Source organism: Juglans regia, chromosome 13 (assembly GCF_001411555.2).
Source record: "Juglans regia cultivar Chandler chromosome 13, Walnut 2.0, whole genome shotgun sequence".
Taxonomy (NCBI): domain Eukaryota; kingdom Viridiplantae; phylum Streptophyta; class Magnoliopsida; order Fagales; family Juglandaceae; genus Juglans; species Juglans regia.
In genome coordinates this window covers 8,778,627-8,922,805 of record NC_049913.1, presented here as the reverse complement: position 1 = coordinate 8,922,805, position 144,179 = coordinate 8,778,627, and the positions used below count along the sequence as shown (strand labels likewise).

The following is a 144,179-nucleotide window of genomic DNA, read 5'->3' as shown; positions in this document are numbered from 1 at the left end:
GGCGATGGATTAATACAGAATTAGTACAAAGACAGGGAATTGATGATACACTAGAAAGTACAAAAACTGGTGATAAGACAACGTTAATTAATTCTTTGAGAATCAAACTCAATTCCCAGACGTTTTATCAAGCTAGATTAATTTGTCCTGCCAAGACCCTTAATTCCCGGACGTTCCCAGGCCCATGCGGCAGATGCATTCCAATATATATACGCGTAAGCATTGCAGTCTCGAAATATCCGATAAATACTAAGTTAATTAGCTAGGTTACATGAATTAACTGCTATAATATATTTGCCTGTTGAATATTACTGATGTTTTCAGTGATTAAACCTGGAAGTATTTTCTTGTTTTAAAATTTGTTTGGTTTGGCAGAAATATATATGCAGTCTGCATCAGAAGGCATTGATTGGATCATAAGTATGCATCTTTTAGTAGTTCGTCGAACAAAAAGGCCATTATGCTTTTAGGTACGCCTACAACCTGACCTGAGACTACTGGGTTTGTACCCGATCCAACCCGAACGAGACCATCCAAGGTGCCAATCCGAACCGAACCGAACAAACCAAAATTGGGTTGAGCCCATGCGACCCGACCTTCACCAAAAAAAAATCTACGTTCTGCACATCCACATCTATTTACAAAATATTTCTATTATTTATATCTCAGATCTGATCACAATATCAAATTATCAAGCTCAAATCCTCAATTACAAGAAAACATCCCAAAAAATGAAAAGTGCAACTTTGCAGAAGAGTTGCGATTCTCCTCGTCGGCAATCTTCTTTATGAACACGATGCAGTCGGAGATGACTTCACTAAAGAAAGAAAAAAATAAGGACAAAAAGTCAATAAAATGTATTTGGGATGAAATATTTTAGTTCAAATAGCTAAAATTAATAAACCCTCTCACCTAATGAAAGTGGAACCCATCCCAGAGTTCCATTGAAATTTTTCCGAATGATAGTCCTTTATGGTTTACATTTCATCCCGATCTTTGTATGTTTAATATGAAAATCACACGAAATTGACACCTCATAAATCTAAGTCTAAGAAAGTAGTGAAAGTCTTTCCAGTCGGACGTGGGGGTGTAGCACAAGCAACTGAAACATCAAGCGTCTTCTTCTTACTTTACCGACAAGAGAAAAATAAAATAAATTTATTGGGAAACAAATAGATAGATAGATAGATAGATAGAGAGAGAGAGAGAGAGGAAAAATACAAGAACCCATTTCAACGCTTTCTTGCTACAAGGAGAAAAGTCCACCGCGACCCCAACTCTCCGATCACACTTCATCTTCGACCTCGACCAGTGCTTGTCTGAAAGACACACCCACAACTTAAGAGGTCGATAAAGAAGCAGTGGCAACTAGGGCTTGAGTCTAAATTGAGAACTAAAGTCTGAAGATAAGTTGATATTTATATTTGGACGGGTTGAGAGCAACATAAAAAACCCGTTAATAGTCGAGTCTCCAACCTGATCACATAACAATTCGGTATCAGTCGGTTCGGGTCGGGTCACATTAAGCGGGTAATCTACACAGCCCTACTTTTAGGTTAATTACGCTCTATTGTTTATTAGGAAAGTCAAAATTTAACATGATTCATCATATTCTTATTTGAATTTCCCAAAAGAGAATCCTTTTGATCACTATTCGATCCATCCAGAGAAAGGATCCTATATATAAGTGACATGCTTGCATGCAGATCATGTCCATGGATAATTATTTTTTAAGTAAAAAAGTCTAGAATATTCAAATTCTTACTTTATATATATATATATATATATATATATAAGAATTTTGAAGAGGTGCTTGTGAAGGCTTTGATTTTATTTAAACCATAATCGCTTCATTAATTTGAAAATTTTCAAGTTAATGGAGTACATAAAATATTACATGTTATATACAAAATGAATTAGGCTATGTTTTGGAAGTGAGATGAGTTAAGATCATCTCATCCCATTTTAGAATTTCTCATAATTTTCTTCCCAAATATCACTTAAACACAAAACACTTTTCAATTTCAAATATTTAACTTTTTCATCTAATCATCATAACTTTTCCAAACTTTCAAACAAAACACAAAAAATAATAAAACTTTTTCAAATTTTAAAACAAAAATTATATTCAAACAATTGATCTTTTTAATTTTATAATATTTTATTCAAATTTTTCTCTCATTTTTTAAAATCCAATAAAACATCTTAATTCGAACAATTTCAATATTATTCACAAACAATTTCATTACTATTCACGAAAATCTCATCTTATCTCATTATCCAAACTTGCCCTAATTTTGGTCCCCATACATGAAGATAAGTGACCAACCCCACTTTCTTTGGGTAATTTCTTCATTATATTGGTAGGCATAATTTTGTTCGATCCAAAAGTTGTATATATATGGTGGGAATTCACTCTGCTAAATAGCTACCTAGCTTATGATACTTTTCATCATCTTCAACAATAATATATATGTCAAGTAATATTAATTGTCAACGTCCTATGCATGCAAGCGGCCTAACTGTGATATATGCAGTACTTTATTCTTAATTCCTTTTTCAATTAGCAATGGAAATGAGTTCTCATATTTTAGTTCATCTTATGCAAAGTACGGTACATATATATATATATATATATATATATATATATATATATAGTGTATGGCTATAACTTGGCGACCGAGGGCATGAATATGTCGTACTAGTGTTATTTATTACTCAATTTAGATTTCACGGGAATATATAGATGATGTAACTTCACAAGAGAAATGCTCAATACTTTCAACATTATATATATGTACGTACGTAGTAATAAATATATAGATTTCACGGGGATCATCATGTGACCATGCATTATATTCTCCACCCATCCTCGCTATTATTGATCAGTGAAAGGATCTTCCTTTTTATAATATCATGTAGATATCAATCCAAATAATGGTAAGCTGGAAAAATGCTTTAAAATCCAACTTTAAATTTGGCATTGGTAATAATAGCACATCAAGTCATGCGCGCATAGAGACAGAATTGAAACCACATGCATGGGTTTCTTTATGTGACCTCTCCGAAAGCTAAGTTTTGAACACATATATGCATGTGTGGTCCAATGTTATCAGTGGTTGAAGTTGGCAACTGAACTGATCAACCATGGGGTTGGAAAAATTGAATGCCAAAGGTCGTGTAAACATCATCATGATGATCATGTCCAAGCCCTTCATTGTTTTCATCAATAATTTTCATTTGAAATCATTAATAGTACGACTAAGTACTACCTTGGTAGGGGATTGAAAGAAGGAAAATGATAAGATTACTCTCTATTTATTATTAATTTACTTCTTTTTTTATATTTTATTTTTTTTTACTTAATAATTAAAGAAGTGATTATTAATAAAATTATATTTTTTTAATTATTAAGAATAATAAAAAAATACTTAAAAAATAATAAAAAATATAAAATATAACATAAATAATAAAAAAAGAATAAACCGATTGGAAGGATATCATTATCCTTGAAATAAACCCTACATCTAAATAAGTCGCTGAATAATGGCGCCTTCAAGTCCTCTTTCCTTCCTTCGATATTATCTCTACGACATTTTACTATTAATTATTTGTTCCGATATGTCCTTGCACAGACAAGGGTCTCAGTACGTCATTGATTGCCGATCTGTCTCTAGCCTTGAATTGATAGAGCAGACCCAACCCATGCCTCATTTTTTAGCTAGTACTTCCATTGTTTATTGGGTGGATCTACAGCCAGCACCGCTGCTGGAACTCCTCTTCTTTTTTTTTCACATATATTTTTATAACACTCTTAAATATTTAAAAAAATTATTTACAATATTATTAAAAAATTATTTCTTAATTATGAGGAAAAAAAAAAACAAAACCCAGAGCCCAACGAAAAGACTAACATGCATTTTCCTTATTTATTTAAGCCATGGCAAAAAACAAAGCAATATATACATTACTATTCTTCTCTCTCAGTAGTACTAGAGCAGCACGCAGCATCTGTTGCTGTTAAGTTTTGACTAGCTATGACCCTAAAACTTATTGTTGTCCCCCTGAAACTTAGAGATTGTTTGTACAACAGATATGAGACTGATATATATGAAGAATAGTTCACATCACAGAGCAAGGATGATGAATTATGATGTACAAGTTCATGGAAGCTATGGTCTTTTAAATCACCGGTACTTGTCTTAAAAGTTTAAATTGATAAAAAAATATATATTTTATTATTTATTTTATATTTTAATACTTTCCCTCATGTGTGGGTCAGACTCTCTCTCAATGGGTGATCCAACACGTGAAATATTTAATTAAATGAGAGTAGAGTGTAGATCAGTCAAGGTTTGAATTCAGGACATCTACTCTCATACCATATGAAATCACCACTTGTTCCAAAATCTTAATCTGATGAGAAAATATAGATTTTATTATTCATTTCATATCTTAACACTCATCCTTATTTGTGGGTCAGACTCCCCCTCAATCAGTGGCTCAACATTTGAAATATTGAATTAAATGGGATAGAGTGAGAATCAGGGTTCGAACTCAGGACCTCTGTTATAATATTATGTGAAAATACTACTTGTCCCAAAAATTTAAACTGATGAAAATAGATAGATTTTATTATTTATTTTATATTTTAACATACTACAAAAAAATTACTTTTCAGGGATGAAATTTTTTTTCTCAAAAAGGTTTTGATTTCGTCTCTAAAAGGTTTTTTAGACAAAAATTTTTTGTCTCTAATTTATCTCAAAAAGTTTGTCTCAAAATATTTTTTGAGACGAAATTTGTCATTTCCATTTGAAAGTGTTCAAATTGTTTTTTTTTTTTTTTGGACCAAAAACATTTCATCCCTAATAGTTGTTCGAATAGATTTTATTTGGGATGAAAAGAAAATTTCATCCTTAATATATAGTCATAACAGAACATATTTTTGTTTTGGAGAGTTAGTCACAAATAGTCATTTGCCACAACTAAAAACGTCATAAATAATGACATTTGTGACCAAAAGTGTCAATTGTAGCGAATTGATCTCCCAACAAATACTTTTATGTAAAATTAAAAATATATATATAAGCATTTGTTGCTTTCACCTTGTAGCAAAGAGTCATATAAAATTAGGAAAATTAATATAAAAGCTGTAAAAAAATCTTCTTTACAAAATCTTCTCAAATTCTTAACCATAATAAATTAATTGACAGTATTTACACAACTCATTACATAGCCTTTTGATCATGCAAAAAAATACAAAATAATGAAATGTACCAAGTTTGAAACTTTAGTTCTTTTGTTCTTTCCAGATCTATTCAACTCAAGGATATTCAAGTCTTGAACTTTTTATCTTCCCTTATAGTCAAGAACAATCCATAAAATTTCCAAGAACAATTATAATATTAGTCTACAAAATATTTCCAAGAACAAAACCTACAAAATATAAACATCAAGCCTAAGCCAAGCATCCAGAATTTGTAATAAATAATATTATAACAATAAAGAACAGCGTAAGGTACCCAAAAAAACAAAAACAACATTTATAGCAAACAACAAGCTTTTATATATTTCAAGAAAATTGAAAACAAGAATAAAATCTATTAAGTATACCTCAAATACAAACCAAAAATGTGATTTTTGAGCACCAAACATTCCCTATAAGAACCAAAAAAGAGAAACAACGTTAGTAGACTATAGAAAAAAATGCATATTCAAACTACAAAAAAGATCTCATTTGTTTGAAAGAAAAAATAACTCTTCTATTCCCTAATTCAAAAGAATACCCCAAAGATTTTTCCATCTTTGGTATGCTACTCTCTCTCTGTCTCTCTCTGAGCTATAAAATATCTCAGACTTCTTAAAGTCTTGGACGCTTTATATTTTTTAGAACATTGTTGACTGTTCAAACAAGTTAAAAAACGTTCAAACGGCAAAATTTCAAAAAATTAGTACATTCCAAACCCCGACCAAATTTCACTGAAATTTAACAGTTTGAACTAAAATTATTCTAGTTCAAAAGGACACAATTCTCGTTCGAACATACACTATTTTAGTTTAAACAAATTATTACTGTTCTAATGGGTTTGGTATCATTCAAACGGAACTAACATAGTTTGAACATATATAATAAACCACTCGAACGGTAAAATCTCAAAAAATTAGCACATTTCAAATCTTGGCAAAATTTCACTGAAATTTAACTGTTTCAACTAAAAATATTTATGTTCGAACGGACTTTATTTCCGTTCAAATGGAACTATTTTCATTCAAACAAACACTAATTTGAATAAATTACTAGTGTTCAAACAAGTTTGGTACCACTCAAACAAAATTAACACGGTTGGAATTAAGGGTGTACATCCTGACCCCTTTTTTTCCGATCCGGTCCGAAATCCAAAAATTCGGGTGTATCCGGGAGGTTATCCACCCGGATTACACCCGGGCGGGTGAGAAGAATCAGGATCCAGTTCTTTGACCCGGTTATCTATAACCGGGTCATTTTAAAAAAAAAACCGCATAACGCTGCAAAATCCCTAACTTTCAAATCCCTTCTCGATCCCTTTTTGAATCCCTACACAGTGTCTTTTCTCCTACTCTCTTCGACGCAGCGTCTCTTCTCCTTTTGAAGTCCTTTGCAGTTTGCGAATTTGGGAGAGAGACGCAGAGGCTACCATCCAACATTTTAGTTTGAAGTCTAAGCTCGTAAGGTATATTTCTCAAGCCCTTCTCTACTATGTCATCTCTCTTTCTCTACTCTGTTAGTTTCTATACGGTATGATCATCTCTCTTTCTCTACTTTGTTAGTTTCTGTAAATGATGGATTTCAAGATTTTTTATCATGAGTGTTGGGTTTTTTTGTAAACGATTTGTGTTTTAGGATTTTTGTGTTTTAGGGTTTTATTGTATTTTTGGGTGTTTTAGAGTTTGGTTGTAAACGACCGAGTTATGAAAGAGAGAATAAGAGGGATTTTTTTTTCTTATGTATGATATGAGTGGTTGTTTCAGATGGTAAGGGTTTGTTTCTGGTTTTGGAGAATTAACCAAGATTTTTGCATATTATTTTAGGGGGCAAGGTGGGTTTGTTTATGGTTTTAGGGAATTAACCAAGGTTTTTGTTTTATGTTCTCCCATTTTCGGACTTTCAGCAGACTTGTTTCAATTAAAATGAATTTTTCAGTGGGTATAACTCTATTTCTGCTATAGAACACTCTGCTGGTTGTTTTATTAATTTATACATTATTATAAGGGCTAGGTATTGCTAGTGTGCATGGGATTTATGTAATTCTTGAATTACATCAATTATTTAGTCTTAATTTCGAAGTAGAAGAAGTGTCTTTCCCATATTGATACTCATTGTTGTAGATATTTGGTTGGTAATTAAAACATTTATATGGTCCATTAACAGTTCAGTGGCAAGCTTGACAGTTTAGATTATGATTGGTATTTTGCTCTTAGGCATATTCTTGTAGATCTCTCGATTTAGTATCCTTCTTGTATTAAATTTACGACCGAGTTATAAAAGAGAGAATAAGAGGGGTTTTTTTTTCTTATGTATGATATGAGTGGTTGTTTCAGATGGGGAGGATTTGTTTCTGGTTTTGGGGACTTAACCAAGGTTTTTGCATATTATTTTGGGGGGTAAGGTGAGTTTGTTTCTGGTTTTGGGGAATTAACCAAGGTTTTTGTTTCATGTTCTCCCATTTTCAAACTTAATCAATTATTTAGTCTTAATTTCGAAGTAGATGATGTGTCTTTCCCATATTGATACTCATTGTTGTTGTTTTTCCTTCTTCCTTTTTTTCTTCTGCGTTTTCTTCTTTGCTTTCCTCTTTCTTTTCCTGCTCCTTGTTTTCCTTCATATCAAAGTAAATGGATTAACTAATGTCTTTACATCGAGAACTTTGGTCCTAGCTTACATGACTACATTGGTTCTGGTTTTTGTACAATTTTAGATTACAAAAACTATTAATAATTAGCTTATACTCCTGCATAACTCCTACATAATTATTCAAGTTATGCAATGCTATTTGAATCTTTTGCACAGTGAACTTGGGGTCATTATAGCTTATATGACTACATTGGTTTTGTGTTTTCAGGTGTAGAGTGTACTAGAAGAAAGAGGACTTTTTATTGGTGATATAGACCCAAGAACTAAAGTTGTAAGACAGTAATTATTGTAGTGTCTTTGTGAGGTTTTGTTTTAAGTTTTATTCTCTTGTTCTTTTTTACTTTTTCACATATATGAAACTGTTTTTCACAAATTATAGTTTTAATTTTTCTGTTATAATTGATGTTGTTGGCAGCTTATAGAGAGAGTCCAGTAGAAAATTTTCCCCCAATTCTAGATTCAAGATGTGAAGACTAATGCATTTTGTTCTTTGTAAATTTATGTTTTAATTTAATTAGTTGTGATGTATTAATATTTCTTTTGTTCTTTGTAAATTTATGTTTTGCATTGTGTGGTAACAACAATATTATTTATTTATTTATTTTTTATAAAATTCTTTTAAAGTGTTTAAATTATTTTAAAAAAAAAAGTCTGGGCAATTTGCATAATTTTTTTAAAAAAAGACAAGTGCTATAAAAATATTTTTTTAAGTTTAGTCTTCTTTAAAAAAAAAAAAGTATTAACAATCCGGATTATGCATATGGAAATCCGGATTATGGTGAAAAATTTGAATTTATAGTGAAAAATCTAGATATCTAGTTACAAACCGAGTGTCCCGATTAAATCCAGTTATCCGTCCAAATTCTTTTCAGATTAATCTGGGCGGTTATCCTTCTGGATTTTATCATCTAGATTCGGTTATGACCGGATATTCGATCCAGATCCAGATACACATCCTTAATTAGAATGGATATGCTAGTTTGTTTGAATGAAATATTAATTTTAAGGTCAAATGATTTCGTCTTTAAATATTACTGTTGGAACGTTAAATGACCGTTCAAACGGCAATTACATTTACATTTCACCTAACAAAAATTCGTTTTTAGAAGTAAAATTTGCTGTAGTAACGTCGTTTATGTTTGGCTACATACCCTAGACAATATTATTCATGATCAACAATAATATAATTTGGGGATTGAAATGAATCCTTCGATTTGATGGCGACTACTGACCACGACTGCCCAGGTTGGCTTTAATTTCCAACCTCTGGATCCCATCATTAATCAGAGTGGGCCACGCACTGGATAGATTTCTTTTGTCAATTTCTCAAAAGCACAAGCTATACATTGCAGACGGCAGAAATCAGAGCCAATGGTTCAAACTTCATCGTCCTCGAGGGGGTCAATTCCGAATGATTTCCGTCTTTTTAAACCAAATCAATCTGCTTCTCTCTCCAGCTTGGTTATCTTCATCTGCTTGCTTTGAGTCGGTTTTAATTAATTAATGGTTCTTAAATATTGTTGGCTTTAAGGTATTAAGGCAAGCCTTTAATTATGTACGCCTTGCTTCTTAGGTGAAATTAAATAGGGAATATTGTAACACATGACGAGTCATTTATATAGTGCAGGATGATTCAATTTTACAGCTTCTACTGTGCTACCGACATCCTCAAATCCTATCATTTTTCTTGTAAGTCATGGCTAATGAAATTGGCGTTTAATTAAGTTTCATTAAAGCCCTCAAAAAGTTCGTCATCTAGCTTACAAAATAAATGATTTTCTAAATTCAAGAGCTAGGGAGTCATGTCACGCTGCAAATGTAAGTTCTTGTTTCGATGTTGGCAAATTTATTAAAGCAACGTAGGTTGTGGGGGTGGGGGACCATGTGAAGTGTTGATGGTATATCCAACGGGTAAAAGTTTAATTTTTAATGTTGTTGGAGAGACCCTCAAGTTACAAATAGATGTCAGATTTATTGCCATTTGAAGCCGGACAGAGTCAATGTCAATCATTATGACACGTAGACCTCCTTTCCAAATATGGAAAGTCTAATTGAGAAAGTCTCGTCTAGTGTAGGGTTCTCCTCCCAAGCCAAGCCAAGCCAAGCCCACGTCCTATCACTTTTGAGTAACACTGATGACAGAAATTTTACTGTTTTGATTTTGTCTTTGCTGCAGAGGACACGTTTCTTCTTGTTTTGTTTTCCTCTCATCAGTTCAGTTGCACCACTTGCATGCTCAAAACTCCTTTTAAGTTGTGGTGGTGCGAGTGGCTTGGTGGCAAAATACAATTTGGTAAAAGCAATGAAATGGAATGGTCACTACTTTGCATTTTTTTTATATATTTGGGAAGTGAGTTTCAAATTCCATACCTCTATTTTAGAGGCGGTGAGTATGTCAATCAGGCCACATGTCTTTAACTGTTTTGCATCTTTTCGAATTGTGATCTTAGTCTGATGTTGCATTTACACCTATTTTACAACCATGATATCAAGTTGCAGCAACACCTACTACATTATTGCTACGTTATATACATATATATATATATATATATATATATGAGCAGCGAAGCTAGAAATTTAATTTAAGAGTCAATTTTTTCATGAGTTAGTGTGGGTTATCGTTAGTGTGATTACAATATTACTAAAATTTGAAAAACAGCTAAAATTTATTTTTAAAAGGTTTTGTATAAGATAAATACAATATATATATATATGTATGTATAAATACTTTATGATGCAAAATGTTCTGTTTGAGATAACTCGACGCAATGGGCAGCCTCCACACTCAAATTTGGAAGCATCCTCTCATTTTAGTCCCACAATATCTGCTAAACTTTTATAATGAAAAAGATCATTCCTCTTTATTTGTATAATTATTATCAGACTCTATACTAAATTCTATTTTACCAATGAAACTTGCCTATAAAAAAAAAAAAAGGTCGAGGGCAAAGAAAAAGCTGGCAACGTACGTCTTGAAATGATCACTATTGTTCTATTTTAATAAAATACCTGAAAATTTGAATTTTGGAGGGGACCTGGCCCCCGTGGGCCGTGTAGCTTCGTCACTGTATATGGATCCTGCTAGTCCACCGCCCAGCTCTTAATGCTGGACGGGCCACTAGTACTTCATTCACTCCTTTTTTTTGTGAAATATTTTTAAAAAATTTTAAAAAAACACACACAAATTTAATAGTAGTGATTTTTTTAAATATTTAAAAAAAGAAAAGAAAAAAATGTTCTAGCGATCAAGTCCATGGGACAAACTAGCATTTTCCTCTCTCTCTCTCTCTCTCTCTCTCTCTCTCTCTATATATATATATATATATATATACCCTTTTATAGAGTTTTCTTTTGTAATAAAATGATGTTATTATTCTTTCTAAATCTCATCATCATTAATCACATTTAATAACGTGGTATATTTAAAATAATTTTATATATCAATCGTTTAATTAGAAATAATAAAGTGATAACAATGTTGTTTAAAACTATTCCCATAGCGGGAGAATGATCATCTTCAAAATCCTTTTTTTAGTATTTGAATTGAAAGGTATTCAGATTCCATCCTAAGCTTAAACAATCCTTATCACATAGAAAGAAGAAAGGTTATAATTTTGGGTCTGGATACTTTGAATATCTCAAAATATTTGTAAATAGTAGTGAAATAGTTTGAGTTAAGATATTTTATTGGGTTTTGAAAAAATAGAGAAAATAGTGAATAAAAGTATTATAAAGTTAAAAAAAAAATTGAATATAATTTTTTTAATATAATTTTTGTTTTAAAATTTGAAAAAGTTATAACTTTTTATTGTATTTTATTTGAGGATTTGAAAAAGTTGTAATGATTAGATTAAAAAGTTAAAAACTTGAAATTAAAAATGTTTTAATTGTGTATTTGAGTGTTGTTTGAAAATAAAATATGTGCGAGCACTTGAGAATATATGAGAATACGTCCAAATGAGCCCTTACTCTTATTAAAAGCGGTTCTAACCACAAGTAAGATATTATTCTTTATTATTTATTAAATTATCATTCTTATTTTAATGAAATAGAATAAAAGTACTAGAGAACATAAATGATAATTTATCCTCTGGTTAAGATCTCACCATTACAGAGTTAAAATTGGTGTGTGATTGTGACAAAAATTGAAAAAAGTGGTTGTTTCAGGAAGAAATGATTGTAAGAGAGGAATGTTCATTTTGGAGGGCAAAATATGACTTTAACTATGTTTTAAAAAAAGATGAAAGCAGAAGGATTGGCTTTCAATTATAGCAGCCAGTCTGATATATATGAAACGCAACATTACTTAAACGAAAAATTCTGTTATTAATAAGCATTTTGATTTTTCATTAAATTATTGTAAAATATTTATTATTTTTACTTTATTTTTAAGAGAAATTATGGTTACAATTGTGAGAGCGTACGTAAATGCCACATAATCACTTTAAAAAAAGTTAATAAATATGAGACTCACATGAAAGAAATTAATTTTTTAATAGTGGATCTCACTTTTTTTCAAAACGATTACATAAAACTTACGCATTTCACGACTATATATAGCATTACTTTATTTTTAATTATTTAATACCACCTAGGAGATGATGAAACAATGATAATTATAACACTAAAAGTGGTGCAGTAAGAAGATGCAGTGGTGGAAGGTGATAAGGGAAGGGAGATCAGATTGCAGAAATAAGCCTGATTTTGTAAAGGATAGTGTGGTAGTTTTGTTAGTTAGGAGTTTGTTGATACAATGTCGTTTTTACGTAGTATGGTGTTGTGACTCTTGTGTCGTTTTAATTTAAGAATGATTGAGTATTGTAAATAGAATGGCGTCATTAGAAGAGTTAGTAGAGTGATGTCATTTGAATACTAAATTAAAACGACACGAGTCACAACACCATACTCGTAAAAACGACATTGTATCAACAAATTTGAAATGTCATTGCAATAAAAAAAGTGAGTAACACTCAAACAAACTGATTGCTAGGGATTCAATCAAATGACAACTTAGTCCAATCTATCATGCAAAAATTACCTCTTCGTTGATGAAACTTGCTTGATAATAAAAAGATCATGAAGTTATAACTGATCCATGAATGGCAACATGGTGGAGGGAAGGAGTGGAAACAGTTTTTCCTTAAAGGAAGCAACATGTGAATATTGGGAGAGGTAGGTATCATCAAATGCAATCTATCGATGTTTAAGGCTCATTTTAATACCAACATCTTGGTATAAGGCGTTGGTTGTCATCAAGCAAAAAAACCCTATGATAACAAAGAGTTCTAAAAATTTCAGAGTTTGTCGTGTCCAAGATATAATAGAATTGCAGAGAGGTCTTACATTAATAAAATGCACTGGCACAATGATTGGTGATATAAATCTACAAAGAATAATCTAGTCTTATTTCTTCAGAAAAAATCTACACAACCTCCTTCTATTCATACAACTTCCACACACCACACTTGTTTTAATTTTTTTTTTCTTTTATTAAATATTTAATATATGAATAATGAATAGAAGAATTAAATTAGTTTAAAGAATAAACTCAAAAACAAATTAAAAAATTAAAAAAAATTAAAAAAAAATATGGTGTGTGAAGGTTAAGGTGGTTGTGTAGCATTGCTCTAACCCCTCATCATACATCTCAACAAAACTGAGACAAATAGAGGAAGAAGAAAAAACAGGGGCGACAAGTCTAAACAGTTCAGTTGTATACCATTTCATATCTATTCTATCTATTCCCCCTGGTTGATCACAACACAAGCAATTGAAAATTTTGATTTTTTACCACATTTCAAAAATCCCGAATGATCAGAGGACTTAGCAGTGACGGCTCCCGATTCTACTGCCAATCAACCAAAAAACCGAAGCCACAAAGTAAGCAACAATCAACACCATAGGCACCTGACGATTTCGTGGTTGCTGGTTCAAAACAAGATCACGACAGCAATGATTCTCGATGTATGAGATAAGAGTAAGAAAGCTCTCAGTACCTCTTGTGGGTTTCGCCCAAAATGAAAGTATAATAGAGAGACTGATGAGAAGAGATAGGAAAAGTCCCGTGGGTTGCATGCATGATCCTATTTATATAACCCGGTTATAACGGCGAAAGCTACTCGTCACACAAAGATGTAGTCATCAATATAAAGGGAATGATAGTTGCGACGATTATATGTCATTATAACACATACAAAAAGTACCGCAAATGACTTCTCATATCAAAATTACTTGCATCGTTATTTTTTTTTGCCGATAATAATGAGTATTATTGACAAATTCATCCTTTATTGTGAATAAAGGTATCTATTTGCGGCAAGTTTTTGTCTGTGAGAAAAAAAATGGTGGCGAATGACCCAATATGTTGTAGTGCTATTCATGGAGCTAGAGAGAATTTTGATAGGAGATCTTTGCTGCTTTATATTTGCTTAAACTTTGTTTGAACTAGCCCATGATGATATACAGTATTTACAGTGAAGAAATACTAATTATAAATGGCATTCAAGATTTTATAGCTAACATACAACTACGTAGGGTACTCCTCTGTATTCAAAGTTACATCTGTTTTCTTGTTGAATAAAATAGGGTTGCTAAATGAGAACGAACGGTAATATTATTGGTAAAGGAAGATCGATGATCTCTTCTTAGCTTACATTTTTTGGATTAATGTTGATTTTACAAAAGATTAACAATAAATATGTTATATGAAAAAATCATGGAGGGGCTACCAACTCTTATGGATTAATAAAAGGCTATAGCCATTTTGACTTCCTAAGACATGTCTGTTTAAAAATATGTATTATATTAATATAATAGTTTATAGATAAACTCACTTCAATCATAATATTATATTTTACATGAGTGATAATGCAAATTGCTTAATCCAAAATAAATACCTAGGCACCAATGAAATCCATCATAAAAGTTGAGTGAAAAAAAGTAAAGATTAAAAAAACAACACCTCATAGTCTATATGACACAAATATAAGAGAATATACAAAAAAGAAACTATCAAAAGAGTGTTATTATAACATAACATAATAAAGAATCTCATACCTGATTGCACCAAAAGATCTTCATCGGGAGAGTTTTTGTTTTGAAAATCTCCACTCTAAGTATTACTTTCTGATGGTGGAGAAACAACTAAATCTATAGCACACTACATAAATATTGCATTACAACCTCTAATTTATTGTACACTCATATTGTATGAGGATTAAAAAACAAACTCTACTAGACAACGCTAATCCGAAGTTATCCGCAGTTGTATCATCTAAGTGGAGTGAACTCATCTTTATGTGAATTCGATATCTTGGGCAAGTGTTGTTGAAGTCACCTTAAATACATATCGAGAGAATAAACCTTAGTAGATTTGTACCTTATGTTGGGCAATTGGTGTTTGGATTCATTGTACTTTAATAGTGGAGTTTTAAATAGATTTATAGTTTTAAATATTATTTGGGATGTTGGTGTTGATTTGAAGCTATGAATATTATTTATTGTGTTGGTGGTGTGGCCATAGTGGTGTACTTTGATTTTGAGTATTATTTGTGGTGGTGGTGATGTCATGGATCCATGGTGGCGAACTTTGTTGTTTTGAATATTATTAATGGTTATGGATTTGTGGCGTTGGTTTTGTGTATTTTTCTCTTCCTATTTTGTATCATATTTTGATTGGTGTATATTGCAAATTTGAGTCATCATAAGATTTGACTAAAAGAAAAGAACACATTGTTTTATACCAACATTAGAATATTATTAAATCATAATAGAATAAATAAATTCATATCTCCTATAACACCAATATAAGATCTTCAATGGGGCCACCCTTTCAAAAAAAGAAAATCACTGACCAACCATTTTCAATACAAAATAAATAAAAACAAATTTCTCTCTTGAAAAAAAATGGCAAAGGAAATGAAGAAACTAGAACATATAATACGAACTCAAATTATAGTATGCCCTACGTTGTCCCAATCTCTTCATTCTTGGTTGGAAGGAGCATAGAGTAAATTCTACTAAATAGAGTTCCCTCCTAAAATAATGCTTTCACATATCACAGAAACTCGTATACAATATTTATTATACAACAAAGGGTTTCTAGCATAATTTCAAATTAAAGATGAACTTTTCAACATATTTATAAGATTTTATCTCATCTTAACATTAATGTATGGCTACATAAACAGTAGACAGAAAGAGAGTCTAGCTCGCCCCACTCAACCACTCATAATTCGAACATCAGCCTCATTGATGTTATGTTGAATACTTAGGAATTATTTTTGCATCCACAAGTAAATTTACACCAAACAAAGAAGAGGAATAACATAGAAATTCAACAAGCATAAAGATACTATAAAATAAAATCAACGGCACATTTACCATCCTCTTCTTCTTCGGAGTTAAAAGGTACCACCAATGTTGTTAGACCACTGCATTTTTCTTCACACACCCCATCAATGAAAATATATAAAATCAGTGAGACTGCAATTCAAGAATTAAGTGAAACCAAAATCGTTCAAAGAGATTATACCACACTCTTTTATCTTGTTGCTTGTCCATGAGTTGGTTTCCTACAAGGCAAGAATATTGTTAGACGAACAGGTGACTTTGAGAGAGAGAGAATGAGCCTGCATGGACATTCTCTTCAAGAATCGAACATCCCAAGTTGGTAAGCAGATTAGTAAGTATAGAGCACCATGGCTCATTCAGATGACGCTTTGGTCACAACATTGAATGATGGGTTCCAACTTCCAAACCTCTCTATCCATAAGTTGTGAGAGATGCATTCGTAAAAAGTAGAATGATGACATACACAGTATGTATGTAAGTAATGGTGTGTTCATATAGTTCTTATGTTCTTGTTGATTCTGATGCTCATAGTAAACTTGAGGATAAGTTAAAGAAATGTTATTTTATTGGCTATGGAGACGAGGTATTTGGCTATCATTTCTGTGATGATCAAGGTCGAAAGATTATAGGAAGCAGGAATGTGATTTTCAATGAGAAGATTGTGTACAAGGACAAGTCTAGTACAGTTGCTGAAGCAGCTTCTCAGGAGTCCGAGTTCGTGAGATTGGATGACCTACCAGATGCCACAATGCAGTGCAGAGATGTGAGTGACAGGGAGAGTGGGTTCGGTGCACCCATTCCTATTATTCCGCAATAAGATCTAGAGTCGTCCACTCATGCATCTGCAGTTCGCAGGTTAGTTAGGACTATTCGTCCTCCAAAACTTTTCTCACGTACTTTGAATTATATTCTGTTGACAGATGGTGAAGAACTGCAGAGTTACGAAAAAACCTTGCAAGATGAAAATTCTAGCAAGTGGGAGCTGGCTATGAAAGATAAGATGGATTCCTTGTTAGGGAATCAGACATGGGAGTTAACAGAACTTCTATCAAAGAAGAAGGCATTGCATAACAAGTGGGTGTACCGAGTGAAAACTAAGCATGATGGTAGTAAGAGGTACAAGGCCAAACTTGTTGTAAAAGGCTTTTAGCAGAAGCATTGTATTGATTACTCTGAGATCTTCTCTCCTATGGTGAAGATCACAACCATCAAGTTAGTATTGTTTATGGTTGCTACTGAAGATTTATTTCTTAAACAGTTAGATGTAAAGAAAGTTTTTCTTCATAGAGACCTTGAAGAAAACATCTACATGCACCACCCAGAGGGATTTGTAGTACAGGAAAATAAAGGTTCAGTTTGCAGTCTGAAAAAGAGCTTATGTGGCTTGAAGCAAACTCCTAGACAGTGGTACAAGAAATTTGATAATTTTATGTGCAGCAAGGTACATCAGATGTTCGGTAGATCACTATTACTATGTTAGGCATTTTGACAATTTTTACATTATTCTGTTGCTGTATGTGGATGACATGCTTATTGCAGGGGCTAGTATTGATGAGATCAACAATCTAAAAAAGCAGATGTTAGAACACTTTGCAATGAAGGATTTAGGAGCTGCAAAACAAATCCATGGCATGAGAATTGTCAGAGACAAAGTCAAAGGCACGTTGAGACTTTCACAAGCTGATTATGTGAAAAAGGTACTCAGCAGGTTCAATATGGACAAGGCCAAACCAGTTGGCACACCCTTGGGCAGTCACTTCAGACACAGTAAGGATCAGTCACCAAAGTCAGAGGAGGAATAAGATTACATGAATAAAGTTCATTATGCCTCAGCTATTGGTTCACTTATGTATGCTATGGTTTGCACAAAACCAAATATTACCCTTGCAGTAGGAGTTGTGAGTAGATACATAAGTAACACATGAAAACAACATTAGGAAGTAGTGAAGTGGATTCTAAGGTATCTGAAAGGCTCCTCAGAAATGTGTTTGTGTTTCTCAAGAGAGAGCTTAGAGGTGCAGGGCTATGTTGATGCTGATTTAGCTAGAGATACTAATAGCAGAAAGAGTACCACATGATTTGTTTACACTCTGGGTGATATTGCAGTATCATGGGGTTCTAATTTGCATAAAACAGTTTCTTTATCTACTACAGAAGCTGAGTACATGCAGTGTCAAAAGCTGTAAAGGAGATGATTTGGCTATCGGGTTTCTTGGAGGAATTGGGTAAAAAGAATCAGAAGGGCACTCTCTACAGCAATAGTCAGAGTACCATATTCCTTGCAAAAAATCCAGCATTTCATTTCAGGACTAAACATATTCAGATCAGGTATCACTTTATACGATAATTGCTAGATGATGGGCAATTGTTACTTAAGAAAATTTGTGGAAGTAAGAACAATGTTGATATGTTGACAAAGGGTGTTACACTTGAGAAACTAAAGCTGTGCACAACTTCAGTTGGTCTGTTAGCATGAAGACAGGGCCAATGAGTTGCAGAGATGGAGGATATCATGTTTGAGGTAGAGGGCGATACAGTGAGTGTACCAATCTCCAAGTGGGAGAATTGTTGAGTATTGTGGAGTCTGGTCCACACCCCTCCAATGGAGTCCTTAGCCGCTCTAGCGAATGCAAGTCAGAGAGTTCGCTCAAGACAGCTCGATAGTGAGCTCGAGCATATGTAAGTCAGAGAGTTTGCTCGACACCGCTTGACATAGCGCTCGAGCGGAAGCAAGTCAGAGAGTTCGCTCGAAGAGCCGCTCAACACATGGCTCGAGCAATTGCGAGAAACAGGTTTGCTCGATGCAGGCTCGACACGCCGCTCAAGCTAACATCACTAATACTGAATCTTTAGGGTTTCCGCCGCTTGGAGTATATATACTCATTATTCTGACTTGTGGTATATGTGTGTGTAAATAGTAAATGCCCCAAAGTATATTGTGATTCTTTAAGTAATAAAAATTCTCTGTAGCTCCCGTGGACATAGCAATTTGCCGAACTACGTAAATCTTTGTATCGTGTATGATTGTTTGTCTCTTTCGTGTTTATTTTTACTTTATTGTCATTGTTTTTTACAACACTCCACTCCAAGGAGCGCACCAATTCACACACAAATTGTCAAATTTTGAAGCTTCCTTCCCTCCATTCATCATTAGATAGACTTCCTTTTTTCCCCCTTTTTTAAGTTTCTCTATCGCTTTTGATTGCTTCCTCCTCCCTCTTTTGACCCTCGATATATCAAATTGGGAAGAATGCTTTAGAAGATTCTCTCATACCAAGGTCGAGAAAAGCTTTGCACTTCCTTCGGTGCCCATCATATATAGTTTGAAAAACAAAAGTTGATTAATTTCATGATTTGTTAACATTGATTTTAACAACACGGATCCATTATGAGAACCTTCTGTGCGCGCGCGCGTATATATATATATATATATATGTACCACGATGCCAAGAAACGAATTATTTTGCAAGAGGACAATCATGCATGCATGTTTGTTTGGGTTTCATAGTACTGCTCAATTCAAAGCGAGATTTTAGGCTCCTTTTCACCTTTATGGAGGTCATCAACCCCTGAGTAGGGGTGTCAAATCGTGTTAACGGGTCGTGTTCGTGTCGTGTCAAGACATGTATATTATACTATATAGGTCAACCCTAACCCGACCCGTTAAGCTTATCGTGTCAAAATCTCAAACCCTAACACGATCCAATAACATAACGGGTCGTGTCGTGTCAACCCGTTTTGACCTATTTATGTAAATGGATTGAAACAAACCCAAAATTAACCTCCTTAATCTAGTTAAGTTTAGCATAATTTTATATAAATGTTAAAATCACAATATCTATACAAAATATAAAACTAACTACAAGTCCAAAATTACAATCTAAACAATAAAAATATCTAAATTAAAATCTCAACAATTTTATTTTTTAGGTATAAGGGTATAATTGTAATTTTAACTTTCTTAACGGGTTATAACGGGTCATAACGGGTTGACCCGTTATCAACCCGTTAAGCTATCGTGTCTTAACGGGTCAACCCGTTTTGATCCGAACCCGTTAAGAGTAAACCCTAACCCGCTTTTATCGTGTCGTGTTCGTGTTGGGTTAATGGGTCGTGTGACATATTGACACCCCTACCCCTGAGGGCCAGTCGACATGTCATACAACTCAACAGTAAATTATGTCATTTTGCTGGAAAGTTTTTTTTTTAAGATGCATAAAATGTCCATAAGACATGCAACCTTCGTGGAGATTTTTTTTTTTAATTTTAATATTATTTTTTTTACCATATTTTCTGTGCTTTTGTCTTTTGGTACGAAAGTCAGAACCATTTATTTCTTACATTTAAGCCAAGTTTTTTCTAGCCTTCAACCAATCACGTAAGAATATTAACCCCACCCACATCATTGTTTGGCATGAATATACCCATTTGCCACCCGATCATGCCATCTCAAAGGATACTTATGACCACCATATAATTATTTACCAAAAACCAAATTAATAATATTGCTATTAGTATTTTATGTCAGTATGCCTGAATGATTAAGCTAGCACATGATCATGCGCATGCAACTGTTGACACGTACGCAATCTGGAAAAAAAAAAAACTTCGGTTTAATAATTTTATTGATCAAATGATTTCATTTTTGTAAAATACCGTGACCACAAGTACAAGCTTTACAACTTTTGCTGCTATTTATCTGCCTATCTATTATCCAAGATGAATCGCATGATTGTTATGCATTTGCTAGAGACGATTGTGATGCATCTATAAGAAAATTATTTATTTACGATCAGTTAATTTTAACGAAATGACTATTTACAACTAAAATTAATTACAAATTATCTTTAAGTTGTAATAAATTGATCATAAAAACTCATTTTTCTTGTAGTTATATTAATTAATTTGGAGTTTTTGGTCTCTTTGTTTTTTCCCTTCAGTTTGCAATGTTGTCTTTGCTTGTGGTGGGTCGTTTTTCTGTTTTTGGTATTTAATTGTTCGAGTCTTTTCTTGGTTTCGAGTGGGTAAGTTGAAATTCCTTTTTGTATTGATAGTTTGTGGAAAACAATGACAGTTCCACTTTTTGAGTAATCAAAAACTACTCGAGAAGATCATGAGACTCGTGTGAGAATAAATTGATTTAAAATAATAAATAATTTTCAACGTGTTTATAATAATATAAATTTATTTATTTATTTGTAAATCGCACTAATTAAATACATTAAGTACTTTTGAATTCTATAATTTTTTAGATTTTAAATAATAGATCGAGAATGAAAATATAAAATATTGATGTTTAAATACTTGAAAATTAAGTAATAAAAACTCAAAAGATGATCAGTTCACGCATGACATAATTAATTTTAGGATGGTCTAATTTTCTCAAGTGTGAATGAATCATAAGGATGTATGACAATAACTAAACAATATTGTGATTAAATTTGGGATCGTAGGTCTATATGACAATTGCTATACCTTACCCAAATAAACTAATAATTAAATTAATTCTAAAAAAATTAATTGACCATTAAGAAAATGAAGAATACAGAATTTCATTATATAACTTTTAATAAACTTCGTCACAGTAGCAACAAAACACGGTGAGAACCAGAGGCGGACCTATGAAGGAATAGGGGGGGCCATGGCCCCCCAAGGTTTGAAAATATATATATATATATATATATATTAATTTTTTATAGTTTAATAAGATTATATTAATTTTATCTTGTGTTGGCCCTCTCTTTAAAAAATTATCTTGACCCTCTCTACAAAATTATTTTAATCTTACAGGTTATTTTGACTTAGAAATAGAATAAAAAATATTTTATTATAATTTTAACGTTGCTCGGCCCCCTACAACAAGTTTCTGATTCCGCCATTGGGAACAACTCAAATATAGAATTTTTAGAATTGTTTTCCAAATTTTAAAGTCTAAATTAGAAAAGAAATAAACACATAATAATGATCTGACATATATAATTTATCAAGTATTTGATAACAATTTGCTCGTAGGGTATATATAGCCATATTTAATAAAAAATTATTAGATATATCATATTGAGCAAATAAAAGAAAGGGATTAATAGGAATTCAAATATAATATATAAATATCGTAACTATTTCAATATATACATTCAATAAATTTGATTAGATGTCAAGAAAATGAAGTAAATAAAACCCGTGATTACGAGCTATAAGATATCCTGCGGTTAAAACTATAGGTTAAATAAATAAATAAAATAAGAATTATTAAATAGTCCTAAAACACAGAGGATGCGATACTTTTATTATAACTATTCAAGAAAGTCGTCAACTATATTTAAATTTATACTCGAAAAGGAATAGTTAATATTATAATTATAAGTACTTTATAGAATTGTTATAAAGACAATAATTTCTTATTTTTTATTAATATAATATTTATTATTTCGTTAAAACGGACTCGTTTGTTTTCAGAGATGAGATAAGATGAGTTGAGATTAAAATTAAAAAGTTGAATAAAATATTATTAGAATATATTTTTTAATATTATTGTTGTTTTGGGATTTGAAAAAGTTGAATTGTTTATTTTATTTTGTGTGGGGATTTGAGAAAATTGTAATGATGAGGTGAGATGAGATGAGATGTTTTTGGAAAACAAACAAGTCCTATGAGTTCCTCTTTGGAACGGCACTTCCGAAGTTGTGAGATTAACGGCAGCCAATGCTATGCTGACACATCAAACTCCTCATAGTTTACTTCTGCACCGCACACAGTACAGCAAAAGTAAAACTCTCACTTTTACCCGTGTATATGTTTTCCTCCTGTGAAGAGAGACCCACTTCAACACTTTCACACTTTGCCCCCACCCCATCGCCGCACGCTGCATGCCGTACGATTGTCACACTGGCGGAGGAGCTCTAGAACAGACCAGCGCAACAAGCTCCATTTGCAGCACCCTTTCTTTTGCAAGTAAAATTGAACTTCATTCAGAAGATGCAAGTAAAATGTAACAATAATTTGCAGCAAAGTGCATCACAAACAAGGGTGTTTTTGCAAACGCTGTATTGTTTTGTGGAATACAATCATTCACAAGCAAGCAAAGTGCATAACAATAATTGCACAAACAATACAACCATGAAGTATTTACGTTAGAAAGCACAACACATTTGCAGATGTTCAATCACAGCCATCAAGGATAACAATTCAAAATTAATGGCAGCGAAGTGCATCATAGGTAAAAGAGCCATTTTAATTTAAGTTCTGAAATTTGCAGACAAAGCCAATCTCGTCGGGGAAGGAGGCGATCAAAGCAACATAATCCGGTTCTACGGCTAACGGCACGATATCTAGGGCTTGTCCAGGGAGGGAGGGAGGGGTTTCGTTCGACGTGAGGAAAAAAAATTTTCCTTTGCAATGCGGTCACACGGTTGTTAACATGTGTTGTCTATGTGGCACATCTCTATTGAAGGACGTTATTTAGGCAAAATTAGTTGTGCCTACCTAAAGATATTCTCCATATAAAATAAATAATAAAATTTACATCTTCTCGTCCACTTATTTCTCCCTTTCAAATAATTAAGAAAAGAGCATAAGAGGCATGATCTAGTAATTTAGATAAGTTAAACATGCAACACACTGTAAAACCACATTAGTCACGAAAAACTTTTGTCATGATTTTTATTTATTTTTTTCTATGTTAACTAGTTGATATAGTAAGCTTTCACATTAATGTTGTATTAGAAGTTTAGTCAAAAAGCAAGTTCGAGAATAGAGTTTTTCTGTATAGATTAGATCTAAATCTCTCTCTTCCAATCCTACTTAACGTGAAATTCTTTTTTAATATGGTTGGAAAAAAAAAATAGATTTTCTAATTATAGGAGATTAAATTCAAAATATCCTAACTGCACACCGCAAGCCAAAGGAACAAGTGTGTCGAGTCAAACTTGAGGATATTTGTTACTAATATTTCGGGTCAATAAAGTTGTTAACATTGTAATGTTATTTTTTATTTTTGAATAGCTTATGTATAGGAGGAGGTTATGGATAGTTTGTATATAAATATTATACGTTATGTACACTTGAAATCATCTTGAATGAAAATGTCTTATTCATGCAATCTCTCTTCTAGTGAATCTTTACACTAATTGACATATTTTTAGAAAACTTAATGCCATATTTCATGATTAATTTTTCTCGTATTTCAAAAGAGTCCCCAACACTTGGCTTGCGAAACATATCGGAGTGTCTTTTTTTTCTTTTTCTTTTTTTGGTTTCAAAGTTGAGTATATATTCGATGCTTCACATCAATTGTTACGTGGCGCACACCCAGATCGACCCAAGATATTACTCTGCCACCAAATCCACCATCACTACCCCGCAATAATGACCGAAATGTAATTCTTTCTTGATGATATAGAATATCATATACAAAAATCTCATCAAACTAATTACTTTAAAGACATGACCCTCTCATAAACTAATGATCACCTCTCATTCTTTTATATTTCTTTTAGTGATCATTGCATTTTCTTTTCAAACGAAGAGAGAGATGAGGGGCTCTTCCATGGACTCCCAACTACTCTCTACCACAAAGAGTTGCAGATTTCTGTGTCAATAACCCAATCTTGCAATCTTAATTACTAAGTGGAAGATTAACTTAACATGTCAATTGCCATTTTTGAAAATTCTATATTTAGATTAAAATTTCAAGAAAAGGATCAATTAGTCTGATACAATAATTCTTTCTGAAACATTTGATAAAGTCACTTTAGGTGCCATAATTTTCTTCTTTTTTAAGGAAAGAAAATGTATTTATGTTCTTCGGGTGGACGGACTACTTGAGGAAGCCCTTGTCCTTCACCCTCTATAAGGAGTTAGCCCATTCAAGTCCATAGTCTGGCCTACACAGCACACACACTCTTCCATTGTTTTAAACATCACAAGAAATCAAGGAGATAGCAAGCTCATCTTCTAAGAAATGAAGGTGTGTTTCTCTCCCACAATTTCAATTGCACATGCTATGAAAATAGTCAGATTATTGTGATTAAATTCTAACAGCATACATATGCACATATAACGTTATATAATCCCCTATTTTTCAGTGACCATCAATTCTTACAACATAAAAAGCTAACATTTCAGAAACATAGTAGATATCTCATGTCTGATTCACCTGGCTAATAAAAGCTCTACTTCAGCGATCACAAAGGAGAGGTAGAAATGGGATATACTACTCCCACAAGAAGGAATGTGTCTGGTGCGGTCCGGTTACAGATGATCCATGAGGCACAATCGAAAACATACCCTGGCAATGGACGTTTGCATTGCTGTTGCAGTCATCAACCAAAGCAGAAGAAACAGTCTTACCCTCCATTCCTAAACCATTATAGTGCAGACTGGGGACCAAGGACTGAGCCGAAGGGATGGGGTTGAACTGCACCATTGGGCTCAAACCAGCCTGCCGAGTCTCAGCTGGTGATGATGACAGAAGAGAGAGAGCACAGTCAGAGTCGACGACTTGGTTTAATTCATTATGGAACACTTTCTGGCGGCTGCTAGTGTTGCTGGATGCAAAATTAGCACCCGGATGCAGTTGGTACACAGATGCTCCAGGGAAGGAGGAACTAGAGCCTTGTGAAAAGAGAAGCTGCTTTCCTCCTTTGTAATTGTGGCACAAAGAATCCGGAAAGGAGCTATCGCAAAAGTTCAACTGCCGATAGCCATTGTAAAGAACAGCAACATCAGTCTCAGCTTTGACAGCCCCAAGCGAAGTAGAGCTCACTACAGGACCTTGTGGAAATATTTCTGGAGCACCGAACGTTAAGATTCTGGTGCCTGCTACAATGACGTTTCGAATATAAGCGTAGTATCTTAACTATTGCACTAAAGCAGCAAAATAAGAACCTGCCACTGAAGGGAATGGAAGAAAACTTTACAAGCACAGCAGTAAACAAACCTTGGAAGCTGGAGGGGAGCCTTCCTGAATTTAGGGACAGAGACTCTGGTTTAGGCTTCCTACGTCGTCGGTTGTGTCCATCAAGGCGTTTCCTGCAGCTTCGCTTTCCCTCGTCGAACTCCCCCAGGGAATGGAACCTATATAATTCATTGAAAAGAGATGGCAATAAAACAAATAAAAATGGAGAGGACAAAGCATGTAGTGAGCCAACCCAACCAAAAATACATACCAAGGCATTGCAAATTACGAAGAAAGTTCATTGCATATAATTTTTCATTTCATGAAAACATCTAATGGTTACTGCAAGTACTAAAACGAAAAGCGTTGTTAAGAGGAATCCTACTAGAGATGGAAATGCGTTGTTAAGAGGAATCCTACTAGAGATGGATCCAGATGCTACATAGATCTCATGCCTAAGATTATTCTTATAATTGGGATCACTATCATATCTCCAGCTCATTGATAACCCTGTATTTATCTTTACAGTACATCAGATCACCAGCTAAACTCTCTCTCTCTCTCTCTAAATATATAAATATCTATATATGTATATTGGCTCTTCCTCATCTTACATTCTGACCCCCACAGATACGTAAAAGAACAAGAACTTGAGAAGAATAAAGAATACGGGATATATCACGGGAAAAATAGTTTCTTGCACATTCCAAAATTCTTTGCCTAAGCAAGAGGTGCATGTTTATATGTAGATATCACTTTTGAACAAGAACAATTTAACAACAACAACAAAGGAGAAAATGTTCCGCAATGGTAACACCTGGAACAATGGTTCCTACTTCTAAACTTTGAAGCATATTGAATACTGACTGCAGCTAATGCTGAGCAGCCGAATGGGACTTACTCATGAAGTAAAGAATTAATCCCCATAACACCATGATTGAGGTACGTGTAGCCTGAATGCAATGTCCTGTACATTTGCATGCGTTAAGCTACTAACATGACACCCCAGACAATTTTTTTAGGAATACCTAATATCAGCTTAGAGAAATTTACTTTGGGTCAAGAACCTCAATATCAAAGACAAATAAAAGGCCTATAAGAGGTGACCATAGACACTGCTTTTAGTAATCATGTAATAGATAAAAAGGTTATAACCACAATGAATGAAGCAATATAACATGTTAGAATTAGATTAGATTATATCATAAACATAAAGGAATAGGAAGGAGTACATATAGTTTACACAATGGAAAGGTGAGCAAAGTATATAAAATCTAATTGGACCTATATCTATAGACATTATCAGTCTTACCTGCTGCACTGCTGGCAGAACCGTAGTTCCTGACCCCTGATTGTAACCTTTGAAGTCTTGGAGTGGATTTCGCATACTTTATGACGTCGGTGATAATCCCTGCATTTACTAAGGTCTGAATTACACCCATCAACCAAACATGAAGGGACTTGGGTTCCATTCCTATCTGCCCAAGCCCTCTTTGTTGATCCTGATGATGATGATGATTCCATCACACAGCGCCCTCGAGTGATTTCTAGTGTTATGCACTTCTGTGCTATCAGAATCAACATCAGAAGCAATGTGAGGAATAACTTCTTGCCTCAATTCAGCCAACTTCATGGATGTCTTTAGGTTATAGCCCATAAAAAGTTCTGTTATTTACATGATATTTCATAACAGAATTTATCCAAGGAATCTATATATATATATAAACTATTTATCCAAGAATCAAATAAGAAATTCAAAGCCTATAAATTAGAATTTTGGATGCCTTGCTTCTTTTGTTTGGACATAGAGTTCGAGTATAGAAAAAACGAATTCAGGAGCACCATTAAGATTTTTTTCCCCTGAATTGCATTGAATATCCATCATATACGTTTAAGTGAAATGAAGATATTTCCACAATAGTAATTACTGTCTTAAGTAAGGTACTAATTATAATGGCCATTCAGAATATTGGCAATCGAAAAAAAACCCTAGGCGCCTCCTTCTCCCTCTCTCTCTCATAAAAAACCAAGAGGCATCAGCTTCCTCCATTCACCCACCTTGTCTATCAACGTTTCTTTTACTTAGCTTTATTTTGCTTTCTTCAATGCCAAAAAAGACAGATCTACGATTTTCCGACAACTCCCGAGAGACCCTCATGGCACAAGCTAATTTAGAGGTCGAAAATCGTTCGGATGAAAGTTGTGGTTTTGCAAAAATCATTATGTGTGGTTCTCACGCGCCACCCATACCGGCAGCTCTTCTCGACACACGCACCTGATCACCGAACTTGCCACCACCAGACCTTTCAAACCTGGCGTTTGTGGCTGAAAAGAGACAAGCGTGTTGCCTTGACGAGCCGTCACAAATTCCAAAATCTACCGAAGTTAGTCCAAACTATAATCCTTCGCTTATCACATCTATCTTACTCATTTCCTTTTTGGTTTACTTATTGTTAATTAAAATAAAAAAGAGTTTGTCTATCAGATGTTTGTCTATAGAAGTTGAGTCATCTCTTTCTATAAAGAGTGAGGTTGAATCTCTGTTTAAGCAGAAAGTATTGTCTCTTAGAAGTTTGTTTGTAAATAATATTAGCAATAGTGAAAATCAGACTAATCACAAAAAGAAATAGTATACTGCTGGAGCTTCAAATGCATTATTTTAATTTATGATGTCATATTTGATATGTAGCCATCCTAGAATGTATCCGGCCATGGATATAAGTTTTTCTTATAACATATGATGCCAATTTCCCTTTTAAAAAGTAAGGTACTAATTATAGGAGCCAGAAAGCAAGCTATTGTTGGAAGCAAATTATTTCAGGAATAAATGGAGGAGAATATGCAAAAGGAAGGGCCTTCTTGACGGTGTTTTAGTCATATATTTCATGGAAAAATCAAAGTTCCATGCTTATTTAAACGCTTAAAACTAATACATAATAGTAGTCGGCATCCTCATCCAAAGCACATGCAAGCGTTTTCTTTTATTTTCTTTCTTTTATGTCACCCTTATAAACTATTTCAACTTCAAGCTCTTAGCTCCATAAACAAGCTTATCTTTGATCTAAATAAAAAACCAATTTCTAACACCGGAAAAGGTAACAAGTTATCACCATTCTTTTCTAGTAATAAAAATCGAGAATCAAATGCATCTGTACAAATATCATTTTAACAGCATGCCTTCTTCCCGTCAATGATTTGAATTGCAACATCCAAGATAAATAACCCAATACTTACCCACCCAGCTCATAAGATTTTGTACTTTGTACGGATAATCGTAACAAAGATTTCAACAAATTTTTGCCCTCAAAACCAGGATATAAGAAGAAAGAAGGGAATGATTTTTAATGGCAACATAAATGGTAAAGAACCCAATAATTAGAAGAAAGGTTCAAAAAATTGCAAATAGCCAAATATGAGTTTAAAGAATAGTATAATTAATACCCCCACAAAAAAGGAAAAAGGAAGACAAAAAAGAGGAATAGATTGTAGAGCGTGAAAGAGCAAAAGTTTAGTACCGGGTACCTCGGAAACCCCAGAAACCAAGCTCTGAAGAGGCAAAAAATCTTGTCTTTGATAACTTCCAGGCTGGCCAATTGCGGATAATCTTTCAGATGAGGCGGGGGAAATCGCTGGTTGAAAAGTATGTTGAAGCAAGAAATTTGGTAAACTAAACAGCTGTGGAAAGAGTTATAGACGCGCAGGGTGAAAGTTAAACCAGAAGATGCGTGGGTTGGAGTTCCTAGTTATTTAACTGTCTGACAAACAGCTCTACCAAAAAGTCTACAGGGAGAAAGAGCTCTCTTTGTGTGGCTAGAAGCTGGAACAGTGCGAGAGGAGAGAGAGGAAAAGCTGCTAATGTGGGATTATTGGGAGTAAATAACAAAGAGACTAGATACTGTATACAACTGAGAAAAACGAGACGAACAGAGAGAAAGAGAAGCACCGAAAATGGCCAAGAGAGCGACCATGAAAGAGCAGGAATTGTGCTTTCCAAGTCCCTCTCCTTCCTTTTTAGGCTTGCAGTCTTGTAACGAGAGAGAGATAAAATGAAAACATGTAAAATAACGCAAAAGAAAAATGAGGAAAATATTAAACAAAGGAAAAAGGAAAAAAACGAGTGGTGTAGAAAGGGACAGGGTGTAGTTGCTTTCAACTTTTTGGAAGTCGGATAAAGAACCAAGTACAAAAAAAAGAGTGGAAAGGACAAGCTAGGGATGCTTATCAAAGAGTTTCACATTTCCATGGGATGCCTACACTCAACACTGTTTGATGATGAAAAAAGATTTTCCTTTTCACTTCTTCCATGGATTTTCGGCTGCATTTCAAACGTGTAGTCACAGGACTCCCTTCTTATCCCTTTGATTTGGATTGCTCAAATATCAAGGTCTGAGCCAACCTACATCAAGATCCAATCAATGTACTTGTGAATGAGAAACTAAACGAACGATTCAACGATCGGCATCCTTCTTTGTTCTCGCAACAGGAATATTGGTTCTTGGACCATTCATTATGGCTTTTGTAAAATATAATTTTGTGTAAAACATAAAGAAAATTGTATAAAAGTCTCCCTCTAATCGCTCACTGCACTTTACACATTTTTTATATTTTTTTTATTAAATACATGATCTATAGATAATAAATAGATGAAATCAATTAATTAATGAAAAATATAACAAAAATAAAACTAAAAAAAATATGATATGTGAGGCATAAAAATGATTAATAGTAAAACTCTTCATTTTTATTTTATAATTTGCTACAATCTCTTATATGTAAATAATACTGTTCATAAGTGTAAAATTTTTTAACTAATTTCTCTCACCTCTGATATGCTTTTCCCCTCTCTCTCATTTCACATGTTTTTTAATACTTCCTGTGTTTGGCGCCCAATAAGCTTCTCACAAGTTTGCCTTTTCTTTTTAAAGACATTTTAGCTGTACTCTCTGAATTCTAGTGTGAAATAATATTTTTTTAGATATGTATCGGATTCTTTTTTATTTTTTGAAAAAATTTATATTTTAATTTAATTTATAAATTTGAATTAATTTAAAATAAAATATAATTATATGATATTATATATAGAGAAGATATTGCAAATGTTAAAAAATATCATTGATAGTTAGAAAAAATATTTGAAATGAATAAAAATATATATAATATTTAAATAATATAAAGAAAAAAATAGATAAGATAATATATAGCATATTATAAAAGTTAGTATGTAATGAATTTTAGTGTTGTATTTTAAAAGATATGATGAATGATTATTTATAAAAAAAAAAAAAAAAAAAAAGATAGGATGAATGATCTATTGGAAATGCTCTTGGAATGTGAAACTTGGTTCAAGAAACTTTGCCCATGACAGGATTACGAGAACTTTATTATATAGTAATTATAGGGGTCAAATCAACCGTCTATAATTTAGTTTCGAAATAATATTAAAAATTAAATTAAGAGATAAAATCAAGAAGAGATAGAACAAATTGACTCAAATTCTTAAAGGGAAATAAACTCAAACTCTTAAAAGGAAAGAGACTCAAATTTATAAAAGAAAAATGTTTTACAAGGCAAGTTAGATTCAGTCACTTCAAGGAAATATACATTTATATAAGGAGCAGGTCTCCCACAAATCTGACAAGCTCTCTACACAAAATCTCTCTACAGGAGCTTCATACGCTTAAACTCAATCACATATAGCGACTTCAAATGATCTCTCCTGAATTCCTTCATTGTATTATGAGATGTGTGAGCTATGAGAGATTGTAAAATCACTCATTATATAGTAGACTTTGCTCCCAAACAACTGGTGGACGTAGGATTTTATACCAAACCACGTAAATTTTTGTATCTCTATATTTATTTGTATTTAACTTATTTATTATGTATTTTATAGATGAACGTGAAGAATACTATATCGAAACTCAAATCATCTGATTTGTTGTGCAAATTAAGGAATTAACAGTAATCATACCTTACTTCAATAAATTTACGCGTGAAATGGTCAGTGTCATTTTTTTAACACTAATATCCGTATGAAATCCTTTCTATTTTCGAAATATAAGCCACCTAGGGGACAATCTGAAGATGTTCTATGGACATTTTCATAGTAATGTAAGGTCCAGAGGTACGGTTTGTCATATCTAGTAGTTGAAAAGAGAATGGTTCTAAATGTAAAGTTTATGGGACAATCTAGCTGATCTTACGACAAACTCTAGCTGATCTTACGACAAACTCTAATTAACCTAAAAAAAGCAATATTAATATTGTTATGGACTAAATTGATTTGGTCCAGCCCTTTAAAAACCTATCACTAATATTAAGGAAAGAGATAAAACCAAGAGATAAAACAAGGAAGAGATAATGTAAAGAATAAATAAATCAAAAGAAGTTGGCTCAGACTCCTAAAAAGAAAAGATTTTACAGGATAAGTTAGACTCTATCACTCCAAAGAAGAAAACATATCTTTATAAAATGAGAAAATCTCTACAAATGAAAAACGGACTCTCCACAGGCTCGGGATGACTTCTCTACACTATACTAAATTTATCCACTGTATTTAATGATATATAAGGCCATGAGAGATTGTAAAATCATCAATCATAGTAAGTTTTGCCCCCAAACAACCTGTGAACATAGGCTTTTATGTCGAACCACGTAAATCTTCATCTCTTTTTATTTATTTTTATTTATTTATTTATTATTTATTTCATGGATGAATGCAAAGAGTAGCATATCTAAACTCGATTCACCATCGTGGGTCGTCTAGGGGATTTGACTTTTCATTATTTCCGATAACGGTAGGAGGGTCATTTTTTGGCTCACGATATCTTCTCCAAAAAATATCAAATTAGTGGAAGGACCCAAGAAAGAGGGTGCAATACTGTGAATGTGCATCAAACACTAGGTACGTCAGCAACGTATGCCACGCACGAGCACGTACGTCTGCGATGCCCTTTGCGAGGATCACCATGCATGTGTGGTGCAGCCCAGGTTTAGTGTCCCGTTTGACCAACTAGACAAAGCACTGATGGGAGCTTCTTGTTGTTCCCTTGCTACTGAAAGCCGATAAATGAACGGAGTGAAGCCACTAGAAGATCGGGAGCTAAAGGGGTAGCCGGCGACCACCACCTAACCATTCGGCGTTTTCTGTCGTCAGTAAGGAGGTCTTCTACCACATAAGTCCCAGTTGCTGCAGAGGATGACAGCTCGCCATACACACCTCCGTAGTGTCACAAGCTGGAGGCCAACATGCTCGGTGTTTGGTCCTTCGAAGTTTTCTGTAGCAGCCATGGAGTCCCCAATCCCTAACGAGCTCAAAATTATCGCACCTAACCTCCAAGACCAACCTCCTTCGCAGTAGCTCCAGATCAAAATCGTTAACCGTGTAGCTCCGCCACAGCCAACACCTTCACTAGTGCTCCTCACCACCCTCGTGGCAAGCTACACCTTGCTAGCCTCATTCGAGCAACTCACATGACCTTTGGCAGTCAACCACGGAAACTCCACTTGCTAAAAACTTCCCCTCCACAAGTTGAGAAACTGAATGCCACAGGAGCTCCTCACCACCAAAGTTCCAGCGCTCACCTTTGAAGTTCCTCGCCACTAGTGCTCGTTACTGAAGTTCCAGTGCTTACCTCTGAAGTTCCTCACCACCAGTGTTCGCTACCAGTGCTCGCCAGTGCTAGCTTGTGGAAGCTCCCTCGCCCACGGAGACAACCCCAAGAAGTTCACACGGTGAGCAAAGTTGCATGGCGGGCAACTACTTATGGCAATGTCCCTTGGCGAGCACCTCTCCATCGAACAACCAGGCCAATGCCTCCACCGAGAAGCACACGACTTGAACTCCCACACCCAACTCCACCATAAGTAACATGTTTGTGTAGAATGTTTATAAATAAAATAATTCGATGTAGAGACAAAGGCTAGAAATGCGAAGACATAATAGTTGATTAACAGTGCACCTAGATCGCATATCGACCTGAAGTCCCGATTAAAAAAAAAATTAAAAAAATAAATAAATCAAAGAGTCTTAGTCAATAAGGGATTAAGAGCATCGGTCAAATGACTCTAGCTTGTCCTCTCAAACTTTCTATTTTATTTTTACTTGGAAGATTTTCTCCACAAAATACCTCGAGATTCCACAGAGACTTAGTGTCTATACGCCCCAGGAATATACTTCGCGGGAAATCAGCTGCATGGCGTGAAACACTGGCTGCCTTTCAAGCACCGCTCAGGCATATTGATTTGCTATCATTAGAATAGATTGTTCAGTATCGCAGGCATCTCATGTCCTCATTATTGTCAAAACATGCTTGCCAATAGGCATCGTTCATGTGTCACCAGACTTCACCACACTCAAGCGAGATAGCCAAGGTTTGCAAACCTCAAACTTGTGGTTTGGATTATTTAATCTATCATATTTTATTTTTATTTTGGTACAAGGCGAGCTCTAGCTCCTGCCACAGAGTGCGATCGCATTTTGTCTTCCACTATAACGAAGCAGTTGAGCTTAACTTTAACATCAATGCGGTCGAGGCATCCTCCCGCCACTCTTTTATCGTTAGAGTTACACGGTCGAGGTACCCTCCCGCTGCACTTTTATTGTCGAGGTTACTCGGTCGAGGCATCATCCCACTACACTTATTGCCAGAGTTACGCGGTTGAGGTATCCTACCCCTGCACTCTTATCGCCAAGGTTACACGGTCAATGCATCTTCCCGCTACACTCATCGCCAGAATTACGTGGTCGAGACATCCTCCTGCTACACTCGCATCGCTAGGATTACACAGTCGAGGCATCCACTATCTACACTCACATCGCCAGGGTTACACGATCGAGACATTCTCTCACTACACTCGCATTGCCAGGGTTACGAGATCGAGACATCCTCCCATTACACTCTTATCACCAGCGTTACGCGGTCGAGACCCCCTCCCGCCAAACGCAAGTTGAATGTCTCCACTCGCCACAATCGCTGCCAATGGCTTACTTTCGGGAATGACCTTTTGAGCTCCACAATCGTCTCGCACGGGTGTCTTTCGGGAATGAGTCAACGGACTCAGTAACTGCCTAAGATGGATCTAGGGGTCGATGGGCTTTCTGACCACTTAAGTGCGGTTTACTATAAACAAACTTGTACATCTACATCAAAATGGAAACATTAAACACCAACAGAAAATCGCGGCACAAGGCAAAATCCACTGAAGCCACCAAAAACCAAAAACAATCATTGAGCACGGAAATATGTGCACTTCACTAACCGTCACATACAATGTGACAATCATCAGTACACTCAATTATCAAGCAAATGTTCTTACAAACAAACTTCACATAAGCCCATCCTTGAAGGCCCTTACAACAAAGTTCACAAATTCTTCTTGAAGACTGCTCATGGAGATCACCATTGAATTGCATAACAATGACAAACTATGGACCAATTCCCATAATTATTTTTTCTGCGGTTTCTTACAGGTTGCCCCCATCACGATTGACTTGAAGATTCCTAAAACCTTCTTGATAAACAAGTTGACCTTAAGAATCATGGACATCTGTTAGGGACTAAATTGACTAGGTCCAACCCTTTGAAATCCTATTACTAATAATAAGGAAATAGATAAAGCCAAGAGATAAGGTAGAGAAGAGATAAGACAATGAATAGGTAAAACAAAAGAAGTTGGTTCAGACTCCTAAAAGGAAAATGTTTCACATGGCAAGTTAAACTCTATCACTCTAAGGAAGAAAATAAATCTTTATAAAATAAGAAGATCTCTACAAATGAAGGACGGACTCTCAATTGGCTTGGGATGAGTTCTCTACGTCTATACTAAATTCATTCATTATATTGAGCGATATGTGAGACCATGAAAGATTGTAAACTATCAATTATAGTAAATTTTTCCTCTAAATAATCTTTAATTATAGACTTTTATGTCGAATCACGTAAATTTTTATATCGTATTTAAACCCAAATCACTATCGTGGAATGGAAATAATTATTTCTCATGCAAAATTAGGCATTAACAAATATAATTTCATAGGCCTTGTAGTTGCCTATTTATTACGTCCAACGAGTATATCATCCTGCCTACAAAAAAATAAAGATGGGGAAAGAAAGAACCACATCGTCCTCAGGGGCGTGGGCCTGATTTTCATTGTATTTCTCGCCTCGCATTTAATAATGCTAATAACCTACTGTGTTTTTTTTTTCAAAGAAAAATTAGTTGATTCATAAAGAGAATTATACAAATTTATTTTATAGAATGCATTCGATTTCTCTGAGAAAATGGACGTTGTTCTTGATTTTATTTGTAAAATTATGAATACAATTTTACAAATAAATCTTGGAGATTCAAAATCCCAAAATCAGATTTTGTGAATATATATATATATATATATATATATATATATATATATATATACACACTAAATATGCTCCGCTAATTTTCAGAAAACAATCCTTTCCAGATCAGAATATTTACAAAAAAAAAAAAATGCCCCTACAGGCCTACAATCAAAACTTATAGATATAATTTATAGATTTAAATATATCTCAAAATATTTTATATATTCAAATATATCTCAACAGAACTTACAAAATATTATTATTTATAAATAAACTTAAATCATTTGAGATCATCTCAACATCCAAACCAACCATAATTACTAAATATGATTCAAAAATCACTTCAACAAACTAAATTAAATTGTGTCCTAAAATTATAAAATTCTTTTTATTATAAAATAAATTTAATTAAATTACTTCAATTTATAAGTTTTATTACTTTTATAGATAATAAATTAGAATACACAGCATATACGCCTTTCTCAAACTTTAATTGACTAAAAAGAATTGATATATTTACAAAGGATTTTGTTGTTTATAAGTTTCCTGTCTCGATAAATTATTTATTATAATAATAAGATCACGTTTGTTATAAAAACTTATAATATATATATATTTTTCTACATTAATTAACATGATAGAATTTTGAATTGTATATTTATAATATCAAATCTGTAGATTTAGGATATCAATAAATTCAACATGTGAATAGAATTTGTCAATCACGAAGGCCAAAGTTTAATCGGTGACAATAAGCATACGAACTTGCAACACCAACCTCATATGGTCAGTCCCATCACTTTCGTTCAACCTATTTATTTAATATTGTCGCTTAATCTTTTTTTTTTTTAAATAATATAGAATTTATATAAAAAAAATTGATTTTTAATAATAAATTTTATTCTTTTTCAAAATGATTGTATGATGGAAAATGATAGAGCCACCGTTGGTGGCTCCCGCTGGAATCACCGCTGGCTCTATCATGTATTTTTTTATTTGTTTTTTTTACAATTAATTTTATATAGATGTTTTTAATAATTTTAAATATTAAAAAATAAATAAATAAATTATAATATTATTAAAAAATACTTCCTTAATCATTATAAGTTTTTTTAAAGTAAATTATCTTATAAAAAGTAAGAAAAAAGAATCTATTCATTTTCGGTGAGATCCACCCTTTACAAAGGGCCTGCACAAATTTTATAGAATTTGTACTTAAGATTATTTAAAAAAAAAAAAAAAAAAAGAGACCTCATATATCCGTTTTCTGCCTTAAAAAAATATAAATTGATATAATTTAGTTTTTATTGTAAGAAAAATAAATATTTATTACAAATATTTATGACAAGAATAACTATGATAAGTATAAACTTATTTTAATAAAAAAATAACCATTTTTGTAAAACAAATAACTGAAAGTAAATAAATATTTTTTTATTATTATTGTCTGTTTCATTTGCTTTCTAATCTCCTCTATGGAGTATGGACCGAAGTCAAAATCAAGCAAGTCAACAAAAACTACTTTGAAGTTATGTGCTCAGATCTGAGTTCTCACAATCATTAGAGGAGCTACGTAACCGACCAAAAAGAGAAGCCAATTTGAAAGCACCCTCCAATTATTATTATTATTATTATTATTATATATTTTCAATATAAAATAGATCCTTTTCATTGATGGGAATGCAGCTCTAATCTTCTCTAATTAATGTAAATACAAAAAATGGAAACTTGATTAATGGTTAAGCTTAGCAATGCCTTTTCCTCCCTCAAGTTGACGTCCAACTCGGTCGAGATTCTTTTAAGCAAGAGAAAAATATACATAAAGTAGTCTTAAAATATTTATTAAATGAATAAAGATATATTATAAAATGATTAAAAAATAGATAATGAATAGTATCAAAATCATTATTTAAGAGAGTTTGTCCCTCCTTCAACTTCTCAGCATCAATGAGGCCAACTAGAATTTTGTTTTCATTACACATACAATATTAATGATATTGATATGTTATTATTGAAATGTTTCTTCCTTTTTGTTTTTTTTTGGTTGGGTATTAAACAGAGAGCAGTGTCGCTATCTCCGGAAAGGGAAATGGCCCCCCTCCTCCACTTCTTCCTTCCTAGGGATTTAAGGATAGTTAAGATAGGACTTCAAAAATACTTCGAACGCATTCATGAAGGCCCCGTCCACTGCTTGCTCAAGTGTGCCGACTTCCCCCCAAAGCTCCTTTATGGTCATAATATCGCCACACCCTCTCCATTTCAGCAGTCACTTTTTAGCAAAGAATATCCCCCTCCAATACTTCCGTATTCTGCATTAAATTATGTCTTGCTTCATCGTTATCATCTCCTTCAATATATATATATATAATTCTATACATCATATTATTATTATTATTTTATCTCATTATGATTCTACTATTTTTTGAGAGTTTAAGAGATTTTATTTATATGTATGTATGTATGTATGCATGCATGCATGCAACATGTCCTCAGTGCTGAGTTGATAGCCAAACCTGCAGGAGGAACTTCAAGGACTTGCTTTCTATGCTAGTATAAGCATGCACCACCTTACTGGATGCTAAGAGTGGAGGAGACAATTGTGCAGGGGGATCCAAATTCTTAAACACCCCCTTACTGCATTACATAGCATTCATATCAAACTTGAGACCAATAGTAGTAATAGATCATTATTGTAGAGCTCGAAATTACATTAATTATTATTTTTAATTTTGGAAGCCTCTTTGTTTGCGGAAACCTATCTTTCCAGCAGCCGCCATTCTATAGACCAAAAAGTAAAAGCCACATAAATTTAGTTACACTTCAAGAATAATCCTATTAAAATTGTCTCTTTTTTTTTTTAATGAGCAATCCCATTAAAATGGTATTCTACATAAGCAGCAGCCCTACAAAATTCAGTACCCAGTCCTTTATCCATTAATTCGGCATGGGAACAATCTATATTTGACGGAGGACCTGAGGAGGCCAGCCACAATAAACCTCTGAAAGCTTATATCCCGGAGTGGAGTCCAATTATATACCTTATGTAGACTTATTTGTGATCAGTACAGGATCCTCACCGTTCCTTTACTCTTTGGACTGTTTGTTGTGGCACTGCTTTTGCTGCACTGAACGTTCTAGTTAGAAATGAAGCGCTGATGCCAGGAAGCCTCAGCCCAAACAGACCGGAGCTCGAAGTGCCATTATTTGTGCCTTTGGGAGCTTGAATCCCATTAGAAACCTCTTGACTTCTTGCGGCCTCATCCACTTCTGTAATTCCATTAATATTCTGAAACCCAATTGCAAACATTTAGACAGTAAAAGCATGAAGAAAAGAAGACCGTAAGCATGATTAGAACAGAGATTGAAAGTCCCCTCTTACAGGCATTGCTTAACACTCAACCCAAAGGAGTAAAAAGCTCACATACCTGGCGAGATACACTGGAATCTGAGGGAGACAGAGGATCAGGAGATAATACAGGAGGCAAAGATCCGGTCTGCTAAATTACATATAGAATGTAAATGAGAACAATCATTATCCAATTAGAAAACCGTATAAAGAACACAATAAACCAGAATCAAGGAAAAGATATATTGTTTTTTCTTTTTTTCTCTTTTTATGACGGGGGAACCACCCCACGGCAGAGCCCTTAGGACTCACCCATGGAACCTAAACCCCCAGGAAGACTAGCACAGCAGCCCCCCGCCATGGCCTCCCACATAAATCACAGTTTGATCCCAGGGAAAATCGAACTTGTGACATGGGGCACATGCACACAAGTTCGCCCTTACCACTTGGGCTATCCACTGGTGGGTCGAGGAAAAGATATATTGTGAAACAAACTTTTTGCAAATCTAAATCAAAGCAAAGACAGATTGTAAAACAGCTAAATCAAATTGGAAATCCAAAAACTGTCACGACTGGGTGGAAAAGCAGTAGTAGAAAGAGATAGGATAGAGGAAGGGATGCAGAGTGGAAGATGTCCAAGAAAGTTGGGGCCACACTTAGCGTGTGTTCTTGTGGGAGTCTGAAATAAGACCTGACACATAGGGGTTCAATGCCTCTGACTGGTTTTAAATGATATCATGTTGGAAGAGTGAAATAAAATTTTTACCCTAGACAAAGGTGTAACTGGTGGCGGTTCAAGAGCTGGCCTGAAAGAACTGGCTGACACCACCTGCATAATTCCAAATAGTTAAATATGGGACAACGATGAGTTATATAGAATAAAGATGAGATCTAATATCTGAGGTCAATATGCCTGAGTGTGTGTAATACATTTACACACCCATACAAATATATACATACTCAGAACACATCATTGAAACAATATAATAACTCAGATGATAACATATATACCCTTGATGGAGTGGCTGGTGGTTCAAGAGCTGGCCTGGAGGAACTTGAAGGCGAAGCCTAAAGATTTTAGAGATCATTGTTAATATGCAGCAGAAATATACATGCTGAGAAGCGAATCTGAGATTGGGAGGCCCAAAAACCAGACATGTAAAGATATTCTTGTAGTGATAACAAAATTCAGAAACTGAACATTCAATCAGGACAGGATTTAGCTTCGTGTAACATTAAGGTTGTGTTTGGATGTTTTTTTTTTTTTGATAAGTGAGGTTGCATTTGGATGTTGAACTAAGCTAAGTTAAGTTGAGTTCTTTATGAATAGTAGTGAGTTGAGATTGTCGAGCGAATTTTGTGGGGGGCCACCTAAGATGAGTTTAGATGTGTTTGGATCTTAAGATGAGTTTAGATGCATTTATGAAAAGTTGAAAAAGGTTGTGGGTCCCACATGTAAAGAGGTCTTGAGTTGAGTGTGATTTGAGAGTTGTGTTTGGATGTTGGGCTAGGCTTAAATTTGAACTCAACTCAGATGAGCTCAACTGCTTCCATGTTCCAAACGTAGCCTGAGTCACAGAAATTAGCCTTGACATATAATAGTTGAAATAGTTGAAGCACCAGATGTGTTAAAACAGATATTTTTTTATAAGTAGAAGCAAGTTACTAAAAATGTGTGAAAACAGATCTACCAATTTCATATGGAAAAAAGTTCAGCCCATGCCTGAATACTTTCCGTGGTTCTGCTATTTTGCATGCTCCAGGCGTAACCGCACAACCTCCTTACTCCTTCATTTGTAAGATCCTAAGTGCAGGGTCATGACAGTCACAATAATCATATTTATTGGCATAAGATAGCATGCCACAAATCAAAGGTGTAAATAAATTATCTAAAAAGGGAATAAAATTAATGTTGGTCACTTAATAACTACCTGCTTCCCTTCTATTCTACTGATCTTGGTTTCCTGAGGCATGACCAAAAAATAAAAATAAAAAAGGAATTCGACTTTGATTTCACATCAAGGAGAAAACATATAGACATGGTTTCTTAAAGATAACAACAGCAGCAGCAATAATAAAATAATAAAGATAACTCACTAGGGTCTGGACCGCATCATGAATATTTATGACATCCACACCAACAAAATCCGTTCTTTTTCGTAGCTCAGAGACCTACAATGAATTCATAAATGCTGTGTAAATACAGCTGAAACAGAAACCATAGGACTACCTAAATTACTGGTTAATGCCCCTATATTGGACTCACATCCTGTTGTGTTTCAGAAGTAATTGCTGCACATTCATCCAAAGTAGAATCCATGACATCCATTCTTGAAGATAGTCCCCTCTTAGTGGCCTGGTCAACAAACAAATCACCCTTATATAAGAAAATTTTCATATAACTATTTCTTGAAATAGAAGCAATCAAGATCATATTAGGAATTCATTACAGGAAAATAAGACTCAGTAAATTTACTCACATAAAATGCAGCTTTCTTTAGACTAGCATTGGTAAGAAACATTAAGAAAGTTCTACATTTCTTAGATGGTAATGATGAGTATCGCCACTAGCACAATCAAGTTAAAAATTAATGCAGTTCAGCAGGACACACTTGGCTCTGCAATTTAGTTCACATAAAGTATCGTTTCAACATGAGCTCAGACTGAGTACAAAGACAATGATCAAGCCCAAGAAGGGAAAAATAACAATAATGCTATTTCTGGTAAGACACTTGTAATAGAAATTAATCCTTTCATAGTCTTCTGCAAAAGAAGTATCATCCAAGGAGGAAAAGGTTTCAAACAACCATTTTTCCTCTATTTTTGCACCAGGTGTCCGGGAACAGCATCCTGACTAATCCTGAGGGTGCACAGGTCCTCGGCAAAGAGTTTTCCGCAAGTGAACCTCGGGTAATGGGAAAATCTCCCAATCCGATAGCCCCTAGAGATTGTTTGCACCCAAGAGGATTGAACCTTAGACCTAGGGGAGCATACCTCCAAGCCCAAGGCCTTTTACCACTCGAGCCAACCCCTAGGGGTTCAAACAACAGTTTTTAATAGAACAAAATTCCACAAGTGCTTTAAATCATGTGATATTATCCAAATCCATGCAGTACATAAAAATACCAGAATGGCTGTTCTCCCTACAATGCTTGTTGATTTCCATCAACATTTTTGTTTTGTTTTTTTTTTTTTTCCAACTTCTGCCTCTCTTATCATTGTCAACATTTGCCCATACTATTCAAGTTTTCCCCCTCTTTGATTTGCAGCAACTAGAATACGCTAATTAAAGCAATGGCTTGCACACATTCTTTATCCTTTTCAACTGACCTTCGAGCTTGCTATTTAAAAGCCTTAGAAAGAAAAGTGGTTGACATGATGGAATAATAGTAGATTAAAAAGGAAATAATTACAGAAAATGGATCTTTACAGCCCAAGCTGCAGAAAAACTGGCAGCACATTCATCATACACAAGCTCAGTATACCCATGCCCTAGCGTATTGACTCTCCATAAATTATTGTTAGACACTATAGAAATTTCAGATCACAATCAAATGATATGACAATCTGCTAACATCTGTATTGTAGGTATGTCTCCTCCAAAAAGGAGTAAAATAAGCCAGTTTAATTTACGAGCACTATTATAGAACTTCCCAACCTGACCCCAATGCATTAGTGAGTTTCATGGTAATCTCAACGATTATTTGCAAACAAAAAAATTATTTTTCTGTAAAACTTAAAACGCAATATTTCATTATGTCCTCTAAAGCCAACTACAAGCTAATTTGATGGCATTGCCAGTCAAAAGAATTTCCTAACAGGTTGTGGACTTCCAAGTGTACAAAGAGAAAACAAGATGGTTAGGTACAATCAATAGGGAACTCATTGCTTTTCATATCAAGTATTCGTCATGGTCTTATGAACAGAAACCTTCATTTACATAAGAAAGATATCAACAAAGCAAAATAGAGTATCAAATTATTGTCTGGAACAATGAAAAACTGACATTTCCCCCCTGAAGATAATAGGGTTTGGTGATTCTGTCAATGGGTAAAATGCCATATTCTTAACACATCTAGACATTAGTATTAAGGACGCATTTTTTTTTATAGGTAATCAAGAAGGTTTTATTCATAACAAAAGGCATAGCCAAATTATTAAGGTGAAATACAAGGAATAAAAATAAAAGACTTGCCGAGATTGATGAATAAACACTCTCAAGCTGTTTAGCTATGGAATTGCAAGCATCAGATAAACTACGCCTTGAAGCAAACATCATATCAGGGAGTTTCCAGCCCTGCAATCAAACAACAAATGCCCTCATACTTCATTAGTAACTACAGGGAAATAGATGTAAGACATACAAATTAAAATATCACTACACAATTTCATGAGAAAAGGGATGAAAGAAGAGGAGGATAACAGACCCATATGCCATATATCTAGGAAGCATGGACAGATAGAGGACATAGATTGGATACTATACAGATATGTCAAAACAACGATCTTAAGAAAAGTAAGATATATAAAGACTCTCTCTCTCTCTCTCTTTCTCTCTCTCTCTCTCTATATGTACATATATATATTTTCTATATGGGCATATCTTAAGACAGCTGTAGCATCATACACACACACATATATATATATATGTGTATATATACACAACACTTACACAAGGAACAAAAGAATTACCTTCCACCAGACATAGCCATATCCTAGAACTACCACAATGATAATAACACCATATCTGGTAGCACCTGCACGTAATAATAACAGTTCAAATAATGCTCAGGAAATACAAGAGAGTTATAGATACAGCAAACTTCAAGACCTCATAAACAATAATGAGAAATTAGGGGGCTGTTGCTGTCAAAGGAGTGTCACTAGATTCTTAGTGGCAGTGGATTAAGCATGGCCCAACCAATCAGCTGAACTGAAACCAACCCTAAAGGTTTGGCTCAGTTTGGATTTAGAGGGTGGTCGGTTCAAGATCAGTAGACAGACTCAGTTGGCAATCAAATTCTGCCTATAAACACAGTCAGTTCGGCTGTTGGAGTTTGGTAGGCATCGATCCAAGGGGATCAATGCTAGCCTACACTAGATGCTGAACTATAATGTAATTTTTATATAGATATAATACATAAAACAAGCAAATTCGCATGCAGATAAAAGGAGAATGTTAATAACAGTTAAACCCTAACAGAAGCAATAGTTACAATCATATAACAGAAGGTCCATATACGGTTAGTTGATAGGTTTCAAATTCTTTGCGAATTTTTTAGACTTTCATTTTACAATAAAAGAACTAACTCAGAAAACCCATTAATAGAGCTTAGTTGAACAATGAGGACTCAATAAGAGAGAAGAATTTTTTGCAATTTCCTTTAATATGTGCAAGGTGTGTAAACGCAACCTCTTTGACTTGAAGTTACAATCGTAATGGGTCTGTTTGATGCCAACATTTGCAACTCCTGCCGCAGGCTGTTAACCTGTAGAAGTCAAATGTATGATCGTGAACTGCATTCTCAATTTCTAAAAAAGTATCCAAGAAGGAAAATGTAGTCCAGTATCCTTTTTTTAAGTACTAAGACTTCATTTTTTTATAAGTAATAAAAGTTCATTAAGAGGTGCAATCCAAGTACATATGAAATATACAAGAAATATGCCTATCTAGACTAAAATGATAGGTGTATTTCTTGAAATGATTAGCAAATTTCAAGAAATACATCAATCCAAGTACACAAACATAATCCAAGTCTAGTTTCCTAATATGATATGCAAACTTGAGAAACAAAAAGAACATAACAAGCTTAACAAACCCAGCAGAACCAATATAAATGATAATAAACAAGTTGCATTAATACAATGTCTATAGAAATATGGAAATTTAATTATATAACATAATTAAAAAGGCTATCCCTCTCTCAATAAGAATTCCTTTTTTTTTTATAGGTAAACAATAGAATTAATAAGAATAGGCAAAGCCCAAGTACACAAGAAGTTATACTAGAGGTAAGACCTATCTAAGTTGCTATAAAAGAAACAAGAAAATCATGTACATTTAGACCATTAAAATCTACAGCCATAGCCCAAAAAAGTAAAGTGCGAAAAAATAAACCTCGAAGCTCCTCTAAGGTCCGCTCCTTATCTTCGAATGTCCGCTCGTTAAGCTCTCGCCATATACACCACATAATGTAGCTAGGAACCATCTACCACACAGCTTTGATTTGTGGAACTCCCCCCGGTATCACCAAACTAGCCAATAATTCCACCATTGTAGCAAGCATCACCCAGTTTAACCCTATCCAACTAAACACTTCACTTCACACGGCTCTAGCTGTCTCACAATGTAGCAAAAGATGATCCACTGTCTCTCCATCTTTCTTGCACATACAACACCAATCAGGAATAATTAACCTACACTTTCGTAAATTGTCAGTAGTCAAAATCTTATCCAGGGCCGCTGTCCAAGTGAAGAAGAGTGCCTTGGGAGATGCCTTATTCCTCCACAATTTTCTCCAAAGGAAATGAGTATTTGGAAGTAAGGTAAGGGACTTATAGATGGAACGCACCGAGAAAGTACCCTTACCTGCTAGTGTCCACCACAACTTATCACAACCCCTTCCATTCATCTTCGTAGTATACACTAAACTGAAAAAAGCTTCGAAACTGTCTAGTTCCCAGTTTTGGGCTGCTCTATTAAAGAGTATATTCCATTGGATTTGGTCCCCTTAATGCACCATGAGATTCGCCACCAAAGCATCTTGGTCACGTGACACTCAGAAAACCAAAGGGAACAAGTCCACAAGTGTCTCTTCCCCACACCAAATGTCCTTCCAAAATTTTATACGAGTACCCTTCCCCACTATAAATTTAGTATATTGAGAAAACACCACCCACACTCATCTTATGTATTTCCAGACCCCCACACCATAAAACCCATTCCCTTAACTAGAACACCATCCCCCCCCCCACACCTTGCCATATTTGCAATCAACTACAAGTTTCCAAAGAGCTTCTGATTCCATATTGTACCTCCAAAACCATTTTCCAAGAGGTGCCCGGTTAAATGTCCTTAAATTCTTTAACCCCAACCCACCTGAGGAAATTGGTCTGCACACCTTATCCCCACTGACTAGGTGGAACTTGAATTCATCTCCCAGTCCACTCCATAGAACGTCACGATATAGTTTTTCAATCCTCGCTGCCACACAAGCTGGGATTGGAAATAAAGACAGAAAATATGTTAGTAGGTTAGAAAGAGTGCTCTTGATAAGGGTCACCCGACCTCCTTTCGACAGATACAGTCTCTTCTACCCTGCCAATCTTCGTTCTATTTTCTCAATAATTATATCCCAAATAGCTGAAGCCCATGATTTAGCCCCCAACGATTGCCCCAAATATATCATAGGCAAAGCAGCAACCTTACACCCAAGTGTATTAGCCAACTGTCGAGAATTAATGACGTTCCCAACTGCCACTAACTTTGATTTATCAAAATTCACTCTCGGCCCTAACGCTGCTTCAAAACAAAAGAGAAGTGCCTTCAAAACACGAAGTTAATCTTGTTTTGCTTCGCAGAAGATTAGTGTCATCTGCAAATAATAGGTGTGAAACCGAAATCAATCCCCTATTTGGATCACCCACTGAGAATCCGAACAAAAACCCATGGTTGACCACCGCCAATAACATCCTACTCAGAGCCTCCATGATGATAACAAATAAAAGAGGGGACAGGGGATCTCCCTGTCTTAGACCTTGTGAGCTGTTGAAAAAGCCCTCTAGGTTGCCATTGATTATAACTGAAAATTTTACTGTTGAAATGCACCATTTGATCCACCTACACCATTTCTCCCCAAAGCCGAATCTTTTCAATAAATACAAGAGAAATTCTCAGTTTACATGATCATATGCCTTCTCCATATCTAGTTTACAAATAATCCCTGCAATACCAGACTTTAACCTACTATCCAGACATTCATTGGCAATTAAGATAGAATCAAGAATTTGATGACCCCTTACAAAAGCATTTTGTGGCTTTGAGATTATCTTACCAATGACCATCCCTAGCCTGTTTGCCAACACCTTGGAGATAATTTTGTATACTTCATTTATGAGGCTAATAGGCCTAAAGTCCTTTACTTCAATGCACCAGTCTTCTTCAGAATCAAAACAAGAAATGTAGCATTCAGACCTTTCTTGAACTTCCCCGCCATAAATAATTCCTGGAACACATTCATAATGTCTTCTTTCACGACCTCCCAACAAGTTTGGAAGAAACCCAGTGAGAATCCGTCTGGACCTAGTGCTTTATCTTTCGCTATTCCTCTGACAACTTCATACACCTCCTCTTCCTCAAAAGATCTTTCCAACCAAGACGCTATCTGTGGCTCAATAGAATCAAAACCAAGTCCACCTAATTTTGGCCTCCACCCCACCTTCTCTAAATAGATTTTCATAAAAAGTCACCACATATTCCCGGATCTCTGAAGCCTTTGTGCTTTCACTACCATTGCATTTCAATGGTATTATTTCTCCTATGAGAGTTAGCCACTCTATGGAAAAATTTTGTGCTTCGATCCCCTTCTTTCAACCAAAGTGTCCTTGACTTCTAATGCCACGATATTTCCTCAAAGATAATACTCTTTCCAACTCTGAGACAAGTTTTGCCTTACGAGAGACTTCCTCTACAATGAGAGCTCTATCTTTAGTGATCCTCTCAATGTTCTGTAATTCCTCCATCCTGGATCTCTTTTGTACCCCTATATCTCCAAAAGATTGGAGAATCCAAAGTTTTAAATCATTCTTTAGAGCTTTTAGTTTGCCTGCAAGTATATGAGAATGGGTACCAACAAACTGATAAGAGGAGCACCACTGCCTTACCCTTTCCACGAAGCCTTCACTTTTGAGCCACATATTTTCGAACTTGAAATAGCGACCACCTCCTTGGATACCACCTCCATCCAATAAAATGGGGAAGTGGTCCGAGAATAGTCGCGGTAATCTCTTTTGACATATCTCCGGATAATGAATTTCCCAACCCGGCGATACTAAGAATCTATCCAGTCGAGACCACGTCTGACTATTCGAATAGGTAAAAGGCCCACCTATCAGTGGGAGATCCACCAGATTCAAATAAAAAATGCAATTTGAAAATTCTGTCTTGGTTGAACAAATCCAACTATTACCAAACCTCTCGCTAGGAAATCTTACCACATTAAAATCTCCACCTATGCACCAGGGGAGGTCCCACCAGCTGTACACTCCCGCAAGTTCTTCCCACAAACAACGTCTGATATTGTCAGCATTTGGACAATATATACCTGCAAACGCCCATAAAAAATTATCCTCCACCATCTTAAAGGAGCAAGCCACTGTGTACTCCCCTACAAAATCCTCCATTTTTCCACCACCATTTTATCCCACATCACTAGAATCCCACCCGATGCCCCATTTGAAGCCAAATATACCCAATCCGCATATGGACAACACCACACACTTCTCACTATTTTTCTAGACACCAGCTTCAACTTGGTTTCGTGTAAACACACAATATCCGCTTTCCAATCCCATCACAAATTCTTTATAAGAAGGCGTTTATTAACCTCGTTCAACCCGCGTACATTACAAGACACAATTTTTGGTTTCATAAATAAACATGCGTACCCTTCCCTTTACTCCTATCACGACTTGAGATACCCTCATTCAGAGACCATTTAAGTTTATTAAGTTCCCTCTGCTTCTTGGAACCAATTTTCTTGGACTGAGAATGGCCTACCTCAATGGCCATGAGAAGGTGTAACGCCCCAATGGAAGGCCCAAATCACATGGCCTATACTCCAAATGGACTAGTCAATGATACAATTGGAGCCCTATTAGAAGCTTATAAAGAGCAATAATTTCTCCATCCCAAGCAATGTAAGATCCCATACATCACCTACCCTTATCCATATCATAGGGGTATCACAGAAGGGCCATAAACTGCTCTTCATAACCCACACTCTCCATTCCCACCACATGTTGAATATCCTTAACCATTTTGAATACCCAATCAGAAATTTTGAACTCATTAGGAAACAAACAGGTTAGCGGGAATGGCTCTCTGTCACCTGTTTCTCTCTCCCCTCTGAACAGATTTCGTCCTTCCCATTCAACACCATTACCCATATTGACCACCACATTTTCAGTAGGGAAGGTGCTCACCTGGGTTTTAGGAACTGCGACCAAGTCAGCACTGGGCTCCGTGAAACTCTGCGATAGCCCCTCTACACTGTCATCCCCAAGTTTGACAATTCTCAGAGTCCCTCCTTCCAGTACCTTCTCAATGGGCCCTGTAAAACTCCGCAAAAACCCCTATGCACTGTGTTTTCCTTGGCTTTGTTCAGGCTGTGCCGATAGTACATCCAAAGCCTCTATCAGTATGTTCTGTGTACCGACAAGACCTTCCTCTGGAAAAAAAATTGATTGGATGCATCGCTTTTTCTAGTTCACGCGAAGGGAGAATCTGCTCCTCCACCACCTTTGCTGACACTGACTAGGCCACCGGCGAAGGATCCACCGTGAACCTCGCTGCAAGGAGAGATTCTGCTCCACCGTGAACCTCTCTTTCTCCGTGACCCACCTTCAATGTTTCTTTTTCCGGTTCGCGCGACGGGAGAATTTGCTCCATCACCATCGCCAAAGCTGTCTGGGCCACCGATGAAGGTCCCAACGTGAACCTCGGTGCTTCCGATATTGGTCTCGGCACGCAAATGGGGTTCCCCTTGGAGATGGGTCTCATGTCACCCTCCAATCGGATCCTCCCATTATTTTTTACTTCCGAAACAAGCTTACTTGGCCCACTTCCATTATGGCCCATTACGACCACTTGCCCGTTATCCTCAGTAAAGGGCGATGTAAATCTGGGCTCATACCCAACTAATTGAAGCCCAGCACCCACAAACACAGCCCCCGTAGGAAAAGCCTCTCTTGTCCCTTGTTATTAGACGCCATCTCCTTCCTAATTAACCATTCTATTTGGTTTTGCAAGATCTTCAAGTTGCTTCTTTGCTTCTAGTAAGACATTCATATTCTCTCCCTTTGCTACCACCACCCTGTCACTGTACTGGACACACCACTCTGTCAAACTCTTGTCCTAATAACATGCCACTCTGACCCAGCCTGCCAACGTACCCAAGCTGAGACACAGGTGGCTGTTCCACCCTCAACGCCTCCTTGTATGAGTGCTACAATGGTTGAGCCATGGCTACCTTCTCTTTCCCTTGCCCATCCCTATGTGGACTTCTATCCAAGAAGTAGTCCCGCAACGCCTCTCCCATCCTGTTCCAGCCCCTACCCTCTTCCTCGAGAACAAAGATGAAGTTCTTCCTCCCTCCACCACCATCTTCCACAACCACCATATATCTTCCTCGAGCATTCGAGCAACGTTGGGCTATGAAACTACGGCTGCCTTCCCGGACTATGGTATAGTAATATCTTTTTTCTTCCTTTGTGCACGCCTCCATCGCTTTCGCCAGCCATTGTATTGCTAAAGGACCCAACACCACCTTAGCCACCACCCTCCAACCCCTCTTTGTAATAATCAAACTACCCCCACTTTCGCGAGTGTAAAACATTTAAAGTCTATGATCAACTCATTAGTATGGCCCATCACCACCACCAGTCTACTATGCTATTAACCTAGCACCATCGACAACGGGAACAACGAGAACTTTTTTTTCTTAAAAGTGTACGGAGAGAAAAAGACTCGGGAGAGAAAAATTAGCTCCAAAAAATAATAATTAGCTCCCTCTATAAGAATTCCTAATAGAGGTTCACATTGAATAAAGTAAAAATAGAACATATACTAGTGAACAGAATGAAATTGAGAAGAGGACCAAATATGGAAAACGGTAAAAGAAATTGCAAAATGAGTAAAACAGAATGAAACCAAAGCCACAAAAATCAAGCTCTCACATTAAGGGAAATCAAAGCCACTAAAATCAAGTCACATTGTGTACAAGGGTGGGGAAAAAAACGTATACAGACTACAGAGTAACAAAGCAGAAGATAGAAACCTTAGAAGTCTATTGAGTGGCAGACAAAAAAAGTATTTACATTTTTTTGTCTGAGAATAATTCAATGACAAATCTTTTACTATAGATTCCATATACAAAGAGAGTCAGACAAAAAACCACCCATGAACCAAGAGATGAGGACACACCACCACCACACATGCACACAAAATAAAGCAACTCAAGTATCAAATCTGCATCAAGTTATAGAGCACAAATTGGCCATAAGAGAACAGACAGGTTAATGGTCATTCTCTAACTTAGAGAACTATCCCCATTATACATGACGACTACATTTAGAAATGATCAAGTGAAAACCTGAGCCATTAGAGAGTCATTGCGTGGCTTACTAACTGACGGAGAAGAATCGTCTTGTTTAATTTGCTTCAAAACAATCTGCAGTAAAAAGAAAAAATAATTACACAAACCTTAAATTGCATGATATACATTGGGAATGATTAAGAATTCAACACAATCAACATATTCTATAAAGAGAAAGGAAGTGTGTTGAAAAATAGACACTTTTTTTATAGGGAGAAAGTAGACACTATTTGAATAGGAAAAACAACATAAAAACAGAAGACTGAAAAACTGTCTCTCCAGTGCCTTCAGAAACCACAAGCCAGGCTCTGGGTATCCCAGGATTCATACAAAAACTAGGAAAACTATGGGATTTTATGAGGTCCAACATTCATATAAAAACCATAAATGTCAACCAGGAACATATTATCGTGGCCAGAACTTTGCCCACTTCCAGATTCTGAAGTTCAATAATTTTTCTCATTAGCTTAAATGAATTTGAAAATAATCCTCTTATGATATTGGGAGATATAATTAGTGGTCCTGGAAGTAAATAATCCCTAATAAAGCACGCAGCTGGTTGATTGAGTTGGACCTCAGGTTCGTTGGTCTAGAGGCTAGCCAATTGATTATGCTCAATTTCTGATCATGAAGACCCTTAAGGCTCGTTTGGATAGCGAGATGAGATGAAAAAAGATGAGATGGTTATAGATGAGTTGAATAAAATATTGTTAAAATATTATTTTTAATATTATTATTGTTTTGGAATTTGAAAAAGTTGAATTGTTTATTATATTTTGTGTGAAAATTTAGGAAAGTTGTAAACTTGTAATGATGACATGAGATGAGATGAGATGAAACTATCTATGTATCCAAACAGGGCCTTAATCACTTCAAGTTCTACGCATGCATACTCTGGATTGTAGTTAAACCTAAGAACAAAAGAATCAGTTTTCCTATCAGAAAAATTTGTTGCTTCTTAGTGAGACTCAAAACGGTTGAAGGAAAAAACAATTAAGACAAAGGATCAGATACTGCAATGAGGCCCACTAAAGGAGATGGAATCCTACAACCTCACCATATTCTACCCACAGATCAGCTAACCTTTTTTATTTTCCTGTATATAATTTAAAATTTTTATTAATTTAAGGGTCGGCGTAGCCCAAGTACACAGCTCCGCTAACCTGTTTTAAGATTTAAATTTAGAATCAAACCTCATTGCTATCAAATATCCACTTTCCTGCATCAAATTTCAATTTATTCCAAGGCTGCATCAATACTGACACCAGAAACAAGATATAATTTCTTGAACGCAACACGCAACAAAGCATGATTGCACAAACAAAGGAGCTTCTGGAAAATCACTTCATCTGAAAGACATGAAATCCTCGCCAAAAGAAAATGAAGTACAAAAATAGGAGTAGCATCTTCAAATAGCAATCTCAAGGAGCAGACAATGGAAGTGAGTAATCTCAGTGCAGTTCCTAAGATAAAGAAAAAAAAAAAGAACTTGCATAGTGATGATCAGTTCTTAGTCATGAAAGTACCTTAAAAGCACCCGAGACAAAATCAGAGACAGTTGAGATACGTCCTTCTTTTGCAAGTACTGAACCAACAATACCTAAAAGACAGAAGGTAAAGTACTTGATTAACAAAGAGTTTTGTTTTCTTCATTACAGACAGAACTATAATCTAAAATTACATTTATATAATTGAAGGGACATTACAAGAAAGATATACATAACAAAAAATCTAATTACAACAAATAAACTGATTCTACCCATATGACAATTTCTCTAGTAACAAGTTTCCAACTTTAATCGGGCAACAAATTCCAATCCAATTATTTGAATTAGGAACACAGAGTCTTTACCAATCACCACCAAAATCTCCTCTTCACATTTGCTTTCGCGAAACGTAGTTGTTTATTGGATTTGAAATAGACAAAGTAGGTACTCAAGCTAAAGTAAAGAGAACTAGATACCGACTCATTGCAGTGTAAGGTAACTGTTTCACTTTATGAAAGTAAACATTGCTGCAAATGATCAGTGTTAGGCCAAGCAACTTGGTCAATGTGACAATTAATTATTAAATAAGAGCACCCAGTCACAATATATTTTCAAGTTCACACCAATAGCTGAAAAATATGATCTTGGGTTTATTAAAAACCCTAAATCTTTCAACTTCTACCATACCCCGAGAAAGTATACTAATTGTGAAACCCAAAAAAAAACAGACACAGCTCGCAATAAAATAAAATAACTGAAACGAATTATTAGTTCAAATAAAAATGGGGAAAATCTGAGACGGACCTGCACCAACAAGGATGGTCAACTTCCCAATAGGAAGAGCCATCGCCGGCAATATAGGAGATGTATATCGATATATGTACGGTCTTGTGGAGACTAACGCATTAAAACCTCCTCTGAAAATGGGCGAGGTAAGCTTCGAGTTGAAGGAAGATTGTCGAGCAAGAAAGTTCGCTCCCTCTCTCTCTCTCAAGTGAGAGAACTGGGAATAGACTGGGTATTTGGCAGCGCAGCGAGCACAACCCTATTCGGCTAATTTGGTACGAAAGGACCCTGGTGGCGTTGCGTGTAACTTCACTGTATATCTCATTCAACCTTGTAGTTGGAGTCATGAACGAATATCCCCTCTCTCCTTCTGCGAGGTTACGTAAATGCCCTTGTTTTTCTCTTTTTACGTAAATGCCTTTTCTCCCTTAAATTTTTTTTTTTCTTAGTTTGAATTCAAAATAAATTTAAATAATTTATAAATTATAAAATTAAAATTAAATTATTTATTATATTTTATATAGAAATTTAAATTTTTTTTTTTGAAATTTTAAAAAATTAAATTATTTATTATATTTTGTATGAAAATTAAAAAAATTTATAATTATGAGATTAAATGAGTTAAAATGGATTGAAGTGGATTTTAAATTCAAACGAGACCTAAATCATCTTTATTTTTGTTAAATCTTTTCCTCTCTCTTTTTTGTTCCTATTAAAAATTTATATTTATATTTTACAACTTCCCAATGTATAAAAAAAAAAAAATTATACAACTTCATATTATTTACACAACCTCCACACATCATACTTTTTTTAACTTTTATTATTTTTTATTTTATCAAATATTTAATATATAAATAATAAATATAAGAATTGAATTAATTTAAAAAGAATAAACTAAAAAAAATTTTAAAAAATATGTTTACAAAAATTGAAGAGATTGTATAGCATTGCTCATATACAAAATGTGAATTCATTCATTTGTTTTTTTTAATTTTATTTTAACGGGTGATCATACGAATTTTCGAATAATAATAAGAAAAGAATAACGTTTCTCAATCTTTTTAAACCCGATATCGAATGCGTGGCCAAATTTGACTCGATCGGATCCAATTTTAGAGGAGTTGACCCTTTAACATCAAATGTTTTTCCTTGCAGAATATAACTCGACAATAATTTTGTTTTTACATTTTTACCCTTTACTCGGCCGCCCAGCATGTATAGTTGGACTTGTCCTTAGTATATTTGTATTTTTTATATATTTTTTAAATATCTTTAAATATTAAAAAAATATATAAATATATTAGTAATCACTTCAATAATTATTAAAAAAAAAAAACTAAAATGCATGAACGGTTAAATTTATGAGGTCAAAACATGGGATAAACTAGCATTTTCCTTTAAAAATATTGGTTTCATATTCATTTTGTAATTGATACACGTACTCCTTAGATTTCACGCTATATATGGTTTGAGACTTTTTTTTTTCTTTTTTCTCTCTAAGAGTGTCATTCCTCTTTTCTAAACTTAAGTTGTTAATTTCAGCGAAAAAGATAGAGTTTAACCTGATGATACAATACAATTCTATTGATATTAATATAATCCATCGTTAGGATTTTAAATGATAGGGAACAATAATTTTAATCCAAAATTAACTCAATGGGGGTCCTCTCCTTCTTTGAAGGGTGGGATTTGATGCTTTGATCTGTCAAAATTTATCCCTTAGACTTTATCTGAAGAGTGTGTCAATATGGCAAAAAAGATCACACGAAGGTGGGAAACTTTGAAACTAACAAATGATGAACAAATGAAGATTTTTTTATTAGAGGAAGCAGTAAACTTTTCAAACAATAGAGGAAAGCATTGCCTTCTAGCTATGCTCATTACGACAAACCAACAAACAGGAAGGTATTCAAGTCCACTATGGCCAAAGTTTGGAATTCGGCTAGGTGGGTAACGTTCAAAGAAGTAGGAGTCAACAGATTCTTGCTGGGTTTTCAATTTGCCTCTGATAAGGAGAAAGTCTTACAAGGGAGAGCCTGGTCTTTTGGTCGTCATTTGATCTGTATCCAGGAATTTGAAGGGGGTCTATCACCTATGGGTGCGCAAGTCATAATAGAGCCTTTTTGGATCCAGTTACATAATCTCCCTTCCGCTGGATGACCAGAGAAATGGGTAAAAATCTTGTATCAACACTTAGGAAAGTAATCAATGTGGAAACAAATACTAAAGGTTTTAGATGGGGGAAATTCTTGAGAATTAGGGTAAAAATCAACATTACAAAGCTGCTTGTTCGTGGTCGTCGAGTACAGAGGAAAGCAGTGTTGGATCAACTTCAAATATGAGAGGCTTCCAAACTTCTGTTTCAAGTGTGGTATTCTAAAGCATGAGAATGGGAGATGTTCAAAGCAGAATCTAGTCCCACAGAATCAAGAACAGTATGGTTAACGGCTTCATGCTCCATCCTCCCCTTCCTCTAGTACTGAACTGAGAATGTATGGTGGCTTCCTGGAGCACTCTAGTCACTCTACTCATTAGCGATAGAGCTCTGATGATGTGACCAGTGAAAATGTCAAACAAGGCAAGTCCAACCCATAAGAAGAAAAAAAGGCGCGATCCAAAGAAACGGGCAGCAGTGATCATGGATTTGCCTATGTAGAATCCATTGACAATGCAAAGACCGTAATGGAAAGTGGAGAGGTTTCTGTCAATTTGGGTATTGATGCTAATAAGGTATGTATTAAATACCCCTGTAGTAATTCAACTAAGGTAGCTAATTACGGGGTTAATGAAGAGATCTCGTTGTTCATGGAACTAGAATCAAGGGATTTTGTTGTCACTAATAATTCTTAAGAGGTGAGTAATGATCTTGATAATCTTCATGTTCTATCCCATGAGCTTAACACCACATCCCCAAAACTAAGTAACAAAATCTCTACATGGAAGAGAAGAGCTAGAGGCAACTCAATTCTTGCAGATGTGATTAACATTCTCAATATTAATACACAAGAAAATAATATCAAAAGGCCTTCTAGTACTATGTCTAAAATTTGTGACCATGGTCCTCTCCCTAAGAAACCTAAATCCAAGCTCACCCCTAAAAAGAGCCTAATTCGGGATGCATTGGTGGAGGCTGATGTGCAGCTCCACCAACACCAATGTTTGCCTGAGTTGGAACTGTCGAAAACTTGAGAACCTTCAAACAATTCAATAACTTCACCTCCCGATGAAGACTAGGGTTGCATTTGAGTAGTGAGGTGATCTCAGATATTCTTAGAGAAATTTTTAGGGAGTATTCTCAGAATACTCAACTACTCAAACTAGCCCTAAGTCCCCCAACTCGGTGTTCCTTTTAGAGACTAAATGTGGTAAAGATAAAATGGAGAAAATAAGATACAAACATGGGTTTGAACATTGTTTCTGTGTAGACAACAAAGGTAGAAGTGATGTATTAGCATTACTTTGGGCGTCTTAATTGAAAGTTGAATTGGTTTCTTATACAAACTGACATATCTTAGTAATGATCAAGTTACAGCATGTTGATACCAACTGGCTCTTAACTAGTTTTTATGGAAATCCTAATACTACTCAAAGGAATGAGAGTTGGAAGTTGCTCCATGACCTTAAACCTTCTGAGAACATTCCTTGGCTTTATTTTGGTGATTTCAACGAAATATTCAGGTAGAATGAGAAGTTTGGTGCATCTATAATGCCTTATAGATAAATGGAAAACTTCAAAACAATATTGGGAGTTTGTGATTTAAATGACCTTAGTTATTTTAGGGACAAATTCACTTGGAAAAACAACAGAGAAGGAGCAGAATTCACCAAGGAAAGGCTTGATCGAGGTTTTAGGAACACAACCTTGCTCAATTGGTTTGAAAATCAAATGGTGCACCGCATTGCTACTAACAGATCAGATCATAGACCTATTCTCATATCTCTGCAATGTCAATTTGCAACATAGAAGAAAGAAAGGCTATTCAGATATGAATCCAATTGGACCAAAAAGGAGGGATGCAATGTAGTGATAAAAAATGCTTGGTATGGAGTTAGATGTTCCTCTAATAAATTGCAAGAATCTTCAGAATGATTGAAGAGGTGCCAAATGAGCCTACAACAGTGGAGTAAAGATATGCATAAAAACCAAGGGAAACTCCTCAGATCCAAGCTCAAATTGCTAGATCACCTAAAAAAGGAGAATGAATGTCAGTTACATGAAGAAATAACGGCTCAATAGAAAGAGGTGGATCCCATATTTGAAGTAAAAAATACTAAATAGAAACAAAGGGCAAAACAATCTTGGCTTAAATATGGTGATAGAAACACAATTTTTTCACAAGTGTGCTAGCCAGAGAAGGAAAACCAATACTATTAGCAGAATCAAGAATAGAGCAGGCTAGAAAACAAAAGACCTTGAAGATATCAGCTTAACTTTCCAGCAGGAGGATTGCCTTTCATCTTTGGAACCAACAGTGACTGAGGACACAAATCCTAATCTTATTAAAAGGTTCACTCCTTTGGAAGTCAAAGAGGCAATCTATAGCATGAATCCTTTAGGTTCCCTTGGCCTTGATGGATTCCTTGCTGGCTTCTACCAGTATCATTGGGACACATTGAGGTCAGTAGTTACTGAAGCAGTGCTAGAAGCCCTCAATGAAGGTAAATGGTCTGAGAGAATGAATGAAACACATATAGTACTTATTCCAAAAAACAATTCACCTTCTCAGGTTACAGATTTTAGGCCTATCATCCTTTGCAATTTCTTCTACAAAATCATAGTAAAGGTAATGGCTAACAGATTGAAGCTCATACTCCCTAACGTTATCTCTCACACTCAAACAACTTTTATACCTGACAGACTCATTACAGATAATGTCATTGTAGCATTTGAGTCCCTGCATTTCATGAAGACCAGAATGAAGGGAAATGAAGTTTTTATGACCCTTAAAATTGACATGAGCAAAGCTTATGAAATGATTGAATGAGGATTTCTTAGATCTGTTATGGAAAATTGGGGATTTGCTTAAAGGTGGATAGACATTTCTATGTAATGTGTATCCTCGGTCTCATACTCCCTTCTCATTAATGGAGTTCCTCAAGAAAGTTTCTGTCCAACTAAAGGGATTAGGCAAAGGGATTCTCTTTCTCCCTACCTTTTCATTCTTTGCACATTAGCCGTTAGTAATCTCCTCAATAAAGCTGAAACTTCTAGTTTTATCACTAGCCATCCCCTAGGAAGGAATCAAATCCGCATTAATCACTTATTTTTTACAGATAACAACTTACTTTTTTGCAAGGCTAATTCTTTGGAGTGGAACAGGCTTTTCAGTTTGATGGACTCATATGTAAAAGCTTCAAGGCAAAGGCTCAACAAAGAGAAGACATCCATTTACTTTAGTAAGAATGCTGGTGATGAAGTTAAGGATATTATAACTAATATTGCATGAATCAGAGCCACAAACTCCTATAAGAAATACCTGGGCCTTCCTGCCTTCGTGGGAAGATCAAAAACTCATTCTTTCAAAGGTATTATGGATAAGGTGCAAGATAGACTAAGAAATTGGAAGCTGAAATTCCTCTCTCAAGTTGGTAAGGAGATTTCGCTTAAATTTGTTGTACAGTCCATTCCTACCCACTGCATGGGTATCTTCAAGCTTCCCAAGCAACTGTTGCATGATCTAAACATACTTGTAAAGAGCTATTGGTGGGGCCAACAAGCTCAAGAGCACAAAATCCATTGGGTGAGCTGGAATCAGATGAGGAAATCAAAAAGTATAGGAGGTCTCGGATTTAGAGATTTTGAAAACTTCAATATTATTTTGCTTGCAAAGCAATGTTAGATACTAATCCAAAATTCATTCTCTCTGGCAGCATAAGTTCTTGAAGGCAAATATTTCCCAACAACATCTTTATCAGGAACAAAAGTTGGGCACAATTCTTTATACTTTGGCAAAGTTTTGTGGCTGCGAGACACTTGCTTGAAGAAGGGCTAACCTGGAGGATAGGAGATGGGGAATCAGTTGCTATATAGAAATACAAATGGATCCCTCAACATAGCACTTTCAAGGTCCAAAGAGGTCCAAAGTTCCATTAGATTTCTACAAGCAGATACTAAAGTCTCAGCTCTTATTGATAAGGATACCAATCAACGAAAATACTATCTAGTAGATGCAATATTCTCTAAAGATGAAGCTAATCTAATCAAAGTTATTCCAATTAGTCCTTATAGCAGACCTAACAAGTTGATATGGAGGTAACAGGTGAATTTAATGTGAAAAGTGCTTACCATCTCAAAACAGATTTGTAAGACAGGACCTCGGGACAATCATCTACTGGTTGAAATCAAAAGGATACCTGGACTAAGATATGACACCTACCATCCCAAATGCATCCAAAACCTTCCTATGGAAAGCTTGTCTAAATGCTCTCCCAACTAGATCTAACTTGTTGAGAAGGAAAGTTGTTGATAATTCTCCATGTCCAATCTGTAAGCAAGAACTTGAAACCACAAAATTTGGGCATGTCCCTTAGCTTGAGATGTGTGGGGACAATGTGCAACCAATATCCAGAAGTCTGGCTTCCAGAATTGGTCCTTCAAAGATACAATTGATGCTTTGTTTGGGGTGTTGGAAGTCTGTTTGTTGTCATAGATTGGAAGATTTGGAAAAGAAGAAATGATTTTATTTTCAATAACAAATTCATTCTAATATCCTTGTCCAGTAATCAAGACTACTTCTAGAAGACCTCAAACAGGTTCAAGATGTGTACAAGAAGTCAGTTGTTGCTATGGACTCCAATGGAAGATGGGAGGCTCCACCAAGAGCTATGGTTAAAATTAATTGGGATGCGGCCTTAGACAAGACTTAATGCAAGGTTGGCATAAGAGCTATTATACATTACTTGGAAGGTAAAGTAATGGCCTTTTTTAGAATGAAAATGGAGTTATTCCCTAATCCTTTACTAACAGAAGCCTTTGCAACCCTTCAAGCCACTCTCTTTTGCAAAGACTTGGGTTACAAGAACATAATCTTGAAAATGGATGCTTTGCAAGTGATCCAAGGTCTTACATCTTATGTGGAGATTAACTCTTATCCTGATATACTTATTTCAAACATGAGATTGGCTCTGGCTAATTTTGATTCATGGTCAGTTCAGTTCAACACACAAAGTTGACTAATAATACAGTGTGGCTCATGCCTTGGGTAAAGATGCTATCGGTTTCAATGATTCTATCATTGTATTGGAGGCAATTCTTTCATGTATTCAATCTCTTTTATAGAGAAATATGAATAAAGTATACTTCCTATATATAAAAAATAAATAAAAAAAATAAAAGAAGAAGAAGAAGAAGAAAAAGAAAGAAAAGAAAGATGAACTCAATGATTGAGTTTTTTTTTAGATTAAATATTGTTACATTGATTAAGAACATAATAGTTCACTATGATCTACAATATGCTGAATATAAAGAAGACAATCCTCAATACAGATATTAACATAGAAAAAGTAAGAGCAATATATGCGAGTGTGTGGGTTGCCATATTTGCATTTCTTCGGGAATGCAACGCTTTAACATAATTGAAATAACTCATAAAAGTCTTAGGCTTGGTTTGGTTTCACAAAACTTTAAAACTATCTTATTATATTTCATATCATCTTATCTTATCTTTATATCCAAACACCATTCAAATACAAACATTTTTCATTTTCAAATTTCTAACTTTTTCATCTAATTATTCATTACCTAATCATTACAAATTTCCTAAAATTTCAAACAAAATACAAAAAATAATTCAATTTTTTCAAATCTTAAAACAAAAATTGTATTACAAAATTATATTCTAAACCTCTTTTAACTTCATAATTTTCTCTCTCTCATTTTTCAAAATCCCATAAAAATCTTAACTCAAACAATTTCACTACTATTCACAAATTTTTTTATCTCATCTCATATCATTTGTGTAACTAAACGAGGCCTCGGCATCTTCCGTAAATTGTCCATATCTACTCATATTAACACTGGAGTCATTTAACCCAGTCACAACTTACATTAAATCATCTTCAAATACAATCAAGTTTAGACTCAAATCAAGACATGGTTTCATCGCCTCCATAGCACCTAATTAATTGAGTTGAAGGCTTGTTTGAATTTGGCTGATTTTAAGGAAGAGAGAACTTCCAACTTCTCTGTAAAAACTCCCTTAAACTGAAACCAGCTAGAAGGGGGTGGGAGCTTCGGCTCCTCCCCCCTCTCTTCCCTCCTGCCCAAAAACTTCACCCTATGTCTCTTTCCAAGTATTTGTTTTTTTTTTGTTTTTTGTTTTTATGTGTTTTTTCAAGTCAAATAAAGGAGAAACGCCGATCTAGGATTTTTCGGTATCCAAAATCCTACACGCGCCCCACCATGGGATTCCTCAGCCGCCGATCTTTTAGACTAACAAATGCGGTGCCAAAAGGGGTGGCGTATAGCAAGCACGCGTAGGTCGATAGTGAGCGTGTGGCCTCCACGCGCCATCACGAGAAGGCTTCGAACAACGACGACACAAGGAGCTGACCCAATGGTGGAGAACGATGACATCGCAATTGCCATGCCAAAAGCTTTATGGGTTTCAGGTTTGCTACATGACGGGGCAAGGGCTGGGCAAAAGGGACGGTGGCGATGGTAGATGGAGGGGATGCTCTAGTTGGTGCTCATGCAGAGATGGTTTAATGGAAGAGGTGGGTGGCAGACACAAACCAAGGCTACGACAAGTAGCAGAGAAGAGAAAAAATAAAAACGAAGAAGGGAGGGGGTCACGGTTGAAGAAGGAAGAAGGAAGAAGGAAGAAGAAGAAAAATGAAAAAAGAGAGAAAAGAAAGAAGAAGGGAGTACGGTGCAGGAAGAAAGTGATGAAGCCCTAAAGGTGTCTTGCCAAAACGATGCAGTTTTTAGGTGGAGGGGTTGAGCTCCCACTTGCACATAGGTTGGACCCCCGTTTTACACTCCCCGTTCAGCTCACGGCGTGTCTAGGGCTAGTGACTCTGGGATCTTTAAAATCAACTATTGGGCATGCTCCTAGAGTGGTGCATGTAAGAGCGCATGTCTTACATGCGCCACTCCAGCCTCCTTGCCAAGTGTATTTTCGTTTTTTGTAGTGTATTCAAGTGTCTGTAATTTTTGTCTTTTGTTTGTGTAGGAAATAAAGAAATAGATTATTGAACTTTTGTCTATAACAGGAAAACCCTCTCCTCCCTTGGGGGATGGGGGTGGTTAGTCATTCTTCTCCTTTGGAGGATGGGGGTGGTTTGTCCATTTTCTTCGGGTTGGATACCCTTTCCTCCTTAGGAGGTGGGGATGTTATCTCTGTTTTTTTACAGAGAGTGATACTCTCTGACAAACCAGTTTTATCAATAGAAAGTTTCTAAAAGTTAAGACAATGTCCATTGTAAAGAAATTTATGTGCGAGGAAGCTTCCAATAGATGAGTACGTAGTTTGGCTTGTAATATGAGTTTATCTCTGTATTGATTAGTCACAGCTGTAACTTCGATTTCATGCATGAAATAAAGTCTATTTCCTATATAAAAAAAAAAAAAAAAAGGCTGATTTTATTTTTTTTGGGTGGAGAAAGACTAGTACACAAAACCTAGATGCTAATATATAACGCATTAATTTAACCCGTTTATAACAAAAATAAAGACATAGTTTATCTCATTAGTTGTTTCAACAACTTCGATCATTATTTACAACAAAATTATTTCACCTCAAAATTATGCCATGATTTTTTTTTTAACAATTTTAAATGCCAATTGTGCAAAATAATAATTAATTAAACAACAGTGACATTTTCAATTCACTGTAAGCATTAATTTATCCACAAATCTTCACTACCATCATTTTTTTTTTCTTTTTTTTAGCAAGACATCATTTGTGGGAAAAATAAATTTGCAACAATTTCATTCGTTGCAAATAATTTAGTCGCAAAAATTATTTTATTTCTTGCATGTTATGAGCTATATATACCATGCATGCATTTTCCCTTCTATTTTTGTTTTCACACGTTTGCATTTAATTATTAACTAATTCATTAGAAACAGGATGAATTCGAATACATAATTCGATCAATATATATATATCAAGCTGGCCTGCCATTCTCATCGTTAGAAATATCATGATTATTGTATATTAAGAATTGCTAACCGATCGATGATACACATCATGCACTTTATATATCTTAATTTATATATTTCAATTCTTTTCTTCAATTTCAGATATATATAATTATAAGTTGAAACTGCTTAATTTGCTTGTGTAAAGAAAAATAATAATAACAACAATAGCAATTTAATTATTATATATCAATCCATTAACATCATATATATAAAATATCATGATCAAATATTACAGTTAATGTTATAAATACACATTAATTAGATGGGTAAAGTGTAACTTTTAAACCATGCACCAATGGAAAATCAACTTAAATTACAGATAATGAGATAAGTACTTTAATTTAAAACACAGAGTACTAGAATATCGATCGTGCAATTAATGTAATTTTTTTCCTAAACTATTGAATAAGGACCGGAGCATTAGCTGATCTCTGGCGGTCGCGTGCCGTCGGGGCCATATATAAGCCTCCAAGAGTACTAAACCCTGAATGGTTTTTTCCCCCCCAAGTAATCTCCATAAAATGAATCAAATTGAAAAATAAATGTATTTTCAGGAACGCCAATTAATTTAAGTAGTTTCCTAATTTATAAACGAAACTACGTACATGCATGTTTTTTTTATCATCACAATACAAAAGGGGTCCAAATTCCAATCGTCCAATGGGTATTGCTGTGACTTTTTTTTTTTTAATATAAAAAATTATTATTCTGAGGATTTAAAGTTTAAAAATACAGAGAATATGTACAAGTAGTACTGATAGACGTACGTCATCTCTGCAAGTTCCGATCGATCTCGTGCTCCTTAAAAGGAGGCGTAAATTTGCATCTGGCTCAAGATGTGCTCAAAGTTATCAGTAGACTTCTCAATCGGATGTGAATGCATCCCTTCATAAGTTGTTACGACGATCCCTTCATCTTTAGTTAGTCTCTGAACCTGCTTCTTGACGCTACAACCTTGGTATGTGCAACGGTAGTAGCTTCTGAAAATATAATTAATTAAAGAATTAACAGGCCGTAATTATTAACTCGATCTAAATTACTGACCATTGATTCATGCATGCATGTTTGAATGTCAATCAATTAAAAAAAGTTAGGGTTAGCTAGCTCCATGCTTCAAATATATTTAAATATTGGTCCCAACTAATTATAAATTAGCTCTTATATTTTATTATTATGACATGTTGTATAACATCGACGTACATTCATATATATATATATATCATATCATGTTCTTCGATTCAAATAAAGTACATGTTTGAATATGATTGTATATTTCTTCCCAACTGCAAATTGACGAAGATATCAGGGTCATGTGGGACGACATGGGATTTAATATATATAATCAGGCTGCCTGGCCTTGATAAGAAAAAAAAAATTCCCTGGCCTTAGCTTAATTGTACTATATGTATGATCATACAATGGAACAAGTCCCCGTAATTAGTTATAATCTACTGCACAAATGAAGCAATTAGAATGATCGAGGGTTTGTTTATATAAGGGACATTAATGTGTTAGAGATCTGACAGCTAGAAACTTGTAATTAATGATCATGTGAATCAAACCTAGCTTGTGCATGGAGGAGGACTGTTCCGATATCAATAAAAAGCTGTTGAATTGAATAGTACTCCAAGAGGAACTAGCCTTTTTTCTTCTATTATTCTTGTTATTTTAATTTCATTTTTTTTAGATTAGGACCTAGCTACTTAATTACGTACTAAATGAATATTAAATTAAAAGACCTTGATCATGATCTCCTTGTTTCATTTTACTTTGGTGCAGACGATCGACGTTCCATCTTCTTCTCAATTTTAAGCTCAATTTAATTATCAATATAATTATATAATGGCGATCGAGAAAAACCTATATTAATGATTATCAATACTCAATAGAACCAAACTATATTCACGAATGCTCCATCCAAACACACCCAGCTTCCCTGATCAGCTTATCAATATATATAATGCATGGCAACGGCCGGAGTAGTTTCGTTTTTTAGTATTAATATAACTTGATTATAATTTATACTCGGATTTATAAAGGTTTCGGAGGAATGCATATATTATGCTCTGTATCTTCGAGAAGATCATATATATGCAGTCAATATATATATACTAACTAACAACTATATATTCACCGTAATTAGGTCTCATGCTCCGCCGGCCGTGAGAGTACTGCATGCATATATATATATACATATACATATATATATATATATATATATATATATATATGAATGGTTATCACATCCAACATTAACAAGTTTTCCCTGCGTGAAGATCATGTAATTGCAACTTTTCATGTATTTTTGTTTTAGTTCTCTCTCTCTCTCTCTCTGATCTCTCTCTCTCTACCCTCATTTTTTAAGATTTTCACATGACGATTGGAAAAAATATGAAATATACCATTTGTTTGTCTCGACTAGGTTTTGAATCTTTGATTCTGATTGGTGTTGGTTAATTATATAGATCTGGACGCAAATTAAGCCGGAATTTTTTTTCTGCGATTAAACGATATTAATATATACATATACACACAAACACACACAAAAATATGCAATATTATGCATGCCTGATTTGGTCACACAATGGTATATATAATTATATATGATTTGTGAGATATATTAGCTAGGTATGAAATTAATTTTATAACAATATGAAATGGAATTTAACTACGTGCGTACGTACCTCGGAAATTTGTTGTTCTTCACTGCCTTTTGCCCATATTTCCTCCATCTATACCCATCATCCAGTATATCGACCTGGCTCCTTGTTTGAAAGGCATATCTTGGCTTTCTTACTTTCTTTCCCACATTTTTCTTCCCTGCTAACTTCACGTCATCATCAGTACTTTCAGACCCCACAAATAAGCTTCTGCTCTGAGGAACATTATTTGCGTTTGAAACTGGAAGTTGATCCATCTCCGACATCAGTCCGAAGAACCCATTAGTCTTGCTACCTTGGAACTCGTTATGAGCATGAGAATCGGCCATGTTCAGTGACAAGGAAGAAGCTGGTGGTGTTGCAGATGAACAAGAAAAAAATGTTTGGTAGCTATCCATTAATTCGGAGAGAGAGAGAGAGAGAGAGGTTTTTGGACCCTGGTTATAAAAGGGAGACTGAGTCACTGAAATTAGAATCCATTGCGTGGGTGGGTAATTATAAAGGCCGTGAGGATTTGATATTTGAAGTTGGGTCCTTCAAAACAGTCACGAGGCGGCGTGATGGCCATAGCTAGCCGTCAGGCGCCAGCGTCTTTATTCTATGTTTGATGTCGTAAACGGCACGTAAATCAGTGAGATTAGTGTGGACAAAAGAATGTTTATTTTAACAAATTATTAATTAAATATTATTGTACCTTCGTGTATCAACGAAGGGTGAAAAATTGTGGAGTCATCAACATGATGATGAAGGTTCGTAAAGTAATTATTGTATTAATTAGCATCGGTTTAATTATATATATATATATATAGCTTGGATTATTTGACCGGACTCATGATCTAATAAATTTCTTGGTAGGAGTAAATATTCTTTGAAATTTGAGTGATTTTAATTATATTAATTAAAGTAACATAGATATAGGATGCATGCAGATGATCGGCTACTTATATATATATATATATATATATATATATATATATGAAATGATCCATATCATGATGCATGTATTCGGAGCTATTTCTTTTTATTAAGCAGCCCCACCAGAATGGACCATTGATAATTATATAGGAATTGGTGAACTGCGTCTGTCCGCAAGTGGAGTCGTTTCTTTGGTCAAAGCATGTGTACATGTTTTCAGAATTTTTCTGCTGTTTGTTGAACCTTTATTTTTTCGGCTTTGATCTAACGTGCATGTGATGACTATGTTTTTCTAAATTGTCGTTTTGGAAAATTATATACATATATATGGTTAATTTACTACGTACGTACTGCTTTACAAATTGCATATAAATATGCTGATCTTCCAATATTTTGATCTCCATCGCCAAGATCGAATGGTAATCATATTTTTTTTAGTATATGGATCTCCAGCATATTTGTTAAATAAACCTGATGATCAACATGTGCTTACTTACAATTCGATTTTATTTCAACAAAATCACCATTCTCCATATATAATCGCATAAATATTGTAGATTATAACGATTATTTATATTTCATGCAACTAAAGTATATAAAAAGACTAAGCATCAACAATTAATTTCAAAGAGTATTCTAAATATAAAAAGTTCAAATACATAATTTTACTATATAAATTCAAAAAATAGTAAAATATTAATTTATCATTTTTTGACTTTTTTTTTATATATATAAAAAGGAGGACGGCACCTCCTAACCTTTATTAACCCTCACTTCTAACGGAGGAAAACCTTCAATAAAAACAAAGAATCACATCCCAACAAATAAAAAACCCACCTCACCCAGAACATAAAAACATGAAGCAAAAAACTATACAATCACTAGCTACTATGGATGGAGGCCAAACCCAATTTATCCAATCTATACAAACCTCTCAAATCCCGTGGAAACTGACCAATGTCCATAAACAACTTATTCTCCCCCAAAGAGCCACTTCTCGCTAGATAATCAGCCACTTTATTACCTTCTCTAAAACAATGTTTAATAGAGAAATCAAATGATCATCCAATAACTCCAAATTGTGCACTCTCTAGCCATAATCCATAACACCACCAGTACCAATGAATCACACTCTATATCAATCAAAAAATGTCCCAACTGTTTACAAAAAGATAAACCCTCTAACACTGCTCGTAACTTAGCTTCATTATTAGAACAATGCCCAAAAAATTTTGAGAAAGCAAAGACTAAATTTCCTTCATTATCACGTAAAACACCGCCCCATCCACTAGGACCCAGATTATCTAAACTACTTCCATCCAGATTTAATTTCACTCTTCTTGGACTTGGCTTGGACCACTGCACCACTTGCAGTTTTGCGCACCTCTACTCCACCAATGGCACCTCCAATCTTTTCAGCACCTACATGTCATGAGCCGACAGCTTACTCACCTTAGAAATGTTACTAGTCGAGACTTGGACCCAATACTTTATCGAGTCCCAAACTACCCCCAGATTTTCACATTTATCTTCCATTTGAGCAACACAACGCCCATGCCACAACCTCCATACTACAATGGATGGAATCAAACCCATCATCACCCCAAGCTGAGTTTGCCAAGAAGCTAGATTGAAACAAGCTTGGACACTTTCACGCCAACCCTGCCGTGGGACAAACAGAATCACCACCTCCCCCAACCTTCTTCCACACTTCCATTGCAAACTCACCCTTACTCAGAATATGCTCCAAGTCCTCCTAATGCCCCACCAAACAATAATTGCAACAAGAAACCATCGGGATTCCCAATTTACAGACCTGTTCATCCATACTCAAGCAATTAAAAGCAGCTTTCAACATGCATAGAGAAAAATTTTTCGGAAGCCAACTATTCCAAACCCACTTTGCCCATTCAAACTTTGGCATCTTAACGCGAATAAAATTTCACGCCGACTTTGTTGAAAAAAAAAACCATTCTTATCCAACAACTAGACCAAAAAATCCTTCACCTCCTTCAAATCGCCCACGGAGGCCACTACGTCCCTCGCCAACTAATCACCTACTAACTCCTGCAATCTTTCAACGTCCCAGCCATCATGAACCACAAGCTCCTTTATTGAGATGTGAGGCTCTTCAACCCTTTCCACTGCTTCATGCAAAGAACTGTCACCCATAAATTTATCATGCCACAACGACACGTTACCTTCTCTCACCTTCCATCTTGAATTTTGTAACAAACCAATAATTCCTTCGACAATACTCCTCCAAAACATCGATCCCGATCTGCCCTCCTAACTTAGAACGAGATGACCATGTTTTACATACTTCACCCAACAGAACCTCGCACATAACGTGTCTTGAGTCAAAACCTATGACCTTGGATCTAGACAACACATGAATAGAATGACTCGTATCGTTATACCATGGAGGCTCCGGCAGAATCTATGACCTTAGATCTTTTCAGATCGATCTAATCTACACCACCATTTCCAATCATTTTGATCCATCGTGTTATATATCATGTTAAGTACTTCCCATGTTAAAGATTTGCAATACAATAAAGTGGATATCTCTACCAAATTAGTAGACCATGACATGAATTGATCACATATGCATGTAGAGCAATGACTTCTGCATGCATACTCTCTCAGTTATTCAAAAGTCGCCCTTGGTTTTGTCAAGAGCTCTTGGGCCTAGATCAGCTAGAATTCATTGCTCATTTTCTTCATTTTATTTCTTTGCATGCTATGTTTTGATTGGAATGATCAGATAATTGTTAGGATCTTCCCACCCATTTCTGTACGTAGTTTTATTTTAATATCGATATATATGAAGTTGGTTGAAAAAATAACAACTATATATGTCTTGCCGACTTGGATGATCGATCGATCGTGTTTTTCCCTAATCCGGTAGAATTGGAATAACGCAAAAGGAGTCTCTCAAGGGTCAAAGGTTGGATAGATTGTAGTAATGGAGGTATATATTGATCAACCACATAAGCCAGTGGTGGGACTCACTTGAGAAATTTGTAATAGCAAAATTCTCTAGTCTTGTGTTGTGCTCCTTTACTAGCTAGGAATTAAGTGGAGAGGTAAATATATTCTTTTTTCCACACGTGGAATTCTTGGAGAGGGGGGAATTAGGTTTTTAGAGTACGTCGTTGTTTTAGGTTCCACCGTTCGATCCAAATTAACGATGTTTAAGAACTACGTACGTACTTTTTCAAGGAATTACGAACCTTAACTATAAATACACGCATGTGTGTGTGTGTATATATATATATATATATATATATATATATATATGCTAATTAAACCTTGTATATGTGGGGCTAATATTCAGATCAGTTTGCTAGGAATTGTACTGATCTTTCTATTCTAAAAGAGGATCAAATATATAGCTACCGATCACCCATAAACACATGCATATATACGCACACTATATATAATATGGAAAATAATCATAGTATAGTATGATTATCAAATATACCCACTAAATGTGCGCACTTATGTATTTTTATTATTATTTTTTTAATAGTTAAGGATGTTTAAAAAATGATTAAAAAAAAAATCGTTTATACTAATGGATACATTTAAGTAGTCACACTAGCATTGTCTTTCCATATTTTGAATATCGATCTTTTGGGCGAATCTTTCCATATTTTGAGATTCAATGGACGTTGAAATTGTAAACCTAATACTTCCATTTCTTGAACTAATCTTTCCAGATTTAATCGTGAGACTCAACGGATCATATGGAAAATGCGAAGCTGGCAATACCACTATTCATAGTCAATGTTATTTGACTAAATGGTACACAGAGAGAGAGAGAGAGAGAGAGAGAGAGAGAGAGAGAGACTATATTCAATAATAAATGAGAGGATAATTATAATTAAGTTCATAGTAGTTAAGGCCTTATAAGTTTGTTTTCATATATTTTCGACCGAACTGGCGTACGTGTTGTGGTCATAATCAAGTATTATATATATATATATATATAACACATATTCAGCTTATGATCATAATTTAATTCAAATGATTTTATTAACTTTATTTAATTACACAAATGAGATAAAAATTAAAAATAAAAAATGATATTGTCACAATATTATTTTTTAATTTTATTTTTATTTTAGAATTTTTGAAAAAATAAATTATTTATTATATTTTATATAAAAATTAAAAAAATTATAATTATTATATGAAACACGATAGTTTGATCTATAAACAATCCAGCCCTAACCATGCATCGTGGTTTGATGTTGTAGAGAGGGGACAGAGACAGATCGAATTATGCATAATTATATAAAATAATTAAACACGTGCGTTTGAATATTCTTAAGAAGGGAGGCAGAGCTCATGATGGCGTTAGGTTTGAAAACTTGGTTGGTGAAGGTGACTCTTCGTATATGGGCGCAGCCTATGCTTTCAAAGAAACTATATGCTTTAGCAGATGAGCCGTGTGCCAATAAAATCATGCCGATTACGAACGCGCCTCTTTTTCTATCTATTTTTTGAAAAAAATTATCCATCATTCTTATACTATATATTAGATATATATATATATTATCAAATATGTAGTATATAAATGTTGAAGAGAAAAATTCTTTTATTTTAATAAAAATAAAAAAATTTAAAAATATGTGATGTAAAAATAATAAATAAAATAAATTTTTATTTTTTTTCACATACCTTCTCATCAGTAGAAAATCTGGACACGGGTATTAATTTTGTTTCTAGATTGAACGGTACTGAACAAAAAGTTTGACTTTTCACCCTTTTTTCCAGCCTTTTTTATTGAATGGAGGGACCAAGCAGAAGCTGCTTCTACTTTTCTTTCGTCTACCCATGATGTAGGATTGGATATGGTTGGACACGTACACTTTATTTGAAAGAAATTCAAAAAGACCGTACAAATATGCATTTACCATATTGAATCAGTTTTCAAACCTCACGAGTTGGAAATATAAGTTAAATAAAATCACACGCTAATTAAGCGACTGATTTAGGAACAAACTTCTCTTATGTCACGTACGTGTGGGCCATATTTTTACAACAAAGTCATATATAATCCATCTATTGAGCTCCATGTTTTCTTTTGCTTTGACTTGTATATTGCCTACCTATAGGTTAATTTGAATTGTAAATTGAGATGAAATGAGTTGAGTTGAGTTGAGATTAAAATTAAAATTTAAATAAAATATTATTATAATATTATTATTATTTAAAAACTATTTAAAATTTTTAAATTATTTATTATATTTTATATGATAATTTAAAAAAATGATAATAATTAAAAGAGATAAATAAAATCAGATCAACACTACAATTAAAACCTCGTGGCGGCCGTATTGCTAATTTGCTAGCAGCCTACCAAGCCATAATTCCGGCCTTTTGATAGTCATGGGAAGAGGCCAACTGCCTTTAGAATTAATTACAGGAAGCCGCACTTAGGGTTGGGTCCTAATGATACTGAATCACTGATCATGGATGTACTGCAAGAGCTTGTTTTCAGTTTTCAACTTCGTAATAGCTCTCCCCACTTTGAGGATGGGTTTGGATGTACAAAATATTTTATATTATTTTATTATTATAATTTTTTAAAATTTTTATATAAAAATATAATAAATAATTAAATTTTTTTAAAATTTTAAAATAAAAATAATATTTTTTTAAATTTTTAACAAAATATTTTATTTGATCTTATCTGAACAGTCTATCCAAATCCACACTAAATTTTTCGATCAAATCAATAAAATTTTTATCTAAAATAAAAGTAAATTTATAAAATAACAACATAGTTTAATTATTAATGTGATATATTAGATTGTAAAATTATTTTTATCGTAAAATAAATTTAACGGATCAATAGATAAAATCACGTCAATTTATAAGTTTATTTTTATATAATCTCTTTATATGGGTAACACTTCTTTTTTATGTATAGAAAATAATTTATACACAACATTTTTCATAATAATGTGTTTACTGAGAGGTAATTTTATAAAATATTTTATAAAAATAACATGTTATTTTATAAAATATTTTATAAAAATAACATGTTATTTTATAAAATTATCTTCATCTAACAATATTATTGTAAAATGTATAGTAAAAATACGTCGCGTGTATCAATATTTTGAATGTATAAGTCTCGTGATTCTAATCATTTTGTAAATGAAAAATACTATTTTGCCTACTCAATATGTTTTTCATTTTAACACTTCATATATTTTAATTTTTTTTATTTAATAATTAAGAAAATGATTATTAATATATTTTTATATTTTTAAAAATATTTTAAAATGATAAAAAATATAAATAAAAAATTAACAAACCAAAAAAAATAAAAAAATCAATTTAGCCTAGCGGTCAAGCCGCAGCGTAACACCGCTCTTAGTAGATATCCATGCGATATATCATATGGTAGTCTCTGCAAAAGAAAAAAAATAAAAGGCTACTAGCTAGACTCCTATTTTTTCATGTTTGATGTGCCTTTTCCGCACTGTTTTCCTACTTTATGAATGTTTTTATAATAAGCAAGAAAAGCTGTTCATGTAAACGTGTTTAATTCCTAATGCTTTCCAAAATAGATCCCTTGTGTACATATAGTCTGATTTATCCATCCATGCATGCAGCATAATTTATATATGGAAAATGATATTTGTACCGATAAATTCTACCGAAAATTTGTACCGATTGTATTTTTTAGGAAATATATTTTAATGAGTTTGTAATTTTTTTAAAATGTTTAAGAGGGTTTAAAAATATTTGAAAACAAAAGATTATACTGTCGCCTATCGGTATAAACCATCCGTGGGATTTCTTGTGCACGTAGCAGGGTTGAGTAATGCTACTAAGATCGAAAATTTGAGCCATAAGTGTAAATGTATTTTTTTTTCAATTATTTTGTATATATCTTTAAATATTTTTTTTTTTTAAAAAATATCAATTTACTAATAATCATTTTTTTAATCTTTAAATAAAAAAATAAAAAATTCAATCGATCATTTTTATCGATAACTTTTATCAATTCAAGTAATATTTTTCTTATATATATATATATATATATATGTTGATCGACATCTTGTGAATGAGTTAAAAGCACAACTCTCGTTTGTTTTTATATATGAGTTGAGATTAAAATTAAAAAGTTAAATAAAATATTATTAAAATATATTTTTTAATATTATTTTTATTTTTAAATTTAAAAAAATTAAATTATTTATTTTATTTTATATAAAAATTTAAAAAAATTATAATCATAACATAAAAGATTTTTAAAATTTTTAAATTTTTAATAGTCTTGAAAGGAGGAAACCAGGCAAAATCTCATTATTTCACGTGATGGGGATCGATGGGCTTTTAGGCACGCGCAATTTACAGCTGACAGCATGATTTTATGTTTTATAGATTCTCAAGTTTGTAAGTATATATCTGTGAAAGCAACATCAGAGCTGCTCCTGCAAAGAGAAAATAGTACTTAGGTTTCAGATTTCAAAACTTCATGTCAAATATTTTATCATGTTTCACGTTCTAAGTAATATCTACGAAGAATTAATATATCATTTCTCTTAAAATCATGATATGGCTTTCTATTTTTCTTTGGCACATCGTTTGTCGCACACAGCAAGTCATAATTTCCTTAATTTATGCTTCGTTTGGATTTTAAACTAATCTCAACTCATCTCAACTCATCATTACAACTTTTTCAAATCTCAATACAAAATATAATAAACAATTTAACTTTTTCAAATATCAAAATAATAATAATATTAAAAAATAATATTCTAATAATATTTTATCATCTCAACTCAACTCAACTCAACTCCCTCTAACATCCAAACACAACCTTAGATATACTGCTGAAAGCCCCAACAGTACTAAAGTCATCGTTAGGTTTGGATAGAGAGTTGAGATGATATGAATTAAAATTAAAATTAAAAATTAAATAAAATATTATTAAACTATTATTTTGTAATATTATTATTATTTTAAAATTTAAAAAAGTTAAATTGTTTATTGTATTTTACGTGAGAATTTATAAAAGTTGTAATGATAATATGAGATGAGATGAGATGAGTTGAGAGTGTTTGTCAATCTAAACAAACAACATAAATTTTAACTTTTGGTACAAACAATAATTTTACATAATATTAGAGCATAGGCAATAAGTTCAAATCCCGACTCTACAGTATTTTATCTTATTTAACTAAATATTTCACGTGCTGAGCCTACTTATTGAGAAGGATTATGGCTCACACATGAGATGGAGTTTTAAGATAAAATATAAATGATTAAATCTATTTTAAGTTTAAATTTTTTAAATAAATGGTAATTCTATATTATAAACATAAAAACCTTGCAGCAAGTAAGATCAATATTATTAGTTCACATTATAAGAATCAATTTGAGAAATCTCTTGTTTATAAAATTAACTCAATTGTGCATGGTGTCGGATATTATAACCCTAGGGTTATATGAACCTCAATCAAATCAGTCATGTTCAAGTATTCAACAGTTAGTGATATATATACACGACTTCTCTAATTTCACATGATCTCAACTATTTTCTTCGCTAGATTCCAGCAGCAGCTTGATTATTCATTTTATGATTGATCCTGCATCTGCCCTAGCTAGCTAGTACTTTTCACGTCCATCCAACTATATATTCGGTATTGAAAATTACTTTTGTCGTGTACGTTCCAGGATGTAGCAGTCATATATACTTTTTTTGCTTTTGACATGAAACATACATTGCATTTTCCTGGGAAAAAAGCAACATGACTAAATTCAGGCAGCCATACGTCGAGACTAATAGATCACGGCGTAGCCGACCATTTAGAAATTAGATGCTTTCGACTATATATATATATATATATATATATATATATATATACACATATATATGATATCATCTTGATCAGTTTGTGATTAATAACGAGGCACTACAACATTAATGGCGACATGTCTCCCACGTGTAGGTCAGCAAACAAAAATGCATGGTACTTGTCCAATAGTACTTTACGTTCACACTGTTCAGTGATCATCATCGATCTATTTCTGAGTTGAGATGAAAGTTAAATAAAATATTATATATTAAAATATTAATTTTTAATATTATTATTTTAGAATTTAAAAAAATTAAATTATTTATTATATTTTGTATACAAATTTAAAAAATTTATAATGATAAAATAAGATGAGATGAAACACTTTTATTATTCAAACGGGGCGAGTAAAATCAAACCTCCACGTATCCATCCGATTATGTAATCAAACTAATTATGTTGCTGAACACGTGATGCATTCATTATTCAGATTGTGATTGGTCAACATTCATCGTCTTCCAACCTAGCTAGCTGCTTGTTCAAACTTCTCTACCCCATTAATCTAGTTAGTTTGACTAATATTACTAGTACGGTTAATTATATGAATATCACTACTACTATTAATTACTATCATTATTATTAATGTTGTTAATGTTACTCTGATTTTCACCAGTACTAGAAGCTTAATTCGATGCTGGAGTATTTTTAACAACTCAAGTCATGAAGCCTCGTGGATAAAGGCTGCAGGTTGATAAAATGATGAGCTTTGGAAATGTTTTGAAATTGCATTTTGATATTTCCCGAGTGATCATCATCCAGTACTTGTTCAAATCAAAATCAAAATAAAGAGAGTATAAGATAACACACAAGTACTGCATGGATTAGGGCTGTTAAAATCGACCAACCCAAACGGTTGGCTAGCTCCCACCAAACCAGATGGATTGGTTTGAACTTATTTCCTTCTAGACGACTAGTCGCCGGTTCAATTATTAAAAAATATATAAAAATAATAAAATTGAACCGGCGATTAAACTTGTCTAGAGAAAAACAGGTTCGAACCAATCAAACCGGCTATATATAAGCATTTTGCAGTAGCGGTTTGGTCCGAGGATAGGAATTGGGAATACACTAATTTTCTGATTATCCTCGATCTCTCCTTTTGTTCTCTTGTTTCGTTTTCTTTTTCTTCTATGGACTATGAGTGGTTGCACACCAATACACTATAAATTCTTCAAGTTGGGCCAGGCTCTTCTTAACGGCCCCATAGCATAACCCCAAGAGACATGAGAAAATGGCCCCGAAGTTGAAGTTGCAATGGGCCTTCGACTGTCATTTATGGCCCAACAGTCCTTTTATCGTGTGTAACTTTTTGTTCGAACTAAGGCTTCGTCTGGTTTCTTAAATCTTCTCAACTCATCTCAACTTATCATTATAATTTTTTTAAATTCTAATATAAAATATAATAAATAATTCAATTTTTTCAAATCCTAAAATAATAATAATATTAAAAAATAATATTCTAACAATATTTTATTATCTTAATTCAACTCAACTCAACTCACTTCAACATCTAAACACAACCTAAATCTTATCGCTTTAAGGAAATTTTGCTCCATTATTCCTATCTTTGGATAGAGATTACTTTTAGGGTTTAGAGTAGAAGAGATATAGCTATATTAATTAGGATATTGTCAGGTAATTTATTGGAACATTTAAAAATAATGTAGGGTCTATTTCATGTATATGTTTATCTAATTCTAGAGTCTATAATGAAAAAGAGATAATTATATCAATTAAATCTCATAATATATAATGAATATTTAGGTGCCGTTTTGATAACGAATTGAGATAAAAATTAAAAGTTGAAAGTTGAAAGTTAAATAAAATATTATTATTTTGAGATTTGAGAATTTTAAATTATTTATTATATTTTGTATAAAAATTTAGAAAAATTATAATAATAAGATGAGATGAGATGAATCACTTTTATTATCCAAACGGAACCTTATATTAATATATTGTTCTCTCTCTCCCCTTTAATATTGTTCAAGAAAAGTTCTCTCTCCCCTTTAATATTGTTCAAGAAATTCATTCGAACAATTATAAATAATATAAAATATATTTTATACATATTTATTTCTCATTCAAAACACTAGAGTTTAATAAAAGAAAACTGGAGTCTTTTGGATTCAAAAATGAGTTGAGATGAGTTGATATGGGTTGTAAATAATAGTAAAATTGTTGAAATGAGTTGAGGTGAGATGGTTTTTTGATTGGAAGTGAGTTGAAATGGTTTTAACTTTTTGGAGATGAGATAGATGTGGGTTTCACAAATTATTGCATAGTATTTTTAATAAATTTGTTTTATTTATAAATATATTTATTCCTTAAGTAATAATAATTTATAAATTATCTACCCAATTTTTTATTTTTTATAATATATTTTATAATAATATTTTCTGGATTACAATATTTTTTTTTCTAACGGAATTTGTTTGTAAAATATTAAATACAAATTGATTACAAAAAATTGTTTTAAAAATGATTTTTAAACTGTTTCCAAAATCGTTAAATAATAATTTTGACTATTATATATAAAATAATTTTTTATTTTACACCCGTGTGAATGAGGGCTGGGTGAAGGCGTGGGTCTTCGTTTGCATTCATTATACTAGTTGCATAGAAAAGTAAAAAACAACATAAGCTATTTTGTCCTATATAAAAACAAATAAAAAGTTTGGAGAGAATTTGCTGGAAAGAGTTGAAATGTTTTGAAGTGATATTCGAATCCAAACCATGCCTTTAGTAGATTTGAATTTTTATCTACCGTCTTTCGTCCAAGATGAAGTAAACTGTAGCGGCCTCATCCGATTTTTAATGAATATTTGCAACTCCACTTTTTCTCTCTCCATTTCGTTTCTTTCCCGGATATTTTATTTACCTATTTCTCTCTCCTTCTATTTATTTCCCTACTTGACCAGGTAGTTGTGATTTTATTTGATTATGAAAATAAAAATAAAAAATATGAAAATGAAAATGTGGAGAGTTAGAAATTATGAAAATAGAAATAAAAAAAGTGGAGAGTTGGAGATTATAAAAAAGTAGTCTACCAAGTAATTTTGATTTTATTTTATTTGTTGAGGAGAGTTAGAAATTATGAAAATGAAAATAAAAAATCATTCAAAGAAATAAAATTAAAAAATATATTTAAAAAATAATAATATTTAATTTAAATTTTGAGTCATTAATTAAAAGCCAAAAAATCACATATTACTTATTAGCCAAATTTTGAGTTGGAGATAACTAATGCAACGAAAGAGCTCTGTAGCCTGGAGTCGCTCCCCTCTAATGAACTGCTATACTTTTATTTTTAATATTTTTTAAATTAAATTATATCACGTTGTGCTATAACTGATTTAAAAAAAAATTATTCTGTATAAATATATTAACTTAAAGGGTAATGTTAGGGATCTGCTGGAGGATTCCGCTCCAAGGTCCCGCTGCAAATTTTTTTAAAGTTTTTTACAATTTAGTGATTAAGATAATATAATAAATAATATTTTCTTAATTATTAAATTAAAAAAAATTAAAAACAAAAATTAGAGCTGGACCTTCGAGCGGGATGAGATCCCTATCATTTTCCTAACCTAAATTGTACTGTAAAACACACAGCACGTGATGTCCATCTTTTATTTATTTCTTTGACACAAAAAACCAAGATGGCAGCTAAACATATTGAAAAGTCTGAAACGTGCTATCTCTGGTCACGTTGATTTTTTAAAATTTTTTATCTCATTTTATTTTATTATTATAATTTTTTAAATTTTTATATAAAATAATTTAAATTTTTTAAATTTAAAAATAAAAATATTATTAAAAAAATATTTTATTTAATTTTTAATTTTAATTTTAATTCATCTCTTTTAATCTTTAAAAATAAACAAATACCAAGTGACCTGAAAAATTACGAATAATAAAGGAAAATAATAGAATAACGAAAAACAGCGGACGTAAAGTACAAAACATTGCATTGGAAAGAGCAGAAGCGACGCAAATAGGGAAGAACAGAAGAAGCTTACCCAAGAGCAGAAGCGACGCAACCCACCACCCTCATCCCCGTCGAAATTCAACTCGTATCTTGTACGCAATACTAATAAGAGAAAGACCAAATACCCCTCTCTCTCTCTCTCTTTCTGGATATTCTTCGTTTTCGTCGCCGGCGATGGATTATTCTCCGAAGTCGTTCTTGATTCGTTTCAGAGCTTCTGCGAATTCTTTCCTATCGGAATACGAGCCTCTGGCTCTGCTTCTCGCTCCCCTCCTCGCTTTTCTCGTCGCTCGGACGCTTCAATCATTTCTCGGTGTGGTTCATGAACGAGGACTTAAAGCAACCTTCGTAGCGTTCCTCATGAGCCTCCTCAAGTGATTTTTTTTCGTTCATTTGCTCTTGATTTTTTGACAATTTGTTTAGCTAGTAATTACTGATCTAATAATAGACATGCTTTTGTTTTGTTTTTTGTTTTTTTATGTTTATTGATTGAAAAAAAATAACAGGTTGGTTCCTGGTGTCAAGAATTACATCGATGCTGAGAAACAGAAGGTCAATAATCATTTATCTGAATTCATTTTAGTTTTCCATTCATTAATTCATCCATTGACTTGTTTCATGTGTAGATTTATGGGTATTCGAATTTCTGTCACTATGTTTATTCTGTGTCCGTGTTCGTTGTTTCTGAAGTGAAAATTAGACAAATTGTTATGCTGCGATAAATGAAACGAGATCGAATAACACTGAGACCATACTAAACACGAGAATTTCACTGGACACTGTGCCTTATTTATGTGTTATTAATGCATAGCTATTTTGCCTATTTCACTGGACACTGTGCCTTATTTTTAGACAGTAAAATCTTAACCGTTAAAAAAAAATAATTATGCTTTTAAGGATTCCGTGGATTTACTCCTAATTACTCAGTTTAAGTTCTAAAGTGTTAGTAGGTCTTGGACGAGTGGATCCAAATCAAAGGTTTGACCTCTCTCTCTCTCTGCCATAATAAGGATTTAAACATTTATATTGATTTTATGGATGCCATGCTTGGTTCAATGAGCAGGTTGTGGATAAGTTACAATCTGGTGGTAAATCTAAGCGAGATGGTTGGAGGACCGAGCTGCCAAGGGCAGGTTTGGGAGTTGAGGTCATAGAGAAAATGAAAGATGAGAAAAGAAATGATGTGGTTTGGCAAGGAAAATGCTCTGGTACAGTGTATGTTAGCAACTGTTAGCATGGGATTCTATGTAGGTCTTTCACTTAAAAAATTTGAAACATTTGTGATTAACAAATTATGGATTCCTTTTGCAGCTACATTGGAGGGAGTGAGTCTGAAGGACATTTTTCTCTGATTAATGAGGCATGCTCAATGTTAGTAAGATTTGTACTCTTGTGATCATCAGTTTACGACTCCTTTTCTTTTTGCTTTCTGTTTTTTGGCTCCTCCAAAACCAAAATTCACTTGTCGAAATTTTTCAGTGCAAAGACTGTACCCATATTAGAGGGGGAGCTCAAAAGTAAACATATATGTTCAGCTCGCAATGCTTTCTCCCTAATTTTTCTACACTTTTGGTGTCCCCAACAAACAATGGAACAAGCAAAGTCCTAATTGCGAACTACCCTTGACAAGATAATAGTCATTTATACTGATATGCAACTGCAAGAAAGGGTGGATGTGAATTTAGAGAGTCCAATGAGTGCAACAAAATGCCTTCTCTTGCCTTTTCTGAACCATTAAAAAAATGTTGTGAATGTTAACCAGAATCTTCATCGTTGTTTTAATGTAAAGTCTACCTTTTGACCATTTTATATCAATCAGAACTGCTAATTATTAGGGGTGTGCAAAAACCCGTCCCACTGACTCCATACCGACTCCACACCGTTGGAGTTGGAGTCGGAGTCGGAGTCGGAGTCGGATTTTTCATGTTAATGTTGATTTTCCCCTACCTTGCCGGTTGTGTTTGCTGCATAAAGTGTGTTAATGTGTGAACAAAGTGCGAATTAACAACTATGCATCCTGGCAAAACCCTAACAACTTGTGTTCACACAGTTTGCATGCAATCTCTCTTTGCTCTCATATCCTCATCAGCTTCATCTGGGCGCCATTTCTTCTCTCTTCTCAGCTCTGCATAAAGTGTGTTTATGTGTGAACAAACCCTAGCAACCTACCTTCCTGCTTATTTTTGCTGCATAAAGTGTGTTAATGTTGATTTTTCCCCTCACAGGGAGGATTCATTATTCTTTGCAATGATGAGTCTGATAAGATCTGTTCCTTCCCACCCTTTATGGTGAAAAAAAATCCAATATCTCTCATTATGACTTGGTTTGAATCACTTTTCAGGTTTGCACATACCAATCCATTGCATTTGGATGTATTCCCAAGCATAGTACGATTTGAAGCAGAAGTGGTTGCAATGACAGCTGCACTGCTTGGCAGTAAAGAAAAGGGTTCGGGAGGACAAATATGTGGAAACATGACATCAGGTGGAACTGAAAGCATATTGTTAGCCATGAAATCATCACGTGACTACATGAAAACCAAGAAGGGAATTACAAAACCTGAAATGTATGTCGGTTGCCCATACCTCAATTAGCTTTGTATTGATTTGGAAGTTACTTATATTTATTATTTTCTTTCTGAGCTCAGGATAATACCCGAATCTGCACACTCAGCATATGACAAGGCTGCACAATATTTTAACATCAAGCTGTGGCGTGTCCCTATAAATAAAGAATTTCGAGCAGATGTCAAAGCGATTAAACGACATATTAACCGAAACACAATTTTGGTATTTAGTTTATAGACCTAGCTCTGATTTTACTTTCTCTTGAATATTTCTTCTTGAATCTTTCGTGGCACATTTAATCAATTTGAGCCTTCTTGTTCCATACCACCCACCCCGGTTCCCCTCTCCAAAAGAAAAAACAATTTGGTTTACCATCTTGAGCGGGTTGATGCTGATTTTCCAACTTCAAAGTTTTTGTTTGCTACTTGAACAGACCTAGAATTTTTTGTCCTGCAGATTGTTGGATCTGCACCTGGGTTTCCTCATGGCATCATTGATCCTATTCAGGTATGCAAGGACCTAACTTGTTCATGTAATTTATTGTCTCTTTTAGGTCATTTAACAGCCGAATTGAATGATCTGAACAATTTCTTTTATAGGAGCTTGGTGAATTAGCTACTAGCTTTGGAATTTGTCTCCATGTTGATCTTTGTCTTGGCGGCTTTGTACTACCTTTCGCTAGGAAACTTGGGTATGGCAGCATGTTTCTTTCTTTCTTTTTCTTTTTTAATTAGCTCAGTAAATCTTTTGATGGTTGCTTATTATGCCGCCACTCAATGCATCATCACATTGACCACTCAACAATAGTGTGCCTGCCAGTAAACAATATTTAAGAATTGAGCTGTACAGGTTGACATGTTTGTGCCACCAATTTTATGGGCCATGGTTTCACATATAATGCTGCAATACGAACTCCATCTCTCTCTAGCACACACTTTTCACTAACGAAGAAGTTGAAGACCCTTTACCACGCCTAAAGGGTGGTGAATAAGTTTGTAACACAAGCTATGGATATTAAAAAACTATCAAGAACTAAGTTTAATAGACTAGAACAGGTTTATTTTTTTTAAAGCAGTTACATATTTAATATTTGTTCATTAGTAACCACACATAGCATCAACGGATTCTTTATTATAAATAATATTCGAGAGAGAGAATTGTGACAAAATGAGACCCAAAAAAACAATTTACTATTTGAAGATTTTTTTATAAGTAATAAGAGAATTTTATTGACAAGTAAATAGTCATAGTCCAAGTACACAAGAAGTATACAAGAGAAAACACCTAAATACAAGCTAGGAACTAGAATAGGCTAAAATCAAATCATGAAGATTATATCTCCATTCAACACGAGCTTTAGCCCAAATACACAAAGTACTAAAGAAAAACTCCCTAAGTGCTCCCAACGAATGTTCTTTATCTTCAAAGCACCGCTCATTCCTTTCCAATCATAAGCACCACATCAAACATGAATGAATCATCTTCTATATGGAAACAATGCGACTACTCCCCTTAAAACCTTGCCCACATGCTAAAAGATTCACCACTTGCTTAGGCATCACCCAAGCAATACCCGTCCTACCAAAAATCTCATCCCACAAAGTCTTCCGCCACCTCACAATGAATAAAAAGATGGTCAACAGATTCATCATCTTTCTTACACATGAAACACCAATGCACAACAAATAATCCACACCTTCTCAAATTATCTGTGGTCAATATATTTCCAAGAGACACCAACCATCTGAAAAATGCAACCTTACTAGGCACCATTGATCTCCAAATGCACTTCCAAGGGAATTTATTGACACAATGACAAGTTAACACATTGCAAAAGGAGCTAACCGAAATTCCGGAATTTCCAGTGTGAATCCACATCAAGCTGTCCTCCCTTCCCTGCACAATCTTCATATCATATAGTATTCCAAAAAAATTCAGAAACGGCATTCACTTCCTAGTAATGCACATCTCTAATAAAATATACATTCTTTCGAAGATTATTGTTTAAAAAATGGCATTCACTATTTGAAGATTTACTTAGAATTAATCCTATTACAAAATCGCTGCAATCATCTCCTTCCCCAAAACCTTTATAAGAGCTAGATCGTACTTGTACTTTCATATGATCACAAATTTTACCTTTTTTCGTTTCTCTTGGCCCATGTTAATGATGGCTACTCTAATGAATAGACATCTTTGAAATTGAGAGAGATCCTTATATAGGTCTTGGGTGGAAGACCCTAATTTCAAAACATAAAATCATGGACCTGAGAGCTCCAGTTGTGACATCATGACAGGCTGTTGATGGGATGCTGACACCTACTTTTTGCTCGATTGAGAGTCCCACGATAGATTTAGTGAATTCTCTGGATGTTGTTGTTTTGAGCTGTCAGGACAACTTGTTGACATGACATTATTTCTCATAGAAGTTTGCAGATCTCTAGTTCAAACAATCCCTAACAAAAACTTGATTTCTAATCATGGTTTTGGACTCCAAGTTTTGCCAACACTGCAAAACTAACAGATGTGAGGTGTATTTTTTTCATTTTTCCTTTTTTGCCCCCTTCTTTTTGCATACACATTCCATAGAGGACAAGCTATTAAAAGAATTGCATTCAGATTCTCAAAATTTCTGGCTAGGCTTCTCTGGAAATTATAGGCTCTCTTCAGTATGGAATAAGTTCACGTTTTTACTTTCAGGTACCCGATTCCACCTTTTGATTTTTCTGTTAAAGGAGTGACCTCAATATCTGTGGATGTGCATAAATACGGCTTGGCTCCCAAAGGAACAAGTGTAGTTCTGTACAGAAATCATGATATAAGAAAGGTAACCTAGGATGTGCATAAATAAATTTCTGTCCCTCAGTTTTTCCAAATTGAAATCCCAAATTGTATTTAACTGTTTTCCTTGGATGTATATGTAATTGGGTAAATGGCACATGTTCTATAAATTATATTGAATACTCTGACATTTCAGAGGTATCAAGTTTTTTGTATTTCAAAAGGAGTTATGCCACTCTATTTTTACTGCTTGGTTTAAATTCTTTCTAATATGCATTTCTTTCATGGTGTTTTGTTTGTGGAAATGCTGGTTTTTCTGGCTTCCTATTTTCCGACAGCATCAATTTGTTGCTGGTAAGTATACATTCCTTTTTTTCCCAGAAAAGAAAAGCCTTCAAGCAAAATTTCTACTATAATCTATTTCCTTTTATTTCTCCTGTTTTTATCATTAGAAGACTATTGACCAATCAGTGGCGGAACCAACAATTTTTTGGAGGAGGCCCAACTTTTCTATCGCGTGACACATTTATGTACAATAAAAAGAGATTAAAAAAAATCATAAAAACATAACTATATATAAAATTAGATCTCGATAATTTGCTACATACACGGAAATAAAATTCTAAAAACACAACTTAAAATATGTTTTAGATTTCTGACGAGAATGTTTCATGGAATAATATTCATCCATTATTATTTTAGTAATGAAATATTTAGAATTTATTTTCTTCATAGAAACTATCAAGTGATCTTTTAGAAGATCATCTTTCATTCTAGTATGTAAGCTAGTTTATCAAGTTTCATGTAAAATCTAGATATTTTCGTATCACATTAAACATATAATGCTATAATTGAGACCTTACATAAATTTTTTCTTGCTCAATGAAGTTTAGAGGATAAAACCTCTCAACTATTTTTCATATAGATCATCAACCTTAAATGTTTTTTCTTGTATTTTCACTTTGAATGTATAACAAAAAACTTTGGGATCCATATTAATAAGTTTATTATTTCTCCTAAACTTAGTTTTAAGTTAATTTTGGTGAGGCCATATTCTTGAAAATAGATAATATATAGAAATTATATAAAATTTTGGGACTATAGGAAAAAAATTGGAGAGAGATATTTCTAGGTATGAGAGCATATGGGGATTATAAATTTCTTTTGGGGGCCATTTTCTATATTTATAGAATTATGAATAAAATCTAGGGAGTGTTTTTGAATTTTCAAAAAATCCTAAGAACTACGTGGGTCCGCTACTGTGACCATTCTATGTTGAAATGGACTTGCAATGTAAGGACTAGATTCAAACCATACTGGAGGAATTTTTCCACTTGAGTGATAATTGGAAATAGTATTGTGAATATTGCAAAGCACACACTATATAGCGCTATCATTTGAATATAAAAACATGAGGGTGATTTTTTAATTAATTCTGCATGCTTAATCAACTATAATATGCAAATACAACAACTATTGAGAGCCATGTTACAAAAACGAATCAGGGCCTTGTGTATTTCATAAGCAAAAGCCATTGTGGAGGGAAATGTGTTCTATTTGGTTGGTGGAGTTAATTTATAAATTCTAGAACAACTGCCCTTAAAGATTTACTTGGTTCTGAAATTTGCTGATGGCATGTAATCTTTCTCTCTCTCTCTCTCTCTCTCTCTCTCTCTCTCTGTGTTTTATCATGTTGCAGTTACCGAGTGGTCAGGAGGGCTGTATGTATCTCCAACAATTGCTGGGAGCAGGCCTGGTGGCTTGATTGCTGGGGCTTGGGCAGCATTGCTGTCTTTGGGGGAAGAAGGTGAGAGAGTAACCCTTATCGCTTTCAAACTTGAAGCTATGACGTGTTATTTTTATATTTGCCAACCAAACATTACATCAAATGCGTGGCTTCTGGGCTGACTGTAATTCCAATGTTCTTTAGGATATTTGGAGAGCACGAAAAGGATCATGGAAGTGTCAAAGAGAATACAGAAAGGGTATGTGTTGTTTTCACCTCTGTTTTTTGCTAGTTTGGTTTTGGAGGGGAGAGGAGGGAGATGATATTTTGATTTTGAAAGGAAGAACCTCTCTATGTGTAGGATAAAGGAAATTCCCGAGTTATTTATTATTGGAAGGCCAGATATGACAATTGTGGCATTTGGTTCTGACGTTGTGGATATATTTGAAATCAATGATGTCATGTCATCCAAAGGTTGGCATTTGAATGCGCTGCAAAGACCCAACAGGTATTTTCATTTTCACTTTTTTAAGGCAAGAAAATAAGAACTGACATGTCAGTGCTTAACTCGCTGCCTGGTATGGGTTATACAAATGATTTGCCTCTTACTTTGAATTGGTTGGAAATTGGATGATCCTAATGGGTGGATCATTTTCTAGTGACTAGTCCGAAATGTATCAGGCTGTATATCAGTGTTTCCATGTAATTTTTTTAGAGTTATGCGGTAATCATGTTTTGAGCTTTGGATTTATTTTTGTTCCCAAGACTAAAATCTTTATTACTCTTTGCTTGATTCAGCATTCATATATGTGTGACTCTTCAACACGAACCAATAGTTGAGGATTTCCTCAGGGATTTGATGGAGTCCGTGAAGACTGTAAGTTTTTCTTACATTGAAAAGATGGTTAGCCATATGGGACCTTTGATTAGAGCCCGATATGAAGTATAAAATCCATTTTAGTTTATACTGCTCGAATGTAAGGGCATAATTATGTACTGATCTCAGGGAGTAATTTGGGGCTGTATGTTGTGTGATGCAACAATCTATATTTGACTAGATTATTTTTTCTTTAATTTCGTCTTTCAGGTGAAAGAAAATCCAGGTCCAATAAGTGGAGGTCTAGCGCCCATATATGGCGCTGCAGGGAGAATGCCAGATAGAGGCATGGTGCAGGAATTGTTGGTCAATTACATGGACAGTACATGCTAGAAGCAGTCCCTAAACCTTAGTTTGGCTCTGTCTGTTTCTCAAAGTGTTGATTTGTATAATAATTCTTTGGCTTAAGTATAAAAAATAATGGTATTGAATAACGTACTTGCACTGTTTGATATCCTTCACTTCTACTAGGTTTTATTGCTTTGAATTAAGAGCTTTTCCAGTCCTTGCCAACAAATGGAGCGAGAGAGAGTCTCCCTTGCATTGATTTACAACTCAGGCATGTACAATGGGCGCAATATAAATTTATTAGTATCTTATTATTAATGTTGAATTTTAAAATTCTCAATCGCATTAGCTGATATGACAACTTTTAAATAGTTTTATAAGTTATTTAAATGAAAAATCATTTAAAATGTATTAATTAAAATTCAACCCTTACAACTCAGATCGAGCTTACTTTAAGGTAAAATTTTTGGGCATTAACAAGGTATTGAGTTATTCTCAAGTATACGAAGTTATTATTTATTATTTTATTATTACTTTTTACGTATTTTTTATTACTATTTAATATTCTATCATTACTTTATTACTACTATTTACAAAATATCTCGTTACTCAAACGCAACCACATGATCCTAGGTGGGTTAAACTTGATGACATTAAAAAAAAAAACTCAAAATTTGAACATATATCCATCAAAGAGTTACCAAGATGACAAGATATAAAGTAAGATTGGCTATAAATGTCCAAATATTAAAGCTATACTCTGCATTAGGCAGATAATCATGCCACAATGGCCGAATTATGATTACTTTTAAACAGAAGATGTACCTTACACTTAACATTCACCACTCACAAACAGATTTATAAGAGGTGCGCCTCTTTTTATTTATTTCTTCAACTCAAGCTCATTACAACATAATAACTTGTATGCTATATTAGCAACCCATCACCAATAAGGAGATCCATACAAAGACGATATCACCACACAACTCAATTGCTGCTTCTGCCTCTTTTTAGAGCTCCAGCACTAGGTCTACAATGCAAACAAAATTAACTGAATCACTATTATATAATTTAAATAATTAAATTTACCTTTTTCCATTAGTTTAAGTTTTTTCGAATAAATGGTGATTTAATACAGCCCTGGTCAACCATATTACTAGGCTTGTGTTTAATGTTCTTTACTGAAATCGTTTTGTACTCTAATGCATTCGTTATTGAATCAAGAGGACAAAGTTTGAACATGGGATTGTAGACAGTGATATGAACACACTGAGTGGTTCATCTTTTTGTGACAACCTCAATGTTATGGAAATTGAAGATTTTATCTGTACTTACAGTCGGCATCTGTTTTGATCCAGTGCTCCCTGTTCCCATTTGAATCGCTGCTGCTAAGTGTGAAATGCAGCGGGTTAGATTGGCTCTTGTGGCGCCGCATACTCTCCTTTGAAAGGGATCTCTTGGAATAGGAGATTATGTCTTCATCTGGGAGCACTTGATCCCCACTGCTGTAATCCCCGTTGTATAATATTTTCTTCTTGTTTTCAGTCTTTTGGGTCTTAGTAGACTTTAGAGTTGCTGCTGAGTTTTCAGGGTGAACTTTCCTGTGGAACATTTGAAGGATCTACTACAAGCCACATGTTATGTTGAAAACAGAGAGCACAAAGAAAGAGATCAGAAGAATAAAGAAGACAGGATAAAGTGGTTGGGACAAGAAAGTGCAATCTGCTCTTGTTTTTTTATTCTGTTCAAAAAAAAAAAAAACTCTTTTTATATTAAACAAATCATTTCTTACTGATCGTGGCATTACAAAGTCATGCAGGAAAGAATTTATGTTTGGGGGTGGATGAAATTGCTTGGTAAATGTACCTTATGCAGTTTTGTCTCAGCCGAAGCAGAGTCAAGAGATCCACCAGCAGCTGCTGTAGAGCTCCGAGAAGAATGAAGCATCTTTTTCTTCAGCAGCTTTTTCATCAGGTGCAAGGCAGACTTATCTGCTTCCTTCTCCGTCCGCCTCTCCTCCCTGTCGCACTTTGTTCCACACATTTCCTCTGCCGTTTTACTCATCTGAAACAGCTCTCCAAGAGATGTCCTATGTTCTTTCTTTGGCACTGCTGCTGCTGCTGCTGCTGCCGTTGTTGTTGTTGTTTCCGACAATTCAATTGCTGATCCAAAAAGATATCCTTGGAGTGGGCAGACTGTAGTGCCATTTGCATTGGTCTCTGATCCTTCTATTGGCTTGCCACTGAGTGTAATGGTACTGCCATGACTGCTTCTCCCAGTGCTAACATGACTGTTCCTCCCAGATGAATAATTGCAGCCATCGTCCTTAACTTCAGCTCCCAACACCTTTTCCAACTCATCATTGATGAGCTTCAGATCGTTCTCGGTCACTTCTGTTTCCTTTTCAGTTATATTGTCGACAGAGATGGAAAATTTTGGTGTGGAAAGGTCAGTCGAGACTTGGTCTGTACCAAGGGTGCCAATGGCAAGAAAGCCATGGAAGAGCTCAGTCATTGCAGCAGATGATTCATCTTCGTAGTCTTCTTCTTCTACTCTTGCTGCCTCTTGACCGGTGAAAGACTTCCGAAGGTAGTGGTCTTTTGGGGCTTGTTTGAAGGGTCTGGTGCCATAGCCATAGTTTTGCTTTTGGAGGTATTGTTGATCGTCCAGCGATGGCTGCCCTGAAAGACAAGCACAAGATTGCCCTGACACAAAATTTAGAAGGAAAAAGGACTCGGTTGCATATTGTCGGGGGACGTCACGTGGTTGTTTGTTTTAAATCCTGATTTTAGGCAGGTTTGTATAAAGTACCCGCCATTTTCATTCTAAAGTTCGTGGCAGTTATATCTATTATGTTAGCTTAGAGATTGGGTTCTTTTGGGGCTGTATCTCCGACATAAAGACATGAAAGTGCAGAGGACTTTTCTGGAGTAGTTCTGTTATAAGATAGTTAATGTTTATGTTGCTCCCCTGCTTTCTTCCCAAGGCAGTGCGCATCACTAATTGGAGTGTTTGTTATTAACTGTGTAAACCAAGAACTAAATAAGCAAGACCAACACATATCTTAGCCCTTAACTTGGGGAAATATAAAAAAAGAAACATGGCCATGATTAGCTATGCGCTTATCAGGAAGATAATAGCCGAAAAGATCTTACCAACCACGAAATCCTTAAGTGGATCGCCGCTGTTTTGGCGGAACTTCCGATGCATCCAACCTAGTAACTGCAAGAAGATAATGCAAAGATAAACTTGTAGAATATTTGACAGTCTGTTCCCATAAGAAATTCAAGAGAATGGAGCACTCTACCTTCATCTTTCTATGGTATTTCAGAACACTTTTGAGAGGTTTGATCACTTCAGTTTTGTGAGGATGAGGAAGTAACTTCTTTTCATAGATAAGCTGTATGCTTGTTAATAAATTATAAGACGTCAAACACTTCTTGAGTTGTCTCGAGACCCTCCAATAGTCTGAGAAAGAGGTGGTTAGACAGAAACACAAGGATGGTTACAAATTCATGTCGGGTATGCTTTGTCAAGAAGGAAATAAAATCAAATATGCTGCGTTTGATTATAGGATTTACAATTTCCTCTTTTTCTCTTTTCATGATTCGGTGTTCCTCATGACATTGACATATCATTTGAATGCAGTAGCATTGGTCATTATTTGTCAATTTTTCTCAACATGTATATCAAGTTAAAGTAAGCACATTCAGTTGTCATTAAGCGCCTTAAGTCAGATCTCTCCCCTCAATGTTTGTAATCTGGCTTTCAGCTTTAACATGTTTGTGCACATGCACTTTTTTTTTTTTTGCATGGGCAAATTATCATTATCTTATTGGCTAGTTGGTGGGAGTCTTCCACATTGAATCGTGGGGACTCCAGAGAATATTTTGTCGGACCCATATGAAGTCAAAGATAATATGCCAATGAAACAGAGATCTTTTCCAGTTCGGGACAGCACAGGGTTGCATGTCCTGTGCTCAGATGTAATTTTGACTCAGAGGCCGGGCCCTCTTTAATCTTTGATTAATCTTAATCACTTGTGATTGCCACATCTGATATCTTCTTCCTTTTTTTTCTGCAGATAAAAGCAATCATGGCGCATCTGGTACACCATGCAGATGTGGCTAAGTTAGGATTTTGTTGACAGAATTGTGTCAAGTTTTAATTTTATGCTTAAAACTATATTTATTGTTTCTATTTAGTTTTTAAAAGTTTTGGGAACTTGTCGATATTTTTGTTGAATAATATTATTGATCAGTTATTATTTATTTATATATTTTATATTTATAATATTTTTTTATAAGACGTAGAGATATTTTTTATAAGATATAAAATATAAAATAGTAAATAGTAATTAATAAAAAATATATAATTTTTTATTTTTGTTATCCTTCTCTACCCCATTCATCTTCAAGATATTTACTGACGTGACAGGATGACATGCAAATCTCTATAATATTGATATGACACCTTGAGTCATACACGATCAAAATGCTTAGAGATAAATGATACATCGAAAGTTAGATATAATGATATTTTAGATTTAATTCAGTACCTTTTAAAAAGATAATATAAATAAGTTTCCATACGAACAGCATTTTCTGAGATTAGAATATAAAAATAAAGGTCTTTAAAATAGCAATCATTTTTCACATAGTAATTGTTATTAAAGACTCGTTTGGATAGTGAGATGAAATGAGATGTTAAAAATTGAATAAAATATTATTAAAATATTATTTTTTAATATTATTATTATTTTAAGATTTAAAAAAATTGAAAGTTGAATTATTTATCCTATTTTATATAATAATTTAGAAAAGTTGTAATGATGAGATGGGATGAAACCGTTTCTGTATCTAAACGGGGCCTAACTCAGATGCATAGTTCATCAACAAAAACATGGCATGCAAAAACAAGTTTACAAAAAAACAAGTTTTTACTGCTCTGTTATGAATGACCCCAGTTGCATATATATATATACACACATATCTATATATACACAAATATTTTGCTGTGGTCTATGTCAAGATGCAAGATGTGATCAAGAACAAGACTAATTTTGTTAGGCTTTCATGTTCAATACTCTCAACTCTCAACCACCATAGTTATCATCAGATCATGCATGTGTTTTCCATCAGAAAGGTCCATCTGAACAGGACTGTTGGAGAGTCCTTGGGAAACTTTAGCATGTCCCACGAGCATGTTTGTGAATTAAAAAGGAGCACAGCAAAAGAGAAACGGGTTCTGGGCTTGGAGACAAAACTGACGCATCCTTGATAGGAAAAAAAAAAAAAAAACAGTACTCCCTTTGAAGTTGTAAAAATTACTTAGAAAAGACCCCTCAGTAACCATGATTTTAACCAAAAATCACACACAACTCAGACATATTGGATGTAAACCCAGTCCTACTGCCAGAAGTTCAAACACACACAATTGGAGATAAAATAAAAAAAAATGCTACTTTGTCCATTCTATTTCTCCCTCATTTTGACACTTCATATATTTTAATTTTTTTTATTTAATAATTAAAAAAGTAACTATTAGTGTAGATATATTTTTTAAAAATATTTTAAAATGATAAAAAAATTAAAATAAAATTTTAAATTAACAGTCAAAATAAACAGTACTAGTCAAGCGACAAAGTAACACCGCTCATAAAATTACCCCACAAATTAACACCAAGAATTATCCATTCTTAATTAGCATGGTCTTTGGAATTTGGGCGTCCATGTTTCTTAGACAAGTTCTTGCTGAGCTTTATAGGCTGAAAATTGGAAAACGTACCCCCCCAGTGTGATAGGATGATCTCGAGAGGGATCAAGCAATTTCCCCTTGGGTTTCTAAATGGTTATTCAGAGTTTTTAAGAGGGATTTGATAGAAATTGAGAAGCATGAAAAATTAAGTGCTTGAGATAAACAGAAAATGCTTAAAAAATAACGGATTTCAATGCTAATAATTGTACTGTGATAGAATTGGCATGCTCCCATTGTTTTGTTTCCATCAATGTCATTGATTTATATTCTGCTTTTCTGGCCGATAAGAGCAACAAAATGGCAGGGGGGGCAGATACTTCAAATTGGGTCACATTCCATCGATTTATGCATAATGGATCCTGAACGACCCATTAGACAGTGCTTGTATGGAAAAGTGACTGAAATTTATGATAATCATGTCCAAGTTAGTTAACATGTACATATCATTTACCGACGTCGATTCTTTTAACTCTTTATTCTCTTTCGTAGGTCCGATTGAAGCTCACGAGTCATGAATTTTTATTTTTTTATTTCCCTCAACACAAGTTTAGTATTGCATGGATAAACTAAACAGTTACATGAAGATACAAGATTTAGTGAAATAGAAGTCTCTGACAATCTTTTCAAAACAAACAAAAGCAATATTGAAAATAAAAATAAAAAAGCAGATAAGCTAAAAGCTTGACTCCACTCCATTCTCACAAAAGAAAGTCGCTTAAAAATTGTTTTAACATAGTCGGATAAACAGCATCAGTCATGAATTTAGACAAACAGACATGATGATCCATGTTAAATCATCCAATCAAAATTTTAAACAAAAAAGTGGAGTTCAGATCCAACAATGATATATACCCAACTCAAAATGCCCGATCAATCTGGATTTCTTTGACTAATCTTGATAGGAATGAAACACAGGGTCTGGATTGGATGTCTGTCTCCTAAAGCTGGATTTGTTCGAGCTCCTAAAATGATGCTACAGTTAAGACCAGACACTTGAGAATGAGAATAATAATAAAATGCTGTAAAACGTGTGGTCCAAGCGAATGCTAGCTTGTGCCATATCCTTTTATGGGAAGCAAACTTGTTGGAAATAATTGTATATCGAAGACTAACTTGAAGTATAGCAGTAGAAATAAGCAAAAGAAAATACTGATAATCACACACAGAAAATATCAAAATTTAAGTGGTTCAGCTTAAAGTGAGCTTACGTCTATTGGTAGAGTCGGTATCAGAGCTTTCACTATAAATAATGATGGAGTACAGGAGAATTAATACAAAACTTCTTTCACAAAGAAGTTATCTCTCTAAGCCAATGTTTTGAATACCGTACCGGACGCTGTACCGGTCAAGGCACTGAAACGAAATATTTCGATACCGGTACCGTTTCGGGATAACGTTTCGAGATAACATTTCGGAATAGTCGATATATAAATAAATTATATTTCAAAATTATATTCCAAAATAATAATCTATATATAAATAAATTATATATAAATACATATATATATAAATTATAAATAGTCTAATCTGAATTAGAAGTTAAAAAATGAGTTTGTAGTTTGAAAAAATTAAAAAAAAAAAAAAACGAAGACCGAAATATCGGCCGGTACAGGCCGAAACGGCCGGTATTTCGACCTGTACGAAATACAGGTAGTACCTGTATCGGCCCAGTGGCCGGTACGGCAAATACCAGCCGTATCGGCCGGTACGAAACGATTTTTAAAACTTTGCTCTAAGCTCTAAACTCTCACAAAAAATCACTTTTGAAAACAAAAATGACTGAAGAAGAAGAAAAAACAAGAGGCGCCGCTTCTTATTTATAAAAAACAGTGCATATGCATTTTTGAGAACATTAGCTCGAGCGAACTGTCGAGCGAGTGTTGAGCCAACGTAGGGTTTGGCATTTCGCTCGAGCTGACTATCGAGCAGTGTCGAGTGAAGTCTCGGACTCGCATTTCGCTCGAGCTGAATGTCGAGCGAACTCTCAGACTTGCATTTCGCTCGAGCTGAAGAACCACCGCTCGAGCGAACATACACCAGAGTCACTATTTCAACTAGATTCAAGCCACCTCTTAACAAAACTAAAATACAAAAATTATATATGCGACGACACACTTTCTTGCCACAAACATGAGGGGAGTGGATTCTCAAGGGGACTAGACATGAAAGAGGTCGACGACGTGTTATGATCTATGTAATTAAATTATGATGCAGGGGGATTTGGTTATGATAATTCTAAATATTGATAGATTCTACGTTGATGGTGCCAAACTATCTCAAAAAGGCATATCAATACAAATACAGTAGAAAATTGAAAGATTTCTCGAATTAAGATGATATTGTGCATGCATCCGTAATTTAGCCATAATTTTGATTACAAGTATCAAAATCATGTATATGACTCCAATTTAGAAACTTCTTGTTAGAGTACACGTTGTGATCACCACGCTATGCTCTGTAACCCCCGTTTCAACCCCTAAATCAGTTATTTTCTTTCTTTGAAATGTCAGTTTAAGTTATTTTTTTCCTTTTATGATAATATTTCGCTATCACTTTTAAAGATGATTCTTATTTCAATTTTGGTCAGATTTTTGAAAAGATACTTATTTTATTTCGTATTTTATTTTTTTGCAATACTTGTTGTAAGTTTATATTTTCGAACAAAATTATCAAAATATTGAATTTCCTTAGCTATTATTTAAGCACCTCTTATGGGTTTCAGAACCAATTTTCGACTATTATGAATAAATTCTATTCAAATTCCCTCAGTTTAAGCTCCCAACTCAAACCTCAGTACTACTGTATTATGATCATCTGTACTTGGGTCTTGTTTTCTGGACAAATAATTCATTATCTGCAGGTGCTGTTAGTCCAAAAGCCTCTTTAACTGTTACTGGTGAATGAGTACTAGTAATCAAGGGTGCAGGGTAGGTGGGGGGGGGGGCTACCCTTTTCTTCAGTCCTCTCTCCCTTTGTTTTGTTGGGTCTGTATCTTCATTATATTGGTCAGTACTCTAATGGCCAATATTTTCTCGGATAATTTGTAGTATTGATCAATATAATCAAGATGCATGAGGCCGCACATTTGTATGGCATGAAAGGAGTCACGTGCACTTTATACAAACCAATTCCAGACCAGACTAGACCGGACCGGACCAGATCAGACAATTGGCTGCCGCTCAACATACAATTACAACCTATGGAGCTTATCTCAGTTTGAAGAAAATACTCTAGCCCCCCACTCAAACCATCACTTAAATAATAATTACAATCATTTTCCAAACTATCAATTTTAGTATCTACTCCCTCAAATTACTAAAAATTTGACATAAATATTATTGAAAACAAAATAAAAACATTTTGGGGAAAAATAAGAATTGAAAAAAAAAATATTCAAAAATAAAAAATAAAAAATAAAAAATATTTTTAAAAAATATGAAAGAAGTTATCCTAAAAAACAAACAAATTAATTAAATAATTAATTGATAGAAAGAACACCAAATTGAATTAGGAGATCACCAAGTCAAATGTTAACGAAGTCATTGAATAATTAAAATTTGAATCTTATAATCAAATTTTGTTACTTAAATATTATGTAATATAATTTTTTTTTAAATATAATTATTCAATGATGAATTGTTATTGGGCTGGGCCTTCCGGCAAATATTTATGTTCACACAATCACTTGCTGGTATAGTTTCCTAGGCGGATTCGGAGTCCACATAACTCCTTATGCTGGCCTAATCATTAATGCCATCTTTTTCCACTTTTTACTCGGAGTCCTCTACACTATACAGCTGCGATATGTACAAAGCTACGGGTCGTTTGACAGAATCACACTACTGCTGCTAATTCGATATAAAAATTCGACTAGTTTGTTCCAAGTCTAACAAATATGAGCGTGACATCATTATAGGAATCAAAAGGAGTGGTTTTAGACGACAGAATTAGTTCTTTACATCCTTTTCAACAGTTCATTTAAAAAAAATAGCTGTTACTGTTTTCAAATTGGATACGTTAATTATCATTTCTACAACTTAACTTAGTATTCCCAACCACCAAATTTGAAAACAAACATTGATATTTAAAACAACTTTAAAAAAAGAGATCTAATTGGCAAGTTTCATAATATCTGTGCATCTGAGTATACCTTTGTGCGTTTTTTTACGTGTTACTATGAGAAAAGTGACACAAAAAAGGTAATGAATTTACACATTCCAATTAAATTCACTAGATTATCTTGCATAGTTTCGGAAGGGATCGATGGAAATGATTGCTCTCCTGCCATCACAAGTAGCTAAAGCAGCTTGGAAGGCATGACCACTCAGCTGTAGATATGTATAGCTTTTATTGATGGCTTGCCTATTTGTTCTTTTGTTTGAGACAGTGAAAACAAACTAGATCCAGACAATTTTAATTACATCCCCGGCCTCGAGGAATTGATTACTTTTCGTTTGTTTCTGGTTTTACAAAAGCGACTCAGACATGGTGTCCCCCCCTTGTGACAATATTATGGATAAGGCTCTTTGGTAGTTTAACCAATTGCCTGACCAAGGCCCCCAAACCACATTGGTTCAATGGACAGAGCTAGCTTCGGAATATTACTATAGATGTTTCGGCAAATTTCATTTGGATTGTCAGCAAAGCTTGTGGTTGCCACGCATCGATAAAAGTGTCAAAGACCTATTTTAGGTTTTTTGATTTTAAGAATTATATTTATGCTAAAAATAAAAAAGCTCCACTTGAGATCATATCCGAGTATATAGTAAAAGCTCCACTTAAAAAAGAATAATTTATTATTAAAAAATTAATTTTTTTATATAAATTTTATATTTTATTTATTTTTTTTAAAATAATTACACAACAATTACAAAATTTACAATTATAAATATATTTCATAATTTACGATTACAAATATCTTTTCTCTTGTTACAATCAGCTTGCAGCGACGGCAGATTATTTTTTAAGGCGAGTGTTTGGGTATAATTTATTACCAAATATTATTTTATAACACCCACGTACAGTTCATCCTTGGAGACAAAGACAATAGATATCATGGTCATCAAGTTTCACTGCATGCATGAGATCACAAGAAGCACAGCCAGCAGAAAGTTTCTTGAATAGGAAGGGGGCGGGCACTTCTGAGTTTCTTGACTTACTCGACAATGTCCGTTGATTTAGGGTATTACCACCTAAAAGTCACAGAAACATAGGGTACCAACCCAAATTTAAGACGCAAACATTATTATAACCCCCCCCCCCCCGGGATCATTCTGGCCAAAAAGGAATCAAAATAAAGCATTGAAAATCGCATCACATTGACATTGAGAAAAGTTGAACCGAATAAATTAAAGTAACATAGAATACAATATCCAAGTTTAACTTTTTTTTAAAATATTTTATTATCCATTAACTAGATGAGGACTCATTGAATGATTGTCCCACTTAGGAAATTTATATATCTTTACCTAATCACAAAAGCTTAGTTCTTAAGCAAAACTTGATCATCCAAACAAAGAGTATAAACATTTCCAACCTCACCGCCGAGAAAATGACTTCCCGCCGACCAGTGATTCTAGTCCAGACAATGGGAGCCAGCTCAAAAAGAGCGAACTTTCAAGTGTCCCAAAAAGAGGAAGTGAAGATTAAAGAAGAGTTTCATTGAGAAGGACCATATCAATATTCGAGTACGAATATGTAAAAACCCACCACCAAAAATATATTTCCACCATTTTTTCTTTATATTTTTTTTTCCTTTTGGGGGCTCGAGAACTTGGAACCAAAATAGAAATTAACCCAAAAAAGCGAAAAAAGAGAATTGAAATTTTGACCTACACATTCGGACTCCAAAGGCTCCACAGTCGAGAATTTAATAAACCCAACACGTCCGGCAGCACCTTCCGGGCCAAACCCTTGTGGTTGTTGCTACTGCCAGCCGCCACCATTGCCGCTTCAACCACCGTAGCCTCCTCCTCCTCTTCTTCCTTCTCTACCACGACCTCTTCAATGGCCACCTCATGCTCCTTATTCTTCTCCTTACCACTTCCTTCCACAAAAACATCACCCTTGTCCGTCGAGCTCGCAGAAGCCACGTCGTTTTCCGGAGAGGTCACAGAAAAGGCACAGCTTTCCTCAATCTCCTGTATAACCGGAGTCTCCGAAATATCGATGGACTTTTCTGGAGCGCGGCGACTGGTCGGTTTCTCTCTGCGTTTGCCTCTGCCGTTAACCTTCTTTGACTGTTCTCCGTGGGCCAGATGGTCCTCGAAGGCCTCGATCGCCTGGTGGATTAGCTCGCGGTTGGGCGAGGAGTCCCACCTGAACCAGTAGCTGGTGTAGCAGTCGAAGCAGTCGCAGTCGAACATCGGAGGTTTGTGGGTGTTGTTACTGATCTTGTTGTTGTTGCCGCTGTTTAGGGATTTCTTGGGGTTTTTTCTCTTGGACTCCTGGGTGATCGGAGACGGGGTTGTGGGTTTCAAGGAGCGGGTAATCATGTAGGCCAGGACTTCACGGTCCTCTAGGGAGAGCACGGAGGCTAGAGCTAGAATCGCCGCTGGGAGGAGCTTCAACACGGTGAGAAAATCTCCATCAGAAGGAGACGGAATTGCAGACGTCGAAGACGAAGATGACGACGGAGACGGAGATGGGTATACTTTACCTTTCTTTAGCTTCATCTCTGCTTTGCTTCGGATGAAAGTGGAGGTTTTGATCGTTTTGGATGTTAAAAGAGAAGATGAGAGAAAATGGATCAGGGTGATTTTTATGGGTGAGAGATAGAGAGAGATAGAGATAGAGACAGAGGAACAGTGATGGGGTTTTAATTTGCTTGATAGACAAGGCAGAAGGGTACGTAGAGGTCACCGTTCCTTGCAGAGAATAATGGTCACGCTCTGTTATTGGAGCGTGTTAGCCACGGCGAGTACTGAGGAGGTTTGGATGATAGCTGCTAATTACCTCTTTTTAAAGGATTCAAGGGCTCCTAAGATGCTTTACTGTTTCATGTTAAAAACAAAGATATTGTCCAAAAACTGTTCTTCTGCCCTAAAAAGAAAGGAATATACTAGTGGCAGCTTTTCATCAATTCATCTATGATATGTTTGTCCATTTAAAAAAGGAAAATGGTATTTTTTTTTTTTCTTAATGTGTTGTTGGGTTAAGGTGAGATGATGTATGCATTAACGCAACCTTTAATTAATTGATGAAAGTAATTGTTGCGTGAGTGAGTTCGTTTGTTTTGTGTAATTTGCAAAGGAGTTGCATGCAGCAATTACTTTCACAACAAATTTTAACGTATTATATAATTAATTATAATTTTTTTAAAATTTATATATAAAATAAAAAAATAAAAAATAAAAAACCTAAAACCTCTTAGAATTCTTATTAAAAACAACATATACATGTTATCCTTTTCATTTCGTCACACATCTCATATAATCTGAGAGGTCAAACCAAACCTGAAACATCATGTTTTTTTAACAATCGTATCGTTGGGGCCTTCGAAGAGGAAGTGATTTGGAGAGTGGTGATGAAAGATTTACGTGCATTTACTTCCCAAAAAGGTATACGATTTTCAGCCACGAATATTCTCATAAATTGAGGGTGCATTTACTACGTACTTGAAATAACGTGGAAATGCTAACATTCATGATCTCAAGTCCGATGCGAAGAACCCCAGATGTTGATTTTAGGAACATAAAATATTCTATGGTCGACACTAGCGAGCCACCCAGGCCAAAAGTAGATGCAATTTTGATATTGACATTCTAACTCATTGACTCGAGCTGTTCCTTCTTCTCATTTTCTTGCAACTTCCCATGGGATTAATTTTCATGACATCATAGTTACAATTTTTGTATGATCGAGACTATCCTTATCGTATCACTGTTCTTGTGTTTGCTTGGTAGGTAGACTCGACTCATATGCCATCTTTTTTAATTTTTAATTTAATTATTTTATTTAAATAATTATATATATAGTAACTAGTTAAAAACAGATGTAATGGAAGCATCATGTTGTTTTCTTTGGGCCAAACCGATAAAAGATCTAAAAAATCTCAAAAATTAAGGACCTCTTATTGGCTCGTCAACACCTTCGAGGAGATCATGTTGAAGATCATTTTCTTTGAGCTTTTGGACCCCTTCCTTGCGCTCTTCCAACGGACAGTGTCGTCAAACCAACTAATATTGGTTGTAATGTCATTTCTGGGTAGGTTGAAGAAAAAGCCTTCCGTACGAGTCTCTTAAGTTTCATTAATTTTATATACTACGAAAGGCTTCATTGATCTATTTGGGTTTTAGTCAAAGTGTTTGGTTAATTATTAGGGCACCCGTCGATCGAAGTGTACATCATTTGCCTTAATATGACTTTTAATGTTGAACAATATTAATGTCTCGTTTGTATTCGTAATCCATTTTAATCCACTTCAATTCATCTCATCTCATCATTACAACTTTATCAAATTCTCACATAAAATTTACTAAATAATTTAACTTTTTCAAATTTCAAAATAATTTTTCTAAATTTTCATACAAAATATAATAAATAATTCAACTTTTATTCTACTATTCACAAACCATCTCAACTCATCTCTAAATCCAAACCATTCCTACATCTGGCAGCTTTCAGATGTGAATTTTATGCAATGATAATTATGTGTGTTTGTATATATATCTATGCATATATTATACGTTTTGTTATTTATAAAATGTTTTATTTTGAGGAAGATATAAGAATAATAAATGTGGCTAATTAGAAGATAAACGTTTTGACTTTAAATAATAATGGAATTATGGAAGCCTTTTGAATTTTAAAGAAAGAAAACTATACACGTGTAGAGATATTAATGTTTTAGAGGCCAAAATTATATATATATTCAATTTTTTATTTTTTGAGTTTTTTTAAGTGTGTATATGTTAAGACGGACTTAACCATTATAGATTTGTGATTAATTACACGTGATTTCGTTAATTAATTAATGGTGGGGTGGATAATTATATATACTCGAGGGTGCGTTGAATTAACATGGGTTAAAAGATATTTTAAAGTGGAAATATTAATGCACCCAACTAAACAGCTAATTAGTTCACCCCTAAGAAGTAAAATAAAATTAGTGCATAATTGTCACCAGACAATTAGACATGCCGTAATGATCAGATAAAATAATTATTGAAATGCAATGGACCACATGGTGATCACTGCTTGCTACTACCCACAATCTCTGTTTTTTTGTTTATTTATTTATGATTTTCTTTTTTCTTTTTTTTTTTTTTTAAAAAAGAACATCATGGGCTCTCGTCATGTCTGTATAAGTGCTTGACATGCAAGATCTTTTTGGTATTCCCTGTCTTTCGAAAATGGCTAAGATTATTTGTTATAAAGGACTCCCATCTTATACGTGCAGCTATGTGGAGTGTCCGCCCTGCAAAAGGTAATATATACCATGAATTCTGCATTGCTAGCTTGAGAAGGAAATATTGATCTTATACTTTATTATAAATTTTCAATGAGCTTTAATTCTGACATTGGATAAGATTTTTTCGAATATGGGCCGAGTGTTACCTTCGTAAACCATGTATTCAGTGTCCTTAAGGATTAGAATCACGCAGTAGTGTTTCTTGCAACTCCTGATCTACCCCTGATTTGCAAGCAAATCGAACAGATAATATCACATTAAAAGGCAGTATTGCCATCTCCACCAGGCACTAAACAAATAGTACCGAGCGAAGATGATTGCCCACATGATCATATGTTGAATAAAACAGAAAACCCATATTAAGACACTTGCAATCATGATCACGAAATTAATTACTCCACTAATTAATAACCTCTATCTGCAATCATCATGCATGCGTCTTACTGTCATAATCACGATCACAACTAGTGTCGACCCAGAAATATAAATATCCATTGGAAAAGATAAAGTGGCAATTAGTAGATATTTGAAAGGAAAATATAGTCTGATTTCGCATTGATTGGAAAATTGGCATGATCGAGGCAAGGAGTGGAAATTACAGCGGAAGTTTTAGCAAACATGATTAATACAACAGAGATTTTTTTTAACGACCAATTCAGACAGCTAGCATGTTTAAAGAAACTACATTTTTTTTGCTTATATACCAGAACAAAATCTAGTCCTGAAACTATGGCACCAAACTATATAAGTACATGCATGCAGAACTAATCGGCCTTCTTGTTATCTGTTGGTTGAGCTTTGTTAATGGCTGCAGAACGCTTATTCTCCTCAATCTTGGCATGAATCTCATTTCTATCCCTGAAATACTTTTCGAAGGACCTTGGAAGGAATTTCGGAATCAAAAATCCAAACAGATTGATTGAGAAATACACTAGATTGGCAACTGCAAGGCTCCTTCCAAACCAAAACCACGCTATATCCTACACCACTAACACAATAGCAATCAGATTATCAACACCCACAAGACAAAAAAAAAAAAAAAAATGGTAGTTTATTGTCAAAATACATGCATGAAAAGGAACAGGCCGGCTGAGAATTACCTTAAGTTGTGAACTTGGAGGCAGTGTTTGGTTAGTCCAAACGTCGTTTAACCAATCAATGATAACAAAGATCCTCCGGACGCTATAGAGCAAAGGCACTAATGCCCTCACAGGTGGGGAAAATAAAGACAACCCAGTAATGACATTCTCAGTCAGTATCTGGAAAGAGAGCAAGAACAAGTGAGGTGTGGCTGACCGGACTGCATGGTCATCTGCCCTGGAGAACCCACCCAACACGTACGCCAGCGGCAAGAACAGCCCTATCGTGGTTCCCAAAACCACGTAGAACCTAAAGAATTTACTTCTCTGGGAAATTTCCTGCGACCTGGAACCGACACTACTGCCGCGGGAAGGAAAGACCCAGCGCGAGAGAACTAGAACATAGGCAGTGGTGAAGGCAGGGAAGACTAGATCGAGGAGTGGGACGAGACCGCTGACTGAGAAAACTAAGATAAAGGCTATGAGTTGGAGTTCTACAAGGCGCAGTGATTCCATTATGTTACCCATCACTGACTGTTGCCGCTGTTGGTTTTGGGGGAATGGCTTTTTTTGGGGTGGCGCAGCTGTGTCGGTTTCTTCAGGCTCCGTCCGAGGAGCCACAGCTAGAGATATGCCAGACATTTCTTAATTCCTTGGATGACTGTGTTTGTGTTTCTAGCTTGATTGGTATTCAAATCTTCCTGCCGGTGTTACTGGAACCTGGAAAAGAAAGGAAGCAAATTTTACTGGTGACTAGTGACACTAATGATTGCAAATTTGCAACGCTAAAATTAACCGTTCTTTCTAATTGGCGAATTCTTTTGGAAGTGTTTTAGATCATCCCGTAATCTGCAATTCCGGAACTCTCTGAATTTAAGTTTCAGTTATATGATCAAGAACGAAACAAAGCACCTTGTATCCTTCAAATTAATAAAATCAACGTCAAAATCAGATACACTACAACCAAAGCAAGATCTTAAGAAGAAGAAGAAAAGAAAATAGAACTTACTGATGGCTAGGAGCGAGAACATGTACACAGTGATTCGTTCGAAACCAGTGCCTCCGGACCAAAAAGGTAACAAAAAAGGGTCATGGGGAGGCAACAAACAAAGAGCGGGTGACTGCCGCTGTGAAGCTATTTGAACGTGGAGCTATACAGGTCTGACAAGTGGGTTAGATCCACGTGGGGGAATCCCAGTCCGACCCCTACGTCTACTTGCTATGTTTGGGCTAATCACGTTTTCGTTATGCCACGCTTTGACCTTTGTATATATGAAACCAAAGAGATGAAGTTTATCAGGTGGATGGCAGACACGTCAGTTAAATATGAAACCAAAAGAAAGCAATCTGTTTAGAGCGTATCCATCCGGGCTTATGCCCGGCTCGAAGTTAACATGGGGCCACCTTTGGCCCAATTCGCTTTTCTGAGCAAAGCTTCTCATAAAATTAGAAATTTGCACATGTAGTATTAGGTGTTATTTGGATAGACAGTTTAAATAAGATGAGATGAGATAATATATTTTAAATAATCATAAGATTTTTTAAGTTAAAATGATATGAGATAGTTTATAAAAAAATATATGTTTAGACAGTGAGATGAGATGAGATAGTTTTGACCTTTTTAGATTTGATAAAGAAAAATATTAAAATCACAACAGGGTATTCCCAATTGGGATATTGGTCTTTTTTTTTTTTAACTTAATGATTAAGTAAGTCTTTTTTATTGACATTGTGAATTTAAAAAAATATATATTTAAAAATGATAAAAAAAAATGTATGGACAAAAAAGAAGGAAACACATTGCACGGGATCCCAGTCGGGATCCTCCCATGAATGAGTGTAGAAGCACTCTTTGATAAAGGGTGGGTCCCACCAATGATTGAGTAATAGTTATGAATATATTAATAAAAAATAATATTTATGAGTAATTAAAAAATCTATCATAAATAAATTTAAATCCTAAAATATATTGGGAGGTTGTTGGCCGAAATTATTCTATAATTCTAAAAAATAATTTCTATTTTTAAAATATATTATTCTTAAAGATATTATTATTCTAAAAAATAATTTAAATCCTAAAATATATTGGGAAGTTGTTAGCCAAAATTTATCATTTCTCTTTTTTAAAAAATATTTTTATCTATTTATTTTTCTATATATAAGAAATTCGTCATTTTTTATTCTAATTATAAATTATAATAATTTTTATTATTGTAATAAATAAGTATATGAATTATGTTGTAGATTTGTTTTAAATAATTTATTAATTTTGAATTTTCTAATAAAACTCCAAAATGCACTTCTACTCAATACTTACAAAATTATCAATTTCTTTGGGAAAATATATTATTCTAATAATGACTTATTGATTATTCTATTTTAATCACAAAAGAATTTTTTTTACTGTGTGAGATTCTTTAGACCTCATTTAGATAGTGAGATGAGATGATTTTAGATAAGTTAAATAAAATATTGTTAGAATATTATTTTTTAATATTATTATTATTTTAGAATTTGAAAAAGTTGAATTGTTTATTATATTTTTATATAGAAATTTGAGAAAGTTGTAATGATGAGATGAGATGAGATGGTTTCTCTATCAAAACAAGCCCTTATTATTTATGTCAAAAAGTAATGAGATGAGTTTGAAAACTTATAGATGAAATAGAGATGTGAAATTAATCGTTTAGATAGACAAAACTATCTCATCTGTATAGACCAGATGAGATAATTTCATCTCATTTGGTAAACCAAATTGGGCCTTACACTATTTTCCATTGTCTATCATTCTCTCGTGATAACCTTTTTTCATTTTTTTTTCCCTTCTTGGATATGGACACAGGCGAAATTGAAAGATTTTAACTATTACGAAATCAAACTTCCATCATCTCGACAAGATTCCACAATTCCAACCATCCCATGATTTTAGCTAATTAGCCGTTACACATTCTTTATAAAACAAATCTTTTTTCTTTTCATGTATACATTATTTCACTCAAGCTTATATACGTGTATGAAATCAATGAATAAACAAGAGAAATATTTCCCACATTTTGTTTCTTAACATGATATCAGCCAAATATTGACCACGACGTACCTTTTTCATACCTTCCATGGCTTCAGAAGTACCTTCCATGGCTTCCTCTTCTGATGATTCCTCTTCTTCTTTTTCCCCATATCTCCTTCATCTCTCTGATTCTCCCAGCCTTGTTCTTATTTCTGATTATCTCACTGGTAACAATTTCCCCAATTGGCAACGTGTTCTTCGCCATGTCCTCAATGCCAAAAACAAACTTTGTTTTGTTGATGGTACTCTCAAACCACCAACTACCACCTCCACCAAATATGCTCAATTGAGTATGACCAAAGACATGGCTCTCACTTGGATTCTCAACACCATAAATCCTTCCCTTGCCAACTCCCAAGACTACCATGATGATCCACGTGCTGTCTGGCGCAACCTTGAGTCTTGTTTTTGTCATGGAAACAACGCTCGTCTCTTCCATCTCAAACAAGAAATCTCTAATCTTCACCAAAACTAACTTTCCATCCCCAACTACTATAATAGCATCAAACAATTATGAGATGAACTCACCAACCTTCAACCCCCCATCGATGCAAATACCTTAGAAAATAGGGTTGAGGACGAGCGAGTGTTCCAGTTTCTACTGGGCCTCAACGACTCCTTCGCTGCTCTTCGCACCCAAATCCTCACCACTGATCCCTTTCCTCCCCTCAACAAAGTTTTTTCCATCCTTTTCCAAGAAGAAAAACAAATCCTCCTCCATGTCACCCATCAGCCAGCCGAAAACATAGTTCTTCCTACTCGGGCTACTCATCCTCATCCCGATAAACCCCCTCTCAAATGCACTGAGTGTGGCAAAGACGGCCATCTTCGTCACCGTTGCTGGCGTATCATCGACTACCCTTTTGGCCATGAACCTTGCAACAATCGCACCCATTCTCTTTGGGAAGCCATTTGTTGCTGCCAATTTTGCAGGTGCTAGCCCCAATTCGATCCCAAGCCTCTCACCAGAAAACTACCAGTAGCTTATGGCCCTTCTTCAACCTCCTTCTTCAACCGAGCCGTTTGTGGGTAACTCCCTCATGCCGACCTCTGTTTTTAACCCACAACACGATTGGATTATCGACAGTGGTGTGACCGACCACATGAGCCCTTGTCGATCCATCTTCTCGCACCTCCAGTCGCCACCCATGGCTCGGTCCATTCAGTTACCCACGAGAAAGACCATTCCCGTTGAGGGGATTGGCTCTGTTTTTCACTCCGAAACCCTCACTTTCCACAATGTCCTATATGTCCCTACTTTATGTTTTAACCTCCTCTCTATCCCTAGTCTCACCATTCACTTATCTTGTGTTGATATATTCTCATCTTCTCATTGTTTTTTTAGGACCTTCAATTGAAGAGGCTGATTGGAGTGGGTGAAGCTTGCAATGGACTCTACATTTTTTGGCCCAAAAAATGCACTGCTTTCTCTGTTAAAAAAATTGATAATAAGACCATATGGCATTGCCGTCTAAGTCATCCTTTAATTTTTACTATTCCTACTATTTCTTATAGTTCATGTATTCTTTCTTATTGTGATACTTATGCTTGTTCTAAGCACACATGTTTAGCTTTTCTAGTTCATGCGAATAAAAGTTTAATTCTTTTTCATCGATTACATTGTGATATTTGGGGTAGTTATTTTACTACCTCTATTTGTGGTACTCATTTTTTTTTTTACTATTGTTGACGATTTTTCTCTTACTACATGAATTTATTTAATGCGTTTTAAATCGGAAACTTTTAGTCATTTAATGCATTTATTTGCTCTTGTAAAAAATCAATACAACTTCATGGTTAAAATTATTCGTACCAATAATGGTCAAAATTTTCTTTCGAGAAATCTTCAAACCTACTTTCATGACCATGGCATCCTTCATGAACATACATGTGTTGAACCTCCTCAACAAAATGGTATTGCAGAACGTAAACATAGAAACCTCTTGAATGTTGCTCGGAATCTTCATTTTCAAGCTCATTTACCCCTTAAATTTTGGGGAGAATGTGTTCTTACTACTACTTATCTCATCAATATGACCCCTAGTTGGTCTCTTCAAAATAAAACTCATTTTCAACTTCTTCTTAATACTGCACCCACATACTCTCATCTACGTGTCTTTGGTTGTCTTTGTTATGCTCAGACCCTTACTGCTCATTGCGACAAATTTTCTCCCCGAGCATCTCGTTGTATCTTTATTGGTTATCCTAACAACCGTAAAGCTTACAAATTATACAATCTTGGCACTGACTCAATTGTTTACTCGCGTGATGTCACTTTTCATGAAAATCAGTTTCCTTTTCAGCACTCCGTTCTGTCTCATCCCATCCAAACCCATCCCAAATTTCATCTTTACCTATTCCCGAACCTATTCCCTTCTCTACTCCTACACTGACCACACCTACAGACCCGAACCCCAATTTTCCTCTTCCCTCTTCAAACCCCACCTCCCCTATTCCCTTTCGCCCTCGCCGTGCTATCACCCGTACTGCTTATCTTCTTGATTATGTTTGTCCTACCATTTCCATAGAGTCCAATGCATCTTCAACCGCTACACAGTTCTCAGGTACTTCTCATCCCTTATCTATTTTCATTTCATACTCTCATTTTTCACATGCTCATCATTCATTCTTAACTGCTTTCATTGCTTCTGTTGAGCCTACTTGTTACTTTGAAGACCATCGTCACTCTCACTGGCGTGTAGCTATGCCCTTTGAACTTCATGCCCTTGAGGAAAACTCTACTTGGACACTTGAACCTCTCTCTCCTGGCAAAAAACTCATCGGTTACAAATGGATTTTCAAGACCAAACTACACGCTGACGGTACCATTGAGCACTACAAAGCCCAACTTGTAGCCAAAGGCTACACTCAGGTGGAAGGTATATACTATCATGAAACCTTTGCTCTAAGTACCAAAATGACCATAGTCTGTTGCGTTCTAGCTATTGCTGCCACCAAGAATTGGATCATTCATCAAATGGACGTTTAAAATACCTATTTGCACGATGAACTTGATGAGGAAGTTTACATGTAACCCCCACCAGGCTATTGCATTCAGGAGGAGACACGTGTCTGTTGCCTTTGGAAATCCCTCTATGGCCTCCAACAAGCTTCCCGGGATTGGTTTTTTAAACTAACATCTGTTCTGCTTAATGCAGGTTTTGTTCAATCTTAGGCTGATTATTCTCTATTTACCTGGCTTACTGCTACTAGTCTCACTATTATCTTGATATATGTAGATGACATCTTGGTTGTCAGTAATAATCTCTCTTAAGTCACTTTCTTCAAGACTATTATTTCCTCTCACTTCAAAACCAAGGACCTTGGACCTCTCAAATATTTCTTTGGTCTTGAAGTCGCTCGCTCACCTCTAAACAATTTTCTCAACTAGCGCAAATATGCTTTGGATATTCTTGTCGATAGTGGTCAGCTTGGTTCTCGCCCTGCTCCCTTTCCCATGGAACAGAGCTTGAAGCTCAATGACACAGATGGGGATTTACTTCCTGACCCTACTCCCTACCGACGGTTAGTTGGACAACTCATTTATCTCACCATCACTCGCCCTGATATTGTCTTTGCTATCAACATCCTCAGCCAATTCATGCATGCTCTCATAATTTCTCACTTGATAGCTGCTACTCGTGTTCTCTGCTACATCAAAGGTACTCCATGCCAATACATTTTTTTTCTCATCTTCAAACGATCTTCATGTTCGTGCCTACACAGATTCTGATTGGGCCTGCTGCCCCACCACCCGACGCTCTACCACTAGTTTTTTTTATCACTCTTGGATCTAGTCCTATTTCATGGCGCACCAAGAAACAGACTACAGTCGCTCGTTCCTCTACCGAAGTTGAATACTGTGCCATGGTTGTCACCACCTGTGAACTAGTATGGTTGCAACAACTTTTTCCTGAGCTCGGCATCTCACACAAATGTCCCATGACTCTCTACTGCGACAACCAATCTGCTCTCTACATTGCTCACAACCTTGTCTTCCATGAACGCACCAATCAGATTAAGATCGATTGCCATAATGTTCGTGACAAACTCCGCTCTAGTCTTTTCACTACCTCTCACTTACCCTCTTCCGAGCAACTCACTGGTATCTTCACCAAAGTTTTGGGTAGTGAACTTTTTCATCATCTATCTCGCACGTTGGGTATTACGGATCTTCCTGAGTCAGCTCGAGGGGGAGTATTACCAAATCCAACTTCCCTCATCCCCGCAAGATTCCACAATTCCAGCCATCCCATGATTTTAGCTAATTAGCCGTCACACATTCTTTTTACAACAAATCTTTTTTCTTTCCATGTTTACATGATTTCACTCAAGCTTATATATGTGTATGAAATCAATGAATAAACAAGAGAAATATTTCCCACATTCTGTTTCTTAACATTAACGATTAACATTATAGACTAAGACCCCATTTGGATTGCAAGATCATTTCATCCCATATCTTCTCAACATCCAAGTAGTACAAATATAAATACTTTTCAATTCAAATTTTCAAATTTTTCATCCAACCATCACAATTTTTCCAAACTTTCAAACAAAACACAAAAAAAATCAACTTTTTCAAATATCAAACAAAAATTATTTTAAAAATTATATTTTAACTTTATAATATTTTTATTCAATTTTTTCTTTCTAATTTTCTATAAAACATCTTAACTCAAACTATTTTACTATTATTTACAAATCATCCCATTTCATCTGACCATCCAAACGAGGCCTAATAAAACACATCATGCTGGATGGGATATTGGGATGAATTTAATCAGATAATTATATTCGAGTTGTCATTTTTTTTTTCAAATTTTTAAAATGGATTAGATATAACTATCGTGATTTACTTATAACTATAAATTATTGTGATTTACTAGATCATATATAAGCATGATATTTATCGAATTATATATGGCCTGAAGTGAGTTGCTTGATTAACACCAAATTAGCATGCATATATGTTAAATTCCAACTATAGGCATGATCTAACCATCAATTTCGCATGGGAATAGAATACTTTGTTTCTCAATTTTGGTTCTGGTAAGGGTATGATAAGCTTATTACTTCCTCTCACTTCTTTAACATGTCATGGTATATTTGAAATTTTTAATTTTTTTATTATTTTTTTTAAGTATATTTTTTAATATCCTTAATCATTAAGAAAAAATTTAAGAAAAAATTAAAAAAAGATATAACTTCACTAATAGTTATTTCCTTAACCATTAAATAAAATAAAATAAAAATAAAAAATAAAAAATATAAGATAATAGTAAAAAGATGATAAGAAATAATAAATCTATCATTATTCATACTCTATTGCCATTTTCATTTTCTTTTCTCTATGTTAGTTCAGCAACGACAAAGATGTAGAAGAACTAGATATAGAAACGACAAGAGATTTAAGAGTTCGTTTGGATAATAGATAGGGCTGCAACCCGACAAACTCGGCTTGTATTTTGGTCAGAACCGACCCGACCCGGTTCCAGGAAAAGCCAAATCGGTCTAGACCGACCCGACCCGACATGAGATTGGAAGCACACAGAGGCAAAATTGCATATCAACTGCAAAACAAATCGCCCTTGCCCTCGATGACGACAAATCAGGCAGACAACATCGTCCTCTGTATCTGCAACTTCTGGGTTAATTTTTTTTGTCCCATTGTTGAGCTCAAACTAGTAATGGCTTAGGTTGGTGTTGTTCCGAATAGTTTTTTGTCAAAAAATCTTCAATGGGCTGATGATTCGCTAAAGCAACAACATTCTTTGGTGGAAACTCAACCACCAAGACCGAGATCTGATGCTTTGTATGTATGGATGACTGTAAATGGACTGTGAAATTAAGGAAGAAGAGGATTGGTAGTCTAAAGCTTGTTCCTTTTTCTTCTACTATGCACCCTTCTCATGGCTTGAGCCTTCTAACACAAGGAGGTACTCTCCGAAACCCCGAAGCCCAAGCCTCCTCAACCTCTAGGTTTCCAATCTACTACTACTAAGCCTCTGTAGATGACCCAGATGCAGGTTGTTGACATTGGAAAGCAGCTGGCCAAAAAACATTTCATCAATCACGTGTTTGGGTAAGAATATCTAAATTCAGTAAAAAACAAGTATCATAGTTTACGTTTTTTTCTGGCATTGTTTTCATTATCGGTACTTATTTATGTAGGGAAAATGATTTTGAAGATGGGAACCATTTTTATCGTTGCCCTGAGCACGAACCCTTTACTCCAAAATGCTTCAATTTTCGAGCATCTGTAAACAATTGTGAGCCTAAGCCTGCAGCTATGATTGGCCAAAGGCTAACCAAGATCATGTTTGCCATTCTGGAGTCAAAGATAATGATGGAGACGGAGACAGCGAAGACAACAAGAACAAGATCGACAAGTTTCCCTCACCTGTAAATATCGCTACCGACAACGAGATCTCTGAGGTTTCCAAGGTTTATAGCGAGAGCGAGAGTGTGTCAACCACTACCACGAAGAGAGACAAAGACGAAGAGGTCCGCCAAAGAGTGAACAGATCTTCACCGGCGAAAGATTTTGGTCTCTCATATGCATTTAGAACCACCCACAAACCCCATCCATATTCAAAGAAGAAGAAAGTAGAGAGAAGCTCTTCATTTTAGCGCAGTGAGAACGATGTAGACGGTTTCAGCGGGTTCGACCCGCAAATTACTTCAACCCGTTTTCTCGGGTCGGGTCGAGTCGGATCTCATGGACGGACCGGGTCTGAACTTTTTTGCACAGTCCTAATAATAGATAAGATGAAATATGATGGTTTTATATGAGTTGAATAAAATATTAATTTTTAATATTATTATTATTTTAAAATTTAAAAAAATTAAATTATTTATTCTATTTTATATAAATATTTAAAAAAATTATAATAATAAAATGATATGAAATAAGATGATTTCTATATCCTAACAACCTTGAAACGTGCAGATACATTCAAGCCCTCCAATTTGGATCGTCGTTTCTTTTTCTTTTTCTTTAATCAAGAAAGCAAACGTCTAAAATTTAATAATCTCCTATTTTCCTACCGTTACGATTTAATTTAATAGTCACAACTCACAAAGGAAGGATGAGTACGACGTCGTGTTTGTGAGAGACTAGCGCCGGCCTTTTTCGCGTCGTAGATAGCCGCACTTAAACGAAGTTGTGACACATATGTCCGGATGAGTTGTCACTCCATGATTGGATATTGTATTTGCTGGGCCTACTGGCGAAGATATTACTGGCCGAGGCTGGCCAATCCCATAACGATTTTTGGGAGGCATAAAAATGAAGAAAATATAAATAAAAAGTAATAAATTAAGAAAATTTTTATTTATAAGTCACATATATTACGCATAACTTTTTTTATAATTTTTATAATTTTTTTTATTAAATATGTGATATATGATTGAAAGAATTTAATTATTTTAAAATAAATAAATTTAAAAAAAATTTAAAAAGTAAAAAAATTGTTATACTTGGTATATTGAATTTATGAATAGCGATTCTCATAAATTAATTATTTGCCAACTCAGAACGACAGAACCTAAACCAGCAACGTCTAGTGGGGAATATTATATTCATATTTATATATTTATTATATTTATGTCCGGCTCAGGTTTGCCAGTATTTGTCCACCGGCTCACGTTAGCAGCTCCTCCCCACGCGGTCAGAGTGGACCTCCCCCCAGATTTTGACACGTGTATAAATTCTCCCGCTTCTTACATCTATCCGTTAGCCCTACCTTCTGTGTCTTTTCTGCAACTCCTCCCTTCCCCGTTGAAGAACTAGAGGAAGAGGAAGAGAGATTAGAAAAAAAATTGAAAAAGAAAAGGAAAAGAAAAGTGGGCAATGGGGAAACTGCTATGTGATTCGACGACCGTTGCGGAGACATTTCAAACCTCCTCACCGAACCGCCCGTGGAGGGATCCGAAGTCTTCGCCGGCTTCTCTAGATGCAATCGACGCCGAAGATCTCGTTGACCAAACCACCACCACGACCACCGCTTGGGACGACGTTCATGGACTGGAGGACCAGCAGAAGCGCCACCTCCAGAGACTTCACGCCAAGGGGGTCCTCTGGAAGCGTCCCGAGGATGAGTTGTCCTCGACCTCCGTCGTGTTCCGTCTGTCGCACGGAGGGGAGGTATCGGCCGATGGAAACTGCCTCTTCACGGCGTCGCAGAAGGCCATGGCCGGGCCGGGGTCGGCGCGTGGGGTAGAAGCGCGTGAGTTGCGGAGGCGTACGGTGAGGCGTTTCTTGGAGGATTTTGGATCTGCCGCGGCGGAGGAGAAGGAGGCCATCGACGAGGTGATTAGGCACATGTACGCGCCCGATCTGAAGAACGGGTGGGGGATCCACGTGGTTCAGGAACTTAAGTTGCTGGCCAAGAAATCGGATCGCTTGGCTTTGGATTCCGCCATTGACGAGCTGGTTCAGCTTGGCATGCAAAGGTTTCTTCGAAAAAAAATCTTGGATCTATTTGTTTTGATATCAAATTTTTTAGATCTAATTGCTTCTGTTGAGGCAAATGTTGGTTCAGAAATCTCTTTATCCATAATGATTCTCTTTCGTATTTTTGGAATTTAACATCCTTTCTTTTTCAATTTTCCCATTCACCAATTTAACAGTTTTGTTGTTATTTTCTGGTGTATATATGCTGACTGTTTCATTGCATTAAAAGATCGATTTTTGTGGTTTAATTGTTTGCAAATATATAACAGACTACATTGTTGAATTGCGCATATCTTTTTGCGGATTTTGATGGCGTATATTTTACTTGTATTTTTAACGGGCTTACATTTCTGATTTGAAGAGAGGTGGCGGCGGAGTCTATTTACAAAGAAAGATGTATTCAGGTGCATGATGGCCCGAATTGGGCCAAATACATGTCGATCTCTGGTTCATCTGATGATGAATATGATATCGTCACATTGCAGTATACTGAGGAGGGTCTATTATCTATAGATGAGAATAGGGAAGGTCATGCTGCAGCTTTCGGAGATGATATAGCTATAGAATGTCTTGCAACGGAGTTCAAGAGGGAAATATACGTGGTAAGGATTCAGAAATAACATTTTGTCCTTACACTGATTCTGTCTTTTTTTGCTTAGGTCGATTGCAATTTGATTAGGATAATTATATTTGCTAATTGATTATAAACCTTCACAATCCTGCCTTGGATCTTGAAGTTTTATTGCTTGGTATGATACTAAAGTTTCGTAATCTGGTTAGGAACATGTTTTAGATGTGCTAGTTTCTACGCTATAGTTAATAGTGCCATATGATATCTCACAGTTGTAAGGTCACTTGTTGAGGAATGGATCAGGCATGTGATTGGAACTCTGGTTATTGTAGTCAACTTGTTAGTTCCAGCTGTTATGCATTTCCAATTGTTTTTTTATTTTTTATCAAAGTTATGTGATATATGCCATTTGTCTGTTTACTTGAAGAGCACCAATTTTCTTACTTTCCATGTGTTGTTAACTTGTCTTCAGCCATAAGCCTTTGATAATAACCATTAGTTCTTTGTTTGGACGAGAGTTGTTTAGGTCAGTCCTCTCGCATCCTAATCGTAAAAGCTCACTCCTTTTGGTGTTGCTCCACCATCTGAAAATGGAATAGATAAATAAGCGGCAGGCTGATCTGGCCTGCACATCATTCTTTTGTGGCTGTCTGTAATTTTGGGATTTCCTTTCTATTTATTTGTTTGGGAGAGTTATTTCAAAATTTTCGTGGAATTTGGTACTCAAGAGTGAAAATCAAATTGTCAGATTATATATGTAAGGTGTAAACAATTTCTTGTTTACCTACAGAAAATGGTAGAAATGCTACTAAAATTACCATTCTCAGAGCAACTGCAATTACTCTTTATTTTTTTTAACAGTACAATTACTCTTTGCTAACACCACTACCATTATTGACATTGCCATCAAAGAGACTCCACCGCCTCTGTCTCCGCTGCCAGCGACTGTGGCAACCTCCATCACTGTAACACGACCAAGTCACTGCCTCTAGCTACTATCCTTCAATTTCTTTATCTTCGAGTATACTCATCACTAGACAAACCTAATGGAAAGTACAAGGGTGTCTTTCTTTAGTTCAGCTTGTCTTGTAGAATTCTCATTTGAAGTACCTGATCGTTGGTCATCTTGGCATATTATTTTAAATCTGCTTTATATGGTCAAGTAGTTTGCACTGCTAAAGGTGATCAACTGTGATATGTCTTATATGTTATTATATACACACTATGAATCATCATTAATTAAGCTTCCTTGTGTTAATTCATTTCTTACAGGTGCAAGCACATGGATCAGATGCAATGGTTGAGGAAGAAAATTGTGTATTCTTCCTCCCACATCGGCCTAGGAGTCAAATTTGTGAACCTCCCTTTTTCCTTTTCATGAAAGGAACAGGTAAGGGAATCGTTATATAAATGCATTTTGGTGGTGATTAGTTTTCGTTTAGTTATGACTTCTGATTAATTTCCTATGAGCTCCTCGTGGAAAACCCACCCATCACTCCATATAGAGTTGTTATTCTGTCATGCCCGTACCATTCCGGCATTCCCTTTTTCTTCTGGTTTTGCTACTCAGCCTCTGCTTCATTTCTATGTCATCCCTTCAGATCCAATTGTAAGCAATTTGTACTTGCAGGCTGGTGTGGTGCTGGAGCTGATCACTATGAGCCCCTGATTGCCCATCCTTCTTCGTATGTTTCCCTGGAGAAGGTTGCAATGGTACTTTGAGGATATTAGTTCTACAGTTTTGTGGCTCAGAGGTTGAATAGAAGTAGGTGTTCCATTTATTTATTATTTCTTCCGGTAATGTTTCACATACAATCTAGTTCTCCCTGATCCTTCTGGGTGGCAAGGAGAGTTTAATTGCGTAAAATTCATTCTTGAGAGCAATCGGCTGTCTTTGACTCTAACAAGCAGGTCTTATACCTGCAATTGAGCAACCTATAGAAATGTTTTTGCCGGCTTCTTTTGTAGTTGTTGTTGTTGAGTGAGTTTTCTTAGTGCTTGTATCTTCTAGGTTCCAATTTTTACCGAGAATGGAATACTGCCATTGTGTTGTATCTTAGTGCTGGCCAGGTTTTATCAGATCTATGAGAGATGAATATCATGTTCTTTGCAATTTACTTTCCATATAACAACCGCCAAGTTGTGGTCAGCTATTGATGAGACATGGAATTTGAACTGATTGATATTTTATTCAATAATACCTGTAAGGAATTTTGAGTAAATGATGTGTATCTACGCCAGCTTATAAATAACGTCAAAAATGAAAAAATATGAGATTAATTGTTCATTTATTGCCTTCGAACTCTCCTTGTCATATATATTTTGAATTTTATTTTCCTTAGTCTCTTCTCCAATGAGTAGGAAAAAAAAAATATTTCTTCTCGTATAAGCAAGAAAAGAGAACGCCGTACTCGCTGAACGCCACACACAGTGAAAATACACTTGGAGAAGAAAGTATTGCTTTTTAACGTCGCTGTTACCATGAAAGGGCCCTTCTGTGATATTCAAACATGTGAAGTTGTAGGATCACTCTTTTTTTCTTTTAGAGGAATCTGAATAAACCGACCATGCATCTTCCACAAGCAAAGGCCAATAATTCGTTGAATCTTCGTACGTTCATGTCATTAGAGCATCCATAAACCAGTTTTGGGACTAATGCATGGCTTGAGAATTGGAAAGTTGTAACGGGACAGCACTAATGTTGAAAATCTGGGGGCGTAAATTGGCATTCCCAAAACCATATACATACCCACCAGTAGGCTTGATTACCTTGGTCTGTTGCTTTGCTTTCTACAAATAATGTCTCACGTTTGCTTAGGATGCTGCTACTCAGCTGCCCAGCAGTTGGGCGTGCCTCTTAGTCCCATTTGGATAATAAGATGAAATGAAATGAGATAGTTTTAGATGAAAGTTGAAAGTTAAATAAAATATTGTTAGAATATTATTTTTTTTAATATTATTATTGTTTTAGAATTTGAAAAAGTTGAATTGTTTATTATATTTTGTGTGGAAATTTAAAAAAATTGTAATGATGAGATGAGATGATGAGATGAGATGAAACCGTTTCTATATCCAAACGAGAGTTTTATTTTATTTTTTCTATTTTTTCTTTTAGAGATTTTTTAAACATATTTAAACATTTAAAAAAAATATACAAATACACTAGTAGAAACATCTTTAACCACTAAGAAAAAATAATTAAAATGCATGAACAAAAAGAGAGGATAAACTAGCATTTTCCCTATTGCTAATTTCATGAATAGTGACTCCAAGGCTATTCACTATTATAGTTTTGTCCTTTTGGTTGTTTTGGGTGATGTTTATACGTCTGTCCCTTTCTTCTTCTTTTTTTTCTTCATTTTAACCTTTTACTATACTTGGTGTAATTAAATATACAGAACCAATATTATGCATGCACTAATCTCTTGAATATGTCCAATACTTCCCGTTTTACATTTACTGGACAATTGTAGGGACACGTACGTAGCTACGTCGGATGGTGAAATAACCCCAAAGGGATTATCAGACAAGTGATTAGATTTTGAAGTGTTAAGCTACGATCGATATTTGAAAATGGTGAATGTGTATAAACTCTTTGGGTTGGGCAGACGTAAAGAATTAGATCATAGTGACAAATTATTATGTACGAAGTGAGGGGTGTTATCCCCGAGCCCGAGCCCGAGCCCGAGCCCAGATATGAGACATGGGCTGGGCCGAGCATTCTTCAAAAGCCCAAACTAAATAAGATGGGTAGATAAGAAATCATGACAAATATATAGTAGGGAAGGTAGTTTGACACCCTACTAGTCGACGAATAGGGACCCTTACCGACTCTAAATATCAGCGATCAGACATGACAGGAGGGTAGGAATATCTGAGTGAGGCAACGCCGCATTAATGATAGGAAAGAAACTAGGAGAGTAAGGCAACGTCACATTAATGAATTAGAAGAAACTCAGAGAGGAAGACATGCCACATTTAATGCTACCCAGAGCTTACTGTGAACAATATGGGGCTCTGTGTTAAGGGCAAGTGCCCTGAGTACCTAGCAGAGACCATACTGTATTGATAAAATGGAAAGAGTTGTGAGGGAAGGGTACCCCACATTCAATGCATTCTGAAGCTCGGTATGTTCAACATTAAAGCCTAGTGTTAGGAATAGTCATTGTCAGACCTAAGTATCCTATAGCACGATAGGTGGGCAGCATAAGTATTTGATCTCATACAAAGTGACACCCCACAATCATGAAGGCCAGACCGACTAGTATAAATAGGCATCATCTGCAATCAATAAAAATGTTAACTTCTACACACATTCCTAAAATAAATTTCCTTAAGATTTACTCTTTTAATTTCTTACATTGAGTCTGACTTAAGTGTCGGAGATACCACGAACTCCAAGCTCCCCATTCTCCTCTTTGCAGGGAAGAGTCTGAGTGTTGCTAGCGTAGAGTTGTCCAAGCCTGCGAAACACGACATTACATACATAATTTCCTAACAAATTAAATTAAATTAACCATATCGGGGAAAAAGCAACATATATAAACCGAATACATTTATATATATGACGAGGACCAGGTCTGAGGTAGTGTCTTTGTTCGAATTGCCTTCTTAATTGGTGATGTTTCCTTCATTATTTTCTTTTCTTTTCGAACTGAATGTCCGCATCTCCTTTACGAGCTGCTTTTTCTCAAATTAAACCCACGTGCCATGGCCGCTTCAATTATAATGTGGAGAAAGCATGCCCAGCCAAAGAAAAAATAAATAAATAAAAGCATGAAAATAACATGATTTGGATTTTATTTAATTTATTTAATTACTAGCTAGCTAGGAGCCCTCTCTCTGCCGACCCGCACCAAAGAAAAAGTCGAAATTGCATGTCACTACCTTTATAGTGCTAATAATCTCTGCACGCTTGCTATCGTAATATCTTTTAATTCATTATTAATTGTTTCAAAAGTTTAAATTAATAAAAAGATTATTATCACAAATAATGGAAAAGAAATTATTTAGCCTATAATAATTGCATACAATGAAGCGAGAAAAGAGATCAGCTTATATATATATATATATATGTATGTATATAAGATCATGATGTTTCTTGTCATGAATATCTCTACTATATATAGCTAAATTAATACGCTTGGTGTATTTAATGTTTCTTGACCCAAAATAAATAAACAAATAAAAGGAGGATTCAAAACCATCAACAGTAACAGTACTGGAAAGCAGATTAATGGAGGCTAATATAAACATGAGATAGAAGAAGTACCTAGCTAGCTTATAAACAAGCGCATTAATCTCGAGTACCTGCCATGGCTTTTCAAAAAGCAAACCCCTCTCATGCATTACAATAATTTATAAGGGTAGTGCTACAGCTCCCGCTGGAGCTACCGCTGGGGCTGCAGTATTATTTAATATATATTTTATTTAAATAATTTTTATATAGATTTTTTAATATTTTTTAATATTTTAAAAAAATAAAATAAAATAAAAATATTATTAAGAAAATGTTTTTTAATTTAAAAGTAAAAAATATATATTAAAAAATATTTTCTTAATCACGAAGTTTATAATTTTTTATTTTACTTCATGATTAAGAAAATATTTTTTAATAATATTATGATATTTTTTAAAAATATTTAAAATAATCATATTACAGCCCTTGTTGGGGGCTCCCGTTGAGCTTAACATGTATTTTTTTATGTATAATTTTTTAATTTATTTTTTATATAGATTTTTTTTACACTTATAAATATTTTTAAAAAATAAAATAAATTTAAAATATCATTAAAAAACACTTCCTTAATCAGAAAGTAAAAAAAAATCATTAAAAAACAATTCCTTAATCAGAAAGTAAAAAATAAATCATTAAAAAATACTTTCTTAATCAGAAAGTAAAAAAAAAAATACTTCCTTAATCAGAAAGTAAAATACAAATAATTAAATATTAATTTTTATTCTACTTCATAATTAAAAAAATATTTTTAAATAATATTATAATTTTTATTTTATTTTTTAAAATATTTAAAATTATTAAAAATATCTATATAAAAATAAATTTAAAAAATATATATAAAAAAATGCTACATGCCCCAGCGGGAGCTCCCAGCGGGAGCCTCCAGCGGGGCATGTAGCATTTTCCAATTTATAAAGTAGAGTGCCCGCCTGGACTCCACCAAAATATCTTCCCCCAGGCCAGCCTCCCCAGACCACTACTATATAAGTCATTGTTTCCACTGCTCCATTTTCAGTCAGATGTGAATCCTCTCACTCTGCATTTTAAGGTGATCAACTATTCCATCATCTCTACCTAGTTCCTAATTCTAAAGCAGTGTTCCCAAAAGTTCTTTTAACCCTACTTAGAATCCCTCATCTATATATTATCCTTTCTTTTTTTTTCCCATTCTAGAATGGATTCAATTCGGGCTGAAAAGCTTAGAGCCATGAACAGCTACAAGAAGATCAACCAGTTCCTATACAATCTCATTCTTCATTCTCTCATATCGTTATCGTGTAGTTTACTGTTTTCCTACCCTTACTGGTTTCCCTCTCTGCGCTGTACAATGAAGCATTTTCTGTCTGCCTCTCTCCCAAATATTTCTGCTGTCTTCACCAACCCCAAGTGCTTGTTCGTAGTAGTCAATGTCATAGTTGTCTTCCTCGTGGGAGAATCAAAGCTTGTCGCCTCAAACTCATCCCCGGTCGGTGACCTTTACGATGAATATATTGAGAGGAGTCAGAATCTCAGGGGACAGAAGTACTCCACTTTTCAAGAAATTAGGGAAGTGGAGAAGAATTCTGAAACTCAAGATCATGGGTATAATAATATTATTAACCACGCATCTCTCAGGGAAGAGGAATCCAATCGTCCAGATGAAAAAGAAGAGAAGAAACTGGAGATGAATTTGATTGAGGACAGTAGTAGTAGTACTACGACTAGGATTGAAGGGAAAGAAGTGATCAAAGAAAAAGAAAAAGAAAAAGAAAAAGAAGTTGTTAAAGCCGAAGAAGAAAAAGAAGTTAATGTTAAAGCAGAAGATGATGTTGAACTAGATGAAGAGGAAGAGACTGGATTGCCTGCTGAGGAGCTAAACAGAAGAGCAGACGAGTTTATTGCCAGGGTCAACAGACAGATGTGGATTGAAGCGATTTAAGTTTTAGAAAATTAAATATGTTCTTCCTTATGGAAGTAGATCACAAAATGCAAAGAAAAGGGCATACATATATATATGCTCATGTACTACTACTGCATGCATGGCTGACGGAGATCATACTAATCAATATTTTCAATTAATTCATGATGATCAATGTTCGCTAGCCTATAAATTATGAAAGCAATCTCTTTAATTAGCAAAGGAAAGAAAGATTTGTTTCAAGAGCTAATTATATAATGATATCGATGATGATCTATAGCGTTAAGATAGAATTATTTAACGTAAATTACCCTGATTTATTTACAATTTTAATCCATAATTGTAAATAAATTGTTAACAAGTTGTTAGTCCATCATTTTTTATATTGTAAAAGTCTTTCGACTTGAAAGTCGATTATAAGATCAGCTTATTACAAAAAATATATATAATTTTAAAATTTATTTATTTTTATCAATTTGACATGCATGGTAGCATATAAAAAGTTTCTCTCTCATACCATCTTGCAGATAAAATCTTTCACACTAGTCCAAACAGCAGTGTAATAGAGCAATGGAAAATGTTAGAATACCGCTTGACTTTGCTTCCTCATTTTGACTGCTCATGTATTTAAAATTTTTATAATTATTTTCACTTAACAATTAAGGAAGTGATTTTTAATGTATTGATATATATTTTTTTTTGTTTTTTAAAAATATTTAAATATGTAAAAAAAATTAGAAAGAAAAAATAACGAGCGATATTTATGCAAGCGGGCACACTCAATAGACAAAGCTAGGTGGAACGCTAGCACTGTCATAGAGCAATTAGCTATATTTGGGATCAATTTGCCCGTGACCTAGTGCAAGCAGTGTGACAATGAATTAATTAATGTCGGGGTTCTTAATAGGCTAAATATGAAGCTAAACAAACATTCAAATCCAATTTCACTTTGACAAATTAGAGTCGGAGTCATATCAAAACTTACACAAGTACTCGGAGTCGAAAGTCGGAGTTGAATCGGATTTAGAAAATTCCTATTCCGATTGAGTCGGTACCCACCCCTAGACAGGTTGTAGTGGGCTGGGAAGTACAAATATTCCATTTGGATTCGGGAGCTTCGACTGAGATGGGCCAGTGTCCATATTTATTGACTTTTGACCTTTAATTTTGGTCGGTGAAATTCCTTCCTTAGCTCCGAAGAGAGGTGAAAATAAATAAATAAAACAAGGAGAAATTAAGGAAAGAAAAAGGAAGAGAGTTGATCATCTGAAAGTTGGAAACAGTGACTATTCCAATTCCATGGTAGGGTCGGGTAGGGTAGCTACTACGTACCTAACATGAGTTGGTGACAATTAAAACACATGCATCATTGGCATACCCAATTATGACGACGACGCATTTTAATCCACAACCAAACAAAACTTAAAAGCATTTTACGCTTCATGTGGTGCATGTGAGTACATCAGGCTAGCTGCAAGCTGGTCAAGATGTCCGTTTGTTATATTTTAATTTATTTAATTTATAATCAACGATTTTCTTAATATAAATGAAGGATATACATGAAAGAGAGAGCTAGGGATATTATTGCGTCAATACATGAGCAGTACTGTAACTCCATATCCTTAATTGATTATAAAAAGTAAAAATATTGTTGGATAGCTAAACATAGAACATTAATTTAGATCGTTGATGACAAAATAAGATCAACTACGATTGATTTAACGCTTGTGACTCATGATATGTTGGCGATGGATGTATGGGGTGATCGATGCAAATATTAGTAGCTCAGATATTTGAGGCTGTTGAATCTAATAGTATCGTGCAAGTAGACATCGGATGCCTGAAGTCACAGCTAGCTAGCGCGCGGTGCATGAATCTCACATGTGACTAAGGAAGACGCATGAACCATTGATCTTTATGAGGTGTTTCTTGTCCGGACTGAATGTTAGTGTTATTGTATGCGTGTGGGTCTTAAGTTGCTAAAACCACTAGATATATAATCCTTATAACGATATATAATAATAGAAGAGGAATATAAAAAAGGAAATAGATTCGCTTCGTTTAAGAATATCCTCTTACTTCTTTTGAGATCGAGAACGTGTTTAGTGTACGTACGTACGCATCGTTTTACGCCATGCATTTGGATTGGAAATAATCTCTCCGTACATCCAGGGCAACCCTGTATCCAAACTGTACCTAAGTGTCAGTCATTTTATTTCTCTTTTGTTTTTGAAGTACGTCCTACCTACGAATCAATCCTAAAAATTTATGAGGATTTTTTATTTTTTTTTGTTGCAATTAAAGAAGTAGTATAAATGCTCGGGCTCGGCCCATTAGCATAAGATGTAATTTGAGTCCGGCCTGCAAAAAGGAGTCATTATGATCTGCTAAGCATTCTTGTTTTTTTCATAATTAATAAAAGAAATTAGATGCCTAATTCTCGTCTGTATCCCTTTCCATCCCTTTTTCCGTCCCTTCAATATAGTTGGCAATTGGCAGGCTGCAGGACAAAGCAGCCTTTCGGAGATCTCAAGAGCCTTGTAACCCTCGATGATTCCCAAGTGGTTATTACCTTCTCTTCCTTTATGCACGCTCTGAAATATTGGACGTAACTCTTCCAATCCCATCCTAATCGAAAATTTCTTTCTTTCTTTCTTACTTCCATTACCAAACAAAGAAAGTAAGAAAGAGAGATGGCGACCCTTTCCTCAACACATTGCCGTTCATATTCGCCGTTACCATCATCTTCTTGTGCGTCTTCTTCTTCATCTTCATGTTCAAAACTCGGTCATCGTCAGAGGGTATCGGTCTCTTCGGTTCCTAAGCGCTGTCTTGCGGCTAAGGTCTACTGCGTACAATCCCAAACGAGTTCTGCGGGCCGCATGCAAGATGGTTCGTTTCTTTCTTCAATTAGCTGATTCCCCGTTCATAAATATATCTGAGTATAGCAGTTATCAATATTTATTTTTATTTCTGAAGTCTTTTATAAATTTATCTCTGTATATCAGTTACCAATATTGTTTTTTTTTATTTATCTGAAATCAGTTATGCTTTGCTTAAATACGCAATGAGAACTGAAGGAGACCATTGGAAAATGATAGTTTGAATTTGAGTAATGCCTAGTACAGTCTTGGGGAAGCGCGGCAATCGTTTTGAAAAAGAATTGGTCTAGTGTTAAAAAAAATTTTAGGATCCGTATTTACTCACTTTTCAAATAGATTGGTTACGCACTCCGCAAATATCATTTCTCTTTCAATTTAGGTTCTTTGCTTAATTAGTTCAACCTGTTTGATGTGGCATGGTTAACATATTAAGTCACTGTTTTAAAACTCAGTTCATTATCATCTGTTTCTTAGTTTTTTTATTAATTGGACTGGGAATGGTTAGATTTGATGTCTCACTTGACCCATTTGATATATGATTAAGCATGTTCCCTGCACTTGTCTGTTTCGATTGTTGCGATTTCCCCCTCTTTTTCTGTTTTTTTTTTAGTTTTTCACTTGGATGGCTAGTGGGTGTAGGTGCGATGGCAACCACAGCAACGCCAATTGAAAATGAGACCCCTTTCAAGAAACTGAAGGATGGGTTGTTGTCAGTTCCATCTTCAGTCGAGTATAATGAGGCAGTGGCATTTGACATCAACGACAAAGAGCCTGCTGTTAGCATTACTGTGGTTGGGGCCTCTGGGGACCTTGCCAAGAAAAAGATATTTCCTGCACTTTTTGCACTATATTATGAGGATTGTCTCCCCAAGGTTTCTGCTACCTGTGTTTTCTATTCTTTTACCTATTTTCTCTTTTTCATGGGTTAGTTTAATATTAGTGGATGTTCTATATACTGTTTGTTATTTAAGTATGAATTCATTTCGTTGCAGCACTTTACTGTGTATGGTTATGCTCGGAGTAAGATGACTGATGCTGAACTTAGAAACATGGTTAGCAAGACCCTTACTTGCAGAATTGATAAGAGGTAAATTTATCTTCCTTGACTTGATGCTTTTATTTTGGCTGTCTGGTATTTCATGTTATGCATGGTGTATTTCATGGGAATTTTGTCACATAGGAAATATTTTGAGGTGTTTAGGTTGTGATATGTTTTTTCTGCTAAATTTTCAGGGAGAACTGCAGCGAAAAGATGGAACAATTTCTTAAAAGATGTTTCTACCATTCTGGACAGTATGATTCACAGGAAAACTTTGCAGAGCTAGACAAGAAGCTGAAGGAGCGTGAGGTAATTTGTGCATGGTCATCTTACTTGCAAGTGGTTCATAAAGTGGTGATGCTTACCGGCTTAATTTTTATCAATAGGAGTGTTTATCTTGGATACTGCATTCTAGCAGAAGCTGTATACTCTTTTATATTTTATTTTTCTAAAAAAATACAAACATTTTCGTATCAGCTCATTTATTTTATTTTCTACAAATAAAATACAAACGTTTCGTGTCGGCTCATTGAGCAACACCTCTGTACACAAAAATCCATTTACATTTCAAATATGTCAAACTGCTGTTTCCTCCACCAGAAAGCCTTATAATCTCTTTCGGAATATTATGCAGATCAAGATATTCCTGTGAAAGTTACTTTTGCACCTTATTATGCTAAACGATTAATTAAATTCTTGACAACACCACCCCTTTGTAAATGCATACATTGTCTTACTGCCAAAATATCTTCCCGAGCATCCATCAAAGTCCAATGACACGCCCTTGCCCATATATTCAGTTAACCACAACTTGAGAATCTGATTCGAGATCTTCTTTATTTATTTATTTATTTATTTTTTATATATATATAAGTAAACGATTATATTGATATGAATAGGCATAGCCCAAGTACACTGATTCAAGATCTACCTGAATGAAGTGCAAGTTCAAACATAGTTTCAGCTTATCAAGAATAGCTCTAGCTTCTGCCATAGTATTTGTCCCTTCTCCATTATGCTACAAGAAAGCTGCTGTGTAAACTTCCCCACTGCATCTAAGGGACAAACTGATTTACAAAGACTGGAGTCCTGTTGAGAGGGGGATGATAAATGGGTGGGAGACAGAGACTCAGATATTAGCAGTTTCATGTGTAGAGTTTGTTCTGCTCACTCGGATGTCAAATGCCCAGGCCCCCTTCATCCACTGGCTTACAATCCTTTTCCCAAGCCGTCAATTTCTTCTTAGATTTCCAGAACATTATCCCTAGAAATATTCAGATAACATTTTTACTTCGTACAAGACCTTTTTTGGTATATTGACAACCAATAGCAAATGTGGAGGCATGGTGAATAACCCCCGCCCCGCCCCGATAGAATATAAGCATGATTTCAAGCCAACCACCACCTTTATTTTCAGCATTAAAGGATTTAGTATTGAGGCTGACAATCTACTAGTGTGCACTGGTACACCAAGTCTTCCTTGAATTGAGTAGCATTAAGCACTATAGCTTTTCTAGTCAGAGGCTTTGCAAGGAAAAGCCACTGCTGAATTTGCCTTGTTCACTAACTGACCCAAAAGTTCCTCATAAGAGTTATAAACATCCCTGAGAAGGCTTTCATGTAGTTTTTTTATCCATCCAGGGTGACATTCTGACATAATTCAGACAAGCTGTCAATAGTCTTAGCATATCTATTCACCTTTTTTGTTGTTTGTCGTGTTCATCTATTCTGCCTTTAAGGAATTTCAGTTTTTTTTTTTTTAAATGTGAAAACTGTTAACACACACAATCTTGTATTATAAGAAAATGACGTTACAAATGTCAAGTACTCAATCTCTGCCTTTAGAAAATGCATGTTAAATTCTTGGAAAATTGACATTTTCATGCAAGTTGGACTTGCTGAACTTCTGTCTTTTTGGAGCCACTGCCTTACTGATTTTGTGTTTGAATGGATAGCAAATGGTTCATATGCACAATTCTAAATTATAATGTTATGTTGCATCATTATACCCCCAAATGCAATGAAACTGCAGTTAACATTCCTTGTCCAAGGTTAAGATAGGATACGGAGTTTTTTTTTCTCTGTTTCAATTAAGATTCAAGTACTGCTCTCACTTGCACATGCATTTATGTCCTTTTTTTTTTACAATGAGGAACTGCTTCTGCAGGGTGGAAGGGTGTCTAATCGCCTATTCTATCTATCCATTCCTCCGAATATATTTATAGACTCTGTAAGATGTGCTAGCTTGTCAGCTTCATCTGGTAATGGGTGGACTAGGGTCATTGTGGAAAAACCCTTTGGTCGGGATTCAGAATCCTCAGCTGCTTTGACAAAAGCTCTCAAACAGTACCTAGAAGAGGATCAAATATTCAGGTGGGTGTTTTTAGCAAAGGTTGTTTATTTATTTATTTATTATGAATAGAATCCTGATCAAAATCTGATTATATGGTCAATTTCTTTTGCAGGATAGACCACTATCTGGGGAAGGAGCTTGTAGAAAACCTATCAGTTCTCCGGTTTTCTAATCTCATTTTTGAGCCACTATGGTCAAGGCAATATATACGAAATGTACAGTTGATATTCTCTGAGGATTTTGGCACTGAAGGGCGTGGAGGGTACTTTTCTTTCTCTCATAGATATTCATATATGATCATATGTGAGTAACTCATATGTTATTTTATGTTTTTGTTGGATTGAATTTTAGGTACTTCGACAACTATGGGATAATAAGAGACATAATGCAGAATCATCTGCTTCAAATACTAGCCCTATTTGCCATGGAAACGCCAGTTAGTTTGGCCGGCGAAGATATTAGAAATGAAAAGGTTCCCCCCTCCCACCCCCCCCAAAAAAAAAAGAAAGAAAGAACCTGGCATCTGGCTATTTCTAATATGTTTTTCGGTGTTACTTTCTATTAAGTTAATTTAATATTTTCCTGGTTGCTAGGTCAAAGTTTTACGTTCGATGAGGCCATTACAACTAGAAAATGTGGTCGTAGGGCAATACAAGAGTCACATAAAAGGAGGTGTTACCTACCCTGCCTACACTGATGACAAGACCGTACCCAAGGACAGCTTAACTCCAACATTTGCTGCAGCTGCCCTCTTCATAGATAATGCAAGATGGGATGGGGTGCCTTTTCTAATGAAGGCTGGGAAAGCATTACAAACCAAGAGGTATGTGTTGTTTAGCAGGAGCTTCTAAGTCATGTTTTGTTTGTCTGGGATCATTATAGGTTATGTATTGTTTGCTTTTTTCCACAGGGCCGAGATAAGGGTACAATTTAGGCACGTGCCGGGTAATTTATATAACCGGAACTTTGGGACAGATCTTGATCAAGCAACAAATGAGCTTGTTATTCGAGTGCAGCCTGATGAAGCTATTTATTTAAAGATCAATAACAAGGTCCCTGGTTTGGGTATGAGACTGGACCGAAGTAATCTGAATCTTCATTATGCAGCAAGGTATTTCTAATTTTTTGCATTTCAAAACTACTATTGCATTCTCCACCTAGGTGTTAAGTATCCCTTTTGTTTTGAATGTTTAGTCTTGTGTATAATGAACTGGAGGCAATAATTGAAACCTTGATATGTAAGGTGGTCATCTGTGACTTTCATGTAATTTGTTATTGATTTGAAAAAAAGTTGAAGAGTCAGGTGATTATAGCATTGGATTATGGTGCTACTCCTCAAGTGATATTTAAAAGTTCAATCAAACTCTTTTTCATGTAATTTGTAGATATTCAAAGGAGATTCCAGATGCTTATGAGAGGCTTCTCCTGGATGCTATCGAAGGCGAAAGAAGGCTGTTTATCCGGAGTGATGAACTGGATGCTGCTTGGGCGCTTTTCACACCTCTGTTAAAAGAGCTCGAAGAGAAGAAGATTATCCCAGAATATTATCCTCACGGGAGCCGAGGACCTGTTGGGGCCCACTATCTTGCCGCTAGATACAATGTCCGGTGGGGTGACTTCGGTGCAGATCAATGATTTTCAGAATGATATACAGTATATCCGTCAGATTAGGGAGCATAAAGCTTCAAGGTTCTTATTTGCTCATTTGGGTGCAGTAGATTAAAATTATCAGGGCTATCAGATGGAGAAAGCCTGATTCACCTAGTCCGGGGGAGATTTTAGGAGGGTGAAATTACATGGGTTGATACATAAGGCAGCTAGGGAAGAAAAGGATTTTCCTACCCTTTTTTCTACGTGTACTATTCTCTCTCCTTTTTCACGGAATTAGGATTTCTTGAATGTGTGAATTGCCGTGAATGTATCTTCCCCATTTTGCCTCAGAAGTCTGATAATTAAAGTTACTTTGTCAAGACCCTTTTCTTTTTTATAAAGGAAAAGAAAAACTTGGGAACTGTTTGAAATTGAAATGAATAGATTTGGGAGCAGACAAACAACTGAAAAAAAACAGAAAAGAAAAGAAAGATTTTGTTGCATCTATTGCATCTATCTACCATCTTTAGTTTACATTATCACAAGTCAATGCTCTGTTCAATGCACAGCAACGTCTCTTTTTGTTTTGTTAATGTATGTCATGTCACCTACGTGCTGCAATTCGTTCAGCCCATGAAGAAATCTTTGAAACACTGATACAACACTATAAGTTTTAATCCGAACTATAAAACGAAGATCATGAACTTGAGAAATTACTATTACAACTTAAGTTATAACATATTCTGTACGTCTTAACTATGTGTTGCTTCCTTTCATTGAATTATATTACTTCCGATATTAATGGGGTATATTTATATCGCTCTCTTCACTGTGTAACTGCAACTCAGATTTTATAAATCTTCTCTGCAAAAATAATAAAGAGAAAAATTGACACGGATAAAAATACAAGTGCAAAAAACCGTATTCATGAGCAGATGGTCATATGGGTATTTTAAATTGTCAAATAGATATAATGAGGGCTTGTGCTAACACTAAAATTTTATTTCATTCCTATCATCATTGTGTTGACGTGACAATGCACATTTATCCTTTGATTTTTTTTTTTAAAATAATAAACGGTGTAAGATAATAGCCTCTATAGAGAAATGTGATTATATAAAAATAATTTTACAACTGACATAACTTAATATGATTTTTCAGATTGTAAAGTTAATTTTATTAAAAAATAGATTTGATGGATTATATGAAATCATGTCAATTTATGAATTCACTTTTATGTAATCTCTTTATAGTTATAACACTCCTCATAAATATATAGTTCGAAGTCAAAGTAATGAAATCTAATAGAATAACTTGGTAGAAGTATATCTGATTGAACTGCACATCCATTAGGTCAAGCAATTCAAATGAGATTATATGAAATATTTTATTAAAAATTGAATAAAGTATTATTATAATATTATTTTTGTTTTGAAATTTAAAAAAATTAAATTATTTATTACATTTGTGTGAAAGTTTAAAAAAATTTGGGTAATAAGATGAAATGATTTTTTAAAAAAGAATTCTCATAATTTTCTTCTCAAATCTCATTCAAATACAAAATATTTTTTAATTTTAAAATTTCAAAATTTTCAGTTAATTATTATTCAAACACAAAAAATAATGCAACTTTTCTAAATTTTCAAACAAAATAAAAAATCATTTTAAAATTTTTAAACAAAAATCATATTAAAAAATTATATTCAAATAATTTTATAATCTTATAATGTTTTTACTCAAACTTCTCCCAAATCTCAATTATTTCACCAATATTCACGTAATTCTAGAGAGAGAGAGATAAACAGGTTTGGTATGACAGCCCAGACCAGTTGGAAGCAATGACGTCAAAAGGAAGCAAAGATTGGTAGCGCATGGCCGTCACGCATTTTGTCATTGACAGCCAAGTGCTGACGCCTGACTGCATGGAGCATGGAGGACAATGGTGGGGCGTGGAATATCATCTAGAGTTTTGTTATATACAAATAAATAAATTTATGTATTAATCTGTATTAATATTATTACTTTCATATTTAAAATTTAAATTAGTATTATTTTTAATAAAATTTATTTTCTGATCAATCATATTGAATGAATGTGCATATTAATACGCATGATCGCTTATAATTAAATTTTTCCTATCATCTATTGGTGGTTGTAAGATGTACTAGCTCACTCTAACAAATTTCGCTTTGTGATGGATTTTGATGAAAAAATGTATGAAATTGGTGGGAAAAAGTCTTTTCCGACCGATTTCAATGGTGAGGGGCTCGTGAAATATAATTGAAGAAAAAATGTTTTATCCCACAAATTTTTAGACTTGTCAAAAATAAATACTTTTTATAACAAGGTTAAACGTGGAAAAAAAATTTGCATGGAAAATATAATAGCACTTGGTAGCCTTCGGTAGTAAATTATCGTGGAAAAGAAAATATTTGCGACAAATTATTTTCATGGCAAATTATATTTATGGTAAACCAATTTATCGGAAATGTCTATTTACGAAAAACTCTTATAGTAAGAAATAATTATTAGGACAAAAAAAATGTATTTGCCGCAAGATATATTCGTGGCAAATATTAAAAGAATTAAAAAAATTGTAAAAACAAAAAAATGAGACCAACCAAAAAATAATCATAAGAAATTAGCTAATATAAATTAAAAAAATATATACGAACCTTAGAGATTCAAATTGACACTAATAACAATTTTAAAAAATAATTAAAATTGTGCTATATACATATTCACAAGAAAAACTCCTAATGAGAACCCAAGAGCAAGAAAGAGTCTAGTGCTTTGGAACTAGTTAGAACATTCAAGTGAAAACACTTCATAAAAAAACTAGCACCACTTGGTCGTTTAGCTTGAAGAAAGATTTTTATATCAAACCCTAACTTGTCCAGGATTGTATTCTTTTCTGCAAGATCATTTTGTGCTTCCGCTAACTTCATAATTACTTGACGATATAAACTTCCACTCTCATGGTCATACTTTTAGTAATAAATTTTTTGTTAAAACTCTCAAATGTGTCCAAGTACCACTACAAGAAATTAGGCTTTTTCTAGCGATTTTAAGATTGCCGCAAAAAAAATCGCTGCAAAAAGTCATTATTTGTAGTGATTTTTAAATCGCTGATGAATTCCAACGCAAAGTGGACGAATGCCGAAGTGGAATTTACTGCTTATTTTTTGCGGCGATTTTTTGTAATTTTTTGCGGCGATTTATGGCATCACAATAAAATATTGTAAATGTAGAAGCCTTTTTAGTTGCGGCGAATTTTAAATCGCCGTAATAGATAAATTTCCCGGCGAAAAGTGTTGCTGTAAAAGTCATTTTCTTATTACGGCGAATCAGTAATGCCGGAAAAACTAATAAAATTAAATCCCGCGCCTTTTCCCCTCATTCCTCTAATTCCCTCCATCCGTCTCCTCCCCCTCTCCTGTCTCTTCCTCTCTTCTCCCCCAATTCCCACTTTTCATGCCTCCACGCAGCAGCCAATGCAAGCCGCCGTCGACCCACCCTCACCGTCCACCTCCACCGTCGCCGGCCAACCCAGCCAAGCCCCTCCCTCGCGGTTTCTCGTTTCCGCAGTTCTCCCTCGGTCTTCACGATCGAAGTCCTTTCTCCCTTGGGTTCCCAGTGCCGCCACGTCCTTAGCCTCCACACCACGTCCATATACCGGCGTAACTACCCCCCCAAAGGTCCCCAGCCCCTCCACTAAAGCTTTCCGTCTCTCTCACTGTCGATCTGCTCTCCTCCTCACGGATCTCGCTCAAGCTCCTCGTACAAGTCCTGCCCCGCCTTCCTCCACGGCGCAGGACCGCCGCAAGTCAGCCCTCCACACGGTCGCATGGCCACCCCCATTCGACGGAAAGGATGCTTGTGAGGGAGAGGCAATTGATGAGGGGTTTCTGCAAAAATCTGAGGCTCGAGGCAGCAAGAGGAAGGGGATAAAAAAATTTGCAGACGAGGAGCACCGTTCAAAGAAGCGTTCGGTGGTGGCGAAGCAAGATGATGCACTTACACTACCAGAGATATCGGCGGCGGCTGTGGCACAACCCCGCCGAACCTCATGAAAATCTTCAGTTGGAATCTTCGTGGGCTTGGGAACTCACGAGGAATCCGTACACTTCGTGATTTGGTCGTGAAGGATGCTCTTGATGTGCTGTTTTTGCAAGAGAGTTGGTTGTCTTCAAGACAGTTTGATCTCTGTAAGTTCAAATTTGGTTTTTGCAATTGCTTTGTTGTGGATTGTGTGGGTCATAGTGATGGTCTAGCGTTGTTGTGGAAAGATGAGATTAATTTTCCCATTGTGAATTTCTCAAAAAATCATGTGCATGTTGTGTTTAAGGGTGTTAATAGGGATAATTGTTGGCTGACTTGCGTGTATGGTCACCCCGATCCTAGTAAGAGGCCTTCTGCTTGGAGTTTAATTAAGGGTTTGGGTTGTGGGGTCATGTCTCCTTGGTTAGTTTTGGGGGATATTAACGAAATCCTTTATCATTCTAAGAAGTTTGGGGTAGAAGCAGAAGTGAGAAACAGTTGGAGGATTTTAGGGATATTTTAGCAGTGTGTAATTTGGGAGATTTGGGTTTTTATGGTGTTCCTTACACGTGGTGTAATAGGAGGGAAGGGGGGGGCATAATAAGTGAAAGGTTAAACCGTTTTCTAGCCAATTCTATGTGGTGTGATTTGTTCCCAAATATGAGGGTTCAGCATGGGGTAGCTGCGTATTTGAATCATGTCCCTTTGTGGTGGGATTCAGATGGTGGGTTCATAAAAAGAAGTCAAAAAAAGTGTTTAGGTTTGAAGCAATGTGGGTGGGGGAGAGAGTGTGCTAGTATAATTGAGAGGGTTTGGAATTAAATGGAAGGTTTTCATTCTCTTACCCAAGTCATGGGTTCCATTTCTAGATGTGCTACTGATTTCTGTATACATATATATATATATATATATATATATATATAAACATGTGTGTATGTGTGTGTTTTTATTGTCCGTGGCATGCAGGCAACAATAGTGGTGATCATACGTGCATATAGTTCAAGCTATAGTATTATTTCTTGGGTGCAGAGACTACCGTAACAATAGATCTGCTCTCTTTGATGGAATTGAGGAGGGTGGCATCAGGGCCTCATCTTCTTACTCTTCCCACGAAATTGATGAGCATGATAATGAAAGAGCAATATATGGATTGCAAGACAGAGTCATTCTGCTAAAGAGAGTGAGTTTTATCTGAGCAAGTAATGTTAATTGTCATAGCATAGTTCAGTCGTTGTGGAAGTTCCTGACTGGCCTGAATATCATTTATTATATGGTCAAACAATGGACTAGAGCTTTGCATTTTTATCTTCAGTTGGTTTTATGCAGAGATGGGAAGTTGAAAACAAAATAGAATGTTGTTTATTTATCTGTAATAGAGAAGGGAATTGTTTGTGTAAAATCAAAATTTTTGTGGTGCTCATCCATCTTCACAAGAAACCAAATGGAGCATCTTTGAAAAAATTCTCTAAATAGATTGGATGATGCTCTTCAAAATTTTATGGAGCATGCCTTCTCCATTCTGTTACTGCAATAACTAATCAAAACTGCCGTGAGAGTGGTTAAAGCTTCAGTAACTATTTGGAATTGAAGCTTAAGCAAGCAGAAAACTGTTTCATAATATGCCTTCATGCATGTTATAAAGTTCTTGCAGTTTTAAGCTTGAGTATCCAAAGCAAATATTAATGCCTGTTACTTTTAGTTGTCAGGTGATATAAATGAGGAAGTGGATAGTCATAACCGCATGTTGGACAGAATGGTATGTATAGCTACAGTAGGCCCATCTTTGTTTTATTTGTTCTATTTCTAGTCACTCTTTCTTGCTCTCTCTTTTCTTTTATACAATGTGGCATTTTTTGATTTAGGGCAACGATATGGATTCATCAAGGGGAGTCTTGTCAGGAACCATGGATCATTTCAAGATGGTATGTACAATAAATAAAGTTTCCCGTTCCCATAAATAGAGAATTATTTCTGCAGTCTATCTTCTTTTCTAGACTACATTGGTTGCTTTTTGGATACTATGATGAGCTTGTTTTACCTTTTAGGTATTTGAGACTAAGTCAAGCAGGAGAATGCTTACACTTGTGGCATCATTCGTTGTTGTTTTCCTAGATCTTCTTTTGATTTGTTTAGAGGAAAGCATGCAAGGAAAGAACAGAACAAGTTGGCAGGATCATTAAGGATAAACTCATTATTTTGCTTGCACTTGACCTAGCTAGGTAAACAATAGGGTAAGAAGTTTGGAGAATTGAAGTGCTGAGGAAATTTTCATTTCTTGTGCCAACTGTGTTAATAAAACTGCTTGGGGAATTGAAGTGCTAAGGAAACTTCTACAACTGCACCAGACAATGAAACTCCCTTTTGTTGCAACCATTGAAAAATAAGCATATAATAAGTATCAAGTAAAGTGTCATGTTCCTATAAAAAAAAAAAAAAAAGTGTAAAGTGTCATGATGTACTTCGGCTACATCTTTTTCTATCAATAGAGTTTTATTCTTACTTATTAAAAATGTCATCATAAACAAATAAGTCCAGAAACTAACAAGGATTAAAAATGTCATCATAAAAAAAAATGTTGCTCAAGGATTATTCTATTTTGTCCCCTGTTTGCAATGGTTTTTCTTTTTTGATGGTAGGAAATATTTCTTTTTTATTTTTTTGTCTTTAAGTGCGAAGACTTTTACTGCTGCTAATATAGTTCTCCAATGTGCATAAAACGAAAGAAAATTGACAGAAGGAGCAGCAGCAGAAGTAAGACAAGAAGTCTAACTCCATATCATTTCTAATGAGATTTTCTCCATTGTTTTGCATCTTTTAGATTTATGCACCTGTTTTGCTCTCACTTGAGTCTTTCAGGTTGCTCTTGATGTTAAAGAAATGCAATCTTTTATTTTTTTTGTCTTAATCTTATATTTTATTGTGACATCAACTTGTGTAGAGTGTAGTTGAACAAAGACCATTAGGTTAAAATATTGTGACTTGAGTAGGTTGAACAAAGATCATTAGTTGAACAAAGTCATGAAGTACCTGACTTGAGTTAAAATATTGTGAACTTGGGTTCTTGATTTTGCTTCTTATAAATCACTGTGCAAATATATAGGTTAAGTACACTATATGATTTTTTTATAGTTATCAAACTTTAAAACTCCTCATTTCAAGCATTCTAAAAGAATTCATGAAAATAACTAATAGCATGCTTGCTGTCCAATTGCGTGAGCTTCTTGCAGGGAAATCAGTTGATACCCCTCAAGAGGCTCTTACCATTATTGATATTGTCTTGCGGCAACTACCAGGCCAAAGGTGCATGCATTTCTGTTGTTCTAGTTCTTTGGATTTGTCGATTTTGTTTTTCTATTAATGCTAGCGGATTTCCACTTGTTAGACTTATTCGTTTGCTGCTTGTCAATCAGACATGTCATCTGCTGCATTCATTGAGCCACTCCCAGTCATTGATTTTGTTGCTCAGATTTTGGATAAAGATGTGTTTTCAAGGCCCTTTTCAAATGCAGATCGTGTAAAGGTATTGAACTCTCTGGTGTGGAAATCAAGTTCTGATCCCAATTTCATACCTTATTGTACATGTCTAGCCAACTAAAAAGACAACGTAATTGTTTGGTGATGTGCTACGCACTTTATCATCAATCTAAACAACCAATCAATCATGGTCTTACAACTTTCAAATGCCATATCAAAGCAAGAGTAAGTGCTGCATCCCGACATTTAGCCACTAATTCTATCCTATGATCATTACCCATGGAGCTATCCCTAGCACTTAAAATTGAACATCCCTAGAGATCAGTACTAGCTTAGTGACTATACACACTTATCATAATAAGGTATCTGCTAAACTAACACCTTTTATAATTTGTCTTTTAGGGTCATTGTGTCATGTTGACTTTACATTTGAATGATTTGAAAAACATGGCTCCAAATGTACTACAGAGCACAGTAAAATTGACATGTTGATTGGAAAGTTGGGTTTTGATCTGTAGAGCACAGAAAAAATGACATCTTTTTTGTTTGTGTCAATCATAAAGCACATCTAGTCATGATTTTAGATATAGTATTTTTACAAAAAGAGAGAAAAAAAGAAACAGAAACTATATGTAAATATAATTTGAAAAGGTTACTTAATCAATACTTAATATTTAAAAAAGGGTAAAAGGGTTACTTTGGAATCATTGATGTGCAGGTCAAGAAAGCCCTTAGAGGGGTCAAAGTTGAAGTTACACACAGAGGAAATGTTAGAAGGAAATATCGAATTTCAGGGTTGTCATCAACACTTGTTGTAATTATTTTGTGTTATTTGTGTTATTTGTTGTAATAGCATTCCATTGTACATGAACACTTACTGTATTTTTTTGGAAATCAGTTTCCCAGTAGATGAGCAAAGGAACATGAAATCTGTTGTTTGAGTACTTTCAAGAGATGTATGGATATGTCATTCGGTATCCCCACCTACCTTGTCTTCAAGTGGAAAACCAGAAGAAGGTGAAGTACTTGCCAATGGAGGTAGGCTCTGCTCAATATTTCTAACATTTTTTAAATATAACAGCCTATTTTTTTGTGTTAATTACTAAAATAATTATTGAGGTTTTACTTTTAAAAAGATTGATCCCTGTATTTTTACTTTAGAATTTTTGCTCCATGTGATATGCCACATGTAAAAAGAAACTAAAATGGTGGAAACTTGAAAATATTATAATCAAACCAAAATAATAATCCTACCTTGTCTTTAATATCACCTTTCAAGTTGTTGAATACTTCGTTTTGCAGACTTTGAAGCCAACTGTGGCTTCAAATGAATTCATCAATGAATTCTGTGGGATTTTTTTTTTTATTTTGTGAAATATCTTTTCCGGCGATTACAATTCGCCGGAAATAATGTTTTCGTCATTTTAGTACATTTGTGGCGAATAAAATCGCCGCAAATAAGCTTTTCCAGCTATTTTTTGAAATCGCTGCTGTTGACTAAAATGTTTTGAAATAACAGTTGTGGCGATAAAAATGTGCCGGTATAGTTCAATACCAGCGATTTTATGATCGCTGCAATTGACTTTACAAAACCAATAACTCAATTGCAGCGATTTTTAAATCGCTGGGATTGATCTATACTGGCACATTTTTATCGCCGTAATTTATATTTCAAAACATTTTAGTCAATAGCAGCGATTTCAAAAAATCGCTGCTGAATCTTATTTCCGGCGATTTTCCCACTTTTAGCGACAATATTAAATCGCTGGAATTAATTTTTCCCAACGATTAACAATTGAATCGTATCTTGCAATTGCGGCGATAAAATCCTTTTGGCGGCGAATTAAAATCGCCGATAAAGAAAATTGTATGCCGGCGATTTTTGGCTTCCGTTGGAGTAGATCAAAAGTGGGGGTTTAATACTGGCGAACATCCAGCGATTTATAAATCGCTGGTAAAGGTGATAGGCAGCGATTTTATAATTTTTCCCAGCGAAAATGAATCATTGGGAAAGGTGATTCCCCTTGTAGTGTACACGGGTTGGATGCAATGACAGTAAGAATTAAAAAAGAGAGAGAGAGAGAGAGAGAGAGAGAGAAGAAATTCTTCAAATATGTAAAGATAAAAATACCATGCAACTTTATGACCTTATTAATGTATTTAATTAACACTTTGTCTTAGAGAACCCTTCAAAGTGAAATGCAATATTAAACATTAGATCATCTATCATTCAATAATGGTATGAGAGAGCAAAATTAGGAAAACTAGCTATGGGGGAGAAAGGAAGAGAAAGGAGATCAAAGAGGAAGTGAAAAAGGAGATAGGAGATCCATAAGCGGGATTTGTGGGAGAGGATGGAGATCAAGCTAGCTGATCCTGTGGGCTATATAGTGAGGGATGGAGAGGCTTTCATGGGGCCGGGGCTTCTTTTTGTGAGGGAGAGAGGAATGACGGGCAAAGAATTGTCATGTTGCCTCTCCGATTTATCTCTTTATTATTTTGTATAAATTATGCACAAGCCTAGCTAGCTAACAAAGCAATAAATTAACGCAACAGATAAATACCCTATTAGATTTATAAAGAACATGCGTAACGAGTTACGGTCTTAGATACACATATTTTAAATTCCACGGATCTGATTTAATCGATCCCCAGCTCCAGACGTTTTTCCCAGAAATACTCAATGATTCAGTAGGTCATCTAAAATATTGTGTTTGGAAGGTCAAGTGGAAGCCTCGAACCCAGGGATGTGCTGTGCCATATCATATAGCTCATGACTGTAGTTTACCTGATCATGAGTACCCTCCCTGCAACGATCTTCCACTATATGAAGTAATCCTGCAGGGTGGCAATCTTGAACGGTACGAAAGTGTGCAGATCATAACTACAGCCAATTGTGATATATATATATATATAGAGAGAGAGAGAGAGAGAGAGAGAGAGAGCTTTGGACATGCATGAATGCGTGCAATTATTAAAGGTTCTCTGTATCTTTGTGCCACGCACACGTTTCATGATATAAGCCTACGTACAGTTGCATTTTTTTTTAACTTGTTCTACACCCTCTTTTCTTCGCGCCCTTATCTGAAAAATGATGCTTGTTAACAAGCACCGTTTGCATGGCCTTTCTGCGCCGGCCCCCTTCATCATTAAAGTTCTCCATTGATCCTGATATATGTAAGTGCTTCAAAATACATATCATGTACAGCTTTAAACTATGTCTTGTCGCCGAGACTAGAGGAGATTTCAAATGATGATGAACCTGTACGTTTCCTTAGGATTCTGCTCCAATTTAAAGCTGAGGTTAACTTTCATGTATCATGTATATATGAAAACTGATTACCTTGAAGTTCAACAATCTCCTATATATTACATAAGATCATACAAAACTCGAGGGTACTTCAAATGGATCACCAGTACTACAGATCACTGTTTAAGTGAAAGCAATGTACTGCAAGTACTTCATAGTCAAACATGTGTCGTGGAATGTGAAGTTGAGCAGGAAATTCTAAGCAGAATTTCATGACTGCAGTACTACTGAAAAATAAAAAATAAAAAACTTTTGATAACAAGCTGTCTCAAATCTCATGCTAATCGCGGGGGAGAAAAAGTCTTCTCGAAAGAAAGAGATTGGATTGGGGATATGACATGTTCATGTTAATCAAATGGATTAAGCTTAATCTCTTTCTTTCAAATTATAGTCTCTAAACCTACTAAAGTAAGATTTAAAAAAAAAAAACAATAATAAAGCTATATATATATATATATATAAAATCTGAATTAAGAGACGTTGGGTAACATGTCAATAGCAAACTTTTAAAGGACCCCCCTTTTGTCATCATAGTGGGCAACACACGCCAAAAACAATTGAAGAAAAATAGAACTTAGGGGTAATATATCTCACCTACCCACTACTATCAATGCGATTTCTCCTCCAAAAAGCAGTGAGAAAAGGAGGAAAAGTCCATCTCTTAATGAACGCCTTGTACATGAAACTTCCAAG

The 144,179-nt window shown here is 34.8% G+C and overlaps 9 protein-coding genes and 1 pseudogene across 12 annotated transcripts; 4 read left to right on the top strand and 6 right to left on the bottom strand.

Annotated features, from left to right (window-relative positions):
• Positions 1 to 25,243: 25,243 nt before the first annotated feature.
• Positions 25,244 to 29,669, bottom strand: LOC109003206 (annotated as a pseudogene).
• Positions 29,670 to 39,292: 9,623 nt separating this feature from the next.
• Positions 39,293 to 54,797, bottom strand: LOC109003207. Of its 2 annotated transcripts, none has more exons than XM_018981255.2 (14): positions 54,496 to 54,797; positions 53,731 to 53,804; positions 52,202 to 52,279; positions 45,244 to 45,319; positions 44,523 to 44,587; positions 44,026 to 44,127; positions 42,097 to 42,186; positions 41,928 to 42,002; positions 41,762 to 41,794; positions 41,554 to 41,634; positions 40,842 to 40,898; positions 40,597 to 40,659; positions 39,910 to 39,981; positions 39,293 to 39,770 (listed from the first exon to the last, which is right to left on the bottom strand). In XM_018981255.2, exons 1-14 carry the CDS (start codon positions 54,536 to 54,538, stop codon positions 39,558 to 39,560), a joined length of 1,122 nt encoding a protein of 373 aa, XP_018836800.1. In that variant the 5' UTR covers positions 54,539 to 54,797; the 3' UTR covers positions 39,293 to 39,557. The 2 variants fall into 2 exon arrangements, with proteins under 2 accessions (XP_018836800.1, XP_018836801.1); XM_018981256.2 differs by having other exon boundaries at positions 39,910 to 39,978.
• Positions 54,798 to 65,174: 10,377 nt separating this feature from the next.
• LOC109003208 (probable WRKY transcription factor 75) lies at positions 65,175 to 67,751 on the bottom strand. The gene is made up of 2 exons (XM_018981257.2): positions 67,312 to 67,751; positions 65,175 to 65,607 (listed from the first exon to the last, which is right to left on the bottom strand). The coding sequence occupies exons 1-2, from the start codon at positions 67,683 to 67,685 to the stop codon at positions 65,430 to 65,432; spliced, it is 552 nt and encodes a 183-aa protein (XP_018836802.1). The 5' UTR covers positions 67,686 to 67,751; the 3' UTR covers positions 65,175 to 65,429.
• Positions 67,752 to 81,064: 13,313 nt separating this feature from the next.
• On the top strand, positions 81,065 to 89,516 carry LOC109003131 (sphingosine-1-phosphate lyase). Of its 2 annotated transcripts, XM_035684652.1 has the most exons (15): positions 81,065 to 81,452; positions 81,585 to 81,630; positions 82,142 to 82,293; positions 82,390 to 82,449; positions 83,420 to 83,644; positions 83,726 to 83,867; positions 84,102 to 84,152; positions 84,245 to 84,336; positions 86,346 to 86,472; positions 86,765 to 86,780; positions 88,126 to 88,233; positions 88,357 to 88,411; positions 88,514 to 88,660; positions 88,951 to 89,029; positions 89,240 to 89,516. In XM_035684652.1, exons 1-15 carry the CDS (start codon positions 81,253 to 81,255, stop codon positions 89,360 to 89,362), a joined length of 1,623 nt encoding a protein of 540 aa, XP_035540545.1. In that variant the 5' UTR covers positions 81,065 to 81,252; the 3' UTR covers positions 89,363 to 89,516. The 2 variants fall into 2 exon arrangements, with proteins under 2 accessions (XP_035540545.1, XP_035540546.1); XM_035684653.1 differs by lacking the exons at positions 81,065 to 81,452; positions 81,585 to 81,630 and having other exon boundaries at positions 82,194 to 82,286.
• A 566-nt stretch (positions 89,517 to 90,082) lies between these two features.
• Positions 90,083 to 92,733, bottom strand: LOC109003132 (protein LAZY 1-like). The gene is made up of 5 exons (XM_035684170.1): positions 92,625 to 92,733; positions 92,473 to 92,539; positions 91,184 to 91,998; positions 90,653 to 90,938; positions 90,083 to 90,347 (listed from the first exon to the last, which is right to left on the bottom strand). The coding sequence occupies exons 1-5, from the start codon at positions 92,628 to 92,630 to the stop codon at positions 90,328 to 90,330; spliced, it is 1,194 nt and encodes a 397-aa protein (XP_035540063.1). The 5' UTR covers positions 92,631 to 92,733; the 3' UTR covers positions 90,083 to 90,327.
• Positions 92,734 to 100,049: 7,316 nt separating this feature from the next.
• On the bottom strand, positions 100,050 to 101,979 carry LOC109003213. The gene is made up of 2 exons (XM_018981261.2): positions 100,910 to 101,979; positions 100,050 to 100,266 (listed from the first exon to the last, which is right to left on the bottom strand). The coding sequence occupies exons 1-2, from the start codon at positions 101,746 to 101,748 to the stop codon at positions 100,260 to 100,262; spliced, it is 846 nt and encodes a 281-aa protein (XP_018836806.2). The 5' UTR covers positions 101,749 to 101,979; the 3' UTR covers positions 100,050 to 100,259.
• A 3,060-nt stretch (positions 101,980 to 105,039) lies between these two features.
• Positions 105,040 to 106,633, bottom strand: LOC109003214. Its single transcript, XM_018981263.2, has 3 exons — positions 106,575 to 106,633; positions 105,587 to 106,285; positions 105,040 to 105,466 (listed from the first exon to the last, which is right to left on the bottom strand). The coding sequence occupies exons 2-3, from the start codon at positions 106,205 to 106,207 to the stop codon at positions 105,251 to 105,253; spliced, it is 837 nt and encodes a 278-aa protein (XP_018836808.1). The 5' UTR covers positions 106,208 to 106,285; positions 106,575 to 106,633; the 3' UTR covers positions 105,040 to 105,250.
• A 9,628-nt stretch (positions 106,634 to 116,261) lies between these two features.
• Positions 116,262 to 119,883, top strand: LOC109003212. The gene is made up of 4 exons (XM_018981259.2): positions 116,262 to 117,089; positions 117,452 to 117,692; positions 118,934 to 119,051; positions 119,292 to 119,883. Exons 1-4 carry the CDS (start codon positions 116,488 to 116,490, stop codon positions 119,381 to 119,383), a joined length of 1,053 nt encoding a protein of 350 aa, XP_018836804.1. The 5' UTR covers positions 116,262 to 116,487; the 3' UTR covers positions 119,384 to 119,883.
• A 4,036-nt stretch (positions 119,884 to 123,919) lies between these two features.
• LOC118344290 lies at positions 123,920 to 125,034 on the top strand. Its single transcript, XM_035684736.1, has one exon. It carries the CDS (start codon positions 124,075 to 124,077, stop codon positions 124,816 to 124,818), a length of 744 nt encoding a protein of 247 aa, XP_035540629.1. The 5' UTR covers positions 123,920 to 124,074; the 3' UTR covers positions 124,819 to 125,034.
• Positions 125,035 to 127,262: 2,228 nt separating this feature from the next.
• LOC109003215 (glucose-6-phosphate 1-dehydrogenase, chloroplastic-like) lies at positions 127,263 to 133,116 on the top strand. 2 transcript variants are annotated; one of them, XM_018981264.2, is made up of 10 exons: positions 127,263 to 127,689; positions 128,310 to 128,551; positions 128,672 to 128,766; positions 128,913 to 129,027; positions 130,886 to 131,091; positions 131,184 to 131,333; positions 131,423 to 131,543; positions 131,665 to 131,894; positions 131,982 to 132,182; positions 132,457 to 133,116. In XM_018981264.2, the coding sequence occupies exons 1-10, from the start codon at positions 127,491 to 127,493 to the stop codon at positions 132,704 to 132,706; spliced, it is 1,809 nt and encodes a 602-aa protein (XP_018836809.1). In that variant the 5' UTR covers positions 127,263 to 127,490; the 3' UTR covers positions 132,707 to 133,116. The 2 variants fall into 2 exon arrangements, with proteins under 2 accessions (XP_018836809.1, XP_018836810.1); XM_018981265.2 differs by having other exon boundaries at positions 127,264 to 127,689; positions 128,319 to 128,551.
• The last annotated feature ends 11,063 nt before the right edge of the window (positions 133,117 to 144,179 follow it).

What these genes read in the sequence shown, in the direction of transcription:
- LOC109003212 (XM_018981259.2), top strand. Translation starts at nt 116,488, where the DNA reads ATGGGGAAACTGCTATGTGATTCGACGACCGTTGCGGAGACATTTCAA. An exon ending in TCAAGAGGGAAATATACGTG is followed by an intron (nt 117,693 to 118,933) that starts GTAAGGATTCAG and finishes CATTTCTTACAG; the next exon opens with GTGCAAGCACATGGATCAGA. An exon ending in CCTTTTCATGAAAGGAACAG is followed by an intron (nt 119,052 to 119,291) that starts GTAAGGGAATCG and finishes TTGTACTTGCAG; the next exon opens with GCTGGTGTGGTGCTGGAGCT.
- LOC109003213 (XM_018981261.2), bottom strand. Translation starts at nt 101,748, where the DNA reads ATGAAGCTAAAGAAAGGTAAAGTATACCCATCTCCGTCTCCGTCGTCA.
- LOC109003214 (XM_018981263.2), bottom strand. Translation starts at nt 106,207, where the DNA reads ATGTCTGGCATATCTCTAGCTGTGGCTCCTCGGACGGAGCCTGAAGAA. An exon ending in CTCCAAGTTCACAACTTAAG is followed by an intron (nt 105,467 to 105,586) that starts GTAATTCTCAGC and finishes TTAGTGGTGTAG; the next exon opens with GATATAGCGTGGTTTTGGTT.
- LOC109003132 (XM_035684170.1), bottom strand. An exon ending in CTGAGACAAAACTGCATAAG is followed by an intron (nt 90,939 to 91,183) that starts GTACATTTACCA and finishes GGCTTGTAGTAG; the next exon opens with ATCCTTCAAATGTTCCACAG. An exon ending in GATCAAAACAGATGCCGACT is followed by an intron (nt 90,348 to 90,652) that starts GTAAGTACAGAT and finishes TTTGCATTGTAG; the next exon opens with ACCTAGTGCTGGAGCTCTAA.
- LOC109003208 (XM_018981257.2), bottom strand. Translation starts at nt 67,685, where the DNA reads ATGGATAGCTACCAAACATTTTTTTCTTGTTCATCTGCAACACCACCA. An exon ending in AAGAACAACAAATTTCCGAG is followed by an intron (nt 65,608 to 67,311) that starts GTACGTACGCAC and finishes TTATATTTTCAG; the next exon opens with AAGCTACTACCGTTGCACAT.
- LOC109003131 (XM_035684652.1), top strand. Translation starts at nt 81,253, where the DNA reads ATGGATTATTCTCCGAAGTCGTTCTTGATTCGTTTCAGAGCTTCTGCG. An exon ending in ATTAATGAGGCATGCTCAAT is followed by an intron (nt 82,450 to 83,419) that starts GTTAGTAAGATT and finishes ATCACTTTTCAG; the next exon opens with GTTTGCACATACCAATCCAT. An exon ending in TTAACCGAAACACAATTTTG is followed by an intron (nt 83,868 to 84,101) that starts GTATTTAGTTTA and finishes TTTGTCCTGCAG; the next exon opens with ATTGTTGGATCTGCACCTGG.
- LOC109003207 (XM_018981255.2), bottom strand. Translation starts at nt 54,538, where the DNA reads ATGGCTCTTCCTATTGGGAAGTTGACCATCCTTGTTGGTGCAG. An exon ending in GAACCACGGAAAGTATTCAG is followed by an intron (nt 40,899 to 41,553) that starts GCATGGGCTGAA and finishes TAAAATCTTTAG; the next exon opens with GCTTCGCCTTCAAGTTCCTC. An exon ending in CACCAGCCACTCCATCAAGG is followed by an intron (nt 40,660 to 40,841) that starts GTATATATGTTA and finishes GGAATTATGCAG; the next exon opens with GTGGTGTCAGCCAGTTCTTT.
- LOC109003215 (XM_018981264.2), top strand. Translation starts at nt 127,491, where the DNA reads ATGGCGACCCTTTCCTCAACACATTGCCGTTCATATTCGCCGTTACCA. An exon ending in ACTTGCAGAATTGATAAGAG is followed by an intron (nt 128,767 to 128,912) that starts GTAAATTTATCT and finishes CTAAATTTTCAG; the next exon opens with GGAGAACTGCAGCGAAAAGA. An exon ending in GGCACTGAAGGGCGTGGAGG is followed by an intron (nt 131,334 to 131,422) that starts GTACTTTTCTTT and finishes ATTGAATTTTAG; the next exon opens with GTACTTCGACAACTATGGGA.
- LOC118344290 (XM_035684736.1), top strand. Translation starts at nt 124,075, where the DNA reads ATGGATTCAATTCGGGCTGAAAAGCTTAGAGCCATGAACAGCTACAAG.